Source organism: Schistocerca piceifrons, chromosome 6, assembly GCF_021461385.2.
Source record: "Schistocerca piceifrons isolate TAMUIC-IGC-003096 chromosome 6, iqSchPice1.1, whole genome shotgun sequence".
NCBI classification, from domain to species: Eukaryota; Metazoa; Arthropoda; class Insecta; order Orthoptera; family Acrididae; genus Schistocerca; species Schistocerca piceifrons.
In genome coordinates, this window is record NC_060143.1 from 482,676,062 (window position 1) to 482,820,240 (window position 144,179).

Consider the following 144,179-nt stretch of genomic DNA (forward strand, 5'->3'; position numbering starts at 1 on the left):
TACTTGTTATACAATTCTCTGTTTTTTTGGTGCGTCACATAACCCTCTTTCTATTCAACCTGACTGTTGCATTCAAAATGGCGGCTTCCAAAATGATGCTAATGTTTGTAACTTATCCCAGCAGTTTTTGTCCCTCTCCTATCTGATACTGCTGGACTTTGAATTTCTGCTTATCCACCTGCTTTTGTTTTAGAAACCTATATTTAGGTCCACGGAGGAGCATGCAGAATTCACATTAAAAACTTATTTTATAAAATTTGTAGGTGGTAGAGGTTTCTTGCTGTCGCCAGACAGTGCTGTCGTACGTGATTGTTGGTAGGATGGAAATTTGAAGTAATGACTGCTTTATTTCTTTTATTAAGAAGGTGTTCAATAAGCAATGCCACACATTTTTTTTTAAAATCAGGTTGGATTTATTCAGGATTCCAACACACCATATTATTCCCCACTCTTTGGGCTACAAAATCATAATCTCCCTTCAGTATAATAGCCTTACGCCACCTAACTGGGAGGACCTGTATTCCTGCATAGTGCCACTGCCCTGGTCAACGTCGGAAGCAACATCTTGCTGCAACAATAACCTCCCCATCATCCACGTACTGCTAGCCTCAGAGTGCTTCTTTCACTGGGTCAGATGGAATTCAGAAGGTGCGATATCCGGGTTATAGGATGGATGAGGAACAACAGTCCAATGAAGTCTTGTGAGCTCCTTTCGGGTGCGCAGTCTTGTGTGAGGGCTTGTGTGACGGCTTGTGTTGCCATGGAGAAGACGTTTGTTTGTATTTTTGTTGTGACGAAAACCTTGAAGTCTAACACTGTAGGAATCACAGCGGTGTGCGATCGGCCGGCACGCAGAAGATTGGACAAGTCTGCGCGATCTTGTTGCGATGATGACAGACGCCTCTACATCTACATCTACATCCACACTCCGCAAGCCACCTGACGGTGTATGGCGGAGGGTACCTTGAGTACCTCTATTGGTTCTCCCTTCTATTCCAGTCTCGTATAGTTCGTGGAAAGAAAGATTGTCGGTATGCTTCCGTGTAAGCTGTAATCTCTCTGATTTTATCCTCATGGTCTCTTCGCGAGGTATACGTAGGAGGGACCAATATACTGCTTGACTCCTTGGAGAAGGTATGTTCTCGAAACTTCAACAAAAGCCCGTACCGAGCTACTGAGCGTCCCTCTTGCAGAGTCTTCCAGTGGAGTTTATCTGTCATCTCCGTAACGCTTTCGCGATTACTAAATGATCCTGTAACGAAGAGCGCTGCTTTCCGTTGGATCTTCTCTACCTCTTCTATCAACCCTATCTGGTACTGATCCCATAGCGGTAAGCAGTATTCAAGCAGGGGGCGAACAAGTGTACTGTAACCTACTTCCTTTGTTTTCGGACTGCATTTCCTTAGGATTCTTCCAATGAATCTCAGTCTTGCATCTGCTTTACCGACGATTAATTTTATATGGTCATTCCATTTTAAATCACTCCTAATACCTACTCCTAGATAATTTATGAAATTCGTGAAATCTTCTCGGGTGATCAGCCGAGTAAAGGCGTCGTCTTCTCGCAACGTTTCGAAGGGTTTCGTACCCATCATCTTCGTTTGAAGATGATGGGTACGAAACCCTTCGAAACGTTGCGAGAAGACGACGCCTTTACTCGGCTGATCACCCGAGAAGATTTCACAAATGGAATACGCCGAGAAAGTCTCAAATCACATTTAATTTATGAAATTACCTGCTTCCAGTTGCTGACCTGCTATACTGTAGCTAAATGATAAAGGATCTTCCTTTCTATGTATTCGCAGCACATTACACTTATATGCATTGAGATTCAATTGCCATTCTCTGCACCATGCGTCAATTCGTTGAATATCCTCCTGCATTTCAGTACAATTTTCCGTTGTTACAGCCTCTCGATATACTACAGCATCATCCGCAAAAACCCTCAGTGAACTTCCGATGTTATCCACAAGGTCATTTATGTATATTGTGAATAGCAACGGTCCTACGACATTCCCTGCGACACACCTAAAATCACCCTTACTTCGGAAGACTTCTCTCCATTGAGAATGACATGCTGCGTTCTGTTATCTAGGAACTCTTCAATCCAATCACACAATTGGTCTGATAGTCCATATGCTCTTACTTTGGTCATTAAACGACTATGGGGAACTGTATCAAACGCCTTGCGGAAGTCAAGAAACACGGCATCTACCTGGGAACCCGTGTCTATGGCCCTCTGAGTCTCGTGGACGAATAGCGCGAGCTGGGTTTCACCCGATCGTCTTTTTCTAAACCCATGCTGATTCCTACAGAGTAGATTTCAAGTCTCCAGAAAAGTCATTATACCCGAACATAATACGTATTCCAAAATTCTATAACTGATCGACATCAGAGATATAGGTCTATAGTTCTGCACATCTGTTCGACGTCCCTTCTTGAAAACGGGGATAACCTCCACCCTTTTCCAATCTTTTGGAACGCTACACTCTTCTAGAGACCTACGGTACACCGTTGCAAGAAAGGGGGCAAGTTCCTTCGCGAACTTTGAGTAAAATCGAACTTGTATCCCATCAGGTCCAGCGGCCTTTCCTCTTTTGAGCGATTTTAATTGTTTTTCTATCCCTCTGTCATTGTTTCGATATCTACCATTTTGTCGTCTGTGCGACAATCTAGAGAAGGAACTACAGTGCAGTCTTCCTCTGTGAAACAGCTTTGGAAAAAGACATGTAGTATTTCGGCCTTTAGTCTGTCATCCTCTGTTTCAGTAGCATTTTGGCCACAGAGTGTCTGGACATTTTGTTTTGATCCACCTACCGCTTTGACGTAAGACCAAAATTTCTTAGGATTTTCTGCCAAGTCAGTACACAGAACTTTACGTTCGAATTCGTTGAACGCCTCTCACATAGCCCTCCTCACACTACATTTCGCTTCGTGTAATTTTTGTATGTTTGCAAGGCTTTGGCTATGTTTATGTTTGCTGTGAAGTTCCCTTTGCTCCCGTAGCAGTTTTATGACTCTCACAACGACTCACCGTGGTTTTGTTCACTGCTAGGAGTCTCCGTAGACATTCTGCAAGCGCCTATGAATATGTGCGACGCTCTGTTTTTCCTCCGAAAGACACTCAATGACAGCTCTCTGCTTGGAACGAAGCTCTGTTATAGACGCCATTTTGAAGGCTGTTATTCTTCCGCCACCTATTCAAACTTCATGAAACTATAGGGATCGAAGCGGGAATATTCCACGATGTCCCACAATAAATTCTGCTGTTTTTCTGCCGAAACTGGACGAGAAAAAAAATGTATTGCATTACGTATTGAACGCCCCCTCGATTTGCGTTCATAAAATGGAGGAAATGAGCGCTTCAGCTAGTTCAGTCGTTCGTATTTTCTTATCCTTCATGTTCTGGTGGAAAGTGAGCTTTCCTTTTCGAGTGTTACGCTTACATATTTCACTTCATGTTTGCGTGGAAGCTCTTGTACAAGAATGCCTTCTGGTGAAGTAGAAGACTGTAGTCTTGTCTGAATTGTTTCGTTTTATTTTTCCTACACCAGCTTTCTGTTAGATCCAGATGTGTTGAAGTCTTCTTATTGTTCCCGGCTCCTATTAAACAATGCTGTGTCGTATGCGCAGGGGGGCAGGGGGGGGGGGGGGAGGAGGGATGTAGGCCTAAGTCATCTGCAACGCAAGGTCAGTTCATCAGTGCAACTGACTATAATGAAAGGGCTGCTCTCCGAAATTTTGTCCCAGTTCGACTCTGACATTGGCGGTACACTTATGGACCGTTCTTTCAACACGTCTGGAGAAACTAAAATATTTCACTAAGCGGGTCCCCCCCCCCCCCCCCAAAGCAATAGAACAATAGCGCATGGTGTTTCAAAGACATTCGTCCAATTTCATCAGACTATATCTTCTAGGTGAGTGAAAGTTGAAACTTTGGGTAAATTCTATCTTAATGGAAAGTGTAAACTGGAGTGTCTAGGTACAATCATACGTCGATGTTTGTGCAACAGAATACACGAATGGATCCTAAAATTTAGTCAAACGTACAGCTGTGCGGGGCACCTGTGATAAATGTTTTAAAAAACCTAAATAAAATATTAATCTGGGAAGCAGAATTTTGTTACGGTATTATCTTCAACGACGTGAAGAGATAAATTCAGCATACTATGATTAAACACAGTTTCAAATAAATGTTTTCGTGCGAGATACTAACTTCATAGTAATTTGAGAAAACGATTATCAAAATAGGTTTCCTCATGCAAGACGTAAACAACGAAAGGAAAGAACCTAAACCAGAACAAAAATTAATCATATGACTGTGAACAAAAAAACTACGTGACAAAACTTCGTTACTTATTAAAAGCAGAATTAACTATTTAACCTAGTCTGGCGTTTCACAAGCAAAAACTCGGGCAAGAGAAACAGTTCTGACTGGATACTTTTCACTGTTCCTCTCAGAAAAACCACCAAATAGGCTTGGGATATTGGAAAGCTATATGTCGAGATATCGATATATCAAATCAAAGTGAGCCAGCAGCTGTGACAGAGCGGTTCTAGGCCCTTCAGTACGGAGCCGCGCTGCTACTGCGGTCGCAGGTTCGAATCCTGCCTCGGGCATGGATGTGTGTGATGTACTCAGATTATGTTATGTTTAAGTAGTTCTAAGTCTAGGAGACTGATGACGTAAGATGTTAAGTCCCATGCTGCTTAGAGCATTTGAATTTGAAATCAAAGTGAGCGATATATGTAATCGATACTTGCCCAACAGCGATATCGGTACTATCCATATTTTGCGACGATATAATATGTTATTATTATTATTATTATTATTATTATTATTATTATTATTATTATTATTATTATTATTATGAGTGTCATCATTATCTAACTCATAATGAAAAAAAACTCAGCTTTATTTAAAAACTGTCATAAAGTAACCCCATTTTACGGTATTGAAATATTTACAACATAATAACGATACCTACACTTTTCTATTTTGAAGTTCCTAGAGAAGTTTTATTTGTTCTCGATTGTGTATTTTTCATCCAAAAGTAAGGTTGGCAGAAATATTGGCAATGTGGAAGTTAAAAAAAAAAGAGAATAACTGTAGGCACTGAAGACACTTTTCATCAGTATATGTATGAAAACCACCATCTGGACTGTTAGGAGATAACTCATTCACAATGCGGAGGGAAATATCTCAGCCAAGTTCTAGTCTGCATCAGATAGCTACGAATTATTGGTCTGTTGGGGCCTTTGGTTACAGAAGAAAGATTTTTTTCAATAGCTGATGAAGTGATTTCTGTTCAAAGAAGTATATTAAAAGCCGAACACGTTAACTAATTATTTTTGAAGTTCTCTTAAAATAAGTTTTGAAATTTTTTCATTTGTATTGTCTGTATTTTTCAGTGATTTTTTCCTGTCTATTTTTTCATATGCTGTAGTGTAACATTTTTATTTTTTCCGAAGATTTCTCTGTTTATATCTTGAGTAATGTACAATTACATTTTGCTGTCCTTAATTTTTTTATTAATTCATAAAACCCGCCCCATACAGTTTTAAATAACACGTGAAACTATAATTAGCTTGAATTTTAAAATTAAATTTTTGATACCTATATTTCGAAACGTCGATGTAGTTCATTCGATTAATTTTCGATATAGACAAGTAGTGCGGTGATATTCGACATTTATCTTCTGATGTTCCATCGCTACAACCAAATCTGACTTTCTTTTAACGGCTACTCCGCACACAAAGTGGAAGGAGAGCGACACAGACATCACGGTAAGCCTTTTTCAGGTGTGTCGGAATCGATAGTTAAAGGACAACTTACTCACAAGTCCCTGCAGACGAAGCAAAACATTGACACGCAAAGAAGCTTTCCTTGAGGTGGCTGAGCGCGTTTAGAAATTAATAAATAGTAAGTAACTTGGAGGAGTCTTTCTTCAACACCTCACAACGGAATTGTAAAGTTTCTATTTTCTAAGGAACCATGCGATTTACTAGTATATATCTTTTACATGTGAGTACATAAAATCATGCAATACTTTCCACAATTGTGTTTAGCTTGCAGTACTTTCCACAATTGTGTTTAGGGCCAAAGTTTTCATTTACCTCTCACAGTTCAATGTGCGTAAAAAAGAGTCGGTTACCGCGAGACTTGGTGAACTTGTAAATCAATAGTGCAAAGCTGAGGCTGCTCAGTGTTACGAAATGCTCTTACATGTACAGGGGTAGGACAGAAATATGGAAACACCGCGGAAAATTCGAAGCTAAGTGAATACGAACATGTAGCAACTTCTGTGGTTCTCTATTTTTCTTTTAGTTTTTGCGAATAAAATTCTAATGCTTTTTATACGCTTTACGACTGCCTTGATTTCAATAGTATAAATTAAGAATCATTAGAAAACGCATTCATAGAAAATTGTTGTGCTGCTAGTGGTCTAAATTCATAAGGTAAAAGGAATGCCAGGTATTTGGTTGAGGTGGCCGAGAAATTTCTATTTGGTGCTGCGCAGTAGCATGTTATAACTTGATAAAGTGCTAGGGTGGTTGGTGCATTCGCAACCAAGGCAGCCGAAGTGTTTGGAGTTTCAAGAGTTTTCGATCATAGAGACCCTTTGTCTCCCTCAGGAAAAGCGAAGCGACACAGAACCCGGGCAGCCCACAGTTATTGACCCGTCCGGTTCGTTGTAGCCATCAGCCCACAACCAAAGGTCTAGCGGCGACACAAAACTTACGTAAAAGTAGTCCAGAATACCGGTGTGAACGGGATGGAAAGAAGAAAATATACCGATAGGAACTGGGCAGCGATATGGGCAAACGTATCCAACGAACACTTAGCTCTTAAAGTGTAGTCAACCGGGTATGAGGTAGTGAATTAATCAACAGTACCAAATGAAAATCTCAACTCATTTAAACTAAGCGAAACTAATAGCTGTTCATTCTGCTTCAAATAGGACCAGATATGCCTGAGGAGAAATACTGAACTTCCTTTAATGAGTGGAACAGTCCCAAGGAACATACAGATAACATGCAGATAGTAGAAAGCTTATAAGCAGATAAGACATACTATCTGTGAAGAGTTTGATAGAGCACTGAAAGACCTCAGTCGAAACAAGGCCCCGGGAGTAGACAACATTCCATTAGAACTACCCTGGGAGACCCAGTCCTGACAAAACTCTACCATCTGGTCAGCAAGATGTATGAGACAGGCGAAATACCCCCAGACTTCAAGAAGAATATAATAATTCCAATCCCACAGAAAGCAGGTATTGAAAGATGTGAAAATTACCGAACTATCAGTTTAATAAGTCACAGCTGCAAAATACTAACGCGAATTCTTTACAGACGAATGGAAAAACTGGTAGAAGCCGACCTCGGGGAAGATCAGTTTGGATTCCGTAGAAATTTTGGAACACGTGAGGCAATACTGACCTTACGACTTTTCTTAAAAGAAAGATTACGCAAAGGCAAACCTACGTTTCTAGCATTTGTAGACTTAGAGACAGCTTTTGACGATGTTGACTGGAATACTCTCTTTCAAATTCTAAAGGTGGCAGGGGTAAAATACAGGGAGCGAAAGGCTATTTACAATTTGTACAGAAACCAGATGGCAGTTATAAGAGTCGAGGGACATGAAAGGGAAGCATTGGTTGGGAAGGGAGTGAGACAGGGTTGTAGTCTCTCCCCGATGTCATTCAATCTGTATATTGAGCAAGCAGTAAAGGAAACAATATAAAAATTTGGAGTAGGAATTAAAATCCATGGAGAAGAAATAAAAACTTTGAGGTTCGCCGATGACGTTGTAATTCTGTCAGAGACAGCAAAGTACCTGGAAGAGCAGCTGAACGGAATGGACAGTGTCTTGAAAGGAGGATATAAGATAAACATCAACAAAAGCAAAACGACGATAATGGAATGTAGTCGAATTAAGCCGGGTGATGCTGAGGGAATTAGATTAGGAAATGAGACACTTAAAGTAGTAAAGGAGTTTTGTTATTTGGGGAGCAAAATAACTGATGATGGTCGAAGTAGAGAAGATATAAAATGTAGAGTGGCAATGGCAAGGAAAGCGTTTCTGAAGAAGAGAAAATTGTTAACATGGAGTACAGATTTAAGTGTCAGGAAGTCGTTTCTGAAAGTATCTGTATGGCGTGTAGCCATGTATGGAAGTGAAACATGGACGATAAATAGTTTGGACAAGAAGAGAATAGAAGCTTTCGAAATGTGGTGCTACAGAAGAATGCTGATGATTAGATGGGTAGATCACATAACTAATGAGGAGGTATTGAATAGAATTGGGGAGAAGAGGAGTTTGTGGCACAACTTGACTAGAAAAAGGGATCAGTTGGTAGGACGTGTTCTGAGGCATCAAGGGATCACCAGTTTAGTATTGGAGGGCAGCGTGGAGGGTAAAAATCGTAGAGGGAGACCAAGAGATGAATACACTAAGCAGATTTAGAAGGATGTACTGGGAGATGAAGAAGCTTGCACACGATAGAGTAGCATGGAGAGCTGCATCAAACCAGTCTCAGGACTGAAGACCACAACAACAACAACATCTGCAAACAAAACTGTTGAATCCTGCCTAATCGTCTAATATAGGGTGCCTAGGAAACCTGCTTTCTTGGATCGCTAGACAACAATCCAAGCAAATCGTATTAATGAATTTTATTACAAAAGGAAGTGATTACAATAGTTAATTCTGTGTTAAACAGATGTGTCGCAAGCAGAGGGCGACAGACAAATAAGAAATCTCTTCAGTATATACAACCCCTAAATAGCTGGTGTTGAAGTGCCTAATCATGATGCTGCTATGGAATGGGCCGCGACCAGTCGTGTAGAGACCGCTACTGTCGCCTTGTCCTCCTAGAAAGGGGTCGGTCAGCGTGCTATTGGTTAACCTCTTCTTCGCATTGCTCTCTGCTTTATCGTTCCCGACCGGCGTGCCGGCGCTTGACTTTACGCCGAAACAAAAACAAAATGCTATACTATGTGTGGTGTCACCGCCAGACCCAACACATGCTAGGTGGTAGCCTTTAAATCGGCCGCGGTCCATTAGTATACTAGCACTCGCCCCAGTTGTACAGCCGACTTTGCAAGGAACGGTTCACTGACAACTACGCTCTCATTTGCCGATACGATAGTTAGCATAGCCTTCAGCTACATTTGCTACGACCTAGCAAGGCGCCGTATTCAATTGATATTAAGATTCTATTAATGTATCATCAAGAGCGATGTTCTACAAATGTGGATTAAAGTTAAGTATTCCAGAAGCTACGTACTTTTCTTTATAGCATTCATTACGTATCCTGTTTCAGACCTCACGCCAGCCTGCGTGAGTTTAAGCGCGTGCCTTTCGGCTTTCTCTCATTGTGTCTAGGCTGTCTTGGCTAGACACAACACTATGGTTGCTGGGAAACTTTGACGACAGCATCGTAAGTGAAACTGACAAAGAACTAGAGAGATTTGTTAATTTTCTAAAAATAGAGGGGGCACAGAAGAACAGAACTAAATGTTAAAGAGCCACATGTCAAAGGTACTTGGAAGCTATTTTACAATAGAGACCTTGGAAAATAAAAATTATTTCAAGACTTGTGATATTCTTCACGGGTTTGCAGCCGGATCATGTCGTCGTCCTGACACAATACTTCGGTGGACCAGCTGGCCGCCATCTTCAGGTGAGTTAACACTCGTGCACTGCCTCGCCGGAACTGAATTCCAGCCACAACGACGGAAACCTCTATATACCACGGACAGAGCACCGCGCGTGCACGAGATGATGGGCAGCGCCTCCAGGCGGCAAGTAGGCACGCAGCGCGCCGGTGGGAGAAGACGACAGAAATTATAAATCGCAGCAGTATTAGTTGGGAGAATCCAATGATCGAAAAGAAGACCGTTGTTGTATAATGTCGGACAAAATCGGATTCCATATCTTACTTAGAGGAAAACCTTTATCCCTGTTAATAATATTACTGCATAATCTAATTTCAATGGATTCCTTAAGAACACATTCCCAATAGCAAGAAGCAGGAGAGATCAATTGTGTCTCGTCATACATCATCCTGTGTCCTTCGTTAAGGCAGTGTTCCGCCACTGCCGACTTCTCAGGCTGGAACAACCGAGTGTGCCGATGATGTTCCACGCACCGGTCCTGAATAGTTCGAATAGTTTGACCAATATACTTCTTTCCACAGTGACACAGAATTTCATAAACCCCGAGCCTCCTCAAGCCGAAATTATCTTTAACTGAGCCAAGAAGGGCTCCAGTCTTGGTCACCGGCGTAAAAACACTTTTAATATTATGTTTTCTTAAAATTCTTGAAATTTTGGATAATATGCTTCCTGCAAAGGGTAAATAAGCAACAGATTCAAAAGTATCCTATATTTGCTCGCGTGACGGACCAAACTGAAGAGCATGGCATATTTGTTGTTCTGTATATCCATTCTGTTTAAAAACAATCTCCAAATGATCAAGTTCTTCTTTCAAATGCTCGTCGTCCGAAATGGCATAAGCTCTTTTGATGAGAGTCCGCAAAACTCCACTACGTTGGTGTGGCGGATGACAGCTGGTCGCATGAAGATAGCGGTCAGTATGAATGGGTTTCCTATACACACTATGTCCAAAAGTCCCATCATCCTTTCTTTGCGCTAAAACATCAAGAAATGGAAGTTTACCATCTCTTTCAATTTCCATAGTAAATTTAATACTTGGATGTAGACAATTAAAATGATCTAAGAAACGATTCAAAGCATCAGTTCCATGTGGCCAAACCATAAAAATATCATCAACGTATCTCAAAAAACACTTCGGTTTAAGAAACGAAGTTTTTAGTGCCATGTCCTCAAATTCCTCCATAAAAAGGTTGGCGACTATGGGGGAGAGTGGACCCCCCAATGCCACCCCATCAGTTTGCTCAAAATATACATCATTAAAAAGAAAATACGTTGAAGTCAACACATGACGACATAACATGGTAGTTTCTTCATCTAATTTCTCACCGATAAGTAACAGGGTCTCTTCAAGAGGAACCTGAGTGAAGAGAGAAATAACATCAAAGCTAACGAGCAAGTCAGAAGGACCACAGTACGGACTTTTTAATCGTCGAATAAAGTCGGACAAATTTAATATGTGGTGTTCGCATTTTCCCACATATGGCCAGAGGACTGAAGCTAAATATTTAGCCAAATTATAGGTAGGGGCGCCCAAGTTGATGACAATGGGACGCAGAGGAATACCACTCTCATGAATTTTGGGTAAACCATACAATCTTGGAGGAACCGCCGCACCAGGATGAAGTTTCTTGGTGACATCACTAGGTAAGGAGCTCTTCTTTAAAAGTGAGAGAGTCTTCCGTTTTATACAATCCGTGGGATCATTTTTGATTTTTCGATAAGCCGATTCCTCTAACAAAAGATCCATTTTGGCAACATAATCCTCACGTGAGAGAATAACCGTGGCATTACCTTTATCAGCCGGAAGAATTATTAGATCACGATTTTCTCTCAGAGACCGAATAGCAGCCCTTTCACAAGATGATGTCAGGACGACGACATGATCCGGCTGCAAAGCCGTGAAGAATATCAGAAGTTCTTACGCCGGGAAAGTCTACGAAATATTTCAAGACTTATCAGAGCATTCCTTTGTATTTCCAAACATTTTTAAAAATTATTTTTATTTATGTGTTGATTCTTTCCTTTACTCAAGAAGACGTAATTCACTTTCTTTCACCTGCCGAAGATTCACATGTACATATAACTTTAAATTATAATATTATGCCAATAACAGAAACCGCCAACCATAACGACAGAAAATTAGTTATGGGACAGAAATAAGAAAATAAATTTATTTTCATGGCAGAAGAGGCCGATGACGAAGAAGGTCATATATTCGTGAGCGTAAGAAGGGGCTCTGGAGATCTTAAACTGAAGCGAATTTTATGAAAGTGGCTCACATTGTTGCCTCTGTATCCTGAGGTCTCGGGTTTGATTCCTGGCCGGATCGAAGATTTGCTTCGCTCACGGATTGTGTGTGTGTGTGTGTGTTGTCCTCATCATTTCATCCATCAAAAATCGAGGCGTAAGTCGCCGAAATGGGGTAAGATAGAAAGGTTTGAACTAGGCTGTCGAACTACCAATAATACCAGGCGATCATTTCATTTCAGTGTAGCCGCCTGCGGCGCTTCGATGTTTTCATTCCACCGTTCTTATGGGGCTACTGCAAGTCGTCAGTAATTAACGTTTCGAAGCGTTTCCCGATTGTGTCAAATCAAAATTAAGTTTTAAGAACTGTCATTCACATTCTCCGGCTACACTGTCTCATAAATATTTGTGTTTTGTCATAAGCATTTGTATCTTTGTAGAAATAGATTCTACCATCTTTTTGTGCAACAGTGCTTTTTAGTAATTTTAAAACCAAGCAAATATTTTAAAGTTTTGCTCGCATATTTTTATAAATGCTCTCGATTGACGAGCGACAATGGGGCGCTGCCAGTCGAAATAAAGAAGAAAAATATCAGATGAAGTGATATTCAAGACGCGAACAGTTTCTTGCAGTAATAAATACACTAATTACCATATTTACGGTCAGTGACCAGGCACACGCACAGCGTGAATGATCACGCGAAGGAAACGAAGTACATCTGATAATAACGAAATGGGACGCGAGAACTATCGACTCGGGGCGACCTGGAAATCAATTTCGTATGGGAAAAGAAACAGACGAGTTACGAAACGTATTCGTTGCCGTGTGTCGCTGCCGACCCAGCCAGCTGCGCCTGATGAATTGAATATGAAAGCTGCCAACACGGATACGAACTGCGGCTGGGAAACGAAACGTGTGGTTAACGAAATGTCTCACCGACCACCGTATAGGCAGGTCAAGTTTCGTGGTATAACCGTTATTCGATATCGGGTGCCCACTCTTGGCTTAGCGCCCCTTTCAGCCTACTGTTCGATTTTGACAAAAAGTGGATACACGTAGCCCAAACTAATGGAAATGACGTGACGTATTGTGAAAGTAAAACGACAGTATACAAGGGAATCAAAAAGAACGGATTTCAATTGTGTGAAAGATAGAAACACATTGCGCATGTTACTGGACAAAAGAAGGTTAGACGCTATGCCATACATTCAACGTGAGGACCATGCGTTGCTCGAGAAACACCGCAGAGAGAGTCCATTTCATTCCACACACGGATCAACAGGTCCATGTTTAGTGGATCGATAGTTTCAACAATTTGATTTCCCAGATCTTAAAGATTAGCTGCCATAGATGGGACAAAGACTCCGTCTTTTACGAACTCCCGCAGAAAAAAATCGCAGGGTCTGAGGTCTGGTGAACTGGGAGGCCAAAAACAATGAACAAGGTCTTGTTGTCCATCTCTTCCATTCCAACATTCTGGGATGGTGTTGTTACGACAAAACCGCACCTCAAAGTGGAAGTGAGGTGGAGAGCCGTCATGCACAAAAATAAAATCATTGGAATCCTCATGAAATCGAGGAAACAAGCAATTTTGCAGCATGTCTAGGCATGTCCGTCCTGTCAAAGCTGCCTCCACAAAAAAGAAAGCTCAGTAAACTTTGTGAAAAGAAACGACACAAAACAATCTCAGTATCGGTGAGTCTCTTTAATGTTCGACGACGTCGCCAGGATATTGTGACGCCCATATTCTTATATTATGGAGGTTTACTTTACGAAAAGATGAAACATCGATTCGTCCGAAAAGATGACTCATTCGGAAAAAGTGCCCTCCGTCATATCCTGAAAAATTCGAATGCAAAATTCGTACCGTCTTTTTTGGTCGCCAGTACGCAAAGGCTGCAGTATCTGCTGCTTGTAGGCTTCATATGCAGGCGTTGTTTCGGAACACCTTACACCGTTGTTTGATGTAGTTGATTTCCTTGGCCTGTCCGTCTTGTGGACTTCCGACGGCTCTGTGTGGGCACATGTCTGATATGTTCGACATTCTCTCAGACGTGCGTGGCCGACGAGTGCTGTTCTCTTTGGGTATGCAACGAAGTTCCAATAGTTTTGTATTCCAGTCATAAATCTGCTTCTTTAGAGGTGGCTTCATGCTGGATCGACTGCGGAATGCATGTTGCACTTGCTGAATTGAGTGGCTTAGCCCAAATTCTAACACACGAAATGTATCCGTTGTGGCGTAGTCGCCATGTTGCTACAAACAGACAACAGAGGAGCTGCTTTAAAACTTTGAACATTACACAGTGGCATGCGCAGTTTGTTTCTATCTTTTGTAGTTTGACTGTAACAAACAATTGAAATCTGTTCTTTCTTTCTGGTTCACCCCGTGTTTCACACACAAGTATATGCACAAACATTAATTAGACTTACATAGAGTTGTTTTCCACATGATCTCCATTACAAAAAAATGGTAATGGTCGCGCGATTCCAGACTGTAGCGCCCTCAACCGCTCGGCCACCCCGGCCGGCGATCTCCATTACATTCCAAGCATTTTGTAAGTCTGCATTTGCCACATGTTATTGACACCAATTGTTTTTACCAGTCTCACACGACATCCTTCATTTCCCGCTGTGTTGAGTATCGTTTCCTGCCCTCGTGATCTTTCAAAATTGTGAAAAGTAAAGAGGCACTTGGAGCTAGGCTGGAGCCTAGGGCGAGATGCTTCAGTATCTTCCAGCGCAACTGTTCAATAGATCAATCATTCTATGCGCAACATGAGTTCAGTCTTTAACGAACAACAAACGCACTCCCTGACGTAATCGCCCACCCTTCTGCTTTTTGTCGTTCAGTGGTACGTTTTATGGTCTCACATAAACTGCAGATATTTGTGAATTAACCTGCAATCAATAGATCAGAAAATCCCTTGTCGATCTCTAAGGAATTCCATAATGAGTTCTTTCACTGACTGTTGGGTTTCGAATTCTTTTGTCAACGAAAACCCAGTGGTCTATTCCGGCACTACATCTACAATTTCGTTCTATTTCAAAATGTAATTTGATAAAGAGTAGACACATCAGGCCGTAACAGCAACGGAAGCGAAGAGGCTTTTTGGGAAACTAAGGTTACAAGCAGTAAAGGAAACAAAAGGAAAATTCGGAGTAGGAATTAAAATCCATGGAGAAGAAATAAAAACTTAGAGGATCGCCTGTCAGAGACAGCAAAGGACTTGGAAGAGCAGTTGAACGGAATGGACAGTGTCTTGAAAGGAGGACGTCAACAAAAGCAACACAAGGATAATGGAATGTAGACGAATCAAATCGTGTGATGCTGAGGGAATTAGATTACGAAATGAGACACTTAAAGTAGTAAATGAGTTTTGCTATTTGGGGACAAAATTACTGATGATGGTCCAAGTAGAGAGGATATAAAATGTAGGCTGGCAATGGCAAGGAAAGTGTTTCTGAAGAAGAGAAATTTGTTAACATCGAGTATACATTTAAGTGTCAGGAAGTCTTTTCTCAAAGTATTTGTATGGAGTGTAGCCATGTATGGAAGTGAAACATGGATGATAAATAGTTTAGACAAGAAGAGAATAGAAGCTTTCGAAATTTGGTGCTACAGAAGAATGCTGAAGATTAGGTGGGTAGATCATATAACTAATGAGGAGGTATTGAAAAGAATTGGAGAGAAGAGAAATTTGTGGCACAACGTGACTAGGAAAAGGGATCGCTTGGTAGGACATATTCTGAGGCATCAAGGGATCACCAATTTAGTATTGGAGGGCCGCTTGGAGGGTAAAAATCGTAGAGGGAGACCAAGAGATGAATACACTAAGCAGATTCAGAAGGATGTAGGTTGCAGTAAGTACTGGGAGATGAAGAAGTTTGCACAGGATAGAGTAGCATGGAGAGCTGCATCAAACCAGTCTCTGGACTGAAGACCACAACCTCAACAACAACAACAGCAACAAGGTTACAATTTATTTTACTCATGGGCATTGCACACATATTCATTAGACTTACATAGCATTCTTTTCCATACAATGCCAATCACGTTCCAAGCGTTAAGTGTGTCTGCATGTGCCACACCTTCCTCCCGCCAATTGCCTTTACCAATTGCCTTTACATGACAAATTTCATTCCCCAGTCTTGTTGCACAACACTTCCTGCCCTTGCGATTTTGCAAAATGGTGAAAAGAAAGGAGTCATCAACGATCATGGGTAGGGGAGAGGGGGTTTTTAATGTCCCAACAACATCTGTTCAAGAGCTCAACCATTTTACGCACTTTGTGAATTCGATCGTTAATAGGCAACAAATACACTGCTTGCTGGTTTTTAATCGTTCAACGATATCTTTTATGGTCTCACATTATCTGTAAATATTTCTGGATTAATCAACAATCCGTCGATCATAAAAATCCGCGTTGACCACCAAATAACGTCTCGATGAGTTTCTTCGTTGTTGGATTTAGCATTTTTTTATGTAAATTGAAGATGGAATGGGGGAGGGCGAAAAAGGAATGGGAAGGAACTACTAATGTTAGCTGCATCGGGTCTTGTGAGGAATCAGCGGCGACGAGTGAAAATCTGTGCCCGATCAAGATTCGAACCATGGATCTCCTGCTTAATAGACAGCTGCGTTAAGCATTGCGCCACCCGGGACAAAGTGTTTACTGTAATCGCGCGTGGTATCTTTGCATGCCTCTCGTCCGACCCACATTCCCACCTAACGCCATTTATCCATAGTCCCCGTCCATGTACACTGTGCTCGTTACTTCGAGATTCCCTCAACAGGTTGAACGTAATTCTGTATACGCACTGAAGGTGATGGATTCATTGCCCATCGAGGCGAAGGAATTATATGAATGCATGGTTGCTGTTCTTTCGGACACCACGCATTCGTATAATTCTCTTGGTGGCGAAAACCCAGTATGCCGGCATTACATCTGCCAGTCACACTAGTTCAGTTCCACAAGTAACAGAGAGGAAACAGTGCAGGACTTTACAGTAATAACTATTCTGACATTCTGAAACGACACGTGAAACTCCAAAACCCTGCATAAGACTGGCTAGACGGGGATTTCATAACAATTCTCCTGAACTACGATGCACTATTTTAATCACTGTGCCTTACTGTCTAGCGAAAACTTACTTAAATATGTGTGGCTGTAGACTGAAGGAACTATTTTCGTTCTCTTTGAGAAGTGCCTTCGCTGCGTAACATCTTGATTCTGGAAAATTATACGACCATTGGGGTCAGTAGTGCTGAATTTTTCAGTTGGGACAGCCAAGTTTAGGCAATTTGTGGAAGTGGTGTCTCATGTAAGCAAGGGGTACAGCATGATCCTAGTGTTAGATTTTCTGCATCAGCGTATCCCGTAATTCACCTTTGACGACATATAGTGGAACTGAATGGGGAGACATCCCAACTAGGAGGAACGCAAGGAGTGTCCAGTCAAACCGCGAGCATTAGCAGTAAGGCTTGATCTGCGTGATTGTATGTCGAAAGGCACCGTGTGAAGAAACTGGTTGTCTACTTCTGAAAAAAAAACTTTTAATTAATAAAACATGACCTACACAAGGAATCTGACTAACCCTGTTAGTCATGGACAAAAAAAAATTGGCATAGTCTTCGTCAAAACGTGCAGAATCTTATGTGGGGTCAATAAGACGTCAATTTTAATCTAAATATGGTATGCCAATGTTTACGTAATAAAAAAATAAATTAGGTAATTAAGTACAATTATTATATACATGCGATAAATGATTTAACAGGGGCCAAATGAACAATTAAAGTCAATATAATTCCAGTAAATCTGCAAAAGTAAAAAAAAAAAAAAAAAAATTGTAGGGGCCTATTAGACATCGCGCATCTGCTAGATGCCCATGAAATACCTAATTTTGTTTTGAAGCTGACAGCCAATGAGAAAGTAGGTGCAAAAATACTATTGGTCAGTTTTCAAGCAGTAATGGCGGACAGCATCAGCTGGTAATATGCGTAATATTATGGTAGCTAATTTTACTGCACAAAAGTAAAATATGTACTCCCTCCAAAAGAAGTTACACACAAACATTAAAATAAAATTATGATGCACAGCAAAATGTCTTAGAAGAATTTTGAAAGAAAATTTTTAATTGAACTTTAATTTGGCCGGTTTTCAACACGGTCAACAAGACGAAATAATGGAAAGAATATTTATTTGAACTAAACAAAATTGAACCTTGATATTGTGACAGTATTTTTAAAACAGATAATCTAACTGCAACTGTCTTTAATTTTGAAATGAGAGAGCGTAATAATTTTCTTTTAATGTCTTAACTGTTGCTGCAGGCAGTGCGATGACGTCAGCGGTGGTCCGCGCGGACGATGTGTGAAGTTAATCCTGGTTCGTGGCGTGAAGATAATGATGGATCCTCCTGTTTCATTAATATTCTAGTTACGGCGGTGGTCCACGTCTCCGTTGTAGTCGAATCGGCTGGCAGCACTGGCGCGATAATAATAGTTCCAGTGTGTGCGTTGTCGTTACGAGCGCGACGTTTTATTATTAAAGGTTTATAAATCACGCGGTGCGGGTGGGTCGGATTATTCAATGTCTTTAGTATTTGCGATATATAGCCGGTTAGATGATATAATAAATGTTCCTTGACCAAATCACAGCACTGTTCTTTTACTTAGCATTTTGGTTTGTTCTACTTTCACGCAATTCAAGTAGTTAATGTCTCCGCACGACAATGGTGTCTGTTTCACGGCTAATTGTCAAAGGTTCACGCCGAACTTTTCACCCGCACGTCGGTCGGCCAACAGCGGCCTACTGCAGACCGACACTTAAGAGACACCAAATACAAATCGACATCGAGAGACAGGCCCTGTCATATGGCACTCGCGACGTATACGCTGAAATTGAATGTAGAGAATACGTCTTTTGTAGTGGGCGTCGCTCTACTGCAGTGTCACACATAACGAATAAATAGGAAAACAGTAGAACGTCTGTGTAGGGCCATGTTTTTACCTACAGTGTCACTTGGCTGAATGTGTGTAAGGCTCTGTGGCATCACTCAAACACAGCCAAATTGTCACACTAGCTGTGTATCTCCAACAAAGTTGACGTATGTCCTCACCTCGGTGACGGTTAAAACGATTTCGCCCCCGGGTGGGCTCGAACCAGCAACCTTTCGGTTAACAGCCGAACGCGCTAGCCGATTGCGCCACGGAGGCCTTCACTTGGCTCACTTGTGCTCTGTATATCAACGCAATTCATATACCTTCTGCAGGAATCTCGCAGAATGGTAGCATCTGCTTACGCCTCTTCACATGGATAACGTGCATGCACACTGTAGCTAGGCTCGTAAACGAATGACATCGCCAAGCATGACATTATACTACAAAATGCGTACAAACCACTGTTCTGCCTATGCATTCAGAAAACCTCTGAGGCCCGCGAACCGGCCACGAATACAACTCGTCCGCTCTCTCTCTCTCTCTCTCTGACACAGTACTCCTCCTAGCCTAACCAAAGATTTACAAAGCATATAAAACCAGGACATTCATATGCGTACAATATAAAATATAAAACAGTATAAAAATGAATGAAGAAACAATGTGACGTATTAACAAATAAAGAATAGTTGAAATAAATTATGCTTACGTAATATGACAAGGTACTGCACAAAAGAAAAAAATTACTGTCGACTTTCGGGGAAAGAAATGTCCTTACAACCGGGAAATCACTAAGGGTGAATATGGAACCGAACTTACGAGTAGGTGTGAAATGTGTAAATAGAACCATTGCAGGGTAGTGAAATACTAGACATAGCATGCTGTTTGGTGAAACGTAGAATTGTACGAGTACAGGAAAAGGACTGAGGAAAAGTGGTAGCCGTCAATGTGGATAACATTGACGCCGAAGATGTGAAGACTTGTTGCTAGAATTCCAGGTTTTTTTTTTTTTTCTGAAAGGGCCGTTGCCTGTCACGCCAGTAATACATCACAGAACTCCAGAAGGAAATGAAGCACCGGCATATAGAATACCACCGTCTTTGCAGCCAGTTTTATAATAGTTCATAGATCAAAAAATAGCAGATGGAAAAATATACGTAAGTAACTGTACATGCGGGCACGCATTGTAATCGTACCTAAAAAGTCTATGGATGGTTCGCAGAAGTATCGGTGCCGTTGCGATTATCGCTATTTGAATAGCAAGACTACAACAGATGCATACCCTATTTCGAATATCATGGAGACCATAAATAATCTATCTAGGCAATAGAAAGTATTTCTCGAGGTTGGAGTTAAAGAGCAGATACCATCGGTTAGGAGTGGCTCGAGAAGATAGACCAAACACAAAACTTTCAGCAAATGGGGAACACTACCAGTACAGGAGGATGCCTTTTGGGTTGAAAAAAGAGCTGGTGACATTCCAAATGTTGCTGGACGAGGTACTGAGAGGCCTGAAACCACGCCAGTGACGAGTATATCTTAATGACATTATAACCCATTCAAGGGATATACAGGAACATAGATACCGTCTAAAAGAAGTATTCAGCAGCACGTCTCACATTCAACGCAACAAAATGCCACTTTGCATTGGAGGAAGTTAACTGTTTGGGCCATACCATAAGTAAGGATTGTGTAATGACTGCTCCGAGGTTGGCGCAAGCACTACAGGATTTTCTAGGGAGTTGCAATGTTTCCTCGGTCTCGTGAGTTACTATAGGAAGTTCAAGAAGGGATTTGCAAATACTGCAAGACGGCTTACGCAATTGTTGTAGAAAGGGGTTAAGTTTGTGTGGTCGGAGGAATGTCAGGGAGCATTTGACGAGTTAAAGAAAATTTGACATCCAGACCAGTTTTGGTGTTTCCAGACTTTCAGAAAGAATTTATATTGTCATTTGATGCATCAGACTACGCCCTTGGCTGCATTTTGAGCCACGAAACCGATGGTCAACAACATCCTGTTACCTTTGCATCAAGACAATTGAACGCCGCAGAAAAAAATTAGTGCACAACGGAGAGAGAGAGAGAGATGATTAATCTGGTATAGAGAATAACGTACTTTCAATGTTACTTGCACAGGAGCAAGTTTAAGGTGATATCGGACCATGCAGCTTTAAAATGGTTACTAGGCGTGAAAGCTCGTCTATCAGATTAACGAGATGAGCATTAAAACTCAGTGCATTTGAGTAAAAAGTAAGACACAAGCCCGGAAGCAAAGAGAAATGCGGACGGACTAACCGGAAAGACAGCTGTAATACAAGTACTGGGTCACGATCTTGCGGAATGACAAGCAGCGCAGAACACCGACAATGAATGTAGGCAGTATAAGAAACAGCACCAATTTGGTGCACATGCCTGATTATTGTGCAGAGAGACAAAATTGGAACCACGAGTGGTGGTTCCGGCCAAGTTAAAATTGGAAGTGTTACGTGAGATGCACGATCACATTTTGTCAGGCCATGATGGATGCAGGGTGACGAATAGAAGTGTGGAAAGGAAAGAAGGATGATGTAGGTAGATACGTCAAGAACTGTGTGGGTTGTGGAAGGATGGCCAGTTTAAATCGGAGGCAGGCACTGTTACAAAGATTGCCAGAAGCAACGGAACCTTTAAGTTGTTTGGGGTGGACTGGTTAGGACCACTCAACCGAATACCAGCAGGGAATCGTTTTGTGCTGACCACAAAAAAGAATTTTTCTCGTTACGTCGAAATTGTGCCAATGCCGGACCAACAGGCAATCAGAGTCGCACAGGCATTAGTTAATGGGTGGATATTGAAGTTTGGAGTGCCCAGACGATGACAATGGACCAGGGGACGAACTTTATGTCAGACCTGATGAAGGAATTGTGTCAGTTGCTGAGAGTGAAGAAGATGAAGACTAGCCCACTACATCTGCAAGCTAACGGTACGAGATAAAGACTTCATAGAACAATTTGGAAAGTGCTTGGTTACTACATGGATGCAAATCATTCAAACTGAGATAATACGTAGTTTTTATCGTAAAAGAACGTAACTCCGCTGTATATACTTGCACTGGGTTACCACCATTCGAGGTAGCGTATGGCAAAAAGATGCCTTCACCTTTCGACATGATTGACCAGAAGAGAGGCAGAAAGGGGGAAGCAGTCCCCGATTTTGCAAGAAAAGTAAAGGAGAGAGCAGTACGACTGCTTTGGGGAAACAGGAAGAAGCTGTGTGGGTGGTGTTGTGAAGTCCATATACGTCAAAGGGAAAGAAAAGAAGTTTTTAACACGGCACCAGAGCCCATACCATGTAGTCGATACCATCTCATTAGTGAACGTGAAGCAGCATTTACCAAGAAGGGCGACGATTGTGCATGTGGAACGTCTGTGACCATTCAAGGGTGCGCCAGGGGCGAACTACAAGAACTGCTAGTTATAGGCAAAGGAGGGTATTAAGAGGAAAAAGCGAAACGATGAGCGACGGGAGAGGGAAATCCGGATACCTCAGACTCGTCATACAATTAAGGTCAAGAGAGTAGTTATGTGTATCGATTATGTGGAGTTTGGCTCAAATGGCTCTGAGCACTATGGGACTCAACATCTTAGGTCATAAGTCCCCTAGAACTTAGAACTACTTAAAACTAACTAACCTAAGGACATCACACACACCCATGCCCGAGGCAGGATTCGAACCTGCGACCGTAGCAGTCCCGCGGTTCCGGACTGCAGCGCCAGAACCGCTAGACCACTATGTGGAGTTTATTTACATGTGTAGTGTAGGACATAATGCTGATAGTAGTAGGGGTAGACCTATGTGTGTATTTGTGGTAGTCTTGTCAGTAGAAGATCGCTATTTAGAGACAGCAGGCTTCTTGGAGGGAGATGAGGTGATACGTATCCCTATCCTCAGGTTGCCAGGTGAGGGAGAAGAAGTTGCCAGTTTTGGCTGTATTGTACCTCTTCGCTGAGGACGAAGTAATGGGACTGTAAGTGCACCAGCAGGATGGTGGAATGCTGATTTCCAGACAGTCAGATGTGGTATTTTCTAGTCATAAATGATCTCTAAGTTTAGTATTTAATATGTAGGAGCTACGAAATGAAATCAGGAGGCTGGAAGAAGTACTTTCAGGGGAGCAAGAATTGGCGATTAATAGTGGGAAGCAGAGAGATATCTCAAAGGAACAGAGGAACTTGCTCGGGGAATATGCACGAATAAAGGAGCAGATGTAAGATTGAAGTAGTTCCACATGAGCTTAGGAGAGTAAAAATGGGATGGACAGACGCTGAGGTTAAAATACTGAAGACAGTCTTCGGGACAGCAGACGCAAGCGATGTGAGCAAATTGCATGAAATGGCAGAAGCAGCAAGAGGGTTAGAAGAAGTGAATAAAGTGACTGTACAGTGGCATTCCACGCAAATTATGAACTTGGAAAGCAGCGTGCTAAGCAGCACATGCTTTCTCCTGAATTTCTATAATAATAATTATAAAAGGTGGCAATTTTATATACGCACTGTCTTTTAAATAGATATGATGGTATCTGATACTCAAGTACTAATGCAAAGAAACGTAATGATGCTAAAATGCTTTAAATTCTTGCTATGATTTAATCTTTAAAATTTAATAATTCTCTTCCTGTTAATATTTAATTAATTAACTTAAGTCGTTGAGATTTCGTAACGCTGACGGCGCTAAAATTTAAGGTTGTTCAGTCCCTGTTTTGTTTTCTTTCAATTGTTGCGTGCCAGCGATGGTGCAATGCTGTTCGCTTTCAAGTCTACACATTTATAAAAATGAGGTCCAGGAAATACTTTTGTGATCACGGTTGCGATTTAGACGGTATTCGCGTAACTGTACTAATTAAGATTTATCGTTTCCGAAAGATGCAGGTTCGATTAAAGCTGTGTACACTTTTGCGCATATAATAAAAATATTCCTAACACGTCGCGTAACAAAAAGTAATATGTGAATCACAACCGCGGTCAAACGAAGAAAATATATGATGACATAAATGTTCTTCGCTGTTATTCAGGACAGGTTTAGATTAAACACCGCAATTTTCAGTCTTTAGAAATCACAAGACGATACACTTTAGAGATATTTGTTTGAATAATTTGTAGTTACCTTTTCTTATACAATATGTTGATTGTCCGCAAGGATTATCTCTCTCTCTCATTTTTATAGCCTTTATACATTCACATTACATACATCGGTTAAGAAACTTTTCCTTCTCTACCGACCAGTACGAGAACAAAATCCGCCCAGACAAAATGTCTTACATAGAATCAGTTCTCACTTAACAATCATATATAGTTTCGTAGTACAAACAATGCTAGTTTATTCCGTGCACTAGAAAGTCTTTGATTCACTGAGCACAAAAATTAAAATAATGAAATTATAATTACATTTTTAATATCGTCAATTCTTCTTTATATCATGAAAATAAGGTCTGAAATCGTCGTAATATTATTTTTCATCGTTGTAGCACTATACTCCGTCAGTTGACTAAGGATTATACCAGATGCAACGTTAATCTTGACGAGGTTATTGCAGTCGCTAGGAGATAGCATCTGGGACACAAGGCTAGAGCTAACAAATTTGCAGGAGGCAGTGCACCAGGTGCTACATGGTCAATTAGGTCCATCCTTACCCTCGCCCAAGCAATTTCTGAAGAGGATGAGGAAGGTGCAAGGAGAGCTGCCAACGGAATTACAACTAGAAGTGGAATCAAGTCGTCAGAACTTACCATTTTACTAGCATACTGCAGTAGTGGGTTTAGTAACAGATAGCGTGTGATTGTAGGTATTGGGAAAAATACCAGTACCTGGGAAACACACAGTATTTAGGTGCTACACAGTGCCACAGTGCACACTTATCCGGTGAAGCTAGCAGTAGTTGGGAAATTTATGCAAATGAGAGAAGAAGGGGCGTTACTACTAGCAGAAGGTGGGGGCCGACACGTGGAGATGAGTGTGGGTGAGCTCCAGGAATGTCGGAATGGGGTGGTGACCATATGCCCAACTCATGAGGTTATAATGAGTAGGGACACATGCATCCTGCAACTATTTATGAAAAAAACCAAACCTAAGGAACATCTTTGCCCAAAGGAGGTGATTGAACCACAACCTTATTTTCGGAGAGCAAGGCTTCCCTGGGTCTCTTCTGTGTGCAATGGCATGGTGGTGGTCGCTAGTTGTTATGAACAAGGGAAACTCACATGGGCAAAACGTTTGGATTTGCGAGACAGCAGACTACTAATTAACGGGACTAGGTTGATATAGTAGGACCTATGTTTCATTTACCAGCGAGTTACCCTAATTAACGTGACACAGCTAGAGATGTATTTGCCAGATGGACCACTAGAGATCTTATCCAAACGGAATCTTATCTTTCTGGACGATGCTTGGGAGCCAGGTCTGGACCACTCCATAAGCCAAATGACAGCTGTCTAAGAAGGGCAGATAACTGTGGAACAAATGCTAAAGCATGTAGAGCAGTATCAGAATAGGAGATGTCAAGTAATAGCGACTTTAAGTGTTGCAATTCCTGGCACCATGATGGTTCAGATTCTGCTCTGCCTGCTTTTTTTAATATTTGAGGGGACGAAGCGTGAGGATTCTCAGGGCAAGATATCATAGACAGACCGACTTATTTGATATAGTACTTTTGTAATAGGAATAGACAAGAAACTTCCTGGCAGATTAAAACTGTCTGCCGGACCGAGAAGGGACCGATGGCCTTTGTAGTCTGGTCCCTTCAACCCCACACACCAATCAGCCGGACCGAGACTTGAACTCAGGACCTTTGGCTTTCGCGGGCAAGTGCTCTACCATCTGAGCTACCCAAGCACGACTCACGACCCGTCCTCACAGCTTCAATTCTGCCAGTACCTCGTCTCCTACCTTCCAAACTTCACAGAAGCTCTTGTGCGAAACTTGGAGAACTAGCACTCCTGGAAGAAAGGATATTGCGGAACTGTGAAGACGGACCGCGAGTCGTGCTTGGGTAGCTCATATGGTAGAGCACTTGCACGTGAAAGGCAAAGGTCCCGAGTTCAAGTCTCGGTCAGGCAGACGGTTTTAATCTGCCAGGAAGTTTCATATCAGCGCACACTCCGCTGCAGAGTGAAAATCTCATTCTGGAGGAATAGACATGTTGGGGTTATTGTAAGATGAATAGTTGTAATGGGTCAAATTAAGACCCAAGGGACTGGGTCATCTCCATGGAGGGAGGCAGTGTAGTGGCACTGTCCAGTCAAAGTATTAAATCTTTAGCGTAAGTGACTGAAAGTAGCATGGAGGCTGCCGTGCAGTATTAAGAGAACAGTGCTGTCCGTCAGTCATGCTATGTCGACATGTAGGGCACAGTAGCAGATGTGTAAGTCAGTTGTGAAGAGAGGTCAGCTGAGTAGTAATGGTAAACTGCCCTCTTACATCAAAGAACGAACGACGTAGTAAGCGGGTCGTTGCCACCACACTCGAGCGAGTTTCTATGTTATGGGTGATGTGACCAGACACAGTGTTTTAGAGACACAGATGGGCAGTAGCGGATTATAAGTGAGGCTAAATTTGAGGACAGGACATCATTGGGCTCGAGGGCTTCGTCATCACTGAGCAACTGCACCACGAGACCTGAGCACCGCCGGACTGCAAGACGACTGGGCAGCACCAGTAACAGCCTCCGGTTTGGGAACAGGCTGAGTCCTCCCGAGACTTGGTGCCACAGCCCCCTCGGCCTCCTGTCCATGCCTGCTGCCACCAACACTGAGATCCAGGAAGGGGCTCGGCGTCGCGACACCAGCCGCAGTCTGCCGGCTGTCTGAGGGGCACAGGTCGAAACCCATGCGCACTCGCCTCCCCCACCAAGGAATGAGGAGCAGTGGGCCTACCATCTGACATATCGCTCTGCCAGGAAGCGCCGCTGTCGCAAGTGGCCAGGCCCTTGCCTTCGCTGCCGGATCAGAGTCCTGATGCGGCCTCACAGGGCTTGTCCTAGGAGTCGACGCCCACTGCACTGTCCAGAGCTCAAGAGGAGAGGCGTGCCTGCCTGATGTAGAATTCAAGATGTAATAAGGTTATATTGTCAAATTGTCCACAGCGTTTCTACTGGTTCCCCACGATCTACAGCATCAGCACACATGGATGACCCCCCACAGAGTGTCCATACAGAATGCACCAATTTTTATGCTAAAGTATAAGTGACCTCAGTGACTAAACAAGCTTCCACAGGGGTGTCCAAAACAGACAGTGATAATTAAAACTATATTAGGGAGGGAATAACAGAGAGGATAAAGAAGATTAGGTCAGCTTTCTTCATGATGAGAGAGATATACAATAAAACGAATATATCCACAGAGGCAAAGGTAAGCCACTACAAGGCAACGGTGAGGAATGCAGTATTATATGCTGCTGAGACGATGACACTAGGAAGAAATGGGGCAGAACAACTAGAGAAAGGAGAGAGAAAATTACTGAGAAAAATACTAGGTCCCAAAAGAGGTGGAGAGACGTGGATGCGAAGACCTAGGGAAGAATTGTACCGGAACGTGAGAACAATATCCGGGGAAATCAGACTCAAAAAGGGCAAGGTTTGCTGGACATGTAGTTAGGATGAGTATGGACAGTATGACGAAGAGAGTGTGGGAAACAACAGGGAGGACAAGGGGAAAGCCAGGAACCAAGTGGGTTGTTGAACTTCGGAAGGACTGGTTGGAATTGGGGATCAAGGTCGAAGGAAAGGAAAATTGGAGGAACAAATATACACCAATCAATATGCCGGAGATCAATGACAGAGAAGAATACAGGAAAAGATCAGAGTGTCACCAGTGGAGCCGACAGGAGAAACGGATACTGAAGATCTCGGAAGAAGAGCGGGAGAGAAGAAAAGAAAGAATGAAGAGGTTCTAGAAGAATAAGAGGAAAATGCAGTCCACGAAGGGGCTACCCGTGGTCCTACAGAGGCCGTAACGCAAGAAGAAGATGAAGAAGAAGAAAGCTATATTAGGCCCCAATAAAGTTAATTATATGTTTCTTGAGACATTTTCTTCTCCCCTAAAATTGAAGTTGGTCAGTTCGTTTTTGTAACATAGCTTCAGGTCGATCTAAGATGAAGTCTCAGATGTCACTGCTGCATGCTATTGGAGAAACGTGTATGTACTGTTATAGAACAATTTACACTAGGAAATAGCACTGAGACACTCCATGTGAGAGTCCACAGTTACATATCAGGTGTCAAGTGTAAGTTACACAGCAACAGCTCTCTTGCAGTAACTAATACATTGTTGTACATTATTTTACGTAATATGTTGTAACGTTCTTTATAAAAAGTTTTGTGTTTTTGTTTGTTAATGAATATGAAATACAAATTTACTGTGTGATGTATTGTTGAGCAGATGGTGTTCTTAACCAGTTTTATTGTAATCCAAAAAAATAAACAACTTAATCTGGAAAACCAGTATGCAATGCCTATAAGGAAATCAGTCCCTCTGAAATATACCCAGTCTCGTGAGCGCCGAGCTCTATGGTCCTGTGCAAAAAAAAAAAAACTGACAAAATTCCCTGTGCAAATAAAGAATCAAATAATTTTCCTTAGCTCTAGAGTCGCAAGGATATAATCTTGGTATTCTGTTCTCACCACAGTAGGCATAGAAAATATTCAATCTTGGCACAGAGAACTGCAACTCCGGCTGTAAAATAGCTTCATACAGATAATATCAGTAGATTGGTTGATAAACGAATAGCCTTGCAAATGTTTAGTGAAAATATTGGATATTGACTCAGCACTGTGCAATGCTGCCCACACTGAAGCTGTTACAAACAGTAACACTTTTCTGATTCTGCCTCAATAACATTTTTCTGACTCGGATTGAAAAATTATTTCTTAAAAAAAAATATTCATTGGGTTCAAATAAACACGACATGCAAGAGGATCAGATACTGATAAGGGAATATCCTAAGACCAAATGCTTCAGTTTGAAAATTGTATTCAAATTAAAGTTTCTCCTTCCCAAAATCTGATATGAAATATGTTACATTAACTTCAAACTAAGTGAACTTCTCAACTGTTCTACAATTCTCACTTACTGTCGTAATTCAAAGCGCTTGGATTGTTACATTATAAAAAGTCAGACATCGTTTGGCAAAATAGACACCAAAATATAGCTTCTCTGTATCAGGATTACACGGCAACTGCTACTGCGCTCCGCGCACCCCTACTTACAATCGATTCTGCCACTCAGGCAGTATCTTTGGTTCAGTGGTGTCAAAAATACAATCTTTCCTACATATGACAATCGTTTCAGGTCATTTCGCGTGAATTATATTACAAAATCGGGCTCCACGTACAATTGGACCTCTCACAATGTGTTTTAGAAAACAATAATACAGACAATGGATCTGTTTTATAGAAAATAATATAGACATTATAAAAATGATAAGAACATTGAAATAACCATTGTTCGTATATGTGTGTGGGGGGCGGGGAAGGGGGGGGGGGCGTGTGCACAGACAATAGCAGACTTTGGGAGGTAGTGTGGGGTGGCTACATTGCCAGAAGCCTCAGTGGCCGAGGTGTGAGACTGGATGGCAGGCTGACGGGGCCAGGGAAGAAGTGACTGTCAAAATTAACACTTTTTGTCCAACTTACACATTGGAGAGATAATCACATGCTGGCACCATGCTTTGCTGATGTCTGCACGTGGCACCGGGCTCATGTCTATGTTGACCGAGCCACAGAACTGACGTCAGTAGTGCATACTGGAATCTTGCAAAGGTAGCCCCTCTCTGATGGACGAACACGCCAAAGTGGCAAAGTCAACTGGCAAGTGGCATGTCCACCGCATTATCGGTAGGCAGGTGCTGTGACCAGGGTGCAACCAGCTGCCTCCTGGGAGGAGTTGAGCTGCTGGTGGGGACTCAAACAGGGCTGCAGTTGGCGGCTCTATGTCATCTCCTAATCTGGTGTATCACCTGCTGGACTGCGAATGAATCTGCTTCAAAATCAACTGTTCTTTGTGCCGTATAGCAGCGCATTTGGTCTGCCAATGCGTAACTCAGTAACGCCACTGAAAGCCCGCTGGTGGAGACATCGCCTTGCCTATGCCATGCATAAGTGACTGCCCTGGTAAGTCATGCTGAGCAAGGCTAGCCCAGCTCACAGTAATGTCACCTGCTTGCTGTCTTAAACCAAATGTCAACGTGCCCAGGTCGCTTGCCACCAGCGGCTAATGCAGTGTTCCACCACACTTTCTAACAAATTTTGCTCTTAACCTGGTAGCAGCAATACATTACACAGCTCCATGGAAAAGATTCACCCCTTCAGGCTTTCCTTAAAACTGGCTCCCACCATGTCTCACATATACACCACAAATTCCGTTACAAAACGTGTGGTACAATTCTCAAAGTCCAGAGTCCACATTTGTCTTCCACCCTTACATGCTAAACGCCTTCTTATACTGTTTAGTTACTTACATCTACCCCACTTAAAAGTCTACTAGTTTCTCTAGAACTTCCATCACTTTGTGCTTATTCTCGTCTCACATTCTTTCAAAACGTATACCCCCCACAACTTGCGAACATTCACTGGTCACTCTGTGGTCTTACATCCTCTTATATTCTATCCCGTACAACTTTTTTTACAGCAGCAGACTCTAGGAATCGAGTACGCCAGGATATGTATTACTGGTAGCCTTCGATCTCAAACAGATGAGGGCTACGCAAGGCAGAGTTAAAGTCACTACAGTGCTAGGTACTGTGCCACTCAAGGCCACAGGTACTCGTTGTTGCCCTTTCCGACACTGTTCAACATGCTGCACGAACTGCTCTGTAGAGATTCGCCACTCTTGTGTGGCTGTTAATTGGTTCAGGGAATGGACCAGGTTGGGTTTCCATACAGGCTTGAGAAAGATGGCTCCTATGGCCAGTAAAGCTGCAGCTATGTTCAAGTGATTAACTCCATTCATTGTGGATGGTAGATGGAAAGTTGGCCCAGTTACTTCACATTTTGTCTATCACTCAACAATCCACTATCTTTCAGTTCCAACCATCTCGCCCCCACTAGCCATCCTTGCTCATAATGACTCGCTACAATTACAACAGTCATACACAGAAAAAAATCCAATGCAGACCTATTTGCTGGAAATACAGCCTAGATTCCATGGTATTCCTTGGGCAAAGGTGACCCCCACTCTGCCATGAATAACTGCTGTGCATGTGACTGTGCTCGTCCGAATTACACGAGCTAGACATACTGTAACTTTCCCATCTCTATTTGCGGTGTACAGCAACCTGAGGCCATGGACTACCATCACCCCCCCCCCCCCCCCAAAAAAAAAAGAAGTCTGTTGTCATTGATCAGTATCCTTCACAAAAATAAAAATAAAGAGGTCTTATTCTAATTGAAAAAACATGATAATTTTTAATGCACTACTCCCCCTATCCCGCACATAATACAGGGTGATTCAAAAAGAATACCACAACTTTAAAAATGGGTATTTAATGAAAGAAACATAATATAACCTTCTGTTATACATCATTACAAAGAGTATTTATAAAGGTTTTTTTTCACTCAAAAACAAGTTCAGAGATGTTCAATATGGCCCCCTCCAGACACTCGAGCAATATCAACCCGATACTCCAACTCGTTCCACACTCTCTGTAGCATATGAGGCGTAACAGTTTGGATAGCTGCTGTTATTTCTCGTTTCAAATCATCAATGGTGGCTGGGAGAGGTGGCCGAAACACCATATCCTTAACATACCCCCATAAGAAAAATCGCAGGGGGTAAGATCAGGGCTTCTTGGAGGCCAGTGATGAAGTGCTCTGTCACAGGCTGCCTGGCGGCCGATCCATCGCCTCGGGTAGTTGACGTTCAGGTTTCATAACTAACCTTTTTCGTAGGACTCTCCATACAGTTGATTGTGGAATTTGCAGCTCTCTGCTAGCTCTGCGAGTCGATTTTCCTGGGCTGCGAACAAATGCTTGCTGGATGCGTGCTACATTTCCATCACTCGTTCTCGGCCGTCCAGAACTTTTCCCTTTGCACAAACACCCATTCTCTGTAAACTGTTTATACCAACGTTTAATACACCACCTATCAGGAGGTTTAACACCATACTTCGTTCGAAATGCACGATGAACAACTGTCGTCGATTCACTTCTGCCGTACTCAATAACAGAAAAAGCTTTCTGTTGAGCGGTCGCCATCTTAGCATCAACTGACGCTGACGCCTAGTCAACAGCGCCTCAAGCGAACAAATGTACAACTAAATGAAACTTTATAGCTCCCTTAATTCGCCGACAGATAGTGCTTAGCTCTGCCTTTTGTCGTTGCAGAGTTTTAAATTCCTAAAGTTGTGGTATTCTTTTTGAATCATCCTGTATTCTAAATAATAATAAATAAACACAACAAAAATAGAATGAGGTTTACACTCTGCAGCGGAGTGAAACTTCCTGGAAGATTAAAACTGTGTGCCAGACCGAGACTCGAACTCGGGCTCTTTGCTTTTCACAGACTACTCTACCAACTGAGCTACCCAAGCTCGACTCAGACCCTGTCTTTACAGCTGGCAGAAGTGAAGCTGTGAGGACGGGGCGTGAGTCGTGCTTGGGTAGCTCAGTTGGTAGAGCACTTGCGCGCGAAAGGCAAAGTTTCCAAGTTCGAGTCTCGGTCTAGCACACAGTTTTAATCTGCCAGGAAGTTTCACAGCAAAAATACCTTCTGCTATTTCCTTGATCTCAGAGCATATGGCATTGCCTTGTGCAGGTTCATTTACACTTTCTCATGTACTCCTCCCTTTTCTCCACTTTCTTTTTTCTCTGGCTCCACTCTTATTGTCCCTGGGATTAACTCCAGGGCACCTCTGAACGGCCACAACTTTCCAACATGCACTATTGTCAACCTCGTCGGCAACTATAGCCCAACACTGAGTGGTGATGTGGTTTCTGCTACTTGATAAGAACCTTGGTATCTCTACACAAATTTCTTCGTCTTGCCTTCAACGTATATGGAGTAGCCAAAATTAGCCACTGCTCCACTCTGTATTTTGGTAAGCCTCTCATATGTCTGATGTTTTCTACTGTCTCTCTAATGCTCTGGTATTCACCCTCTTTACTCGTTTCCATACCTCTCATTGTTCCCACGAACTCATGGATCGACTCCCCGCCCTTGCCTACATTATGTCAAATAGTGATGACAATTTTCTCGCTTACCCCATCTTGTATGATGCTGACAACCCTGCAATGGTGTGGACCTTTCAATTGTACATACACACTACAAACGAAATATACGTGTCCCAATCACTGTGGTGAGAGTTCACACAGTAACTCAGCTTCCTCCAGCTCTTCTGATGCACCTGTTCCATTCTTCCATTCTACTGAGGGTGAAGTGGACTAGTTCTTAATATCTTTACTGGTAAAATCCGACATAATTCCTTCATCAAGTTGACATGAAGTTCGTCTCCTGATCTATAATCACCATTTTTGGTACTTCAAACTTAAGTATCCATCCATCTATTAACCTTTGCCTGTGCTTACTCACAACGTACAGGAGACATTACCAAATATCATCAGCACAAAATTATTCCCCATTGAAGTCTAGTTAAACAGGCATAACACATCCACCTCAATCATCCCAAACGATTTTGAAGCTTCTGGCAGTCTCTGTAAAGATACTTACTTATGACTCAAGTCAACACGCTGTGCACACTGCACACAATTCTTCACATATTGATCCACATCTCTTTTTCTTCCTTTCCACCAGTGTTACCTGTACTCTTCACTTCGTGTTCTGCGTCCTGCATGACATGGTCCTACACTTCCTATAGAACTTCCTCCTTCAACCTAGCCAACACCACCACTTGCAGCCCTAACCTTGTTACCTTACACAACAAACCATCACACCTGCTGAACTGTGATTGTGTGCTGTATTGTTCGCATTAAATGTCAGCATCTGTGCTGCTTGCCATTCAGCAAGGTCATGACCCAGTACTTGTACTACACCAGTCCTCCAGCTTAATGTGTCCGCATTTTCCATGTTCCTGTCCTGGCTTGTGAACTACTTTGTAGTCAAACTAAATAACGCCGATCGCATTAGTCTGATGGATGGCTCCTTAAACCCTAAGAATCATTCCTGAGCAGTGTGATCAGTCACAACTTTAAACTTTTTCCCATAAAAGTAACACTGTAAGCACATCACTCCATACTGTATGTGAGACTAAGCATTTCCATCTCCTCCATGATCGAATAGTTTCTCTCAACTCTATTGCCTTGGCACAAAAGTGATAGGGTGTCCCTCACCATTGATCCCCCTCCCCCCCTCCCCCCCCGTGAACCATAGACCTTGCCGTTGGTAGGGAGGCTTGCGTCCCTCAGCGATACAGATAGCCGTACCGCAGGTGGAACCACAAGGGAGGGGTATCTGTTCAGAGGCCAGACAAACGTGTAGTTCCTGAAGAGGGGCAGCAGCCTTTTCAGTAGTTGCAGGGGCAACAGTCAAGATGACTGACTGATCTGGCCTTGTAACAGTAACCAAAACGGCCTTGCTGTGCTGGTACTGCGAACGGCTGAAAGCAAGGGGAAACCACGGCCGTAATTTTTCCCGAGGGCATGCAGCTTTACTGTATGGATAAATTATGATGGCGTCCTCTTGGGTAAAATATTCCGGAGGTAAAATAGTCTCCCATTCGGATCTCCGGGCGGGGCCTACTCAAGAGGACGTCGTTATCAGGAGAAAGAAAACTGGCGTTCTACGGATCGGAGCGTGGAATGTCAGATCCCTTAATCGGGCAGATAGGTTAGAAAATTTAAAAAGGGAAATGGATAGGTTAAAGTTGGATATAGTGGGAATTAGTGAAGTTCGGTGGCAGGACGAACAAGACGTTTGGTCAGGTGAATACAGGGTTATAAATACAAAATCAAATAGGGGTAATGCAGGAGCAGGTTTAATAATGAATAAAACAATAGGAATGCGGGTAAGCTACTACAAACAGCGCAGCAAACGCATTGTTGTGGCCAAGATAGACACGAAGCCCACGCCTACGACAGTAGTACAAGTCTATATGCCAACTAGCTCTGCAGATGATAAAGAAATTGAAGAAATGTATGATGAAATAAAAGAAATTATTCAGATAGTGAAGGGAGACGAAAATTTAATAGTCATGGGTGACTGGAATTCGGTAGTAGGAAAAGGGAGAGAAGGAAACATAGTAGGTGAATAGGGATTGGGGGTAAGAAATGAAAGAGGAAGCCGCCTGGTAGAATTTTGCGCAGAGCATAACTTAATCGTAGCTAACACTTGGTTCAAGAATCATCAAAAAAAGTTGTATACATGGAAGAACCCTGGAGATACTAAAAGGTATCAGATAGATTATATAATGGTAAGACAGAGATTTAGGAACCATGTTTTAAATTGTAAGACATTTCCAGGGGCAGATGTGGACTCTGACCACAATCTATTGGTTATGAAGTGTAGATTAAAACTGAAGAAACTGCAAAAAGGTGGGAATCTGAGGAGATGGGACCTGGATAAACTGAAAGAACCAGAGGTTGTAGAGAGTTTCAGAGAGAGCATTAGGGAACGATTGACAAGAATGGGGGAAAGAAATACAGTAGAAGAAGAATGGGTAGCTTTGAGAGATGAAACAGTGAAGGCAGTAGAGGATCAAGTAGGTAAAAAGACGAGGGCTAATAGAAATCCTTGGGTAACAGAAGAGATATTGAATTTAATTGATGAAAGGAGAAAATACAAAAATGCAATAAATGAAGCAAGCAAAAAGATAGTCAATCATAAAATAATGTTTGGTAAACATTGTAATTGTCTTTTACCAAACATTATTTTATGATTGACTATCTGTTACAGAATTTTTGCTTTTATGCTTTTAGACTGCATATTGCTAATTCGCATCGTTTTATTTTTGACACTGGCTCATAATTTTATAACTTTAAATTCTTTCATTTTTATTTGCTTATATGACTGGCATATAACTTGAGGAATAGCAATGCCTTAAATGAAAAAAAGTCTCATGTAATCTACATATCAACTTCATAGATAATATTTCATATATACGGACAACTACTTCGTATCGTATTTGGGCAGCATGTTGTATACATGTCAGCTACAGATTATTGTAGCTTACTCTTTTCGTTTCAATAAAGACAAGTTGCTGCTCAATAATACATCGTCCGACGCCACAGTCTTTGCCATTCTACTTCGCAACAACTTCGTTGGAAAGAAGCCTGCTGCCACATCTTTGCACTGGCGTTTGTCCTCACCATGGCAACCACTAGTTCGACTATCGACTTTACAACAACTTCAGTGAAAAAAGCCTGCTGCTTCATCTTTGCAACGGCGTCTAACTTCACCATAGCAACCAGTGGTTCCAAATGGTTCACTGACAGGCCTTGAGAGGGCAACCCATGTACTGCCAAACCGAAGTTCATTTTCCTACATATTTAAATATTTTTAACGCTTCTTAATTGACAATAGCTGTTTAATAAGCTAAGTTTAGTGTGTATTTATTTCTAATTCTTGACAATGTTCTTTTAACTAAGAAATTTTAAATTGTAATTCGACTTATAACTCATTGGTTAGTAATGACATCATGCGGTCAGAAGTGGGTGGAGCCTCCATTACATATAGTAAGACGTGCACTGGTTTCTCCAGTAGTGATTCTCCAACAGAAAGAGGTTCCTACTCAATGATAATTCAACGTTTTATAGCTTTATAACTTTATGTATTTTGTTTAATGTATGTAGCCCTCTAATTAGAGCTTTGTATACAACTTATAGGTCTGCAGATGACCACAGTAGTGGTCGAAACCGGTCACCTTGTTAAATAAATCGTGATCAAGACTGTTTTTAATAGTAATTATTTATAAGACATTGATCACTGCTGTTCCCGTAATGCATTCAAAAGTAAATAAAGTAACCCTGAAATGAGCCCGCCCAGTTAGCCGTGCAGTCCAACGCACAGCTTTCCAGGGCGGGATGGAGCGCCTGGTCCCCGGCACGAATCGGCCCGGCGGACTTGTGTCGAGGTCCGGTGAGCCGGCCAGTCTGTGGATGGTTTTTAGGCGGTTTTCCATCTGCCTTGGCGAATGCGGGCTGGTTCCCCTTACTCCGCCTCAACTACACTACGTTGGCGATTGCTGCGCAAACAAGTTCTCCACGTACGCATACACTACCATTACTCTACCACACAGACATAGGGGTTACACTCGTCTGGTGTGAGACGTTCCCTGGGGGGGGGGGTTTCCACCGGGGGCTGAACCGCACAATAACCCTGGGTTTGGTGTGGGGCGGTGGAGGGGTGAATTGGACTGCGGTAGTCGTCGTGGGGTTGTTGACCACTGTGACTGCGGTGGGGATGGAGTGTCTCCGTCGTTTCTAGGTCCCCGGTTCACATACAACATACAATCCTGAAGTGACAATGATATTCCCATTAGATTCCACGATTTTCACATACAAAAAAAGTAACAAACAGTTCTTCCACTCACCCCATCATGTTAAAACAGCAAATCATGACCCAGACGTCATTCCGCATGGATGATGCACCCTCTCTTATCCACTGAATGCGCATTAGTACGCCTGACACCACTCTCTAGGACAATCCTGGGGGTCATGTGAGGTGTTACATTGTCAGGTAGCTGACTCGCCGAAGGGTGAGACTGGCTTGGCAGGTCGATGATGCCAAGGAAGAAGCGGTTGTCAAAATTAGTAGTGTATTTACAACTTGTGCATTGGTTCTGCAACTTGGTGGGGAGGTGATCACACCCTTGCCCCATAGGGGTGGGACGGTAATCGGTCAGCTACATCGCCAACATCAGTAGCGTGTACTGCAGTCTCGCAGAGGAAGCCCCTCAATGATGAATGACCGAACCCAGTTAACTGAGGTGAGTGGCACGAGGCGCTCCCATTGCACTGTGGATAGGTAGCTGCTGCACCCTGAGTGTGACCCATCGCATATTGGCAGGAGTCCTCCTCCTGCTGGAATGGACCGGCAGACCTGCTGTGCAGTGGCACGAAGTCCGGTGGACGGACTTTGTGCAAGTAGCAGGTAGCCCAGTAGGGACTCAAACCTGTGAGTGTGGCTTGTGGCTACATGTTGTCCCCTCGCATTGTGTATCACCTGTGTCCCGGTCGTTCTGCTACAGTGTGAACTTATCTGCTACAAAATCAACGGTTATTTGCACCAGATAAGGGCACATCTGATGTGCCAATGTGCTGCTCGTGGTCATGTACGCAACAGCACCACTGAAACCCCCACGGTTGAAACATCACCTTGTTTCTACTACGCATAACCACTGCGTTGCTAAGTTACGCAAGTGAGGCCAGCCCGTCTTGCAATAATTTCACATGCTTCTTGTCTTAACCCAAATTTGACACACCACACTCACAGGCCACTGGCGGCTGATGCTATGTTACGCCATAACTTCTCACAAGTTTTACACTTAACCTGGCAGTGGTACTGCATGATATAGTTTTGATAAATACACTACTGGCCATTAAAACTGCTACACCACGAAGATGACGTGCTACAGACGCGAAATTTAACCGATAGGAAGAAGATGCTGTGATATGCAAATGGTTAGCTTTTCAGAGCATACACACAAGGTTGGCGCCGGTGGCGACACCTACAACGTGCTGACATGAGGAAAGTTTCCAACCGATTTCTCATACACAGACAGCAGTTGACCGGCGTTGTCTGGCGAAACATTATTGTGATGCCTCGTGTAAGGAGGAGAAATGTGTACCATCACGTTTCCGTCTTTGATAAAGACGGACTGTAGCCTATCGCGATTGCAGTTTGTCGTATCACGACATTGCTGCTAGCGTTGGTCGAGATCCAATGATTGTTAGCAGAATATGGAATCGGTGGGTTCAGGTGGGTAATACGGAACGCCGTGCTGGATCCCAACGGCCTCGTATCACTAGCAGTCGAGATGACAGGCATCTTATCCGCATGGCTGTAACAGATCGTGCAGCCACGTCTCGATCCCTCAGTCAACAGATGGGGACGTTTGCAAGACAACAATCATCTGCACGAACAGTTCGACGACGTTTGCAGCAGCATGGACTATCAGCTCGGACATCATGGCTGTGGTTACCCTTGACGCTGCATCACAAACAGGAACGCCTGCCGCCTGCGATGGTGTACTCAACGACGAACATGGGTGCACGAATGGCAAAACGTCATTTTTTCGGATGAATCCAGGTTCTGTTTACAGCATCATGATGGTCGCATCCGTGTTTGGCTACATCGCGGTGAACGCACATTGGAAGCGTTTATTCGTCATCGCCATACTGGCGTATCACCCGGCGTGATGGTATGGGGTGCCATTGGTTACACGTCTCGGTCACCTCTTGTTCGCATTCACGGCACTTTGAACAGTGGACGATACATTTCAGATGTGTTACGACCCGTGGCTCTACCCTTCAAACGACCCCTGCGAAATCCTACATTTCAGCAGGATAATGCACGACTGCATGTTGCAGGTCCTGTACGAGCCTTTCTGGATACAGAAAATGTTCGACTGCTGCCCTGGCCAGCACATTCTCTAGATCTCTCACCGACTGAAAAGATCTGGTCAATGGTGGCCGAGCAACTGGCTCGTCACAATACGCCAGTCACTACTCTTGATGAACTGTGGTATCGAGTTGAAGCTGCATGGGCAGTTGTACCTGTACATGCCTTCCCTCTCTGTTTGACTCAATGCCCAGGCGTATCAAGGCCGTTATTACGGCCAGAGGTGGTTGTTCTGGGTACTGATTTCTCAGGATCTATGCATCCAAATTGCGTAAAAACGTAATCACATGTCAGTTGTAGCATAATACATTTGTCCAATGAATACCCGTCTATCATCTGCATTTCTTCTTGGTGTAGCAATTTTAATGGCCAGTAGTGTAATATAGACATGGAAATACTGTAGGTTACATCCATTATGTGTTTTTGACAGACAGTATAGTTGTGGTAACGTCACTGTGATACTTGACAAGTATATAATTTTAACTAGCATCTAATTTGTAAAAAACGCAGAGGGAGACCAAGAGATGAATACACTAAACAGATTCAGAAGGATGTAGGTTGCGGTAGGTACTGGGAGGTGAAGAAGCTTGCACAGGATAGTGTAGCATGGAGAGCTGCATCAAGCCAGTCTCTGGACTGAAGACCACACACACACACTTGTGTCTAAAAGAATTTGGCAATCTAATCATGGTTCATGTGTGATCGAAAAGGTCGAATAAGTATGTGAGTGAAAACATTCGTCTGACTTCATTGCTGGAGATTTGTTTCAGTCGGTTGTCTCGCGTTGAGTGAAGCCCCTCAAACCTGGAGAGTGAATGAGAAACAATCGAACAGCGGACGTGTCTGCAGAAAAAAAAAACCGATTGAATGAAGAAACAGTTGACTGGCTAATGGATCTTTAAAATCAGTCCGTTGCCCCATCATTACCTCCAACAGAGCAACGCCTACTAAACCATGATGAAAAAATCTTTCTGAGTGATTGCTAGAAAATGTCGAATAACTTTCTTTTCTTGAGTACTGGAAAATGTTACGAAACTGATTTTGCAACTCCATGTATGGCAGTAGCAGCTGGGACCGGCGAGGGCGTGGTTTCACGAGGCCCTTGAAATGACTGTAGGGTAGCGTCTGCAGTTCCCCTTATGCAGGTGAGACAAACGTGAGTCACGACTGCAGAGCGGACGATCCATACTGCGGCGCCTCTGCGACCCTAGCGGCAGGCCGCTGACCAATGGCAGCACGCGCCGTCGTCGCGCATGCGCAGTGGAGCCGCGCCGTGACGGTTTACTAGACCCGGGCGGGAGCGTCCCTCAGCCACTCGAGTAGCGACGCGAGGAGGAAAGGTATACTGCTTCGATTCGTGCGTGAGACGGAAACACAACACACACAAAAATGAGGGAGATAGTACACATCCAGGCGGGCCAGTGCGGAAACCAGATCGGCGCCAAGGTGAGTGCTAAACTGCAGTAGTAAAGCGGCGCTATCTTCCTTGCTTATCCTTACTTTACTTTTTCGTGTCCGGAAACTACAATTTGTTTGCCCAATATTGGGCAATGTCCAATGCTTCTTCTTTAGCCAGCCATAGATCGTCGAGGGTGCATCCGTGCGGGCAGGCTAGGCATTGTAGGAGATGTTCCATGTCCTGTCGAGTGCCGCAGTCGCATTTGTCATTTTCGTCCAACAAACCCCATTTGATCAGATTAGATTTCACAGGAGCCACCCCAGTTCTGATGCGGTTAAGCATTCTCCAGGTTTTTTTGATTGCATTGGTTTCCGGTGGTGGAAGGTTTGGCCGTTGTCCCATTGGGCAACGTTTCCGGGGAGCGCCGGCATTTTACTTTCTTCTTGCTTATCCTAATACATGCTGTGTACACCGACCGGTACCATAAAGAGCGTGTAACCTCTGTGGACTTCATTGTTGCTGTATTGCACTTATAACAAAAGCCGCTGCCTCGTAGCATATGGTCACAGTATCGAACAAAACCATTCCTCTGTTTAAATGTGACTTCCAAGTTTTCACCCTCCCCCCCTCCTCCTCTATCCCGTCTCGCCCTCTTCATTCCTTCAGCAACTTCTAGAGAGTCTTGCACGTGTCTCCTCGTATCGCCCTTTATACACCTCACACAATGTATCTGAAAAGGTTTAGTTCTATATTTCATCAGCTCGTTTGAACACCCTTTGTAGCATTTCATTTCGACTGCATAGGGGTTTTCTGTCGGAATTTCGTGCTACCCGGATTTCTCGCACCTAGGGCAATACTGAATCGTAATGGAAAGTGAACTAATAATTCGTGTTAAGTTTTCCTGTATGCCTCAGTGTTGCTGGGTGCTTGAACTTTTCATTTATTTTCCACCCTCAGGCAACGAATTCTCGCTCGTCAACCGAGTGAGGACGTGTATTGTGTTAAGTTTTCCAATCTCCTGCTTGTTGTTTCGATGTCGTAAGACATATACTCAAGGATTACTCCTCGTGAAAATGGCTATATAGTTCAAAATTGCCAATAATACAGATGTACAATCTCGCGCAAATAATGCCTTTCAGTGAATTCGAAAGGCTATGGAGCTAAACATGAAAAGAACTAATTTTGTAGAAAATGCATATTGACAGTTGTTCTTTAATGTGTAAAGTCCCACCGCCTGAGGAGTGCGTAGGACGCAGAGCTTCCTCACATGGAAAAAGATACGCTTTCAAGGCCGCTGGTATTCATTCCTGTAGCTAACAGGCACAGATTCACAGCTTTCGCACAAAATATTGTGAAATACTCATTATTGAGATTTTAGTAGATTTTTCCACTATCCCATTTGTGAGAACGATCGATGCACACCCGACGATTATGGGTTTGCTTATGTTTTTCTTTTTACATGTTACTTTTTAATTTTTTATGAAGATAACTTTTTGTCAACTCTAGAAACAGGTAAATACTCATGTTAGCTAACAACCAAGCGTAGTGCTAAGTAAGGAACAACTGCATTATTCCTCATGATGTTGAAGCACCTGTGTCCTTGGTTGCTTGCAAATACATTTGCATTATTTGATGCACTGATTGGTAAAAATCCTAATTTGACATGGGGTGGCAGATTACAGTTGAATGCCAATTATGAAGCTTATCTCCTCTTTCCCTCCCTCCCTCCACCCCACCCCGCCTTTCTTCAAACTTTTCTAAGATAAAGTATGTATATAACCATAGACTTCTGCAGAAATTAAATTTGTTCAGGGCCCCCCTCATCAGAAAAGTGCCAAGCATTGACATCGTTTCCTGGCTATTGCTAAAACCATAATATTCCCTCACTGATGTCAGCCACTTAATGCTACAATTTGCTAGATGAGAAGTTTAGCGGAAACACACGAAATCGGCTGGTCCCGGTGGAGGTTAGTCCTCCCTCGGGCATGGGTGGGTGTGTTTGTCCTTAGGATAATTTAAGTAGTGTGTAAGCTTAGGGACTGATGACCTTAGCAGTTAAGTCCCATAAGATTTCACACACATTTGAACATTAATTGAACACACGAAATCATTTCTAGAATTGTATGAGAATTCTATGATGATTAAAAACTCAATACTCCAGAGTCCAGTCGGAGGAGGCAGGCAAGAGCCCCCCCCCCCCACTCATAGAGCAAAATGCAAGATGACCAAATATGGTGATCAACAAATAGTAGAAAGGAAATATTCTTGATGGTTTGTTCGTTGTTGTTGATACAGGCGGTGATATCGCAGATTTGTTAGAAATGATGATAAAATCAAAGGAAAAGCCGTAAGCGGGAGGAGAGTTTTGAAAATGTTATAGGTGTCCCTGAATCACGTCAAATGTATGCCCAAACGATTCCTTACATGAGGTCAAGGTCAGATTTGCCCTCTGCCTCCTACGTTGGCCCAAAGTCCAAACCCAGCGACTTCGAAGTCCACTGGGCCTAAACTGTAAAGTTCGTGGTGATAATAAGGTTAATAAGAAACCACTACAGCCCTACTGATACACCTTTTTTATGTCACGACCGGTTTCGTTCGAAAGATCACCAGGTTACACTGCCTTCACAAGAACTAACAAAGTTGTGCCAATATCATGAGAAAACGTGCTTGGTGAAGTTGCCTGCACTCATTACTGCCTTGCGTCTACTTGGATTTTGGCTAAGAAGTCTATGGTTGTTTCGTATTTCAGGTGCCTTTGCAGGGAAGCCTAGATAAAGCGTGCATTTTTAGTTAGTTCGTTTTGTATATTTTTACTTCATTCTTAACGTTAAGGTTAACCTAACTAGCAGTTGTTCTCTTCACTGTGCTAGCTAGGCAGTCGCTTTCCTTCGACTGTGGACACGCCCCGGCGGTTTATCTGAGACCATATTGGTGAACCGTGGTGTTAGCCGATATTTTTCGCACAAATGCTGCATTGTCAGATATGAAGGAAAAGTTAAATGTTTAAGAGCGACTGGGGCTCCAAGGCAAATAGTTTTTGAAACGAAGAGGATGATTAAAAAGTAGCGTGTAAGGTCCCGTCAACGAGGAAATTATTAATAATTAAGGTCGGTGTACAGGTTCTAAGTGTAGATGGCTGGGGAAGGAAATAGGTCGAATCCTTTGCCAAGCCACCATTTGCCTTAGCGCGATTTAGGAAAATCTAAGATTAGACTACCCACCTAGGGTTTGACCTCTCCTCCGAATGCGAGCCCACTGCCTTTAACCACTGTCACCTCCCTCTGTCCTTTTGGCGTTATTTGGTGAATTAGCGTCAGAAAGAAGATTCGATTATTATAAACTTTGACTGTACCACCTTCATTATTGCCAGAGGGAACGTAGGCATTTGTAAGTTTAAATTAGCAACGTGCTCATTTGACAGTGCTTCGCTGTTTTGGTATAATCGTCGAAGACAATGATGCGAGCAACGGATAGTTCTGGTGTCCATAGTCTTACATAGTGAAGCACCTGTGTAGCGTGCCTTCCTAAATTTGTTTAAATCTCCATGTGCAGTGTTTTCTGTTTGTGGCAAATACGAGAACATCAGGCGGTGGAGGGGGGGGGGGCGGAGGTATGTACTTAATCGATCGTATTACCGACAAATGTGTAGTTCTCCACGTAGACTAATGTGGGACAAAAATTGTCTTCAACGTGCAACTCCGTGAAGAAACGTTTAAAAGGATTGTAGGCGTGTCAAGGAAATTAGAGATGAAGGGGCAAGGAAAACCTCTGTTTATTCGCGTGCGGTCAGAGAGAAAACGGTGTATCGAACTCATTCACGAACTTTCTGACGGAGTATGGACTGATTGCGTACAAGGTCAGACACAAATTGCAAAGGTTTTTGGTTTCGACACGTGATATTATGGTTGCGTCTGACATCAACCGTGACTTCCGTCTGTCAGTCTTCTTCTTTGGTGTGTCTTAGGACAGATTTCAGGTCGAGACCCTCCATCGTGTTCTATTCTGAGCATTCTCCTTCATCTGTTTTACGTCCGTCCACATTCCATTGTCAGAAATGTAATTTGTCGCCACTGTTTGTAACCAATTTAAACCTCTAGGTCTCCATATAATTTGCTGGGTGTCAAGGTTTGAAGAAAGCCTAAAGTACTACGGTGTTCAGACTACTAACTATAATCGTCGCAACTGCTTTACTAAAGTAGCAATGGCCATAGTCACCTCCTGCAGCTGTCGATCGCCTGCGTTGCTATCTCCTGCAGCTCACGCTGGTATACATGTAACTGTTTGACATTTTGCTGCTGTGTTAATGTCGAAGGTGCTCTTTGGCTTGCGACCTATAACTTGCCTCGTGTAACTCAGCACGTAGCCTCTACTGTATACGTTTGAGTCTTGTAGCATATAATATTTGTTAGCTGTATAGCATTTTTCAGTAGACCAGAGATGGAACTATAAACCCGTACCAAAGCGGAAGAGGCATTCAGATAATTTGTCTATCGCAAGCAATTGTAATTATTTAGGTCATCAAGGCACGCCCTTAACTTCGTGTCACGCTAAGGTCTCGCTCTTATCGTTTCCGAGTAATAGAACCAGATGTTGCCCCGCGGGGTATGTCGACGTAGTACCACTGAAATGGCAGCAGGTTTCACAATTTGTGACGGGCTGTACAGCAGACCCGAGCGTGTTAAAGCCAACTGCAAAATTGTAATACAACAATTACAGCATTTTACCAGCATAGTCAAAAAAATCAGTTACTCATAAGAATAGCGTTGCACGTAATACGTTCTGCTGCAAATTTCCATCTCTGTTAACCAGAAACGGCTCCGTGGAAGGCATTGCAGGTTCATTAGCACTGCGTCAGACTCAAACGATCTTGCCATAATCTCTTACTTTTTGCCATCACGTAACTGAGTGAACAATGCGCGACCGAAAAGCGTTTTAGGTGGCAATTGTACAAGACTTGTACTTTACAAACGTTGAATTATCAAATCGCGAACTACAACCGAATTGAGTTGTGTGTTCAGAGCGCAGGTAACAAAACACCTCCATTCTATAAAAAAATTTACTTCTTACACCTTGTGCTTAGTGTAAACTGCAAACGATCGAGGTGCAGCAGTGGTTAAGCCCCTGGATCCACTTTCGGTAATGAAGTGCGAATACTCCGTTCGACTATCAGCATTTTTGTTTCCCACAGTTTCTCTGAAGTATATCACAAGGATGTCAAGATGATTCGTACAAAAGGGCACGGAAGATTTCCTTCCACCATAGTCATCCAAGAGAGCTCCTGCTCAGCCACTAATGACAATAGCGTCGACGGAACGTTAAATGCGGATCTCTGTAGTTTTTCTGCACTACGTTTATCCGTCGTTCCCAAAGAACGTTGCATTTCAAGTTTTAAATTCGCTGAAGTGAAAGAGTATGAGAAACTTACGTTATGGTCGAAACGGCCACTCCTCAGTGAAGTGACACATCTGTTTACTGCTCTCACCACAGGCAAACTGAGACACGTTGGGTTTGTATTCGTTAAGAGCATATTTCAAATCCCCGTCTTGGTATGAAATGAAATGTCGTGTGACGAAGGCCTCCCGTCGGGTAGACCGTTCGCCTGGTGCAAGTCTTTCGATTTGACGCCACTTCGGCGACTTGCGCGTCGATGGGGATGAAATGATAATGATTAGGGCAACACAACACCCAGTCCCTGAGCGGAGAAAATCTCCGACCCAGCCGGGAATCGAACCCGGGCCCTTTGGATTGACAGTCTGTCGCGCTGACCACTCAGCTACCGGGGGCGGACCCCCCGTCTTGGTGAAGGTTCCCTGCACTTTCATGTAGCACTTCACGTGGTCGAGATGGTACCTGCCCTTCCAATTCTGTTCAATCTGAATTTGTCTTCCATTTCTAATATTCCAGTGACCTACGAAACCTAACCTTCTTCCCTTTTCATTACTAGCCATCCAGGGGATGTAGGGGATAAAGCAACGAACGGATGGGAGTCAAGTGTCCTTCATAACGGCGTCCCAAAACGTTCTTCATAGGAACACACGTGCGGGAAGTTCGGTTTTCAGGGAAACAATTTTATTTTATTTTTTTGTGCGAAAGTGTTTGTTCCTTTTGCAAGCGCTACCATGAAGTCAAAATACCGCAGAAGGTTAAGAATGGTGAATGAATTGAGAGTAGCCATTTCGGGAACCATTCCATGTTTTGCTTGCTCTGAAAAACAAATCAATCCGCCCATTTAGAGCTTGAATACGATATCACAATAAGATAAATGCGTTTGTAACGGTTCAGTATCAGTTCATTCTAGCCACATCCATCAACTGTAGTCTTGACGAACAATTCTTGATACTGTTTTCACTAACTTTCTGGATCCAGAAACCGTTTTTAACGTTATTCACCAACCCCCCCCCCCCCCCCCCCACACACACACACAAAAAGAAGACACCATAGGGCGCCAAATTAAGAATGTTTTTAGACAAAACCAATCTCACGTGAGAATGGTTAGCAATTGGTGACTTGCTGCTCTGAAAACTCACATATCCATTTTGATTAGAACAGGAATGAGGATTATAGCAATTCGTCCAATTGTTGAGTTTATTTCGGATGGACGTATAACACTGCACCGTGAAGATTTTCGTACATGAATACAAAATTTCAGTTCAGCTATTTAACGTATAACCTGTAGTAGAGCAGTTATTGACTAAAAGTTTTGAGCCATGCAAAGAAGAAAACATTTAATAGAAAACTGGAGAGGACGCGCTAGGGTTTCATACGGTCGGAATTGGGTCACAGGCTCAGCAGCTCCGGATGTGCTTACATCTTATTGTGTTTGGACGTTGTAACAAACGTGTCCAGAGAAAGATTGCAGGAATTGCTGCCGGCAGCTGCCACGGAAGCAGCTGGCGGCCATCTTGCTCCTCAGCGGCCCTGGTGGTGCTTCCGGTGCCAAAGTGGGACGAGTTTCTCCAGCAGTCTCTCCCACAGGCCTTGCAGTCCATATTTTATTCTGCACGTGAATTACGAGGTGCGCCGAGAAAGCTAAGTTCTCCCTGTCTCTCTCCAGCTGCGTGTGTCGGGCGCCACTGCAGCCGGGCCGTTAGGGGCAATAAACTCTTAATGCGTTCACCTCATTGTCTGTACAGTATCGCACACGCACGCGCAAAATGCGAATAAAAGAATGGTAGTCGTAGTCGGTCTATTACAGCGGTGTTGCTGAATTCTGGCAACTTTCCATAACTCTCGGGTGGGGGAAAACCGGTGTGCCACAGGTATGGAAATCTTTTCCAGCCGAAATTTGGCAAGTGTGTCTTGGAGGCTCTAGAGTTATTTTCAGGAAGCATTGGTCCTTTTTTTTCTTTTTAACCGCTTAAGGAAGTATTTCCAAGGATGAAGAACTTAATCTTCTACACTATTAAACACAATTAAAGGATCACCTTTGCGAAACAACGTAATTATCTCCCATTGGGACGATTAGTTTGAAATTTGGTTCAAAAGTGCCTACAGTCTTCCTCTGTAATGATGCAAAAGTGTGGCGATGTCACTCTCTGACTCGGCAACTTTTCTAAAAGCAAGGTGGCGACACATACGAAGATAAAAGGCTACAGCTCGCAAATTCAAGCGAGGTTTCAGTGAGTTAATGGTATCACATTGGCACCAAATTTCACTACAATTATGCCAGACGGGGGAGAGCGGCTTAGAAGGATCCTTTGTCGTTTTAGTCATTCAAGTGCCATTGTCACGCCCTACTTCGATCTCACCACAGGAGGACGCGAGATAGGTCTGAAAACCATAAGCACCCTTTCCTGCTTCGAATTGCATTCAAATCTCGTCAGATGGTCTTCGGCGGTGCCTGTTGGTACCAACCTGTACATCAGAGCCAAAACGTTCGTGACATTTGATGCCAATGTGACACCATAAACCCACGTGACACCCCACATTAACTTCTGAGCTTTTTTCGCATGTTGCTGTTTGAGACGTCGCCGAACTCGAGGATGACATTACAGGGCGGCACGCTTTTGCACCATTACAGAGTAAGGTTGTAGGCACCGTTGAGCTAATTTTCAAACTTGCGTCGCTATGGATGATAATTACGGGGTTTAAAAAAAAGAGATCCTTTATTTTTGCTGCGCAGTGTATTGTGTTTATACGGAGTAATTTCTGGGGTAGAAATCAAGAGAATTAATTCGAAGGCAGATTTCCTTCAGCCATGTGACTATGGTCTTTTGAACACAATTGTCTATTGTTGCTTTGAAGTAAAAGTATGGAATCTTAAGGTTTAACGTCCCGTCGAAGACTAGGACACTGGAGCACAAGCTCAGACTGGAGAGTTAGGCTGATGGAAATCGGCCAGGTCCTTGCCGAAGGAACCATCCTGGTATTTGCGTTATGCGATTTAGGGAAAGCGTAGAAAACCCAGATCTCGATGGTGCGACCACTCTTCCAAGAAAACAGTGTCTCAGCCACTGCACAACCTCACTAGGCGTCGTGTAACCAGGGAGGTGGCGCTGTGGTAATACACTGAAGAACTTATTGGGAGGAGGGTGGTTCTAATCCCCGTCGAGCCATCCAGATGTTAAGTTGAACACCAGGTTACTTTGTCAAGAAATGGTCTGTTTCCGTCCCCAGCCTGGGCTTGACTTGGGTCACCAATGACCTTGTCGTCGATAGGACGTTAAACCCTAAGCTTCTGTCCTCCTTATTACTAGAGTTGTCTGCTGTTGACTGTAGCGACAGACGTCACCACCGCGGACGGAAACGCCCCGCAAGACGCGCCTACTAATGAATGTTACGCAGTCCCATTACGCTCAGTGCTGTTGACACCTCCGTAATAAGTGCCCACGAAATGAGTATCGAAGCTTCGCCTGAGCTTATGGGACATAGAGTAGTGGGGGTTCTGGTCTCGTAAATGCTACGCCACGAAGACAGAAACCCAAAACTCCTGAGGTGTTGCCGCTAGCTGCACTAAGCCTGAAATGCTTACTGCGCAAACAGGCAATAAATGGGCTTTTCAGGTACTACCAAATGGATTAAAAATTATTTGAAGAACGCAGTTCTTAAACTTTTGTCACCACGAAAACTAGTTTCACCATTTTTTGTTCGTTAATTGAGTCAAACCCGCTCTAAATCTGACACGGAAACTTGGTGTGCGCTACATATATGAGCAGCACTTTCTCGGTCTGTAATATTGATATTTTTGATTGAAGTATTTCGGAATGGCCTTATTAAGGTCCGCGTCAATTATGGAGTAAATCTGGAAGCTTACAAGGGAACCTCCCCATCGCACCCCCCTCAGATTTAGTTATAAGTTGGCACAGTGGATAGGCCTTGAAACACTGAACACAGATCAATCGAGAAAACAGGAAGAAGTTGTGTGGAACTATGAAAAAAAAATAAGCAAAATATACAAACTGAGTAATCCATGCGCAGGATATGCCACATCAAGGACACCGTGAGCCGAGGAGCGCCGTGGTCCCGTGGTTAGCGTGAGCAGTTGCAGAAGGAGAGGTCCTTGGTTCAAGTCTTCCCTCGAGTGAAAAGTTTAATTTTTTATTTTCAGACAATTATGAAAGTTCTGGCAATTACACATAATCAACTTCGCTCTCCAAAATTCCAGGACATGTTCAGATTTGCTTGGACATATGCAGGATTTGACGGTCTACACACGGAAAAATTTGAAAACGTTAGAAACATATGTTTTGACAGAGCACAGGGAAAACTGTGTAACTGTGAAACTGTTGCATTCATTTGTTGCAGCTTATGTGACAAACTCTTATGTTTTCATCACTTTTTTGGGAGTGATTATCACGTCCACAAGAAAACCTAAATCGCGCAAGGTAGAATAATCTTTTTACCCATTCGCCAAGTGTACAAGTTAGGTGGGTCGACAACATATTCCCGTCATGTGACGCACATGCCGTCACCAGTGTCGTATAGAATATATCAGACATGTTTTCCTGTGGAGGAATCGGTTGACCTATGACCTTGCTATCAAATGTTTTCGGTTCCCATTGGAGAGGCACGTCCTTTCGTCTACTAATCGCACGGTTTTGCGGTTCGGTCGCAAAACACAGACACTAAACTTATTTCGGTGAACAGAGACGTCAATGAACAAACGCACAGACCATAACTTTGCGAAAATAAAAAGTTAAAATTTTCACTCGAGGAAAGACTTGAACCAAGGATCTCTCATTCCGCAGCTGCTCACGCTAATCACAGGACCACGGCGCTCCTGAGCTAGCTTTATCCATGATGATGCATATGTTGCGCATGGACTACTCAGTTTGTATATTTTGCTTATTTTTTTCATAGTTCCACACAACTTCTTCCTGTTTTCTCGATTGATGTGTGTTCAGTTTTACAAGGCCTATCCATTGTGCCAACTTATTACTAAATCTGAGGGGGGTGCGATGGGGAGGTTCCCTTCTTAGATGATTGCTTATGCCAGCTTTGTCGGGAGCGAGAGGAGCAACAGCGGAACGAAAATACATCTAGATTCTGTCTCCTGCGCTACTAACGAAGAATGCATTCATTGGCGGCAGGCGAGCTGGTTCGTTTTCGGTGCTTAGTTTCTCGTATAAACACTAAACATTTGACCTGTTTGTAAATAGTCGATAGACTAATGAATTGGATGGACGAACTTGTTAACTGCAAACGATTGTGGCATTAAGTACCTCTCAGCAGAAAAAAGACATCTAGGGATATGTGGTCAGAACTGTATAAAGTAGAATGATCGTACAACATAATTTGTGAGAAAGGCAGATTCATTCGAAGAACGCTAAGAAATATAATTCTACCATAAAAAAGTGGCTCACGAAATCCTCTTCCGACGGGATCTTCACTATAGCTCGTCAGTCTGGATCCCATATCAGGTGTAGAGGTCGAACATGTGAAGAAGCGAAATGATTATCAGTCTCCAGTGGCAGTCGCTGCAACAAAGGCATTGAGCATCATGAAGAGATCATCAGTTTCAAATTACAGGGTGTACATACAGTCCGGTAGCACTTTCAATTATTTATTACACAAGAACCAAACGTTATACAGATATGTCATTTTGTAGAGAAACCCTGAAAGTTTTTTTTCATGTATACCGCCAAAGCGTGGTTTGGTAATTTGCCGATAGTCAGCGCTAGACGCAAACATGACGAGTTCGGGTGCGGTGCTAGCTGTTTCATCAAATGGCCTCCCCTATCACCAGATCGCACTCTGTGTGACTTTTTTCTGTGGGGACAGATTAAAGATTTGGTGTATCTACCGCCTGTACCACGTGATGTAGCAGAGCTCCGCGCGAGAATACGGGAAGCGAATGCCACATTCGACGATGCCATGCTGGGACGGGTATGGCAAGAATTCGATTACCGTATTGACGTCTGCCGAGTCGCTCATGGATTGCAAATTGCATGTTTGTGAAAAAAAAAAAATTAAAGAAAGCTAAGAGTTTCTCTTCAAAATGCGGTATGTATGACATCTGTACAATGTTTAGCTCTTATGCAATAGCCGGCCGAAATGGCCGTGCGGTTCTGGCGCTGCAGTCTGGACCCGCGAGACCGCTACGGTCGCAGGTTCGAATCCTGCCTCGGGCATGGATGTGTGTGATGTCCTTAGGTTAGTTAGGTTTAACTAGTTCTAAGTTCTAGGGGACTAATGACCTCAGCAGTTGAGTCCCATAGTGCTCAGAGCCATTTGAACCATTTTTTCTTATGCAATAAATAACTGAAAGTGTTCCCGGACTTTCTGTATATATTTTAAAAAAAAGTACAATCTGAATGCCTGAATCGTTGATGTTGACGACGGGTGGCTAGACTTAAGTGGCCCCAAGACTACCAATAGTATTGTGCAATATTGTTAACCATCTACGGGTAAGATTGAAGTAGTGCAGTGTATTGTACATTATTTAACGGGCTTGCTGAAATTATTCTTTTAAAATTATTGGAGGTCTACAGGCGTGTGTAAAATCAAACAAGTATTGTAACCATCAAAAGAAACGGAGCAATACGATCAGTTGTAGAAATACAGGAAAATGTGCTCGGAAGTGGAGAAACCACAATTAGAAGAGAAAAATACACTGCGCTTGAATTCTAGGAAGGAACTGAAAAGAATCAGCGATACAACGAAAAACGGAGTTGCAGCTGACGAGCTACTGTAGCCAACACGATAGTACTTAGATGCTATTAACCTTTTGCAAGGGCAAGAAATCCATTCAGGTTCGAATATAACCAGTTTCATCATTACATACATGTACTCCTTTCTTTACCTACAGGAAACGAAGCTTTGTGCAATAGCTGTACACGTTTCCGTCGCAATTAGGCTTATCGACTGCTGATATTTTAGGTCTTCAAATGAATTTCCTGTAGCGAAATTACACATGCGTTGACTTGCAGGAGTAGCGTCTCGCAAATGTCCTTTTTCCTTGATTATAGGTGTATCAGCCGGCCGTTGCGGCCGAGCGGTTCTAGGCGCGTCAGTCCGGAACCGCGCTGCTGCTACGGTCGCAAGTTCGAATCATGCCTCGGGCATGGTTCTGTGTGCTGTCAAAAAATGTTCAATGTGTGTGAAATCTTACGGGACTTAACTGCTAAGGTCATCAGTCCCTAAGCTTACACACTACTTAACCTAAATTATCCTAAGGACAAACCCACACACCCATGCCCGAGGGAGGACTCGAACCTCCGCCGGGACCAGCCGACAGTCCACGACTGCAGCGCCCCAGACCGCTCGGCTAATCCCGCGCGGCTGTGTGCTGCCCTTAGGTTAGTTAGGTTTAACTAGTTCTAAGGCTAGGGGACTGATGACCTCAGACGTTACGTCCCATAGTGCTCAGAGCCATTTGAACCATTTTTATACACTCCCGGAAATTTAAATAAGAACACCGTGAATTCATTGTCCCAGGAAGGGGAAACTTTATTGACACATTCCTGGGGTCAGATACATCACATGATCACAGTGACAGAACCACAGGCACATAGACACAGGCAACAGAGCATGCACAATGTCGACACTAGTACAGTGTATATCCACCTTTCGCAGCAATGCAGGCTGCTATTCTCCCATGGAGACGATCGTAGAGATGCTGGATGTAGTCCTGTGGAACGGCTTGCCATGCCATTTCCACCTGGCGCCTCAGTTGGACCAGCGTTCGTGCTGGACGTGCAGACCGCGTGAGACGACGCTTCATCCAGTCCCAAACATGCTCAATGGGGGACAGATCCGGAGATCTTGCTGGCCAGGGTAGTTGACTTACACCTTCTAGAGCACGTTGGGTGGCACGGGATACATGCGGACGTGCATTGTCCTGTTGGAACAGCAAGTTCCCTTGCCGGTCTAGGAATGGCAGAACGATGGGTTCGATGACGGTTTGGATGTACCGTGCACTATTCAGTGTCCCCTCGACGATCACCAGCGGTGTACGCCAGTGTAGGAGATCGCTCCCCACACCATGATGCCGGGTGTTGGCCCTGTGTGCCTCGGTCGTATGCAGTCCTGATTGTGGCGCTCACCTGCACGGCGCCAATCACGCATACGACCATCATTGGCACCAAGGCAGAAGCGACTCTCATCGCTGAAGACGACACGTCTCCATTCGTCCCTCCATTCACGCCTGTCGCGACACCACTGGAGGTGGGCTGCACGATGTTGGGGCGTGAGCGGAAGACGGCCTAACGGTGTGCGGGACCGTAGCCCAGCTTCATGGAGACGGTTGCGAATGGTCCTCGCCGATACCCCAGGAGCAACAGTGTCCCTAATTTGCTGGGAAGTGGCGGTGCGGTCCCCTACGGCACTGCGTAGGATCCTACGGTCTTGGCGTGCATCCGTGCGTCGCTGCGGTCCGGTGCCAGGTCGACGGGCACGTGCACCTTCCGCCGACCACTGGCGACAACATCGATGTACTGTGGAGACCTCACGCCCCACGTGTTGAGCAATTCGGCGGTACGTCCACCCGGCCTCCCGCATGCCCACTATACGCCCTCGCTCAAAGTCCGTCAACTGCACATACGGTTCACGTCCACGCTGTCGCGGCATGCTACCAGTGTTAAAGACTGCGATGGAGCTCCGTATGCCACGGCAAACTGGCTGACACTGACGGCGGCGGTGCACAAATGCTGCGCAGCTAGCGCCATTCGACGGCCAACACCGCGGTTCCTGGTGTGTCCGCTGTGCCGTGCGTGTGATCATTGCTTGTACAGCCCTCTCGCAGTGTCCGGAGCAAGTATGGTGGGTCTGACACACCGGTGTCAATGTGTTCTTTTTTCCATTTCCAGGAGTGTAGCTGTATCCAGTAGGAAAAGTACATCAAATGAACGAGCGTCCACCGTCAAAAGTTCCGATAAATCATTTTAATCTTTTAACGTCAATTCGCTAAATTTTCATGCGTTCATCTTCCTCTCTTACACCACTCCCTCATTCATTTACGCTTTAATTTTACACGAGCGCACCCAAGGCGCTGAGGACCATATCTGCCACGTTTGCACCTCCTACATTTGACACGTTTGGGCAATATCACTTCGCTGACCGGAGACCTCACTATATTGTACAGTACTGTTGATTATCTGTTGTTGTTATGGTCTTCAGTCCTGAGACTGGTTTGATGCAGCTCTCCATGCTACTCTATCCTGTGCAAGCTTCATCTCCCAGCACCTACTGCAGCCTACATCCTTCTGAATCTGCTTAGTGTATTCATCTCTTGGTCTCCCTCTACGATTTTTACCCTCCACGCTGCCCTCCAATACTAAATTGGTGATCCCTCGATGTCTCAGAACATGTCCTACCAAGCGATCCCTTCTTCTAATCAAGTTGTGCCACAAGCTCCTCTTCTCCCCAATTCTATTCAATACCTCCTCATTAGTTATGTGATCTACCCATCTAATGTTCAGCATTCTTCTGTAGCACCACATTTCGAAAGCTTCTGTTCTCTTCTTGTCCAAACTAGTTATCGTCCGTGTTTCGCTTCCATACATGGCTACACTCCATACAAATACTTCCAGAAACGACTTCCTGACATTTAAATCTGTACTATATGTCAACAAATTTCGCTTCTTTAGAAACGCTTTGCTTTCCATTGCCAGTCTACATTTTATATCCTCTCTACTTGGACCATCATCAGTTATTTTGCTCTCCAAATAGCAAAACTCCTTTACTACTTTAAGTGCCTCATTTCCTAATCTAATTCCCTCAGCATCACCCGACTTAATTCGACTACATTCCATTACCCCCGTTTTGCTTTTGTTGACGTTCATCTTATACCCTCCTATCAAGACAATGTCCATTCCGTTCCACTGCTGTTCCTAGTCCTTTGCTGTCTCTGACAGAATTAGTGTCATTGGCGACACCTCAACTTTTTTATTTCTTCTCCATGGATTTTAATACCTACTCCGAATTTTTCTTTTGTTTCCTTTACTGCTTGCTCAATATACAAATTGAATAACATCGGGAGTAGGCTACAACCCTGTCTCACTCCCTTCCCAACCACTGCTTCCCTTTCATAGCCCTCGACTCTTATAACTGCCATCTGCTTTCTGTACAACTTGTAAATAGCCTTTCGCTCCCTGTGTTTTACCCCTGCCACCTTCAGAATTTGAAAGAGTATTCCGGTCATTGATTATCTAGGGGTCGCTAAAACGTTGAGAAGACATCGTATATGAATCACAGATGGAACTAACATGCCACTGGTATGAATTTATACAGAGAACCTATTAGCGCTACCCCTGCGAACGAGTTGAAGTACCTAATGGAGCTCGTCAGGTTGTTGTTACAGGTAAGTGATCGCGGAATTTTAGGGCACGTGGTAACTGCAGCGGGACGCCGCGTCTTTGTTCTGCTGCATCGGCGGCGACTGGGGGAGGGAGTGTGGCACGCGGCGGCCGTGCCAGCCCCACCCCACCGCGGTACAGTCGCTTCACCTCGCAAGTGCACCCTACATTCTCCACGCCCAGGGTTGCAGCCGAAGCCGTACAAGGCGGCGGTGCGACCGCTAACCGGATCCGCCGACCTGGTCCCGCCTTCCCCTTGGCTTCCCTTACGCAGTCGCGGCTTTAAAAGGCTCCCTGTTGTCTTTCCTTAAGAGGGCACCACGCCGTCCTCCGGAAATACCGCGACGCGAGAGCAGTCAAAACAAGTGGAGAGCCCCATATGCATTAGCACTGAAACGTTCCTTTCGTCCGTCCTTCCGAGCTGTCGTAGCTCGATGCGAAATAACACTCCGCGTCGCGGTCTGAATCCAAGCGCTCTTGTTTCGTATGCGGCGCCCGGAACAAATTACAAGACGTATTGTTCCACGAATTTTAATTGGAGACGTTCTTAGGCGGGTCCGAATTAACTTGCTACACATGTAAAACTAGTCTAAATTCGGGTCGCCAGCCTGCTTTGGTCCACGAGACAGGGATAAATACCTACCTGCCGGCCGGAGTGGCCGAGCGGTTCTAGGCGCTTCAGTCTGGAACCGGGCGACCGCTACGGTCGCAGGTTCGAATCCTGCCTCGGGCATGGATGTGTGTGTCGTCCTTAGGTTAGTTAGGTTTAAGTAGTTCTAAGTTCTAGGGGACTGATGACTTCAGATGTTAAGTCTTATAGTGCTCAAAGCCATTTGAACCATTCTGTTCGTGCACCACTCATATTTGTTGTAATACTGTGGAAAATACAGAGCATTTCAAAGTGAATGAATCACTTCTTGTAGGCCTGTACATTGGAGGCCTTCTGTGACGGAAAAGTAACTTCGTTGAGCCCAAAACATGATTAAGTCCGGACTTCCAAACGATAAGCTTTTAAGAAATAGCAACTCTGTCCTCCACCTCCCCCCCCCCCTTTCCCCCTCTCCGAGCGTTCACGACTTGGCACGTAACTTAACGAGTGATTCCCGCTGCTCTTCGGTTCCGCTTGCTCCAAGCCGCTCCATGAAATTGCGCGACATACTGACCTTCCAGATAACTAGAATCAGGAGCAGCAGAATTTCCTCTTGCTGTTTAACCCTTAAAATGCCAAGCCAAGTCGTCAACGTTGTGTACCAAGCTTAGGTCTTCTAGCGACGCCCCCCCCCCCCCCCCCCCCAACCCCCGTGTGTTTTTTTTTTTTTTCTTACTTTCTCAACATAGAAGTGTTGAAGGTTACTCTGATTAGACATATAAAAATCAAGAATAAAATGAGAACCGAGGTACTGGCAGAAGTAAAGCTGTGAGGACGGGGCGTGAGTCGTGCTTGGGTAGCTCAGTTGGTAGAGCACTTGCCCGCGAAAGGCAAAGGTCCTGAGTTCGAGTCTCGGTCTGGCACACAGTTTTAATCTGCCAGGAAGTTTAAAGAATAAAATGGTTTTAACACTTGCAGCAGTATCACGAAAAGTCACTCTATGGGGTTTCCTAGAGGACGCCGCTTGGTATATTAAAGGCTAAAACGCTTGTATAAGGTGCTGCCTCGTGTTAGAACTTCAAGAAAATTTTCTGCAACGCCGCAATGACGAAATAGCGAAGAGGGCGACCAGGAACTACGTTCCACAACTACCTCTCTTACCGATACTTACATTTTTGACCTAACCTCTTTCTGTTTTAAAAAAAAAATTATAGTCGCATTACATATTTTCAGTAAGTGGTTAGCCCATAACTTGTAATTAACATTAATTCCGTCGTTGTCAGCTTTTCTGTTCTATATCACGTAGCGTCTCAGTTCTGGGAATTCAGTATATCATACTGCTGGCCTTAAGTTTCATGATACTTTTTGCCTGATGGCAGTGCACTATCCTCATGGATCAGATGTATCAAGCAGTCTTTCCTTTTTTGTATTAGAGCATGAACAGTCGCCCTCCATTTGCAATTGATCTGGCTCGAAAAACATGTCATTTATTACAGGGATATCAAGAGGCTCGGCTCTGAGCACTCTGGGACTTAACATCGGAGGTCATCAGTCCCCTAGAACCTAGAACTACTTAAACCTAACTAACCTAAGGACATCACACACATCCATGCCTGAGGCAGGATTCGAACCTGCGACCGTAGCGGTCGCGCGGTTCCTGACTGAAGCGCCTAGAACCGCTCGGCCGCACAGGCCGGCGGGATATCAAGATAATATGATAATCAATAGCGTACAGGAACATAGCAGACACGTTTGCTTTTCTATTTTGTCCTTCACATGTATGGAAAAGAAATACCAGTCTCCATCATCTGCATTTTTCCTAGATAATGAAAGAACCATGAAGCAATTTCTACAGTTCCACGTTTGGCGCTCCTTTCGTTCGGGTTGTAGTATGCGGCTTCTCGTGCTCCACTGTATACAGTCAGGATTGTTCACACCAAGTATTCGTCGATAAAATAATGATTTAGCATTTGTCTTTGGACATTAACAGACAGCCTCCAGGTCAGATTCGGCTAAAAGGTATTTTCGAGGTGCATCTTCCGTCTTGGTGCTGTCTTTCGTAGCCTTTTTTCTGATCTTGCTCAAAACAGTGAGTTTCTTTCTCTGTGGGAATCGTATGGGAGACCTGTAGCATGTTTTTCACATCATTTGTAGGTACATGGTGTTATGTATTAAATATATTTCGATAATACAGGGTGTACATAAAGTCCGGGAACACTTCCAATTATTTATTGCACAAGAACTAAACATTGTACAGATGTCATACATACTACATTTTGAAGAGAAACACTGAAAGTTTTTTAAATTTTTATTTTTTATTTTTTTTACTAACAGTCGATACCATGAGTGCCCCAGCAGACGCCAATACGGTAATCTAATTCTTGCCATACCCGTCCCAGCATGGCATCGTCGTCTGTGGCAGTCTCTTCTCGTATTCTCTTCCGGAGCTCTGCTACATCACGTGGTAGAGGCGGTGATCAGGGTGGCCACTTCGAACTCCAACACACAGAAAGCTCGCCCCGTACCTGAACTCGCCATGTTTGCGACTAGCGCTGACTATCGGCAAATTACCAAACTACACTGTGGCGGTATACATAAAAAAAACTTTCACGGTTTCTATTCAAAGTGACATATGTATGCAGTGCCGTATGATTGTTAGCCGCGCGTGCCGTATGCCGCAGTGAATATACCGAAATGAAACTCAGTGAAAGACAAGTTATTAATTTATTGAATATTCATTTTCACTTACAAATTTTCACGTTAAATGTTGAAAGTGTCCCCCCTGTTGCTGAATACACAACTCAATTCGTCTAAACATGTTTTCAAACACAAGCCGTAACATTTCTTCTGTAACAGAAGCAGTGAAAGTGGATATTGCAGTTTTCAATTCATCGATGGATTTTGGACGGTTTTTATAGACAGTTGCTTTCGTTGCACCCCAGAAGAAAAAGTCAGGTGATGTTAGGTCAGGCGATCGTGGAGGCCAAATTCCCTGTGAAATTATGCGATCACCAAAAACATCAGCAAGCAGTGACATTGAAACGCGAGCTGTATGCACGGTTGCACCATCTTGTTGAAAATAAACGTCCAGTATTTCACTTCACACAAGTTCTCCTATGAATAGCCGGCCGAAGTGGCCGAGCGGTTAAAGGCGCTGCAGTCTGGAACCGCAAGACCGCTAAGGTCGCAGGTTCGAATCCTGCCTCGGGCATGGATGTTTGTGATGTCCTTAGTTAGGTTTAACTAGTTCTAAGTTCTAGGGGACTAATGACCTCAGCAGTTGAGTCCCATAGTGCTCAGAGCCATTTGAACCATTTTCATATGAATACGTACAGAATATCACTGCAGTACCGTTGTGAGTTTATTGTTTTGTTGAAAAATATGGGGCCCACAATCCGACGTCTAGAAAATACAATCCAAACTTCTATTTTCACAGAATGAAATGGTTTCTCATGAATACACAATGGATTTGCAGTACTCCATATACGAGAATTTTGAGAGTTCATGTACCCGGATAAATGAAACCTCACCTTATCAGTGAAAAACGTTTCATTAAGAATATCCCTTCCATTTTGTTGAACGAAGGTTTTGAACCATTGACCATAATGCAGTCTCTTGCCAGGTTCAGTATTTTTCAGTTCTTGCACGACTGACACTTTGTATGGGAAAAGTTCTAATTTTTTCCTTACAGCTGTGTGGGCCGTTGCGACACTAACATCGATTTCCTGGGCGAGTTTTCTTACTGACTTGTTCGGACTCATGGACATTTTATCGGAAATATCGTGTAGTTTATCCTCAGACAAAACGCTAGGACGACCACTTCTCGGTGCATCTGTCACTGCACCCGTACTACGAAATTTGTTAATCTCGCACAGTATCGCGATGTGGGAGTGTTGTCTCCGGGAAAACTGAATTAAATGTTGACGAACTGAAACTGTGTATTTACCGCCAGGTTTGAACACTTGTTCGACTAAAAATACACGTTCTTCAATGGTTAGCATTTTACCAGTGACAAAAAGGAAACAAAGGAACTAAACTTAAACGTTCACGTCAACACGTAACGACATACACCAGCGATACTACTAACGCTGGCTAACGAAACACTGGAATGTTGGGAGAGTCCACTTGAAGAAATAATCCAGGCAGGCGAACAATCTCATACGGCACGCACGCCGTATGATTATCATACGGCACTGCGGTGTGACTTTTTGAACACCCCGTATCCGTACGATGTTTGGTCCTTGTGCAATAAATACTTGAAAGTGTTGCGGGACGTTACGTACACCCTGTAGATTGCTTTCCAGGGGCGGTGTCATCATCTTTGCATGTTTCCACATATACTAGGTACCTTTTTCAAGATTTGACCTCTGTGGCAATTACTCTTCCTCTGAATCATTCGTAGCGTAATGAGAAGGGAGGTGTGGAAAACTTTTGATATGAGATCTGATTTTTTTCTTTGGCCAAATGTGATTTAGCTTTTGCTAGTTTCTGCCGTTCTCTTTTATTTATAGAATGTGAGAGCCAAATGAAACCTTGTCTTTGTTATACATCACATTAAAACCAGGCTAACTTAGCAGCCATAAACAGTAAGATGTTATCTTACTTCCAATTTTAGAAAGTTTATATAATTTGTAACTTATTTCCAATGATAAGTTAAATTTTTGAGTGCAATATTTGTCATCTGTATTTTTCATTTACGTAATGTCCTCTAGGAGTGCATCATAAAGTGTAGAAATCATGCTGTAGGGAAAGTTTGGGAGACTTGGGCCGGCAGAGCTTATAAAGTTCTGCCGGGGACACAGGATAACTTTTGCCTCCAGGATTGCGTAAAGCACTATAAAAGAGACGAAATGCAGAATATGAACAGGGAGAAAGTGAATGAAGCAGAGACAGAGCGGAGGCGACAGGAACCAGCACGGGGACAGCTAAGCAGAGCCGAGGTCTACGTGAGAGGGAGAGGTGGGCTGTGTCCCGTAGGCTAGGGCAGAGACTGACCTCACCGTGCCTGAGCGTCAGAACCAGAAACAGAACAGAACCAGTTCCCGGTCGCGGCACGCCTTGGGTACGGTCGCTGCTAGTGGCAGGCTGGCGCGGGACCGCAACCACTAAACATAGTGCGTTGCGTGCGGCAATGCACGAGCTTTCAACACTGCCGCGAAAAAAGCCAACATATCATCGCCTCCTCTCTTACTGAATCTCCAGCTGATAGCTGCTTCATAGCTAGAGCCTCACAGTTAGAGCCTCGTCTAATTCAGGTACAACATGAGTGGTCTGTCTTTTAACTGAAGAGAGAGTAACACTTGTGGGGGTGGAAGTGGCCCTTCAAGATGAACGCTACTACTACCGCACAGGACGACTATGAATCTCTCAGTGCAGCAGGTGGTGATTTTTGTAGCTGGCGTGTTGTATGAGGGACGATCAGAAAGTTTCGTTCGAGGGCCGTACAGTCCAGAACCTACATCTATATTCCGCAAGCCACCTGACGGTGTGTGGCGGAGGGTACCTTGAGTACCTCTAACGGTTCTCCCTTCTATTCCAGTCTCGTATTGTTCGTGGAAAGAAAGATTGTCGGTATGCCTCCGTGTGGGCTCTAATATCTCTGATTTTATCCTCATGGTCTCTTCGCGAGATATACGTAGGAGGGACCAATATACTGCTTGACTCCTCGGTGAAGGTATGTTCTGGAAACTTCAACAAAAGCCTGTACCGAGCTACTGAGCGTCTCTCCTGCAGAGTCTTCCACTGGAGTTTATCACCTCCGTAACGCTTTCGCGATTACTAAATGATCCTGTAACGAAGCGCGCTGCTCTCCGTTGTATCTTCTCTATCTCTTCTATCAACCCAATCTGGTACGGATCCCACACCAGTGAGCAGTATTCAAGCAGTGGGCCAACAAGTGTACTGTAACCTACTTCCTGTGTTTTCGGATTGCATTTCCTTAGGATTCTTCTAATGAATCTGTCTGGCATCTGCTCTACCGACGATTAATTTTATATGGTCATTCCATTTGAAATCACTCCTAATGCCTACTCCCAGATAATTAATGGAATTAACTGCTTCCATTTGCTGACCTGCTATATTGTAGCTAAATGATAAAGGACCTTTCTTTCTATGTATTCGCAGCACATTACACTGGTCTACATTGTGATTCAATTGCCATTCCCTGCACCATGCGTAAATTCGTTGCAGATCCTCCTGCATTTCAGTACAATTTTCCGTTGTTACAACCTCTCGATACACCACAGCATCATCCGCAAAAAGCCTCAGTGAACTAGATGTTATCCACAAGGTCATTTATATATATTGTGAATAGCAACGGTCCTACGACACACCCCTGCGACACACCTGAAATCACTCTTACTCCGGAAGACTTCTCTCCATTGAGATAGGCATGCTGCATTCTGTTATCTAGGAACTCTTCAATCTAATCGCACAATTGGGCTGATAGTCCATATGTTCTCTCTTTTTTTTATTAAGACTGTGGGGAACTGTCGAACGCCTTGCGGAACTCAAGAAACACGGCATCCACCTGGGAACCCGTGTCTATGGCCCTCTAAGTCTAGTGGACGAATAGCTCGAGCTGGGTTTCACACGATCGTCTTTTTCGAAAGCCATGCTGATTCCTACAGAGTAGATTTCTAGTCTCCAGAAAAGTCATTATAACCGAATATAGTGCGTGTTCCAAAATTCTAAAACTGATCGACGTTAGATATATAGGTCTATAGTTCTGCACATCTCTTCGACTTCCCTTCTTGAAAATGGGGATGACCTGTGCCCTTTTCCAATCTTTTGGAACGCTACGATCTTCCAGAGACCTACGGTACACGGCTGCAAGAGGGGGGCATGTTCCTTCGCGTACTCTGTGTAAAATCGAACTGGTATCCCATCAGGTCCAGCGGCCTTTCCTCTTTTGAGCGATTTTAATTATTTTTCTATCCCTGTGTCATCTATTTCGATATCTACCATTTTGTCATCTGTGCGACAATCTAGAGAAGGAACCACAGTGCAGTCTTCCTCGGTGAAACAGCTTTGGAAAAATAATCGGTACGCCAGTCAGGAACAATCGTGAGCGATGAGGCAGTCATCCAACCGACGCACCAGGTTGAGGATACCCGTTTGGTAGAACACTGTGTTCTACTGCGTGAAGATTTCGCTACTGCCTGCTGCACATCCTCGTCTGATAAGAATCGTTGACACTTAAAGGCCTTTTTTGAAGGCCCGAAGGCATGAAAATAGCATGGGGAGAGAGATCAGGACTACCGGGCGGGTGATCGAGTGCCTCCCATATGAGTTGGCTTAATGGATGAGACTGGCCTCCCAGATCGGTGTCGAATCGTGACCAGCACGGAACTTAGCGCACCATTTCACAACGGTGGTTTACGACGGACATGATGCCTTACACACATTCTTCATTCTCCAATGTACCTCTGTTGGTGTTTGTCCTACGGCATCTAGGAAAAGAATAACAGCACGTTGATCTTCTTCGGGCGCACTTGATAATAACGTCACCATGTTTGTTGTTGTTGTTGTTGTGGTGTTCAGTCCTGAGACTGGTTTGATGCAGCTCTCCATGCTACTCTATCCTGTGCAAGCTTCATCTCCCAGTACCTGCTGCAGCCTACATCCTTCTGAATCTGCTTAGTGTATTCATCTCTTGGTCTCCCTCTACGATTTTTACCCTCCACGCTGCCCTCCAGTACTAAATTGGTGATCCTTTGATGCCTCAGAACATGTCCTACCAACCTATCCCTTCTTGTAGTCAAGTTGTGCCACAAACTCCTGTTCTCAACAATTTTATTAAACACCTCCTCATTAGTTATGTGACCTACCCATCTAATCTTCAACATTCTTCTGTAGCACTACATTTCGAAAGCTATTATCTTCTTGTCTACACTATTTATCGTCCATGTTTCGCTTCCATACATGACTACACTCCATACACATACTTTCAGAAACGACTTCCTGACACTTAAATCAATACTCGATGTTAACAAATATCTCTTCTTCAGAAACGCTTTCCTTGCCATTGCCAGTCTACATTTTATATCCTCTCTACTTCGACCATCATCAGTTATTTTGCTCCCCAAATAGCAACACTCGTTTACTACTTTAAGCGTCTCATTTCCTAATCTAATTCCCGCAGCATCACACGATTTAATTCGACTACATCCCATTATCCTCGTTTTGCCTTTGTTGATGTTCATCTTATACACTCCTTTCAAGACACTGACCATTCCGTTCAACTACTCTTCCAGGTCCTTTGCTGTCTGACAGAATTACAATGTCATCGGCGAACCTCAGTTTTTATTTCTTCTCCATGGATTTTAGTACCTACTCCGAACTTTTCTTTTGTTACCTTTACTGCTTGCTCAATATACAGATTGAATAGCATGGGGGAGAGGCTACAAAGTGCACGGATTTACCGGAAGCACTTATGAAACGCACGAATGCAACAGTAATCCCTTGTCTGCAAGTCGGTGCTTCTATACTAGCATCTGAATCGCACTACGTTGCATATATGCCGCAGCAACGCCCTTAAGGGGATACGGAATCACCTATCCCCGCAATGTTAATATATGCCTACTATAGGGAACATTTTCTCACAAACTACTGGAGACAGAGAGGTAAAAATTTTACTGTATGTGCATTCATATGTTACAACAATACTGAAACAACAGTTTATTGTCAAAGTATTTTCTTACAGAGATATTGTACATTTATTTTTAAGTAAATTTTTTCCATCGCTTTTTACTAGACTATCACCCCTAAGTCTTTTGTAAATCAAGTAATTAAAAAATCGTTGTTTCAGTATGTAATAGGGACCTATGTCACTACGTCATAAAAATTTCAGACTTCTAGGTTGACCAGTACCTGAGATAATGTTCCTAGATGAAGTAAAAAGTAAACTTACGGGAAACGGAGAAAGAAGATTAAAACATTCCTGATCCGTAGCTAATACCCCCTTCACAGTCTTCATAATCATCTTCAAGTCTTCTTTTGGCACCCCTCTGCACCTGTCTTGCTTTTTTCACTAATGTCTTGATTATATTATCAGCATGCCTTAGTCTGTGCTGATCTAAAAAGAACATAGCACGTACCGTACGGGAACCAACACACATACCCAACTTTTGAAGGACCTGGCATTTAGTTATATTTCCAAGATTGAAGGTTGCCACAGCATCATACACACCAAAATGTAGTGTATTAATTCCGACAAACACTGTTTTTGGGAGACGATGCCATATCACACTATTCAAGCACTCGTTGGGGTTCTGCGTTTTTCCGTGAAGACATTTCATCAGAAGACTTCTGTCAGCCAGATCTCTGAAAATGGGCTTTATTTCTGCCATGATGGCTGATGGTAGACTGTGGTGGTGAATGTATTTCTCTCCTGTTGTTAGTCCCCTATTGTATTTACACCAGTTGTTTTCACCTTTGGGGCACAAACCATGTTGTGGATGCTCATCCGTGGATGCGGTGTGGAAATATAAAGCCCATATAGCTCTCCTCATTTCTTCAAGATTGCCTGTATTTTGCCTGATTGCAAGGCCATAGCAGTTCTGAATGTGGTCTATTATGGAATCAGTCAATCTTCCTCTGCCATCCAAGGTTTTCCCATCATCTAGTTTTTTCCCTTTCATAACTGATTTTAACCTTCTCAGCCTGGCACCCATTCTCTTCTGCACATGTCCTATACATTCAAGTTTGCTTATATTTACACTGTTCCCATATGGTTTGCTTTCCAAAACTTCTTTGAATGCTTTAGAGTCACCATCTCCCAGATATTTGACATAGCGAACATTATACCACTGTGAAGAGCGATGAAAAATTTTCTTCACCCCAGCAACCTCCATGCCACCACTACTACCATAATAATTAGCAATACAGTCATCACTGTGTTCATTTTTCAGCCTGCCTGTGCACCTACAGTATTTAGACATTATTGCAACATCAATAACCTTGCCAGTATCAACACTAGTTGCTGTTACAACACCATTGTTGGAGGTGTGGCCCCTTTTCTGCCACGTGCCATCAAACGCCACTGTGAGGTCACGACTGCCGTCATTTTCTTCCACTGCTTCTTCCACAGCAACCTGCATTGACTTCTGTGCTATATCTTCAACTGCAGATCCTAGTACATAATTGTAAGCTTCAAACTTTGAAGGTGCACTTGGAAGATTTAGAACACCACATAGCATATCACCAGCTGCTTTGCCCTTACCAATTGCTCGCAATCCATAAACTAACCTAATATTTACACTATAAAGTTCAGTTTTCTTGTATCCATTATTTACAGTTACTGAAACCGAACTTGGAAACTTACAGCTGTATTTACAAACACTGCATATTAAATTAAACTGGGCAGCCAGGCCAACATGGGATTCTACTTTCAGAGAAACGTTTCCATGACATTTTTTGCAGCACAAACTGTTTTCAAGAGCTTCACACAATATATTCGTATCAATGAGTTCAAAAACTTCATTCCCTCTATCAAGTAAATTATATTTCTCTTCCAAATCTCTTAGTTTTTTATGAGAAGCACTGTTTTCATTTGGTGTAAGTTCGTTCGGCAAATCAGTAATAAGTGGATTCACATTTTCCAACAGTGATGATGATGAACTGCTTTGCTTTGCTAATGAATCATTATTTCTTTTCTTTTGCCAGTTCACACGCTTTTTAAACACTTTTGCTTTAGCTCTAGGCATTTTCACTGCGAAAAATGAAGCACTAAATACGAAATAACTCAACAACAACTACTTTCTTATATCACACTGTTTACAAAACAGTCCCGCCACAAAGTCAAAGAGTAACTTGAGGAAACCAGAGAGAAACATTTTCGGGCAACTAGTGTATAAATAGTCGCTGGAAACCGGGATATTTGAATTCATGTCACTTTAAAGGTACTGCCAAAAAGTTCATGGTCAGCCACGAGAGACGTGTATAACTAAAGCGCAATACCCGATCTCACAAATATATAAAAATAAAATAGTTATAATTGTAGTAGAGCTATGTATGATACGTCATTTTAAAGAGGAAACATGGCAGAATATAATACGCCAATAAAAAAAAATTCGATTTTTTAACCCAAAATCCGATTCCGTATCCCCTTAAACGTAAACTGTTTGATCGCCCCCCAAATTTACTAGTTCTATACTCACTATAGTGTTAACGCATTTCTTAGAAAGCAAATAGTTCCTGGTGTGTTTTACTATTGTATGCCACTCACTTAAACGGCGCGCTGCAAAAGGGCCGGTATAACGTCGGCAAAAGGTCTGTAGGTACTCTGTGTGCGTAGCGGGGCAGCAGAGTTGGAATTCGCCTGCTCGCACTTCGCTTGGCGCACACACTGCATGGCCCCGCTTAATGAACATCCTCAGCGACCAGCAGTACATGATTAGGCCCTTTAATATGATTATAAGCGTTAGATAATTGTCAACTGTTGTTTACGACGACAACTTGCAATAATGTTTGCTGAACCTTATAAATCTTATTTCTCAACGTACCATTTATTGCCGCTCATTATTCGGATTTTTACTGCGTTGGGACTGTTTAATTTGCCCAGTGAACTTTTCTTAGCGCAACTGTACGCTCGTCGCAAAGTTTAAAACCTTCACATGTCGCCAGTTCGTAAGTTGATATGTGTACCATGTGTAAGTTTGCAGGCTCTTAGTGCAGCCTAAATAACCTAGAAGGGGGCAGAGGGGCAGTTTACAAGTAGTAGACCTCACACATTCATGTACGTACTAGACATGTAACGGTGTTAAACAACGAGATTTACCTGCAAGTGCTCATAGGGCTATTCGGGGGTTTGAACGAACTGATTAATTACTTGGCTTTTCTGTTTTTGGCCGGCCGGAGTGGCCGAGCGGTTCGGCGCTACAGTCTGGAGCCGCACGACCGCTACGGTCGCAGGTTCGAATCCTGCCTCGGGCATGGATGTGTGTGATGTCCTTAGGTTAGTTAGGTTTAAGCTGTTCTAAGTTCTAGGGGACTGATGACCTCAGAAGTTAAGTCCTATAGTGCTCAGCGCCATTTGAACCATTTTTTTTTCTGTTTTTGTATTTAACCAGACCCGTGTCAGTCAACAGTTCCAATAACTCTTCATTTCGGCCAGAAGAATAGAGTCGTTGTTGCTCAAAATGGTTGAAATGGCTCTGAGCACTATTGCACTTAACTGCTGAGGTCATCAGTCGCCTAGAACTTAGAACTACTTAAACCTAACTAACCTAAGGACATCACACACATCCATGCCCGCGGCAGGACTCAAACCTGCGACCGTCGCGGTCTCACGGTTCCAGACTGTAGCGCCTTGAACCGCTCGGCCATATCGGCCGGCCATCGTTGTTGCAATTTTGTCATATATAGACACCGTTGGGGACCGTAGCTGTTAAATAAAATAACTTGTTGATGGTGTACAGCAACAATATCGTCTTACTCAGTTGAGCCGACAGCTCTATAGTATTTCAGAAATATGTGCCGTCTGGATTTTAACTGGATGTATTTATTTCACAGTCGCAGTTTCGGCGTGAGTGTCATTTTCACGCGATGACTCTAGCAACACACAGCACGTTAAAAACCGACACCCTATAACTGGTTTTCAGCAAACAGTATGTTGCGACAATTAATACTTCAGAAGGCACAAACATCGAAATTCGGTAAATCCAGTAACAGTCCAGATTGAACATGCAATAATTTCTGCCTTAAAGTTGATATTTGTTCCTTCTGTGCCCAATATTTAAAAAAAAATTGTGTATGGAAGTTCCAAACTACCGACGAATTTTGAATTTTATTATAAAGAATTTTCGATTTTCGGAACTGTGGACTGGGGAGTAGCTTTGCTAGGACATAATTGAGTTGCGGTGCTACGAGCAGTTGAAATAATTAATACGTAATTTCGGCAGTTCCTACGCCTCAAACATTTGCGGAACTAGATTGTATTGGCAGAAAAGTGACTAGATGATAACTAGGATTCAGGATGTCCTATAAGGTAGAAGTCAGATTGCCGTTCTTAATTGTAAGAGACTGACATACTTAAAAGTACCGAGCGAGGTCGCGCAGTGGTTAGCACACTGGACTCGCATTCGGGAGGACGACGGTTCAATCCCGTCTCCGGCCATCCTGATTTAGGTTTTCCGTGATTTCCCTAAATCGTTTCAGGCAAATGCCGGGATGGTTCCTTTTTAAAGGGCACGGCCGATTTCCTTCCCAATCCTTCCCTAACCCGAGCTTGCGCTCCGTCTCTAATGACCTCGTTGTCGACGGGACGTTAAACACTAACCACCTCCACCACCATACTTAAAAGTAATGTCGACTGTACCCCAAGATAGTGCTACAGGGCCACTGCTGTTCACTGGAAATATTTAATAATCCAGTGAAAAAGTCGAAAGCTGCGTAACCATACTGGCAGTTGACACATAACGTAAATAAATGCACTGCTTTTAAATAGGAAAGATAACCATTATTTTCAGAGTGCGCTGTTGACGATTATCACTGGAAACAGTAACAACTCTGGAATAGCTGGGAGTTAACGTCAAGAGTGACCTGAAGTGACTGACCATATAAAACGGATTCATTGTAGCAGTCTTAATGACCTGTAATGCTTCCTTGAAAGAAGTGGCTTACAAAACGCTCGTTCTATCGAGTGTTGATTATTGCTAAACATTGTGGGGAACTTGTCCAAACTGGAATAATAGAGAAGGTAGGTAAAATCCAATTAAGCGTTGCGATGATGCTCAAAATAGTGGCGGCAGGTTCGACAAGAGAGACAACAGACGTTTCTGTCGAAATTCCAAAACCAGTGTTTCAAGAAGAGTCGGGCAGTGTATTACCACTACCCATGTATGTCTTTGCGAAATAACAGCACGAGAAAATCAGAGGAATGAAGCCTACCGAAGGTCGTTCGTCCCACGTGCCAATCGCATGTCCCACGTGCCAATTGCATGTCCGACGCAGAAGAGGGGAAAAGGTAGTGGCACCAAGCTGTAGCCCACCGAACACGCCGTGAGGTGGTTACTTCAGCTGCACGTGTTGCGCAGTTCACAGCATTAACGCATTCAAGTTCTTCTTGTCGAAAGTCAAAGATGCAAATCTGTGCTCAGCGTTGCTCGCCGAACCGGTGGCCCAGCTACCTGGAAGGATGATGACGTAATGGGGCGCGCTCGGCGAACGACGTCAGCGCGCGATTTAAATACGCCGGCATGGCGCGGCCTATGACGTAACCGGCGCGGCGCCGCGAATGGCGGTGGGTGTGGGCGCGCCTAGCTTACGTCGCCCCTTGCTGCGTGCTGCAGAGCTTTCGTAAGCCGCTGCGGTCTTTTAAAAGGCGCTTCCCGCATTCCGAACGCTACCGAACAGCTGGTAACTCGTGTGCCCTCTCACGTACTGGCTTTGCCCCGGAGTGCGCCAGCAACGGTACAGTAAGCCCGTTTGGTGCGAAACATTCCTGGAAAACACAATTAAGCCAGATCTGCAGGTACTCATTCGTGGAAGGAACACCGTAGGCGAAACTGTCAATGATGTTGCTACTTAATGTCTGTGTAAACGAATGAATTATTAGATCTTAAACTTTTGTCGAATAAGTAGGTTGTTGTGAATAACTCTTCACTTTTCACCAAACTAAGCGATTTCCCGAAATTTTTTGCTGTGACCACGTTTTGTTACCAACGAGAACAGATAATTCTCACAACTCTATTAAGCTAAGTGTTTTCGCGTGCTTGAAAGGGGGGCAGCCTCTACCGAAATATTAAAATAATATTATTGAATTGCTGCAGAAGTTTGTAGCGTTTTTCCAAAAGTTTAATAAACGCAACAAATACACATAAGGACTTTAGTCTTCACTAATGTATTCTCCTTCACTGTTTGCAACGTCTGCCAATGCTGGGATAACTTCTCGATTCTGCGACTGTAGAAATGTAGTTTTTCTCTATCTACGTTATTCCGTGATTTATTCAGTTTTCAAATTTATACTGACGTTTTGATCACCCTGGACATAGTCAATCTATAGACTTTGAGAGTGAATTTGCCAGTATCAAAATATACTAAATTTTTTTTACGCCGGCAAGGGTACGCAGACGTTACTATTTGACACAAATTTCAACTTGATAGTTGTACCCGTTCCTAAGAAAAGGACAGACGGACAAATAAGTGATCCTGTTAATGTTCCGTTCCGTTAGTTCCTAATGAGATACGGAGCTCTAAAAATGGTTGCATTAGAATCTTTGGCGACGTGTGCAAGAGACTTCTGTAGCTCTAGTTCTGTCGCAAATTCGGGCACCTCTAAACACTGATTGAGAAAAGACTTAAGTCCGTTACTAGACTGTCTGCGTTTGCTCATCTGCTCTGCGATGATGGCTATTTTCTAATTTAGTACATTGTCAGAGATAATCTTTTAAAAAAGCTGCCATTCGTAAAAGTTGATAATGATCGCAGATTCCTTTGACATATATTTCCTCCGCGAAAACTTTCTTTTAAACTGTTTCCTACCCGCAACTACGCAGGGACCGACCATCTTCAATGGCAAAATATATTAACTTCCTGTAGGCTGCCCTGAGTGAGTTTTTGCAAATCTATTCAGTACGTAGTGAGGTAATATTCCGTTCAGAATTCTCCAATGTTCCTAATCTTGATTTTTTACGAGTAACAAACACAGCGCAAAAATACAGGCGGATATGGGGTTACTGAAAACAGTTCGACGAATTATGTAATGTTGTTGATGACCATTCGGTCCTCACATCAACATAAAACCTATTTTTCTGTATGTCCATCTTTTCATAGATGGGTACGGGACTCGACTGTTCGATACAGGATGTCAAATCAAACATCTTTCAGCCGTATAATTTCCAAACTTATTTTATTTGGCTACCAGTTTCGGCGATTTAATACGCCATCTTCAGGTCCCTGATCGACGTGTAGAAAGATTCCACCTCGGTTCTGGTCAAAACAGGGGCCAGCAATATTGGTATTGGTAGATTGATGCTTGCTGTAGTAAGCAAGAAGAAATCTACTAACACCAGTATTGCCGGCCCCTGTTTTACCAGAACCGAGGCGTGATCTTCCTACACGTCGATCAGGGGCCAGAAGATGGGGTAGTAAATCGCCGAAACTGGTAGCCAAATAAAATAATTTTGGAAACTAGACGGCTGAAAGGTGTTTGATTTGACATCCTAAAACTTCTTTCACTTTGTGGTGACATTCAAACGCAATTGCCATCAGAGATGTCTTGGATTACACAGTCAATTTAAATATGGTAATGCACCTGTGCGTCAAGAGATTGCTGAATAGGAAAACGTGACAGCGCATCAAACCAGTCATAAGGTTGAAGACGAAAAACAGTTTGTTTCATTAACGGAATCGGTCTTGATACATATCCAGTGGTGTGTGTAATATTTGTCAAACATTTCATACTTTTACTCACCAGGAAAGTACTTGGGCTCTAACACATACACCAAAATCGTGTGAGAAATAATGTAAAGGTCTCTTATTGCACTAGTGATACTCCCGCATCTGCAAAACTCTGCAGTCGTCCGTTAGAGGCCTCTGCGTATGCCATGCCGCATTGCACACTGACCTGCCGGTACGCCAGTCGGGACCAGTAGGGACGCCTCTGAAGTTGCGTTTTGTGACATTATTTGTGTATTGAAGCGTCAGATGGCTCGGCGATTGGTAATCAATCCTGCTAAAGTATTGCGATTGGTTGAGATGAAGTTACGAAGAACCCTTCTTCGTGAAGATGGTATTGGTGTAGAAGACGAATCATTCGCATGTTTTCTGGTATCTATTATAGTGCAGAAATATGTGCATAAGTTAGAAACAGATACTGTTGTAACACAAACACATAATGACGGTGATAGGAATGACGAACAACTCATTGCAAACGGTAGTGCTACGGCAAGTGCGGGAAGAGGCGATGGAAGCAGTGACAGTGAATACCAACCGTCTCCCAAGAAGAAGGTTAAAGTTGCAAGTATCATCACGGCGTTTGATGACAACACACTGAAGAACATGTACGATGATTATTACGTAAGAGGTTACGTAAGAGGTTTCGACACATACGACAAGCTTCTGAAAAGATACTCTAAACTGAAGTCTAAAAGCAATATTAAAAGTATACTGAATTACGTGACAAAGAAAAGAGAAGGAAATACAGTTTTCAAAGGAAATCGTGCACTGCTGTTCAAGACCATCAAGGAGCGTGTAATGGCGAAATTCGACGAAGCGCGAGAGTGCGGTTCCGCCTCCATTATTGGCATTTACAACATTGGGCATTCGACGTAGCCAGAAATCTCGGGTGTACAAACTTTACAGCCTCACTAGGATTTATTACTAGTTTGAAAAAGGAGTTTAAGATAACATCACGCCGAATCACTATGCTCCAAGCACGAAAAGATAAGGATGACGAAGAAGAGCTGATTGAAAGAGCTCAAACGTTTGTTGCTGACGTCAATGAGCATACCACGAGAGAAAACATCGATATTAGTTCTGTATGGAACTGTGATCAGTCAGTTCAACTATGAACTTTCTTGTGACAGAACACTATCCATGAAACGGGAGAGAAACACTGTCGCGATGTTGCAATTCAGTTAACTGTGCAACACATAGTTATACGATCGCTGTTGCTATATCAATGGACGGACGATTGGCAGACAAACTCTATATTTGCTTCCAAGAATCCAGTGGAAAGTTTGGACCCCGCGTGTCAAGGGAAATAGAAACGCTGTGCCCCCCAAATGTCGTCGTCGATGCAAGTGTGAGTGGGAAGATGACGAAACATCTGAAGGCGTTTTTTTCTGTCACTTTTGAATCCACATTTGTCGAGAAAGTCATTAGTACTTTGTGACTCCTGGTCTGGACATAAGGATGAACGAGTACTACTGGAAGCATCTGGCGGAAAATATGTAGATTTAAAAATCATTCCGCCTAAAACTACAAAATATACACAACCTCTGGATGTGTATTTCTTCAGGCAATATAAAATATATGCCAAGAGAATAACAGACTTCATTAAACTACGTTCCAGTAATATGCAGCCGAAATTGCACGACAGATTCCTTACCATGAATATGCATTCCTTCATTTACAATCAGTTATCTGCGGGAGTATACAGACCAATGCTTCGTTACGCGTGGCAGAACGCTGGCTACGATATTGGTGAACCAGTGAACAACTTCAAAAGTGTCATTGACGTGGCGTTCAACACTGATATTATAGAATGTGCAAATACGCCATGCGATCAACTTGCATTTATTCACTGTGCGTTTTGCAGTCATTCGTATTGCTCGGAGCATTTTATTGGCATTCCGCATTTACATTTATAGTTAAGATTGCTGCATTGCGTATGGCGTCTACAATTAGATCTACAGTGATATCTAGAGCATGACTGCAGAGTTTTGCAGAAAAAAGACACCTACCAGCACATTGAGGTGCATAATGGTCCTGTAACCAAACGTTCATACAGATCTGTTCGTTCGAGCCCAAGTACTTTCCTGGTCAGACTAAAAACAACCATAGCGCAACGACACACAGTCTCTAGCTCAGCCACGTATGCGTGTAGTAGTTGAACTGAACAGCGAACTGCAGCCGTAGACAAGGGCAGTGGTCGAGCCTTCAGAGGTGTTGGTACGCAGCTGCTGCCAGTATTTGTAACGGACTGCAGATGGCATGCGGGCGGTTGGTTCTCCACAGGAAACGGGCTTTCCGAGTTCCTGTGGTGGCGCCCTGTCCCAGCTGCCCCATATCGAGCAGACACACCGAGTCGAAACGAGGCCACGAGAAGCGAGGCCAGGTCACAGGTCGTAGACCGGCTGAGCCACGCTCGTGTATTTTGGGAGGACGGTCTAGTCGCTTCTTCGCGCACTGCCAACGATTGCCAAAGTGGCGGACCCCCGCTCGCTTTCGACAGGTAGAGCTATGTGTACGTGTGTGGTTCCATACCTCAGTCGGCAAGGGCGGAACCTTATAGGATCACTTTGTTGTCTGTCTGTCAAGCTCCATTTTTACTCTGATACGGGTAAATGTAAGAAGCTGAAATTTATGTCGCAAAGTAAGATCCACGATCCCTTGGCGGTGTGAATAATTGAAGCTTCTAAATCTATGCAGTCAAAAGATCGGCGGGTACTGAAAGAGATCCGATCACCGTGAAATGCTGCATGATTTTCAGGTAAACTGTAGACAGTAGCCAAATGACGTGATGTCAGTTAGTCGTTCATCTGAGGAGGAATTTTGTTTTATGAAGTTCAATACTATATCCCGGTGGCCAGTATCGGTATGCACGCACTGCCAATATATTCCTAAACGCCGCGCATAAAAACGGGATTTTTCCGGTGCTCATACCTCGGTTTCTATTGGTGATGTAAAGGTAGACTTAAGTATTTTGGATAGTGTGCTAGGGACCATTTGCTAGGGAACTTAACGGAGGCACCGTTTAGCTCATGTGCGATTCCTGAGAAAACCCGAGAGAAGCGTTTCCACCATTTTTCGCTGTCAGGAGCGAATATCTACACAACGAAAAGCAGAAAATCTCTCAAATTTTAACGATTTATTCTCTAGGCATTTATCTAGAAACGTCATGTTCCCGTTTTCAAAAATCTGGATCTGCTATCGAGATAGTATTGGGTACCAAAACCGAGCCGCGCGTTCCAAGACGGCTATGCACAGCAAATGGCTGATTTTTTTTTTGCGATATATTCCCAAGATCCCGATCGCGAATAACCTTGAAAAATTTATGGATATATTTATCCGTTTCCGAGACAGAACTACAAAGTTACCCTAGGTAAAATCCGGCGTAGTTTATAAAGTGACGAAGCTGTAAAGCGTCTTTGTTGTCAGATTTCTGGGCACCTTATGTTGTAGTACTGAAGCAAATGCATATAGTGCTGAAGCACACGTGAAATCCGGTCAGAGGTGGAAAATTAGTTTTCCATTGTTTTAATTTCACGTAAGTAAACTATCAAAATTTTCCTGACTCATAAAGTTCTATTCATACGATTGAAATGCCCTGCTTTAGTGAGGAAAAGAAGCAAACCAGCGGAAAAATGTTCCTGTCGGAACATAAAAAAGGGCGAATATGCTCCTGCTTAAAAGACTCAGACTGAAAAGTGCGGTACCAGCTGACTCGTTCTGCCTTCCTCAGCACCTTTAGAAAGGTGTTTGAGTAGAACGGTAGGCACTGTTCTTGCACTCACAGCAAATTGAAAACGAAAGTTACTATCGTCGCTGGACGTGAAGTGACTGTCATTTCACGCAGACACTTGGTGGCGCTACGGAGGTCGCAATACTGATAGCCTGTGCCGTTCCACTACGCTGTCTCTCTTGCTGCGGGATGCGTCATGGCCAGAACAAGCGCATAAAAAGCCAGGACTGATGCACTTTGCACCGAGAGCAGCAAACAGCTTTCGCAATACAACCTCCCGGTGGCTATATAATTTTTTTCCCGAGGGGAAGCAAGAAATAACCGATAACAAGCGTCGTCTTCCATCGTACAGATCAGCTTATTTCAGTTGAGGGAAAGGTCGTGACCTGTCACAGTTGAGCCAGTGTAGAGCTTGGCTGCCAAAAAGGCCACATACTGTGTTAGCATGCTTCGGAAACGATAGGTCTCTGGGCTGAGATACAAACGCGTGAAAAATATCATATGGTTTACCGGTGAGCTTGCATCGGGTGCTGGTAGAGACACCTCCCTCAGTCCTTGTCATTCCTGCCTGACTGATGAGTATCAGGTATTGGTTGGTTTGGGCGGGGGGGGGGGGGGACCAAACTGGCCAGTATCAGGTAGTAACTAGATGTGTACATATGCAGCTCTGTGCGTGGTAAATGTATATGTTGTCCATGAATCAATTGATTTTCAGTTCGTAGAGGAGGCGGATTTACCACGATTTCACAAGCACAAGGATGGATTTTAGTTTCTTAGCTTCCGTGCGTAGTTCCACGGCCAGAAGAAATACCAGTAGCCAGTTATAAAGGACGAAAAACAGATTTTCTGTCCCATTGTCGCTAACAATATTGAGTGCTGAGGTTCGCGGCAAAAAATATAAAATTCTTTTTGAATAATTCTTGAGCTGTGCGCCCTTTTTTTGATAACGAATAGCCCCTGTACGATAGGCTAAAGATGGTGCGACGTTGTATTTTAATCATCCTATTTCTCGGGTGTACGTGTTCCGCTCAGTTTTTCGAGAATACCTGGTAAGCGGTTTGAGTAAAGGAACCGAACTAGTAGACGTAATGGCATTGCAGTCTCATTTAGGAGAACTGGTGTTAAAATACATTTGAGATAACTAAATTTTGGTTTTCTGTGGTCACCCTAAATTCTTTTTGTAATTATTAACACCGGATAGCATTCAATATTTAACTTCATAAACAATTCTCATGTTATAGAGACGGAGCAAAGTCCGAATTTAGGAAATAAGGGTAAGGAAATCAACTCCGTCCTTCTGAAATAAACTATCCCGGGATTTTCCCTAGTAGATTTTTGGGATATGTATGACGGACCGTGGCTTGAACCACCATCTTCCCGAATGAAACTCCAGAGTCTTACCACTGCCCTAACTCTCTCGGTGACAATATCACGACGGCATTCGATTATACGGTCAGTTTTACAAGCAAGTGAACGCCGTAATTTTAAATGTAACGTCCACAGCCACATCTCTGGTAGTGTTCTGGAATCTGTATCAGTGCGATTTTGGACAGTGTATAGATAAACAGTGTAATAGTTTAATGTTTTGTTTTGTCTGTTGCAGTTTAAAATGAGTGCAAAATATATGAAGAGTCGCTTATTTATATATTTATCAAAAATGCCTTCTGAGGTCAGTTAAGAAGCTATTTGGTTCGAATGAGGCAAACTGGGTGCTTCAAGAGGATAATGATCCGAAACCTTGCAGCCTTCTGTGTACAGCGTGGAAACAAGAGCCGCGCGGGATTAGCCGAGCGGTCTAGGGCGCTGCAATAATGGAAAGTGCGGCTGGTCGCGGTGGAGGTTAGAGCCCTCCCTCGGGCATGGGTGTGTGTGAGAGCTCGAGTCTCGGTCCGGCACACAGTTTTAATCTTCCAGGAAGTTTCATATCAGCGCACACTTCGCTGCAGAGTGAAAATCTCATAATGGGTGTGTGTGTGTGTTTGTCCTTAGGATAATTTAGGTTAAGTAGTGTGTAAGCTTAGGGACTGATGACCTTAGCAGTTAAGTCCCATAAGATTTCACACACATTTGAACTTTTTTTTCTTTTTTTTTTTTTTTAACAAGGCAGTGTGGTGTCCACGATGGATTGGCCTGCAATGATCCGGATGCAAATCCGATCGAAAATGTATATCAAGATAAAGCTTAAAGGAAAGCCAATATATACTTTGAAGCAGCTGTTAGATCAAACGAGGACGATATGGAGATCGTTACCGAGAGAATATGCAGAAAATATGGTGAAAAGCATGCCAAATGGTTCAAGTGGCTCTAAACACTACGGGACTTAACATCTGAGGTCATCAGTCCCCTAGAACTTAGAACTACTTAAACCTAACTAACCTAAGGACATCACACACATCCATGCCCGAGGCAGGATTCGAACCTGCGACCATAGCAGTAGCGCGGTTCCGGACTGAAGCGCCAAGAACCGCTCGGCCACATGGGCCGGCCAAAGCATGCCAAAAAGGTGCCAAGCTATAATCGATAATGGCGTACACTTTCTTCTGGAACTGACTATAGGTCGGAACCAATCATTTAACTCCTTGCTGTAGGAGACAGTTGTCCTCGGCCGCGCAAAAATATCTGTGCAACACCCCACAAAGCTTGTTATTTAAGGCGAAAGCCAGCGTACTCAGTTTAAATAGGGAAGTCATTGTTCCGCTTCATTCTTATTCAACTATGACGGTGCTATTTTGATACCGGTGTCGGTGAGCTGTGCTAATGTTTTCTTTCTGTGGCTGAGTAGGACAGAAGTACTGACATGTTGGATGTAGTATATGAAATGAGCCATAAGATTTGCGTATCTCCTTTATACTTCAACTGTTACGGGGCAAGTGACCCAGCTGGAAGACGTCTGACCTAAACAAAGGCTACTATAATCGTGCGTTTAGAAGTCAGTGACACGTAATGTATTCGTCTACAGAGCTGATGGACGTTTACCATACTCTGAAGTTGCTCTTTGCACCGTGCCCCAAAGGTGAGAGTAAATATGAATCCTCTTTGAAGATTACGAGCGGCCGTCTCTGTGATGATCAGAAAGCCGGCGATGAAGCCATTGACTCGGCGCCTCTGTTTATGCCACTCGTGGACGGGAAGGACGACGACGTAGGGTGTGGCGAACGCTGGCAGAGAGACGGGTATGTGGCGCCAAGCCAGTCCCCGCGGTGCGTGCTATTCTTGTACGCAGGTCACACACGCACCGCACACAGCACGGTGGCCACCGAGGCGACTTCCCCGTGGCAGCCTCTCGCCTCTGCCCGTCTTATCGCCACCTCTCTACGGTCTGCTTGAGAACCTCCAAAAGCGAGACTCGTAGCTTATCGCTGAGAGCTTTCTCACGCTTCCGGCGCCTCTCTGAAGTCATAAACCGGTGAAGAATCCTAACTTTTGCTGCCTTAATTTCGGCATTCTTATCTTGTGTTTCTGAGTCTGTTGAGATCAAAAGTTGGGAGGACGCTAAGCGTGACTTTTGGGTCCCAGCCTGTTGGAGGTTCAGACAGCCTGCTGGAAAATAAGCACACAGATGTCTTGCGGATATATTAAACATCGTCCGTGGAAGTCCAAGAAAATTTAATTTCTCTTTATTTTGTTAAACGCCCACTCACATGTTCCCAGAATATTGAGTTGCTTCTGAACCTCTTCGTGCATAATCCTGTATATGGCTGGGAAAGATGCGACCCTCTAACCTTTTACCTTTGTGTTAGGCGATTACCAACGCTATGTGGTTTTTATCCTTGATCGTAGTTTCCATAGTTGTGGAAACGACGATACAGTGAGACAAACTGTTATAAAACTTACTTTTCGCTAAACGTACGCGGCAAAACATCAGTACAAACAACGTCCGTCATATTATCAAATTTTCTGTCAGTTAGTTTCCCTCAAACAGGCTCTGTGTTTGACAACTACTTTGAACACCACCGAAAACGTTTAAATTTTTGGCGAACATCGTAAAGTGTGATGGGTCTGAGCACTATGGGACTAAACTGCTGAGGTCATAAGTACCCTAGAACTTAGAACTACTTAAACCTAACTAACCTAAGGACATCACACACATCCATGCCCGAGGCAGGATTCGAACCTCCTACCGTATAGCTGTCGCGCGGTTCCAGACTGTAGCGCCTAGAACCGCTTGGCCACTTCGGCCGGCTCGTAAAGTGTGACAAATTATGTGTCCGTTTACGGGGATCTGTTGATGAACTCTCATAAAATGTGGTGTTGCGATGTGGCACAAATGCCAGAACACGTCACTTTTTTTTCTTTTGTTCGTAGTCCTTTAGCTTCAAACTACGAACTGTTTCGAATAGCTCAGTATTAGGGATGCGAAAAACCGACCAGTTAAACCCATACCGGTATTTTTGCTCTGAATAACCGGTATTTTTCATAATTTCTTTGGTTACGGTGATGACAGCTGCTTGTTATTTTTTTAGTAATAACCCATTAAAAACGATTTATTAATTAGCCATAGCAATAATGCAAAAAATTTTCATTTTTAAATAAACCTTTCTTTTTAAAAAAGTAATTTTCATTCTTAAAATTTGCTTTGGTTTGAAGCATTGCGTTTTATAAAAAATGGGAAAAGCGATCAGAGCTATGTTAATAACAATGCCGACGGAAACGAGCAACAAACACATGGCATAAGAATTGATACAGAATTGCTGAGACAATAACTCCGTTATCGTGTGTCGTAGTTTAAGGTACGCTTGTACATTCAGTGTGTTAGAATCACCCACACATGGGACATCGGTAGTTTCTTTCTGTCGTCGTCTGTATTGCAGAATGGCATCAACCCTAGTTTGGAAATATTTTCTAAAATGACGTAGTAATGAAGTATAATGTCTCATTTGCTTTAAAAGAAAGATTTGTCTGCCACTTCTGTGAAATCATAAATGAGGAAGCAAATTATGATAACAGTGATTAATTAAGCTTAACAGCATTTCATTCATAGGATACAATGAAGTAGACAGTACCGTAACAGATCTGCTGTCTGTGTCTACGTAATATGCCTTCATCTGCTTGTAGCCCTTGATAACGGGCAAATTTAACACGGAAAATAAGAATTCTTCAGCCTCGGTTTTCACCCTTTAGCAATGACTATTTGTAATGCCCGGATAGTTGTACGATCCCCGATTACAGCATGGTTTTTGACCAGAGTTCCAAAAAATGCTGGCTATTTTGTCTAGTGTTCAAATACTTATCACTTTTCGGGAAAAGCAGCGAACGGTGGACGAACTAAGTTTTCTTTTATTTGCCTATTTAATTTAACATTTTGATTATGTGTATCTTGAGACTGAGTCAAAATTGTTCAATCTTTGTTCGATTACTACATTTATTGCAGCAAATAACACGAATAAAATACCGAAAAATCGGTCATTTCAGAAACCATTTATTTTGAGCCAGGGATAACCGCTGTCCCTACTCACACCCAAACCTCCAGGTGTCAGACACTCAGATCGGCACCAAACGTTGAGTGTCGAAAGAGTATAAACCAAAACTCGGATTTAGTTCGTACTATGTGCTGCCGTCCAGGAGAACGGGCGTAAACTTTAAAAAAGTAACACCAGAACTACGTATCAAATCAAAAGCATAAAAATAATACGTATAGCCTCCGTGGGGAAGTTGGTAGTGTGTTTTATCGTCGTACCAAGGATTCTGGATTCTAACCCCCAGTCTTTTTTTTTAACTGTTTATACATGAAAGCGTTATACGCGACTAATAATACTTTCGCACATGTGATGCAATTATTTCTTTATTCTACTGTTCTGATTGTTCGTGTTTATTCTGTGAAATTACAAATGTACTAACTGCTTCATTACGAGTTGTCTGTGCTGTCGCACATGTCGACAGAAAACCACACTGTCCATAAAACAGTTTCACGCGCAAACAGTTAAAAAAATTATCAGTGGGGTCTGAACGCAGGACCCCCCCCCCCCCCCCCCCCGGAACTCACCTGCGCGAAATTTACAAAGCGGTTATTCACAGATACGCCTTTCCAGCCCTCCGTCGTTCTGGTGTTACTTTTAATTACTGTTTACCCATGTCCTACTGGACGCCAGCACATAGCACGGACTAAATCTGTGTTTCGGTTGACTCTAATGACGTAAAACGTTTAGTACCGATCTGGGTGTCTGACATCTGGAGGTTTGGGTATCAGTATACCAGCCTATCCACAGAGGCTCCCTCATTTGCAGACGCCCTTCCTCTGAAGGATTTGCGCAGTGCAGCGAGAGCACTGAGCGGGTTGCGGTGCTCTCGCTACACACACACACACACACACACACACACACACACACACACACTCGCGCTCCTTTCACACCCGCCCGCTAACCACACGCTTGAGGAAACGCGTCGGCCTCGCTAGTGAAGAGCCCTGAGCCCCTCGCGGAGCCCCATTCTGTCCGTCAGCCTCTGGGCTTTCAATTACGGGTGCGCTCTCGCAATTAAGGCCGAGCCCAGCGCAGACGCTCATTACGTCCTTTTGCACGCTCCCGCAGTACACGCATCTCCTGACGCGGCTCAAAGTGGGACCTCGCAGCCACGCCCCTCGTTACATTCACGCTGTAGCTACCGAGTACAGCGACGAAACACACGTCAGCAGGTGCTCACGCCCATATTCAGCCGTCTCCTCTCCCCCTGATGATACCGCGGTTGTAATTACATACGCACACAGCAGCGGACTGAAACTGCTTCATAAAAGAAAATAATACTTTATTATTTCGCATCTGAGGAAGCCGCAATGCCACAATAATACAGGTGTTTATAAATCAGTTATACACAAGTAAACTTCAGTTGTGAAAATGGTAAATAATTAACAGTAATGTTTGATAAGCACTGAATGCAGTATGTCTTCCTAACACTGTTAGTTCCCGACATTCCCGCTATGTGGCATGCGCGAATGAGTGCTGCAGTATATCTTCAAAGTTTTATTCCCACCTAACACTGTTAGTTCCCGACGTTCCCGCTAGGTTGCATGCGTGATGGAGTTGTTGTAACAGTCATAGTTGCGTAACACGGCAGTGTGCGCACTGTTTGTTATGGTTTCCTAACCCAAATCCGCTACTGCAATTCAGAGACAATAGACATAGACACTACGCACTCCACCTTACGGCGCGTTGCTTAGGGAACCCTGTACAACTACCAGCCATTTCCATTCCTATTCCACTCCCAAATAGAACGAGGGAAAACGACTGTGTGCCTCCGTATCAACCCTAATTTCTCGTATCTTATTTTCGTGGTCCTTATGTACAATAAACGGTGGCGGTAACAGAATCGTTCTGCAGTCAGCTTCAAATGCCCAAATGTGTTTCTCGAAAAGAATGTCGCCATCAGTTCCCGAAGCATCCCATTGTTATTCGAACTTAACCGGTAATAAATCTAGCTGCCAGTCTCTGTATTCCTTCGATGTATTCCTTTAACCCGACCTGATACTGCCGACCGGGTGGCCGAGCGGTTCTAGGCGCTACAGTCTGGAACCGCGAGACCGCTACGGTCGCAGGGTCGAATCCTGCCTCGGGCATGGACGTGTGTGATGTTCTTAGGTTAGTTAGGTTTAAGTAGTTCTAAGTTCTAGGGGACTGATGACCTCAGAAGTTCAGTCCCATATTGCTCAGAGCCATTTGAACCATTTTGAAGCCGACCTGGTACGAATCTCAAACGCATGAGCATATTCAAGAATGGGTCGCACTAGCGTACTATATACGGTCTCCAAACCGCCTTTCCTACCACAATCCTCACGCACTTGTTCCATTTCATATCACTTTGCAACGTTACGCCCTGATATTTAAACGACGTGACTGTGTCAAGTAGGACACTACTAATGCTGTATCCAAACATTACAGATATGTTTTCCTATTTGTCCACATTACGTACATGTTTCTACATTAGAGCTAGCTACCATTCATCGTACCAACTAGAAATTTTGTTTGTCATCTTGTATCCTCCTACAGTCACCCAACTTTGAAGTATTACCATACCCCACAGCATCATGAACAAACAACCGCAGATTGCTGCCCACCCTGTCTGCCAGATCGTAATGTTTATAGGGAATAATAACAGTCCTATCACACTTCCCTGGGGCCCTTCTGACGATACCCTGATTCATAAACATAAACTTCTGTCTCAAGAAAATTTATTGTATTCGAACTGAGGATACATTCAAAGATTCTGCAGCAAACCGATGTTAGGAATATTGGTCTGTAATTTAGCGGGCCTGTTCTTTTGTCCTTGTTATACACAGCAGTCACGTGCGCAATTTTCCAGTCGCTTGGGACTTTGTGCTGGGCGAGAGATTCGCGATAAATGCAGTGGCCAATGCGGTAGCGTACTCTTTGAAAAACCTAATTGGGATTCTGTCCGGACCTGGTGATTTATTTGGTTTCAACTCCTTCAGTTGTTTCACTGCGCCTGGGGTGGTTATTACTATATCGTCCATATGGGAGTCTGTTCGACGGTCAAACGAAGGTATGTTTGAACGATTTGTTGATCATGAAATTTAAAACTCCGGCCTTCGTTTTGCTGTTCAACTAATTGAAGACTAAGTACCACCAACTACCACCTCAAAGACAAACAGTTTTTAATTGGTACAATTGTTTCTTCGAAACTGGCAGTGTAGCACATAGGACGCCGACTCAGGGTAGCTAGCAGTCTGACGCAGCAATTGAACAAGTTCGGCAGTCTTACTACAATCGTAATCTGGCTAAATCACTGACACATTCCAGATTAGAATTGAGTATGCCTGATGTTACGGTGTGGAAGGTATTGCAAGCTTTAAGAGAAAGTGACAAAGGAAAATCAGCTGAATTCTGTGCAGAGATGTTTAACAAAATGCAGACAGCAGATAATTTTCTTAATAAAATTGGTGTGCAATGTCGAAGCCACCTTCCGTACCTGCGATAAAATAAATGGGCGTAATGTCAGGGTGTGGGGTGCAAGCTATACTGCATTCAGTGCCGTATCAAACATTTCCCTGAGTTAATTACCTTTTTCACAAATAAAGGTTACTTTTGAATAATTTATAAACAACCTGCATACGCTATTCGATCAAAGGTATTCGGACACCGCTATGACAAACGGAACTGCCCACTAGATGTCACGAAAGGCACACCCGCCAGTATAAAAGGCGACAGGAAGTACATGGTGTATCAAAAAGAAGCATTCTATTTAAAAAAAATCGTAACTTGTTATTTCAGATCTGTGCGTGAACAACGTACTGTTGGAAAGAGCAAACTCTCGAGTTTTACATGGTTCCCGCTAGGTGGCAGCAGTGTGGGCCCACTTCAGTTCCAGTAAAAATGGTGTCGGGGCAATAGAAAGCGTTTTGTGTTCTACGTTTTGCGCAGTGCTGATCAGTAATAACAGTTCAGCGTGACTTTCGTACCAGCTCTGGTGTGTAGGTCCTCCTATAGCATAGAGCATTAGACGATGGCATGAACAATTCCCAGAAACAGGTTGTTTGTGTAAAGGCAAATCGCTGGGCCGTCCCCGAGTGTCGAACGCATCCGCCATAGTTTCACATGGGCTCCACAGAAATCTGTTCGTTGTGCAGCTCATGGCCCCGATGTCCGTCTGGCATGTGTTGCGTCGATGTTTGCACATGAAACCATACAGAATTAAGTTACTGTAAGCTCTTCGTGAAGGTGGCAAACAACAAAGTGTGGAGTTCTGTAATTTCGTTCTTGGCAAAATGGAGGATGACAGTTTTCTTCCACGCTTAGCATGTAGTGACGAGGCAGCATTCCATTTAAATGGAAAGGTGAATCGTCATAATCTGAGAATATGGGATAGGAAACAAACACATGAAGTTGTAGAACATGAGGGACTCTCCAAAATTTAAAGTGTTTTGTGCAGTTGTACGGGAAAAAGGTGTATGGCCCATTTTTCTTTGCCGAGAACACTGTTACAGGAAGTACATATCACGATATGCTTGGGAACCTTCTTTTCCCACATTTGGAGACCGAACGACTTCATTTAAAATAGGATGGGGCACCGCAACACTGTCATCTGGAAGTGCGGGAATTTTTAAATCAAAGGATTACTGAACCATTTGACTCAGCCTTACATCACTGGCCACGAAGGTCACCGGTCCTGACTATGTGATTATTTCTTGTGGGGGGTTTATAAATGACACTGTTCCTGTCTCCGTTACCAACAACAACGAATGAACTGAGACATCGCATAAGAGCAACTGTTGAAGCTGTACCTCAAGGCATGCTCGCTGCAGTCTGGGAACAGTTTGAATACCGCATTGAAATATGCCGTGCATCTCAAGTGGGGCATATTGAACACCTGCGAAAAGATACGAGAAAAACTTTTTCAGTTTGCCGTTCATCAAAAAAACAAAATTCATTATATATGTTTTCAGAAACACAGACGTGCCAAATCGGTTACACCCTGTGCTGTGCTGTCAGTAGCGAAGCAGTAAAGGCAGCGTGGGTCGGTCACGAGACCTCAGTGACTTCGTACGTTGAATAGTCACGCCACCTGAGTAACAACTCGATAGTGACATTTCCAGCTTTTTAAAGCTGCCCAAGTCGACTGTTACTGTGACAGTGAAGTGGAAAGGTGAAGTAATAATCACAGATAAACCAAACTTTGGCAGGGACTGTCGAGCATTGCAGAGGTTAGTTGTAAAAACTCGCATGAAATCAGCGGAAGGAATCACTCGTGAGTTCCAAAGTGCTACAAGCAGTCCACCTAGCACAATGGCTGCGTGTGGTATATTAAAAAGAATGTGGTACTGTGGTCGAGCAGATTCGCATAAGCAACACATTTCTATAGCGACGCTTTATGTGATAAGTCAGGTAAATAAGCTGTGTTGCAACGATATTGGGATGTTTTTCGCGGTTAGTGTGTTGTCACCTTTCAGCCCTAAATGCGGAGTGATATGAACACATTACTGCGTACAGTAAAGGAGCAGTTAGGAGACGGTGATTGATTGCATCAGCAGGACAATGCCTCTTGTAAGAAAAGAGCATCTCCGTAAGGCAATGGCTAGTGGACAATAACATCCCTGAAATGGACTGGCTGCTCAGATAAGCAAAGTGTCTAGGCATTTTTTAGTCTGATTAATCGTGCATAAATCAAGTGGATAAAAACGTGCAATAGGGAGAAATTAGTGTTTCGTATTTTTAAAAAAGCCAATGAATTGTACATAATTCATGTGGGCAGAAACGTTAAACTGAGAAACTGAAGATCGAAGTAATTCCGAATGTTGCTGGAAATATTAACCCATTTAGTTCCATTTAATTTTGCCTTCATTTTGTAAATCAACTAAGGACAATGAACAGTGCAGATTCAAGACGCACACAACAGTCGATGTATACAGAATGCACACAACAGTCGATGGGACAACTCGTGAAACTCACGATGACGCGTGCGTACGTCACGTTGACGTAGGGCTCTCCTCACCTAGTGTGAAATGAATGCTACCCATCGTTGGCTTGCTGCTGCAGATGTCGGAGCTATGAGCCGCATAAATAATATCGCTGGAGTTACGGTAAATTAGAATACCCCTTACATAACAAATGTATTAGACACCTGAACCATTGAACTGAAAAAAATAGACTTATGGGATGAAGGTATTTTCTTTTCTCATCTGATTGTTGTTTACTGTTTAAACGAAATAGGTCAGCCGCATATGATTGTGTGAGTGCTATTTCCAAGACACAACGAGTCTTCATAACATGCCTATTTTCAGCGGGCACATCAACGAATGAAATTACGGAGAAACCGCATCATCTATTCTTCGTCTGAATCACGGACGTCCGGAAAGTTCTGTGCTGCTGTCGTTTATAATTAGAAATGAAACGAGCGGTACTGGCAGCTGCTGAAGACGGGCCGATTTCCAAGAAGCATTCCTGTGGGCACCCAGGTGTCTCGCTATGCAGTTCCTCTTCCTGCTTAACATGCGCCAACGACTGTAGTCGGTCTGATACCTTCAGAAAAAGAAGCGAACATGTGTTTTCCTAACCTACATGCATGCTGCCACACACTGTTTAAGCAAAATGCGTAATAACGGTGAGCATTAAACCGTCTGTAGTCCCGTAACTGTGATATATAATCGAAGCGTACTTAAAACATTGTGTTAAAGTCTGACGGTGTTTATTATGGGGACGATGGTAATTTACCGCGCGGCCACTAGGGTAGGATGGGCGTATTACCAGTCAGAAAGTTTGATTGCATTCATTACCATTGAATGGTCATCTGACTTCTAACTTGGAGTATTGAGTACACGTTCGCGACCAGGTATTTCCAGCAAATGTTTCACGTTTATTAGCCGCTCCATGTTCTCAAATAAAAGAATACGGTTGGAAATAGCTAAGTTACAGAAGTCGAAACAGTGGTTAGTTTTAGAACGTGATGTACACTACTGCTCATTAAAATTTCTACACCAAGAAGAAATGCAGATGATAAACGGGTATTCATTGGACAAATATATTATACTAGAACTGACATGTGATTACATTTTCACGCAATTTGGGTGCGTAGATCCTGAGAAATCAGTACCCAGAACAACCACCTCTGGCCGTAATAACGGCCTTGATACGCCTGGGCATAGAGTCAAACAGAGCTTGGATGGCGTGTACAGGTACAGCTGCCCATGCAGCTTCAACACGATACCACAGTTCATCAAGACTAGTGTCTGGCGTATTGTGACGAGCCAGTTGCTTGGCCACCATTGACCAGACGTTTTCAATTGGTGAGAAATCTGGAGAATGTGCTGGCCACAGCAGCAGTCGAGCAGTTTCCGTATTCAGAATGGCCCGCACAGGACCAGCAACATATAGTCGTGCATTATCCTGCTGAAATGTAGGGTTTCGCAGGGATCGAATGAAGGTTAGAGCCACGGGTCGTAACACATCTGAAATGTATCGTCCACTGTTCAAAGTGCCGTGAATGCGAACAAGAGGTGACCGAGACGTGTAACCAATGGCACCCCATAACATCACACCGGGTGATACGCCAGTATGGTGATGACGAATACACGCTTCCAATGTTTGTTCACCGCGATGTAGCCAAACATTGATGCGACCATCATGTTGTAAAGAGAACCTGGTTTCATAAAAAAAATGATGTTTTGCCATTCGTGCACCCAGGTTCGTCGTTGAGTACACCATTGCAGGCGCTCCTGTCTTGTGATGCAGCGTAAAGGGTAGCCGCAGCCACAGTCTCAGAGCTGATAGTCCATGCTGCTGCAAACGTCGTCGAACTGTTCGTGCAGATGATTGTTGTCTTGCAAACGTCCCCATCTGCTGACTCAGGGATCGAGACGTGGCTGCACGATCCGTTACAGCCATCTGGATAAGATGCCTGTCGTCTCGACTGCTAGTGATACGAGACCGTTAGGATCCAGCACAGCGTTCCGTATTACCCTCCTGAACCCACCGATTCTATATTCTGCTAACAGTCATTGGACCTCGACCTACGCGAGCAGCAATGTCGTGATACGATAAACCGCAATCGCGATAGGTTACGATCTGATGTTTATCAAAGTCGGAAACGTGATGGTGCGCATTTCTCCTCCTTACACGAGGCATCACAAAACGTTTCACCAGGCAACGCCGGTCAACTGCTGTTTGTGTATGAGAAATCGGTTGGAAACTTCCCTCATGTCAGCACGTTGTAGGTGTCGCCACCGGCGCCAACCTTGTGTGAATGCTCTGTGAAAAGCTGATCATTTGCATATGACAGCATCTTCTTCGTGTCGTTTAAATTTCGCCTCTGTAGCACGTAATCTTCGTGGTGTAGCAATTTTAATGGCCAGTAGTGTATTTAACTTCCTAGAGTGATTCTATAAATTCTGATTCATGCCTTTTCTCATAGAACGTTCAGCTCCCGGATTGGGGCGCTGAAACTGTAAAGTGCACGTTCCCTCGCAACAGATACTTCGCCATTTGATCCTATATGAATATTACTTTTATGAAAATATAGGCACCCATCTAAACTGGATCCTACAGATCGATTTACTCTTGCCACTGTCTTCACCGTGTACCAATTTGTAACCATAATGCAGAGTGAAGATGTAGATCTGGATAATGTGCCAAATCACATTTCGTCTGGTTTAATAATCCGCGACTCATCTACATTTGAGGAAAGACAACATTCGACAGAACTGTATTACGCATGGCGTGCGATTTTTGTATGACGAAATGAGGACGATATATCAACATCTGTTTTAGATGCCCGAAAGTAGTAGCGCTGAATAACGTATGATAATGAAGTACAGCATGTTGGAATGAGGTCTTTCCTCAAATTTATCAAGGCTATGGTGCCCACCCAGAAGATACGTTACCTACCTCCACATGGTGTTATTCGTGGCGAATGTAGATAATGCATTCCCCTGTGGAAAGCTCAATACATGACTTGAGATATGGAGAACCACCATACAACTGAGTCATTGGCATGTCATTTATATTTGTATAATATGCAAACCATTGTGAAGTGCAGGGAAGAGGGTACTTAGCTTGGTACATTGCTGATCCAATGTTAGCTCACGTATTTTAATGTGAGATGGCGGTTCTTCCCCATTTTGTTCATGACTAACTCACCCAGCGTCAGTATGTTGAGGTAGCGACACATGCCACGCCAGAGTCTAAAATTCAGTAAACAAGACAATCATTCCAATATGATGTAGCCAAACTGCTAATGAGTGTAATTATGGTGTAATGCCAAACAAGAATTCAGGTAGCAATCTTTGACAGAGATCTATAATTAGAGAACTTACAAATGGGAAAAAAGTTGATAATATACTGGGAAAATGTGTACATTATTCGGCTGACAGACAGGCATTTGATGATATCATCCGTGTGACATTTGCTGTTACATAAAGACCTCCTCTTAGATTTTTGTATGCATTATGGCATCTTTCCGTAGCTTTTGGAATACAGCAAAGAACTTCTTTGGGTCACCTACAATTTGACCCTACTTAGATTGCGTTTAAATTTGTTCATAATTGCGTTTCTACCAAGAATTTCAATTATGCATATCTCTGTTACATGCTGAGCAAACATCAGTGTTTGCACAGTTCCCAAATTAGAACTTCCCATTTCGAACATGTCATATTACTGTGAAACTATTTAATTTATCTAAAGTTATGTATTTTTTCCCCTTTTGTTTATGTATTTTGGTGTTAATGACTCAAATGGCTCTAAGCACTATGGAACTTAACATCTGAGGTCATCAGTCCTCTAGACGTAGAACTACTTAAACCTAAGGACATCACACACATCCATGCCCAAGGCAGGATTTGAACCTTCGACCGTAGCAGCAGCACGGTTCCGAACTGGAGCGCATAGAATCCAAACTGAAGCACCTAGAAACACTCGGCCACAGCAGCTGGCAGTGTTAATCAGTTCTTTGTCTTCAACTGCCTTCATTGTTGGTCTGTTTCGATAAGAAGCACACTGAACAGAGCAATCAGATATGTTCCATTAATTTTCCCTCTCTTTGTTTTTGTAGTTCCAGGATCCAAAAATTTCCTCTAGGTTTTCTTAGAATAGTTCTGATGATACTCAATTTCTTTCTTTGGATCCTTTTTAATTTCCTAAACCTTAAATATACAAATACTCTCACGGAATCTGTTGCATTGACATATGTATTATTGGGTACGCTAACACAGATTGAGTAAATGCCTTGCTTGTGAGTGGCTGTCAGCACAGATCGTCTACAATATTACCATGCAATGACACATTATACAGATGGAGTTGTGGTTAAATGAAACTTCCTGGTAGATTAAAACTGTGTGCCAAACTGGTACTTGAACAAAGAACCTTGCCTATTGCTAGCGCTGCTCTTACCGACTGAGCTATTCAGGTATGACTCACAATCTCCTCACAGCTCTCCTTTTGCCAGTAGCTCTTGCCCATCTTCAAACTTTACATAGTAGCTCTGTGGGGAAAAAGGATATTGCAAAGAAATGGCGTAGCCGCAATCTAGGGGATTGTATCCAGAATGATTTTTCACTTTGTTGTGACCATTTCTCTACAATAGCCTTTTCTTCTGGCATTATGGTCCAGCTCGGTATGCAACAAGACGTGTGAAATTTGCGAGGTATAAGACAAGTACTGGTGACAGTGAAACCTGCATATCTTGGCAGGTAAGGCAAGGTTCTAGATTAGTCTGTCTGGCACACAGTTTTAATCTTCCTGGAAGTTTCAAAACTGTGCACATTCCACTGCAATAAAAGACTAGTTCTAGCTGTCTAATGTTTTAAAAGGATCAGCCCAGCAAGTATAGTTTCATACAGCTGTCTTTTGCAGACGAAGGTGTTTTAAAGGGCAACTTGTCTCGTTGTTGCAGTTCTGGGAAATCATATCCGACGAGCACGGCATCGACCCGACAGGCGCCTACCACGGCGACTCAGACCTGCAGCTTGAGCGCATCAATGTGTACTACAATGAGGCGTCGGGCGGCAAGTACGTGCCACGTGCCATCCTGGTGGATCTGGAGCCCGGCACCATGGACTCTGTGCGCTCCGGACCCTTCGGTCAAATCTTCAGGCCGGACAACTTCGTGTTCGGCCAGAGCGGCGCTGGCAACAACTGGGCCAAGGGCCACTATACGGAGGGCGCAGAACTTGTCGACTCAGTGCTCGATGTTGTGCGCAAGGAGGCCGAGAGCTGCGACTGTCTCCAGGGGTGAGTAATCTGTGGTGATGCCTCTTCTGAATCACTTTTGGCCATGTCCTTAAAACCTTGTCCTTTCCTTGGCAAAACAAGATGTGCACATGTCTGCATGGGTTGATGATGTTATTGAACTAGAGCAACCTGCTTCAACTTGGACCTGCTTACTGTCTTAGTCTCCCACTTCTATATTTACCACACTCTGTTAGCAAATCAACTGTTACTTAATCCCTCTGGATGTGCCCTATCAACTGAAACCTTCTTCTAGTTATTCAATTTACCTATCTGAACTTCTGTATTCTCGTGTAGCACCACATTTCATATCCTTACATTCTCATCTAACCTGAAATGCTTACTGTCTATGTCTCTCTTCTGTGCAATGCTCTACTTCTTCAGGCAAACTCGTTCACAAAAGGCTTCCTAACATTTAACGTATATAGGAAATAACTCATTGCCTACTGTTGATGGATGAGTATTATTTGTTAATGTTTGGTTATTACTATTTGCTTACATTGACGTCATGCAAGTTTTACGCCAGTCATGATGGTTTGTAATGGTCCATCCTGTTTGCAGGTTCCAGCTGACGCACTCACTGGGTGGTGGCACCGGCTCAGGAATGGGAACGCTGCTCATCTCAAAGATCCGTGAAGAGTACCCAGACCGCATCATGAACACCTACTCGGTGGTGCCCTCGCCCAAAGTATCCGACACAGTGGTCGAGCCCTACAATGCGACACTCTCCGTGCACCAACTGGTTGAGAACACCGACGAGACCTACTGCATCGACAATGAGGCCCTGTATGACATTTGCTTCCGTACACTGAAGTTGACCACACCCACATACGGTGATCTCAACCACCTCGTCTCGCTCACCATGTCCGGAGTCACCACATGCCTCAGGTACGTACGCTGCTGATTCCGTGCCGCGCATAGTTACATTGGCAACATGGCAAAGGGATGAAAGGAGTGTAAATCACAGCTAGGAGGAGACTCTGACTGGTTCATTTATGTGCTTGGCATCTTGGCAAACATAAGAAACCCTGTATACAGAATAGCCATACGGTCTTCAAATAACTTTTGTCAGAACGGATAAGCTATCACATTGATATGAGGTAAATGGAGTGGACACCATCATTGTTAGTACATATTGACATGCTGCCTGTTACATTCCTCTCGGGATCTTTGGCCGATGACCATTTAGCGATTTTTTGATTTTTTACATCTCATCAGCAGGAATGGTCGACGTTACCAGAGATTCACCTTCCATTCCTGCTGAAGGTAAACTGGAAGGTGAATCTTTGACGTAATGTATTTGGTACTGTGTGTCACTAATAAATTGCTCCCCCGAAAATAAGAAATTAGAGGGATGCGGCAACTACTGAGTTGGAATGATGAACGGAAAAGAAGACAATTGAGTAACAAAATGCTTCAGACACGAGGAATACTTGACACTCAGTAATGCACATGATATGTAACAACCAGAGCTGGACATCTCAGGTTTCAGACTGGTTCGTAAACTCACATACTCTGTTATGAGAAGCAGCAGTGCATGAACTGACAATGTGATAGGCACCTGGCCCAAGGAGCCTGTAAGTTCTTCATGTGCCTGCACGGCATATAAGTTAACAAATGGGACTTATATTTGGCTGGACAGTATATGAATAATCTGTGGTAGTTCCAGTTAAGTTATTCACCAAAGAAACCGTCAACCATCTTTCAGCCTGGGGCCATTGTGAGAATAATCAGCATATTATTTTCATCTTTGCTTTTTCTCTGCCTTTAGTTTTGAAAAAATTGCTTAATTATTTTGAAATGATTAAGGAATGATATACAGAGCTGTAATCAACAGAACAAACTTTTATAAATACAGTATTATTTTTAATTTCTGACATTGGCTGAGGCATACTTCTAGGCAAGACATGTGGGTTATGTTTAGTGCCAAAGAAAGGGATGTGGGGCATTATTTGTATGTCATCTCTTAAAAAACATAATGATCATGAAATAACCTCAAAATTTGAGAAGGAAAAAATTTTATTTCTAGGGAAAAAGAGAAGACAACAATTTTACTTCTAGAGACATGCTCAAAGAATGAAAATGTGACTATTTTCTGATTCCACTATGTTTGCGTGCAAGAGAACGAGAAAGTGTCAAAATATTTGAATGAAACTATGTATTCATTAACGGGCACTTACCATGTATGCAGTCTCCACTGAGGCATTGAGGCATTCCTTACCGCACTCTGCCAATTACCTGTCTATCACTGGTGTGACTATCATCTCACTCACGAGCTCTTGTACTCTAGCAAAGAGTATCTCACTACCCCATTCCTGAGCAACTGTCGAATCACGAATAATGAGCGAACTTGATGCATGTGCTGACTGCTTGTAGTTTGAGCAGAGTGACAGAGTTGGTCTGTTTTGCAGGTTCCCAGGTCAGCTGAATGCCGATTTGCGAAAATTGGCAGTGAACATGGTACCTTTCCCACGGCTGCACTTCTTCATGCCAGGCTTCGCGCCACTGACATCACGCGGCTCGCAGCAGTACCGCGCGCTCACCGTGCCAGAGCTTACACAGCAGATGTTTGACGCTAAGAACATGATGGCTGCCTGTGATCCCAGGCATGGCCGCTACCTCACTGTCGCTGCTGTATTCCGTGGCCGCATGTCCATGAAGGAAGTAGACGAGCAGATGCTGAACATCCAGAACAAGAACAGCAGCTACTTTGTTGAGTGGATACCCAACAATGTGAAGACAGCTGTCTGCGACATCCCACCCCGTGGACTCAAGATGTCCGCCACCTTCATCGGCAACTCCACCGCCATCCAGGAGCTGTTCAAGCGAATCTCTGAGCAGTTCACCGCCATGTTCCGCAGGAAGGCTTTCCTTCATTGGTACGTAATTCAGAGTTGTGCAGTTCCCTGAATAATGTGAATGAAACAATCATCACGCATTCTCTAGTGTAGTTTTCTTATTCTTAAATATTATTTAACAAGTAATTCAGGAGCCAGTGGCGTAACTAGGATATCACAGCTAGGGACCATGCCATGGGTACTCCTCCATTGAGGGCAAAGTTTTATGGTGGGTAAGATGAGGAGGAAGGGCAAAAGAAAAGAGGGAGAGTGAAGGAGGGGTGAGAAGGGGACGTAATGAATGGTGGTAAGATGGAGAGATATATGGTGATGAGATTCAGACTGGCCTATGCTGAGCAACAGTTCCATAAAGCCTACCTCTCCCGTGGAAAGAGATGCTCATGTCTAGTTGTTGGCTAGCAGATAGTCCCTTTCATTATGCTAAGTCATTATGCTGTTATGCAGTTTAACAAATATGTAAGGTGTATATTTTGCATTTGTTGTTTTGTTTGTTATTGTATTTCATTCATCAGCAATGTAACGGTGAAGAAAGAATTATTTTTTGTTGCAAGCATTGTTACTTTGGACTGAGGGTTTTCCATGCTTCATATTGTATTGTACAAAAACTAATCACTGAAGAGTGTGTGTGTGTGTGTGTGTGTGTGTGTGTGTGTGTGTGTGTGTCTTTATTTGGTTGAATAGAGTATTAAACAAAAAATGGGAACAGGTTGGCAGGGGATGGGAGGCACAAAGTTAGTTTTCCCTGGGCACCAGTTACCCTTGTTCAGCCACTGGCTAAAACACTGCACTCATCTGTGAAGTGACAAGAGAGCATATGAGCCATTTAGTCCCAGTGTCAAATCAAAACCTGCCTAAGCAAACACACTCCCAGACAGTGATCCGTATCTTGAATGGGAAAAAGGTGCATATTTGTTAAGTGTTAATTTTGATTGTAGTACTCTTGAAAATTATGTGAAAAGAATTGGCATACCTGAGGGCTCAACGACTTGATACAAAAGGGTTATCTTCCACCATGTACAATGACCTCTTTGCTTGTAAAGTCAGAGTTGATCCAAAAGTACAGGCTGTATGATAAGTGTGGAAACTTGTACCAGTTCATAGCCTTCTCCTATTGAATAGCACTAAACAGGTCACAAAGAGTTTAATATAGCCATCTGTCAGATGGATCACCATGCCATGAAGTGTCTTATGCCCACATTTCATGAGACATTGTGTATAGGCTTGGAATTTAATACAAGATATTGTTAGCAGCCTCAGATATGGAGGGGGGGGGGGGGGGGGAGAGAGAATCTGCACTGTCCAAGCATTCTTTGGAGACCTCCTTCCTCAATCAAGACTAAAAACTGCAAAACTGATAGTATACCATACTGCCTTTGTCTCCATATTGCTGTGTGGGTGTCAAACCGGACCACTTTACTACTGTAACACTAAAAAAATGGAACATCTACAGTGGAACCTTTGGACAATCAAATAAACTGAAGCTGCCCTCAGCTAGAAGGCTGGTGTGAACACCATAATTCTTTCCAACATATAGTGATGTTGAACTGACTTACTCAGCCAGTAATTGGGGTAACTACAGTTTAACATTAACTCCAAACCATGGTGCAGCTGGGCATTTTTCATATTAACAAATAATTGCCAGAGGTGAAACAAACAAGTGTCAAAATAAAATCTCAGATCATCTTGGGATGAAGTCCCAGGCATTTAGATTTGTAGTCTGATAATTACTGACTTAACAATTGAGCCAATTTGGAAAATAGAATGGGAGAACTAAACAGCCTATTTGCATAAGAGCACCAGTGAACAGTATAGGTATCATCTGGAAGGTGCTGATGAAGTGTATTAACAGTGACAGACTTCCTTGAAAAATTCTCTATATCAATTTCATTCCTGCTAGGAGTCACTGTTTTGTCCTTCTACAGCATAGCAGAGCTGTTGAAAAAAAAGTTGAAAAAGCACGAACAAAATGAAAATGCTAGCCAGTGTATGACAAGCTCTGGTGCTTAACCATCTGGAACTCATCTGTTCAAACAAGATCAAAAAGAGGCAGAAGTATGAGTAAGGTGAACAGTCCATCTAGTAAGTCCACAGCCTCCTCCTGTGTATTCATATGACACATAAGTAATATCACCAAGAAATTTACTGGAGGAAAACATTTACATGCATATGAATGGTGACCAACAATATTAATGCATGTCTAATGCTGTTCTGCCCTTGTTTTCTGTGGAGAATGTAGCCTGTCAACTTACTATTGAACAGAAAAGGTGTACTTCCACTAGTTTCTCCAGTTTGTTGTAAGCTTTATAGACAGTATCTAGTTCAGCACTTTAGTTTTTCTGCTGTGGGAATGTTTTGTTGATAAGTCTGGTTGTCATCATTAACATCAAAATTAGGTTCTGTTGAAGAATAAAAGTTTTCTGCAGAGCTTAGGGCCACAAAACAATACCAGATATGCACTGTAGCATAAGCATAAAAAATACCTACTTCAGATCTAAAACAGTGCTAATGTAAATTTTAGTCTTAGACAGCTTCTTCTGAGAAGGCAGCCATTTACTAAAAAGAAATAACTATATGATAAATAAGTTTACATGTGTAATTTTTTCACATCTCAGCTCCACAGTTCCATAAATCATGGAAAGTTTGGTTAAATTTTCTTATTTGCCCAAGGTATGAAATAATACCTTGTTTACTGAGAAATCTAAAATAGAAACTAGTGTTTTGGGAGGTTTTATTTACGAATCTAAGAAGTTATATAGCAACAATGAAGTATACTCTCCATAGTTCTGAATGAAAGCAAACAGAATGGAATCTCTTATTGGAGCATTATCCAGTCTCAAAAGCTTTCATAGACAAGTGCAGTTGAAGATGACTTCCAAAAACAAAATTAAATTCCCAGAAAGGACTAACTAATACCGTGCCATAAATCTTACAGGAAAACTGCATGCAGATCTGTATTAGTAAAAGGAACTCCAATGAAATGCCTTGAGAATGTCACCACTGTTACAGATGACTTTTCGATGGTATTATTCTCAGGGATAACGTTGTCCATATATATTAGTGTCCATGATCCATAGTTCATAATCATACAACATCCAGTCTACTTTCTTTGCTAGAAAAGCCCTTGTATGCTTTTTAATTTTCAAGAATTTGCCTCTCGGTATCCAAACTCAAGGTGCCCAGACATTTACAAACCGTAAAAGTTCCTTATGCAGAAGAAATTCTACTTCCTCATATCTTATTTAGAAATAAGAGAATGTTGATGTACTACTATTTCTGTATTTGGTACTTCTTTATTTTAGGTACACTGGAGAGGGTATGGATGAAATGGAGTTCACTGAGGCAGAGTCCAACATGAATGACCTGGTCAGTGAATACCAGCAGTACCAAGAGGCCACAGCTGATGAAGATGCTGAGTTTGATGAGGAGCAAGAAGCAGAGGTTGATGAAAACTAAGCTCAACCCTCAACCCACAAGACAAAGGAGGCAAATTGCAGTGAACAGTCATTCCCGGGGAAGGCGAATTGTGCCACAGGCGGCTTTACTGCAAAGACTGCATCTCTCCTACAAAAACAGTGCCGCCGTGATAGTACTGCCACTTCACTATACTGGTTATTTAAAAACTTCGTACGATGTTTTACTGGCATTTCTCCTGGATTCTTCCCAGAAGAAGTAATTGTGAAGCTTTTTAAATCATAGTTTATACATTTATTTGTAATATATAAGTACATGGTAGAAACTGGCATGTTTCAAGTTTACAAAATCTGAACACTGATTTTTTTATTTTCTATTTTTTCAATTAAACTCAATATTTAGCAATTCACATGTGGACATGTTATTTAAATACCTTGTAAAAATAAATTTGCATCAAGTGTGTACCAAAACTGTTTTATTTTGTTCTAACAATATATCTGCAAATAGAGTAAAGAGTAGAAGTTGCGTGGTACTCAACATCAATTTGAGACAGTGCTCTCACAAAAAGCCAAAAAAAATTCTGCTTAAAATAACAATGGAAACTGGAAAAAAAAGGTACCCAGCAAATATAATTCTCATTGAGAACTTAATTTGCAATTTTAAAATATTTTGTGCGGAATTACCCACTGGAATTTAGTAACGGTTATAAGAGAGTAAGTGGAAAAAAATTGCAACCAACCAGGTGAACTTCTGATCATGGGATAAAATTCCATTATTTATGACCCAAATCAGTGAACTGATGCATTTCACATGCTGGACTCGTCGGAGGAAAAAGTGGAATTAAAATTACTATCTAAATACGTTAAAGCTGTTATACAAAGTTTCCTTAAGTTATTTAGATGAATGCTGATGTAGTTTCTGCACAAACTACTGCATAAAACTTCTGTCTCCTTCCCCCACCCCCATTTGCTAACCAGCTTTGTACTGGAAATGTGACCTTCACTCCTTCTTTCTGACATTTAGCAGGGTTTTGTGTTGATGTAAGTTCAAATCGAAGTGGATCAGAATAGAAAACATTTTTACTATTTGATTATATTCTCAGAAAAATACAGTGAGCATCTAAAACTAAAGGACACTTTTGTTCTGGACCTAAAATGCTTGGTGAATTTGGGAGACCCCCCCCACAGTTTTTTTTTGCAGTTTACTCAAGCTTTCATGTCTCACCCAATCCTTTTATAGCTACTCCATTTTGTGACATCTTTCGTTTCATTTGTCAGGTTAATCAATCTTGTCTTGGAAGTTGCTATTACAAAAACTGACTGTGAAAACCCTATAGCTTTCTAGTAAGTTAATTTCCTGGATCTCTATTTGGTTAATGCACCAACTGAATGTTTCAGTAAGCAAAGTCTTAATAAATAGCCAATAATAAATATGCCAAATGGGAATAACTTACATTGCGTACAATTGTGGTTACATTTCCTGCATTGTCATATTTGATAAGTATTGCTTCAAATTGTGAGATTTGAATAGTCAGTGTGCACCAAATGGTTTTGTTTCCTTTGTTTGGCTATATTAAAGCTTTCAACAAATGATTATATTCTGTTGAAAAGCAGCAGCATTTTCCCACTGGTGAACTGAAGGCCTTTCTGATTTAAGCTGTTTCGTGGGATTATTTGTCTTTTCCTGTCCAATTCTATGATTGCAAAGTCTGCAGAATATTAATTCCAACCTTTCGTGGGCATTCATACTTGTGTGACCCATGCTTGGCAACACTACTGATTGAATTGACAAGGCACCTGGCTAGAAGTAGAACCAAAAGTAACTCTATTTGAACATTAGGGGAAGACTTCTGGCACAGTTGAAAAATGTGACAGAACTTCTTTTTCCCCAGTCCCTATAGCTATAATAGCAGATGGCCAAGAGCATAAATGAACTAGAATTTTTATGCCAGAAGGGAAAGGATTGGTGCAAGAAATAAACCCTGCATTCCTCTCTCAGGGCAGCAGCCTAAAGCAGAACTGTCACATTGTCATAGGGATTGCTGATCTCTTATGGTGTTGCAAAGGTCATAATTGAAATCCATGATGGAGCATGATTAATCAGTTCACTCACTTGAAAATAAGAAAATGTCGAGCAGTGTACAACACAAAGCATTCATGAACAGTGTCCACGCATTTGGTTGTTGAGGTCAGCAGAAAATTGTTAACAAGGTAGTTCAGACCCAACATTTTGATGTATTTTGATGTAACCACAGTTCAAAATATGCCCATTAAGAGTGTTTGTATTATATCCACTTTTGAGCTTCATCTAAGAGAAAAACATATGCATTTCTTTCTTATAAAATGCTACTTCCCCCCGACTGAGTAATATGTTGCATTATGGGGCATATCTCTTAAATAGACTATTCAGTCATCCATAGTTGGTGTGGCAGCAGCAGAGCATCAAGTGCTTTTATATGCCATTGTGTTCGTACAATTTTTATTTTGCAAACTGGTTCTTATGTACATTATCTTTCAAAACAGGACTTCACCAGATGATGTAGAATACCAGTAACTGAGAACTGATTAATTTTCAGTATTTATATGCAGAAAAGAAACCTATTTCAAACTATCTCAGATAATATAGTTCATCCAGATGCAATTTGCTATGATATAGGCTCTACCATATAATCCTGGTACTGGGAGATGAAAAAGCTTGCACAGGATAGAGTAGCATGGAGAGCTGCATCAAACCAGTCTCAGGACTGAAGACCACAACAACAACAACATATAATTCTGCAGTTTGAGGCAGAATTTACATCTATTTCACATTTATTGCAGCACGTGGTTTTTTTCCGCTTCAGAGTTATAGCAGATGTTTAAGTTGAAGCAGTAGAAACTAACATTGTGTAAAACCTGATGTTCTTGGTCCACTCAGAGTTATTTATTAGACGGTGGACTGCCTGCCGGTATAACTGGGAGCCACATTCCATGCAATCCAAAAATATGATTTTTTTGCTGCAACCATGTCATCTTGTTGGACTGCATTTTAATATCCATTTCAATATGGTAACCAATATAGTAGACAGCTCAGAAGAATCACTCTGAAGGGTGAGGTGGGGATTGGAGAAACAGCCCTTCCTTTCCTCCCCACAGTTGCCCATAGTCTCTTATCAGCTTACATTACAAGTAGCCATCATTGTCTGTCCTTTTTTGTCTCTTAGTTCATAGTTTATGGTCTCCAGTTTGTTTGTTACAGCACCCTTATTTTGTGTCCGTTGATAGCAGTTTTTTTTGTGTTGAAATTACCGGTTTTAAGTAATGTCTCCCATAAGTAACTTAAAAGTAGATATCGTCAGAGTAGTGAGTCAACTTTAATCATTTAATAAAAGTAAGCCTTCCGGTCTAGATTGTATGCCAAATAGATTTGTCTCAAGTACACTGATTCAATAGCTCGACACTTAACAATCATATAAAACTGCTCACTCAACAAAGCATCCATACCCAAAGAGTGGAAAGTTGCACAGGTCACAGCAATATTCAAGAAAGGCAATAGCAGTAATCCACTAAATTACAGATTCATTTCATTAACATCTATATGCAGCAAGGTTTTGGAACACATATTGTGTTCAAACATTATGAATTACCTCGAAGAGAATGGTCTATTGACACATGCTCAATACATACTGAAAAAACATCGTTCTTGTGAAAGACAACTAGCTCTTTAGTAATGTGAAATGCTGAGTGAGTGCTATTAACACAGGATTTCAGAGTGATTCTGTATTTCTAGATTTCCAGAAGGCTTTTGGCACCATAAGTCACAAGCAGCCAGTAATCACGTTATATGTTCAAAGATCATTGTCTCATTTATGGAACTGGATTTATGATTTTATTTCAGAGAGGTGACAGTTCGTAGTAACTGGAAAGTCATCAAGTAAAACAGAAGGTAGTGTTATAGGCCCTCTGCTGTTCCTTATCTATATAAATTATTTAGGAGACAATCTGAGCAGCTGTCTTAGGTTGTTTGCTGATAATGTGTCATTTATTATCTTGTAAAGGCATCAGAAGATCAAAACAAATTGCAAAATGATTTGGAAAAGATATCTGTATGGTGTGACAATTGGCAGTTGACCATAAATAATGAAAAGTGTGAGTGCTAAAATGAATCTGTTAAACTTCAGTTAGGCCTACGTGATAAATCAATGAAGTGTAAAGACAGTAAATTCAGCTAATTACCTAGGAATTACAGTTATGAACAATTAAATTGAAAAGGAGACATAGAAAATGTTGAGGAAGGTGAACCGAAGACTGCCTGTTATTGGCAGAACACTTAGAAGATGCAACAGATCTAATAAAGAGATTGCCTACACTACACTTGTCTGTCCACTTTTGGAGTATTGCTGCACAGTGTGGGATCCTTACCAGATAGGTTTAAAGGAGTACATCGAGAGAGTTCAAAGAAGGGCAGCACATTTTGCATTGTCGTAAAACAGGGGAGAGAGTGTCACGGCCATGATACAGGATTTGCAGAGGACAGCGTTAAAAGAAAGATGTTTCTCATTGTGGTGGGATCTTCTCACAAAATTTTGATCGTAATATTTGTTCACTGAAGACAAAGATATTTTCTTGATGCTGACCTTCATAGGAAGAAAAGACCAACATAATAACATAAGGGAAATCAGACTCGTACTGAATGATGTAGGTGTTTGTTTTATTCTGCATGCTGTTCGAGAGTGGAATAAGAGGATTGTTGTGAAGATGGTTCAATGAACCCTTTGCCAGGCACTTGAGTGTAATTTTCAGGGTAGCCATGTATATGTAGATCTTTAGACCACATCTTGTAGTTACAGAGTAATCTGTCCTAATGGAACTACTAGTTCCATTAGGGCAGGTTACTTTGTGACTACAGGATATGATCTGAAGATGGGCAACAGGCTGAAACCAGTCATTTTGAAATAAAAGAACAGCAATCAAGAGACAGAAAATAAGCATGTTTTGTGTTGAACTGGTTGTTGAACAGCTGTTAACATTACATACACACAAATGAAGAATCGGTGCACCCAAGAGATGAAACAGTATTATATATGTACATCGTTAAAACCTCTCCAAGCTTGTCGCAGATTCAACATTGACATCAGTACATTCAGTATATGGTATGTACTATCCTGCCCCATGGTGTGTTGCATAGGTGGAGACAGTGGATGACTTGGGCTATGTGGCCTTGTCCAAAGATTGCTAGAGGCTATCCTCTTTCCAGGGAGGATAGTTATGTCCTACACTTATATCTTAGACTTCTCATTCAGGTCAGTCATATCGGTTTGTTCCCACAGCTTATTATTAAATGACAAGTTTTAAAACAGAATGGAATGCATGCCAAGTGAGTTAGACAAGAACTCGATTCATCAGTCCATACCACAGATTATGGGGAGAACAAAAATCAGAATATTTAAATCAACAATCATAAAAAAAATTTTATGAACACACCGTCATTTGACTGTATTGTTGTTTATTTAATTACGACCCAAGTATATACATGAATCTTGAAACACAAGGAATTTGATATCTCTTATGGAAGTAGGCCTTACAGCAGAAGTGTGTTTCATACGCTATTCAATGAGGAAAATTTCAGTGTATAAACTGGTATTAAACATAATCCACATGCAGTGCCACACATAAATTTTGCAAGTAAAACAGGTAGAAGAATTAATGGAGAAACACTATCAGATGCCCTGCAAGGGTTCAATTTGTTTTACAAAGAAGGGCAATGAAGATGTAGTCTATGGATCAGCTGAGGAAACACAACAATGAAATCCACTGTTTTATTCTTATTAATTATCTGTAAACATGTCAGTGCGCATAAACAGTTCATTACAAAAAGTGACTCTTCGATTATAAAGGAAACAACAGAACTTGGACTATACAAATAAAAAAAGTAAATGAAAGCAGCAATTTGGAGAAAAGTGTTAATGAAAGCAACATTATAAGTGGGTGTTAGGCACTGAAGTTAACTGCAAAAATGAACACAGTAACTGATGTGATGGAAAAATAGAACTGCATTCAGCACTAGGGGAGGAGTTTCAACAACCATTCATAACATTGGATGGTGAATGTGGTATAAACCACTAAAAGAGCTTGAAAACACTGACCCCATAAATATTGTATTTAACTTTTTTAGGAAGCAGAGCTTAATAATGTGCTGAAGTATGATAAAGAACATAAATCTGTTGGGCTGTATAAAGCTTGGAGCAATGATGTAACATTGTACTGGAATATGGACTGTATACAGCCTGGTGGAATGAGGTCTTCCCTCAGATTTTTTGAGGCTGTAGCGCCCACCCAAAAACAAATGATAAATTCACTGGAACAGTTGGCCTAAACATTGTAGACATGCCAAGAATATTACTTAGTGCAGTTAACTGAATCTGAGAGAGAGGAACTAAAGGCTACATAGTCCTTCCAAAGAAGTGCCCAATATGCTGGACACACAGTGTCAGCATCTGTTGGTACCAATGGTACAAGCAAGGTGAGAGAGCTCATCAACATACGGATTGGCAGCAACGTATGAATTCAAATCCACAACACCCCATCAGTCAAACAGCAATCACTGATTGCACAGTGAGCACAGCGCCAATTAGAGCTAGTGTTCCATTAAGAGTAAAGACGACCAGGAACTGTTTCTTGGAAATCAAGCTGTGAGGGTGCTGCTCTCACACCTCACCACTGCACAGACATCCAGCAATGTTGTACTGATTCAGACAGCTGCAGGAATGAATGGTTCATCATGGTAAAAAAGAAAATTATTTGGGTTGAGTATCCTTTGTCTGGAGGTTGCATCTTTGATTAGGAATCAAAAGTACTCTGTCTCGGATTTGAACCCTTCCACTGCCTAAATTTTGAATAAAAATCATCAGGAATGGCTGCGGAGGACTTCCAACATAAGAAGACACCCTCATTCTGCCAGAGAGGGCAGAGAAGCGAACATAGGTTCAGGGTACTACTCTCTTGCCATTGGGATGGGCTACAGGCTTTCTCTGTTGGCAAAAGATTCCGGACTAGTCCCCCAGTCTGATATCTGGGAGGGTACTGCCAAGGGGGAATGACCATGAGAAAAGCATGAAGTAACCAGTGAAAGAATAACGGTCTGCAAGTTGGGACATGGAGTGTCAGGAGTTTGAACATGGAAGGGAAGCTAGAAAAATGCTAAGACTCAGTCTACATATAGTGGGGGTCAGTGAAATGAAATGGAAGGAAGAGAAAGATTTCTGCTCAGATGAGTGTACGCTAATGTCAACAGCAGCAGAAAATGGCAGGTGTAATATTTGTTATGAAAAGGAAGGGAGAGCAGAGAGTGAGTTACTGTGAACAGTTCAGTGTTTATAGGATCGTTCTCATCAGAATTGACAGCCAACCAATACTGACAACAGTGGTTCAGGTATACATGCCGAATTGTAAGCAGAATATGAGAAGAAAAAGTAAGAAAAAGAGGAATATTATGATTTAATGTCCCGTCAACATCACGGTCATTGGAGACAGAGCACAAGCTCAGATTGTGTCAAGTATGGGGAGGGAATCAGCCATGCCCTTTCAAAGGAACCACCCCAGCATTTGCCTGGAGTGATTTAGGGAAACAATGGAAAACCTAAATCTGGATGGCCGGACGTGGGTTTGAACTGTCGTCCTGAATGTGAGTCCAGTGTGCTAACCACTGCGCCACCTCACTCAGTGAAAAGATAAAGTATATGAGGATACTGAATGGGTAATTCTCCATGTAAAGGGAGATGGAAGTAAGTCATGGGGTATTGGAATGCAGTTGCAGGGGAAGGAATAGAAGAAATTTTATAGGAGAATATGAGATTGGTAGTACAAATGAGAGGGGAGAAAGATTACTGAATTTTGTAGTTTCAGTTATTAATAGCAAATACTGTGTACAAGAATCACAAGAGGAGGAGGTATACCTGGAAGAGGCCAGGAGATATGGGAAGATTTCAGTTAGATTACATTATGGTCAGGCAGAGATTCCAAAATCAGATATTGGATTGTGAGGTATATCCAGGGGCAGATATAGACGCAGATGACAAGTAAGAGTAGGCTGAATTTTAAGAGAATAGTCAGGAAGAATCAAACCACAAAGGAGTGGGAAATGGAAGTAGTATGGAATGAAGAGATATGCTCTAAGTTCTCTGATGCTATAAATACTGTGGTAATGGATAGCTCAGTAGGCAGTTGAAGAGGAATGAACGTCTCTAAAATCTCAGAAGTTGGAAAAAAACGTTGTTACAAGAGAGGTAACTGGGAGGAAATTAGGAGTATTAGAAGAAATATTTCAGCTGATCGATGAAAGTGCAGAAGGAGGGAAATGGAAGTTGAGGATCTCTTAGATGGCGATCAGTTTTTACTTTATGAAAGGTAAAGGCACCAGAGGAGCAGTTGTGATGTTGTGGTTGATAATAGAAGAATGACGGAAGAAAAATCAAGACACATTCATAGGTTTTGTCGACCTGGGAAACACAGTCAACAACGTAAAATTGTGCAAGATGTTCGACATTCAGAGAAAAATAGGTATAAGCTATAAGGAAAGACAGGTTGTATACAATATGTGCAAGAAACAAGAGACAACAGTAAGAGTTGAAGACCAAGAATGAAGCGGTCGGTTTAAAATGTGTGTTAAGTAGAAGTGAAGTATTTCACCCCTACTGTTCAATCTATGCGTCGAAGAAGCAATGGTGGAAATAAAACAAAGGTTCAAGGTTGGGTTAATAATCAATGTGAAAAGATATCAATGGTAAGATTTGCTGATGGCATTGCTGTCCTCAGTGGAAGTGAAGAAGAATTAGAGGATCTGTTGAAGGGAATGAACAGTCCAACGAGCACAGAATGTGGATTGAGAGCAAATCGAAGAAAGATGAAAGTAATGAGAAGTAGCAGAAATGAGAACAGCAGGGAACGTGAGAATTAGGGAACACAAAGTTAAGGAATTCTGCTACTTAGGCAGCAAAATAATCCATGACGAACGAGGAAAGACATAAAAAGTTGACTAGCATCTACAGAAAGGGCGTTCCTGTCCAAGAAAAATCTACTAGTATCAAACATAGGCCTTAATTTGAGAAGAAATTTCTAAGGATGTACGTTTTGAGCACAACATTGGATGTTAGGGAAACACGGAGTGTGGGAAAACAGGAACAGAAGAAAGTCGAACAAAGCATTTGAGACGCCACAATTGATGCTGAAAACTGACATGGTTGAGAGCGTTTGGGGGAGGGGGGGGGGGGGGGGGGGCGCAATTGTAAGTCCCTGGTGTGGAAGGATGTTGTCAGATCGGCCCTGGCTGGTGCAGACTTTCGGCAGGACAATACACACAACTCAAAGCACTCACCAAGGTTTTGTCATCTCGTCTGACCAACATGGTCACCAGAGGTCTTCCCCATTCTGCATATGTTGGACATTATACGATAGTGCCAGGTTCAGTCTGTTTTACCACACATCCGTTGATTACCTGTGTCAACAGGTAACAGTAGCATAGAACTCTATGTACCAAAATGACACCAGACACCCGCATGAACATACATGGGTCACAGAATTCCATTATATTCATATTAGGGCTGGGCACGACAGCTGCCTACCTGGCAGCGCGCTAGGATTTGTGAGCAAGGTAGTCTCCCTGAGAGCGTGATTCGCACGCTGCCTGCCTACGTCAAGGGAAAAACTTGCCAGCGAATGCATCAGTCCTACAAGTTGAGATGGAAACACGTATCTGTTTCGATTCACTGCTTTAGCCCACGCAGTTTCGAAACATTATTATATAGTTTTAATATCCTTGTCACAAATGAAACACTCAAGTAAGATAATAAGCAATGAACACATGCTATTTACTAACATCTATCATCATATTTCATTTAATTTTACACAAAAGTATGAAGCTCGGACCAGTTCTACCACGTGAAAAAAAGAAAGAAACACTTTTTTACATTGCTCAACACTTTTTAAACGCACTTTTGTTAATATATCGATGTTTGTAATAGAATCACTGTTCTTTTAACGGATTGCTCCAGTAAGACGATTATGAGACCACTCTTAAGTTTTGATTACTGAAAAAATATTTTTACACACGTGTTTGGCTACGGAAGTAGAACTGCAGAACTGAGCAGGTATTTTAAACAACTGTGGGAATTGTTCATGAGAAATGCTGTTGGAGATGGTTTCCAAATTTTCTGCGGTGCGAATACTTTTCCTCTCCATACGATTACAGTGAGAGCTCTGAGCTCCAACAGTATGTCAATATACTTCTTCTCAATGTCCACTGCAAAATTAGTTGCAAATATATTAAAATCAAATTCAAATTCATATAAGTCTACCGTCAAGGTTACCGCTCAGAGTACTTTGCACATATCAAATCCATCGAAATGTTCGTTCAGGGTCTCCTTTTCCATTTCCACTTACAAGTTGTCTAAAGCCTGGAAAGCGCAAGCACGAACTTTCTGAAAGTTTCTTTAGTCACGGTGCCAAATACGTCGATAATTCTTTCATGTTTGCCTTGCAAATTTGTGTTCAATACATTGAGATGCTTTGGCAGTTCAGTTATAAAAGACAAGACCAAATATTCACCGAGAGCTGCCCAACTCTTTTACTGGTTTTTCTTTCATATTCTTGAACAAAGCTATGTCTTTAAGCATGTTGAAAATACGTTAGAAAAAACACACCTCTACCCAGATAGCATACTTCGTATTTACGACTGCACTGTAACTTCATATACAACACAGTGTATTGCCGATACTTCCCTATTTGATACCAACTTTTTTTTTTCACCAAAGCAGCGACATCAGGGGTTCTATACATACGATCGATGAAACATTTTCCGAATAAAAGATCGGTCGTATTGTGTTGGGCACTGTCTTTAGTAAGCCAGTCGATTGTGTCAGTTTTGAACGCACAGTAAGCACGTAAAGACGTGTAGAAAATAGTGTCTCCCACCAAGTTCGAGTGCCTGCTGACAGATTTCGCCTGATTTTCTGCAACAAACGTGTGTTGGATTTCCTTCTTCATGGCAGTTCTCAGCCGGACCCTGCAGGGGCAATGAAGACGCTCCTTCAGCGTTTGCAATGGGAAGTGTCTGATCACCCACCATACAGTCCGCACTTGGCTTCCTCTGAGTTTCATCTCCGCTCACATGGTCCAAGCTGTATGAAGACAACATTTTGGCACACACAACGAGCTGCAGACCAGTGTAGAGAACTGGCATAAAGCTCCTTTTATGACGGGGGTATTGGTAAGTTGATACAAAGCTATGACATATCTAAGGCAGTGCAGCGACTATTTGGTGAAGTAGCTGGAAGATGTAGCTAAATGGTACTGAAACAGAGGATGACAGACGAAATGTCTTTCCAAAGCTGTTTCACAGAGGAAGACTGCACTATGATTCCTTCTCTAGACTGTCGCACAGATGACAAAATGGTAGATGTCGAAATAGATGACAGAGGGATAGAAAAAAAATTAAAATCGCTCAAACGAGGAAAAGCCGCTGGACCTGATGGGATACCAGAGTGATTTTACACAGAGTACGCGATGGAACTTGCCCCCCTTCTTGCAGCGGTGTACCGTAGGTCTCTAGAAGAGCGTAGCGTTCCAAAAGATTGGAAAAGGGCACAGGTCATCCCTGTTTTCAAGAAGGGCCGTCGACCAGATGTGCAGAACTATAGACTTATATCTCTAACGTCGATCAGTTGCAGAATTTTGGAACACGTATTATGTTCGAGTACAATGACTTTTCTGGATACTAGAAATCTACTCTGTAGGAATCAGCATGGGTTTCGAAAAAGACGATCGTGTGAAAACCAGCTCGTGCTATTCGTCCACGAGACTCAGAGGGCCATAGACACTATCAGACCACTTGTGTGATTGGATTGAAGAGTTCCTAGATAACAGAACGCAGCATGTCATTCTCAACGGAGAGAAGTCTTTCGAAGTAAGAGTGATTTTAGGTGTGCCGCAGGTGAGTTTCGTAGGACCGTTGCTATTCACAATATATATATAAAGAGTTCCTAGATAACAGACCGCAGCATGTCATTCTCAACAGAGAGAAGTCTTTCGAAGTAAGAGTGATTTTAGGTGTGCCGCAGGTGAGTTTCGTAGGACCGTTGCTATTCACAATATATATATAAATGACCTTGTGGATAACATCGGAAGTTCACTGAGGCATTTTGCGGATGATGCTCTAATATATCGAGAGGTTGTAACAATGGAAAATTGTACTAAGGTGCAGGAGGATCTGCAACGAATTGATGCATGGGGCAGGGAATGGCAATTGAATCTCAATGTAGACAATTGTAATGTGCTGCGAATACATAGAAAGAAAAATCATTAATCATTTAGCTACAGTATAGCAGGTCAGCAACTGGAAGCAGTTAATTCAATAAATTATCTGGGAGTAGGCATTAGGAGTGATTTCAAATGGAATGACCATATAAAATTAATCGTCGGTAAAGCGATGCCAGACTGAGATTCATTGGAAGAATCCTATGGAAATGCAGTCCGAAGACAAAGGAAGTAGTTTACAGTACACTTGTTCGCCCACTTCGTTACAGGATCATTTAGTAATCGCGAAAGCGTTGCGGAGATGATAGAGAAACTCCAGTGGATGACTCTGCAAGAGAGACACTCAGTAGCTCGATACGGGCTTTTGTTTGAAGTTTCGAGAACATACCTTCACCGAGGAGTCAAGCAGTATATTGCTCCCTCCTACGTATACCATGAGGATAAAATCAGAGAGATTAGAGCCCACACTGAGGCATACCGACAATCTTCCTTTCCACGAACAATACGAGACTGGAATAGAATGGAGAACCGATTGAGGTACTCAAGGTACCCTCCGTCACACACCGTCAGGTGGCTTGCGGCGTATGGATGTAGATGTTGCAAAATAAACATTTTTTTATTTTCACTGGGGTTTTCATTCAGCGACAGAATGGACCTTAATGAACGAACAGCTGACGTAGGTTACTAAACGTTTCACTTTGTCCGTAGTTCATAGTGCGTGGTCCTAGCAGATGGCTGCCTATTCAGTGCTTCCAGGGCAACAAATTTTATTTGCGATATTTCATATAATTGTTGACCGAATTTAAAAATTTGAAATGGTGTCGTAATGTATTCATTAAGAGCATAATTTTATGTTAAAGGTTTAACACAGTCGGGCAAGTATTACAGTTAGAAACAGAGTGTATGTCTTGAGTCAGCGCAACTTACAGCACGCCAATAACGCACATTTTATTCATCCACTATTTAAGAGCAGAGCGGTTGGCGACTTCCAGCAAACTTTGTGCACAATTTCAATTTACGAAATTTTTTCTCACTGACACCCACTAGAGTGTAGTGAAACTTAAGCTTCCGGCAGGACGTTTTAATTTATTAGTTCTTTACTACTGTGGTTAGAATACTGGACTCGCATTCGGGAGGACTATGGTTCAAACTTGCGTCCAACCATCCACACTTAGGTTTTCCGGAGATATCCCTAAATCGCTACAGGCAAATGCCGTGATAGTTCATTTGAAAGGGCACGGCCGATTTCCTTCCCTTTCCTTGACATCATACATCATCCGTCTTTAATGACCTCGATGTCGATGGGGCGTTAAACCCAATCTTCCTTCCGTCTCTACTGTTGTTATTGTTGTTGTTGTTGTGGTCATCAGTCCTGAGACTGGTTTGATGCAGCTCTCCATGCTACTCTATCCTGTCCAAGCTTCTTCATCTCCCAGTACTTACTGCAACCTACATCCTTCTGAATCTGCTTAGTGTATTCATCTCTTGGTCTCCCTCTACAATTTTTACCCTCCACGCTGCCCTGCAATGCTAAATTTGTGATCCCTTGGTGCCTCAGAACATGTCCTACCAACCGGTTCCTTCTTCTTGTCAAGTGGTGCCACAAACTCGTCTTCTCCCCAATTCTATTCAATACCGCCTCATTAGTTATGTGATCTACCCATATAATCTTCAGCATTCTTCTGTAGCACCACACTTCGAAAGCTTGTATTCTCTTCTTGTCCAAACTATTTATCGTCTGTGTTTCACTTCCATACATGGCTACACTCCATACAAATACATTCAGAAACGACTTCAATACACTTAAATCTATACTCGATGTTAAAAAATTTCTCTTCTTCAGAAATGCTTCCCTTGCCATTGCCAGTCTACATTTTATATCCTCTCTACTTCGACCATCATCAGTTATTTTGCTCCCCAAATAGCATAACTCCTTTACTACTTTAAACGTCTCGTTTCCTAATCTAATTCCCTCAGCATCACCCGACTTAATTCATTCCATTATCCTCGTTTTGCTTTTGTTGACGTTAATCTTATATACTCCTTTCAAGATACTGTCGATTCCGTTCAACTGCTCTTCCAAGTCCTTTGCTGTCTCTGAGAGAATTACAATGCCATCGGCGAACCTCAAAGTTTTTATTTCTTCTCCTTGGATTTTAATACCTACTCCGAATATTTCTTTTGTTTCCTTCACTGCTTGCTCAATATACAGATTGAATAACATCGGGGAGAGGCTACAACCCTGTCTCACTCCTTTCCCAACCACTGCTTAACTTTCATGCCCCTCGACTCTTATAACTACCATCTGGTTTCTGTACAAATTGTAAATAGCCTTTCGCTCCCTGTATTTTACCCTTGCCACTTTAGAATTTGAAAGAGACTATTCCAGTCAACGCTGTCAAAAGCTTTCTCTAAGTCTACAAATACGAGAAACGTAGGTTTGCCTTTCCTTAATCTATTTTCTGAGATAAGTCATAAGGTCAGTACTGCCTCACATGTTCCAACATTTCTACGGAATCCAAACTGTTCTTCCCCGAGGTCGGCTTCTACCAGTTTTTCCATTCGTCTGTAAAGAACTCGCGTTAGTATTTTGCAGCTGTAACTTTAAACTGATGGTTCGGTAATTTTCACTTCTGTCAACACCTGCTTTCCTTGGGATTGGAATTATTATATTCTTCTTGAAGTCTGAGGGTATTTCGCCTGTCTCATACGTCTTGCTCGCCAGATTGTAGAGTTTTGTCATGACGGGCTCTCCCAAGGCCGTCAGTAGTTCCAATGGAAAGTTGTCTACTCCAGGGGCCTTGTTTCGGCTCAGGTCTTTCAGTGCTCTGTCAAACTCTTCACGCAGTACCGTATCTCCCATTTCATCTTCATCTACATCCTCTTTCATTTCCATAATATTGTTCTCAAGTATATCGCCCTTGTATAGACCCTCTATATACGCCTTCCACCTTTCTGCTTTCTCTTCTTTGTTTAGAACTGTGTTTCCATCTGAGCTCTTGATATTCATACAAGTGGTTCTCTTTTCTCCAAAGGTCACTTTGATTTTCCTATAGGCAGTTTCTTTCTTACCCCTAGTGAGATAAGCCTCTACATTCTTACATTTGTCCTCTAGCCATCCCTGCTTAGCCATTTTGCACTTCCTGTCGATCTCATTTTTGAGACGTTTGTATTCCTTTTTGCCTGCTTCATTTACTGCATTTTTATATTTTCTCCTTTCATCAATTAAATTCAATATTTCTTCTGTTATCCAAGGATTTCTACTAGCCCTCGTCTTTTTACCTACTTGATCCTCTTCTGCCTTCACTACTTCATCTCTCAGAGCTACCCATTCTTCTTCTACTGTATTTCTTTCCCCCAACCCTGTCAATTGTTCCCTTACGCTCTCCCTGAAACTCTGTACAACCTCTGCTTTAGTCAGTTTAAGCAGGTCCCATCTCCTTAAATTCCCACATTTTGCAGTTCTTCAGTTTTAATCTACAGTTCACAACCAATAGATTGTGGTCAGAGTCCACATCTGCCCCTGGAAATGTCTTACAATTTAAAACCTGGTTGCTAAATCTCTGTCTTACCATTGTATAATCTATCTGATACCTTCTAGTATCTCCAGGATTCTTCCATGTATACACCCTTCTTTGATGATTCTTGAACCAAGTGTTAGCTATGATTAAGTTATGCTCTGTGCAAAATTCTACCAGACGGCTTCGTCTTCCATTTCTTACCCCCCAATCCATATTCACGTACTATGTTTCCTTCTCTCCCTGTTCCTAACTCTAATTCCAGTCAGCCATGGCTATTAAATTTTCGTCTTCCTTCACTACCTGAATAATTTCTTTTATCTCATCATACATTTCGTCAATTTCTTCGTCATCTGGAGAGCTAGTTGGCATATAAACTTGTACTTTACAATAGTAGGCATGGGCTTCGTGCCTATCTTGGCCACAATAATGCGTTCAGTATGCTGTTTGGAGTAGCTTACCCGCACTCCTATTTTTTATTCATTATTAAACCATTCCTGCATTACCCCTATTTGATTTTGTATTTATAACTCTGTATTCACCTGACCAAGAGTCTTGTTCCTCCTGCCACCGAACTTCACTAATTCCCACTATATCTAACTTTAACCTATCTATTTCCCTTTTTAAATTTTCTAACCTACCTGCCCGATTAAGGGATCTGACATTCCACGCTCCGACCCGTAGAACGCCAGTTTTCTTTCTCCTGATAACGACGTCCTCTTGAGTAGCCCCCTCCCGGAGATCCGATTGGAGAACTATTTTACGTCCAGAATATTTTACCCAAGAGGGTGCCATCATCATTTAACCATACAGTAAAGCTGCATGCCCTCGGGAAAAATTACGGCTGTAGTTTCCCCTTGCGTTCCTGCTACTATGTCTATTCGCAACACTTTTTGCAGACATTACATACATATTTACATATTCCACTAAAGTACCTGCAAAATTATATCATTCTACGGCACATATTTCAGGAGACAAGACTCCACAAAAAATGAGATGTTCGAAAAACTAGCTTTTGCTTAATACGAAGTGCAAATTACCTATGCTGTATTTTGCTGCCCTGTACGAAGCGCCGCCCCGCCCTCTCCTTACCGCCACTACGCCTCCTCCTCCCCCCCCGCCAACCCAGCATTTTCAGGCACAGTCAGTCTTGTTCACAATGTCAGTCGCTATCGCTATGATGTCTTATTTTCATACATCACACTTATTTATACGTCATTTTGACACGAAGACTTTTTTAAGGTCAGAGCTAGGTATGGGATACGTCAGTGAAGCGGAAGGGAAAAGTTTGTAGAGTAATAAATTCTGAGTTATAACTCCAAACTGAATTACGTCAACCATTAAAGTTATGTCACTCGCAGAGCATATAACTAAAATCTGTTGAGTTTTTCTCATTCTCTGAGCAGAGGGGGGCGTACGGTGTGGGGGGGGAGGAGCACCGTGATCACCGTGGGGGGAGTAAGAAGTGGGGAGTGGGGAGTAGAGGTAACTAGAGCTCTCACAGTAGTCATTGTTTGCGATTCATACCTACTGCTGACTGTGGTGCAAATGACGTACCGCAGAGGCAGGTTTCATGAAAGCGTGGATTTACATACATGTTTATCTTCACACGTGGTACATATTCGTAGCCCACCACAAAGACAAAGAAACCGTTGCACACCTCTTCACTGTGCATTTCGAATGTTTACTGCAGCACTGAATAGTGGTAGATCGCATACGCTGGCAGAAGCTGCAAAAGGCACGAAACGCACCAAATCAAGTTAACGAGTTCAAACAGAATTATGGGCCTCAGCGAACAGGTAAACTGTCAACATTACATTAGCGTGAAATAGCATCTCCAGCTGCGTTTGCATAAGGTGACATTTGGCAATATGTTACGCTCTTAGACAAAACAAATGTAGGCCTACCTTAAAAGAAATCTTTATTAAATAAATTAATGGAAATGAGCATATGGCATTGTTGGCCGGGAGGTCCCATGTGAGGGGGGGGAGTGGTTCGGCCGCCGTATTGCAAGTCCTTTTTAGTTGACGCCACTTCGGCGACTTGCGGGTCAATGATGATGAAGGACACACAACACCCGGGCCACCTGCGTGATACGAGGAAACGCTAGCGCTACGCTACGGAGGCGGACAATAAATTAATGTTGATGCAAGACATACATCAGTAAATCAAAACCGAAATTAATGATAAACATATTTTTACACACTTACCTTATGTTACAGATGTTTTTCTTGCTCCGGCATTAGTGAATTCCCGTACGACTTCGCTGAAATACAGACATTCGGCTAGCTCATATTCAATCGACAATGTTGGCACTCTGCACAATTGCACATGACCCATAGTTGGCCTCAGTTGATCAGTTTAAGCTTCGAAAAACGTCTTTTTCCTCTTGCCACTGTCATCGATTGTTAGTAAAATTCATAAGGCTATACTCACGTTGCGCGGTAAACCATACGCCTTGTGTGACTTTCAAAAGATTCGCTTCATGTGCTACCAGGTTTTACCAAAGTAGAGACCAATTTAACTTCATCTTTAAAACTGGCAAGACTCATATCCTTAAGCCTTTCCATGACTAAAACTGTGGCATAATTTGGAACGCTTGTCACTTAGAACGTCAGGCGACACATTCTTTTTTTACTAACGTTGTACAAAAAGTCACAAAGATTGCTGTGACTTTCGAGCTACTAAAATCTCTCGCTGAGAGCACATCTTAACCGGCCGGTGTGGGCGAGTGGTTCTAGGCGCTTCTGTCTGCCACCGCGCGACCGCTACGGTTGCAGGTTCGAATCCTGCCTCAGGCATGGATGTGTGTGATGTCCTTAGGTTAGTTAGGTTTAAGTAGTTCTAAGTTCTAGCGGACTGATGACCTCAGAAGTTAAGTCCCATAGTGCTCAGAGCCATTTGAACCATTTAGAGCACATCTTATAAAATCCCGTACTTTAAGGTATAAACCTATTTTGTACTGTATTCCTGGATATTCAGTTTTCTCGTCTTTCTCCTAGGAATGGGAAAACCCGATTGGTTAAACCCGATACCGGTATTTTAGTTTTGAATTAACGATATTTTTCGGTTTATGTTTAGTTTCGGTTATAACATCTGTTTTTTTTTATTTTTTGCCAATATCCGGCAAAAAACTAAAATGTGAATTACCCATAGCAGATGCGCAAAAATTATTCGTTTTTAATAAGCCTTTAAAAAAACGAGTAATTTTTATTCGTAAAATTTCCGTTGCTTTCAAATATTGCGTTGCTATAGGAAATGGGAAAAACTGTCAGTGCTGTTTCGATAATAATGCCGACAAAAACGAGCAATATAGACATGCCATAAGAACTGGTACAGCATTGCTGAGACAGTAATACACCTGTTTCCATATAGCGTGCTCTACTGGATGATGAAGGGAGATGAAAATTTAATAGTCATGGGTGACTGGAATTCGAGGGTAGGAACAGGGAGAGAAGGAAACATAGTACGTGAATATGGATTGGGAGAAGGAAATGAAAGAGGAAGCCGTCTGGTAGAATTTTGCACAGAGCATAACTTAATCATAGCTAACACTTGGTTAAAGAATCATGGAAGAAGGTTGTATACATGGAAGAACCCTGGACATACTTGAAGGTTTCAGATAGATTATATAAGGGTGAGACAGAGATTTAGGAACCAGATTTTAAATTGTAAGACATTTCCAGGGACAGATGTTGACTCTGACCACAATCTATTGGCTGTCAACTGTAGATTAAAACTGAAGAAACTGCTAAAAGGTGGGAATTTAAGGAGATGGGACCTGGATAAACTGAAAGAACCAGAGGTTGTCCAGAGTTTCAGGGAGAGCATAAGGGAACGATTGACAGGAATGGGGGAAAGAAATACAGTAGAAGAAGAATGGGTAGCTCTGAGGGATGAAGTAGTGAAGGCAGCAGAGAATCAAGTAGGCAAAAAGTCGAGGGCTGGTAGAAACCCTTGGGTAACAGAAGAAATATCGAATTTAATTGATGAAAGGAGAAAATATAAAAATGCAGTAAAAGAAGCAGGCAAAACGGAATGCAAACGTCTCAAAAATGAGATCGACAGGAAGTGCAAAATGGCTAAGCAGGGATGGCTAGCGGACAGATGTAAGGATATAGAGGCTTATCTCACTAGGGGCAAGATAGATACTGCCTACAAGAAAATTAAAGAAGCCTTTGGAGAAAAGAGAGCCACTTGTACGAAAATCAAGAGCTCAGACGGAAACCCAGTTCTAAGCAAAGAAGGGAAAGCAGAAAGGTGGAAGGAGTATATAGAGGGTCTATACAAGGGCGAGGTACTTGAGGACAATATTATGGAAATGGAAGAGGAGGTAGATGAAGATGAAATGGGAGATACGATACTGCGTGAAGCACTGAAAGACCTGAGTCGAAACAAGGCCCCGGGAGTAGACAACATACCATTAGAACTACTGACGGCCTTGGGAGAGCCAGTCCTGACAAAACTCTACCAACTGGTGAGCAAGATGTATGAGACAGGCGAAATACCCTCAGACTTCAAGAAGAATATAGTAATTCCAATCCCAAAGAAAGCAGGTGTTGACAGATGTGAAAATTACCGAACTGTCAGTTTAATAAGTCACAGCTGCAAAATAATAATGCGAATTCTTTACAGACGAATGGAAAAACTGGTAGAAGCCGACCTCGGGGAAGATCAGTTTGGATTCCGTAGAAATGCTGGAACACGTGAGGCAGTACTGACCTTACGACTCATCTTAGAAGAAAGATTAAGGAAAGGCAAACCTACATTTCTAGCATTTGTAGACGTATAGAAAGCTTTTGACAATGTTGACTGGAATATTCTCTTTCAAATTCTGAAGGTGGCAGGGGTCAAATCAGGGAGCGAAAGGCTATTTACAATTTGTACAGAAACCAGATGGCAGTTATAAGAGTCGAGGGGCACGAAAGGGAAGCAGTGGTTGGGAAGGGAGTGAGACAGGGTTGTAACCTCTCCCGGATGTTATTCAATCTGTATTTGAGCAAGCAGTGAAAGAAAAAAAAGAAAAATTTGGAGTAGGTATTAAAATTCATGGAGAAGAAATAAAAACTTTGAGGTTTGCTGATGACATTGTAATTCTCTGAGACAGCAATGGACTTGGAAGAGCAGTTGAATGGAATGGACAGTGTCTTGAAAGGAGGATATAAGATGAACATCAACAAAAGCAAAACGAAGATAATGGAATGTAATCGAATTAAGTCGGGTGATGCTGAGGAAATTAGATTAGGAAATGAGACACTTAAAGATGTAAAGAAGTTTTGCTATTTGGGGAGCAAAATAACTGATGATGGTCGAGGTAGAGAGGATATAAAATGTAGACTAACAATGGCAAGGAAAGCGTTTCTGAAGAAGAGAAATTTGTTGACATCGAGTATAGATTTAAGGGTCAGTAAGTCGTTTCTGAAAGTATTTGTATGGAGTGTAGGCATGTATGGAAGTGAAACATGGACGATAAGTAGTCTGGACAAGAAGAGAATAGAAGCTTTCGAAATGTGGTGCTACAGAAGAATGCTGAAGATTAGATGGGTAGATCACATAACTAATGAGGAGGTATTGAACAGAATTGGGGAGAAGAGGATTTTGTGCCGCAACCTGACAAGAAGAAGTGATCGGTTGGTAGGACATGTTCTGAGGCATCAGGGGATCACAAATTTAGCATTGGAGGGCAGCGTGGAGGGTAAAAATCGTAGGGGGAGACCAAGAGATGAATACACTAAGCAGATTCAGAAGGATGCAGGTTGCAGTAGGTACTGGGAGATGAAGAAGCTAGCACAGGATAGAGTAGCATGGAGAGCTGCATCAAACCAGTCTCAGGACTGAAGACCACAACAACAACAACTGGATGATACGCATCTACATGTAGTGTGCGACACTTCCTCATCTGGCCTATTTGGTAATTTCCCGCCGTTGTCGGACATTAATTGTATTACAGAATGGCATCTTCCCTAATCCGGAAGTATTTTGCGTAGTTTGGTATCAATAAAATAAAATACACCATTTGCTTTAAAAGGTTAAGAGCGGGAGGAACCACAATAAACTTGAGACATCATATAAGGAGAAAATTTAAAATTTAATAATTCATTCATAGTTTACAATAAAAACAGAACCAGTTGATCTGTTGGCTGCGTCTGCATAATATGCCTTTAGCTGCTTGTAGCCCCTGAAAACCGAAAAGTTAAGACGAAAAACAGAGTTCTACCTCAGTTTTCATCCTTTAGCACTGATTATGTGTAATGCCCAGATAGTGGTATGATCTTCGATTGCAACATTATTTTTGGGCAGAGTGTCAAAAACGCAGAATCAGTAGGAGAATATTGGTGAACTTTTGCAGTTTTCAACTACTTATCACTTTTCGAGGAAAGCAACGAACGATAGACGGACTAAGTTTTCTTTTATGTGTCTATTTAATTTAATTTTTTAATTGTGTGTATGTTGAAACTGAGCGGGTCAAAATTTTTCAATTTTTTTCGATTTCTACGTCTATTACTCCAGCTAGGTTGCCATTTCCTTAGCGTGTAGTGGGTTATCTTGGAATTTGAGGTCCTCTTTGTCGTCTTTTAAAGCAAGTTAATAGACTTCAATATATCTGTGGTAATAGTTTGTGTGTTTTTACTGACAACATTATTGGTTCAAATGGCTCTGAGCACTATGGGACTTAACTTCTGAGGTCATGAGTCCCCTAGAACTTAGAACTACTTAAACCTAACTAACCTAAGGACATCACATACATCCATGCCCGAGGCAGCATTCGAACCTGTGACCGTAGTGGTCGCGCGGTTCCAGACTGAAGCGCCTAGAACCGCTCGACCACCCCGGCCGGCTGACAACATTAATGTGGGGTAATATATCATTCCGCATCACCACTGAACTAAGGCAGTAAAGTCATGGACAAGGTTTGCCAAACTTCCAGCCTCATGCACTACCATTCTGTCCATATTTTTGTGTTTGCTTATTTCAGACAGTGCATCATAGACCCCTCCTATGTGATACTTAAGAGGGACGACTGCATCAATTCTACTTTCCGGTCTTGTTGTACTCAATGGCCTCAACGTTAGACCAGATAAATGACCATTCAACTGCCCAGTGTCGCGCAGACGCAGAAAAGAAGTCATAAATTTTTTTCACGAAACAAAAGAATGAAACTGCGTATGTTGATGCCTTTGAAGCAGTGTTCTATTGGTTATGGCTTCAACACTGAGGACTGAAAAGAGAATGATGGGAAACTTAAAAGAAGTTCCGAACAAAACAGAAAAAATTAATTTAGAGAAACTTCGCTGGAAGAAGAGTAGAGCAGTGCAAATGGTGTAACTGGTAGATCCAAATTCCGCTTAACCACAAGGCATGGATACAAAAGACTGTGGCAGACTGCAAATTTTAGTTATTCTTTTATTTATTTACCAGCTGTACCTGGCTGTGCTTTGCTATGGCTCAGTCTGCTTAAATGAAAAAGAAAGTAAGCCGCAACACACGTTTCTAATATAAACGGGAACTGGATAGATGTCCCAATCTTCTTCTCTTCCCTGTCTCTGTACACCTTCTTCTCCCCCATCTCACTCCATCTCCTCCTGCCCCCTCTCTCTGTCGATCTTCTTCTTCCCCAACTCTCTCCAGCTCCTCCTGTCCCCTCTCTCTCCCCTTCTCCCAGTCCATCACCTCTTCCCCCTCTCTCTGCCCATCTTCTCATACCCCCTCCATCTCCTCCTGCCCCCTCTCTCTCCCTCTCTCAGTCCATCACCTGTTCCCCCTCTTTCTGCCCATCTTCCCCTCTCTATCCTCCTGTCTCCTCTCTCTCCCCTTCTCCCAGTCCTACTCCCCCTCTCTCTGCCCATCTTCTCCTCCCCCTCTCCCTCCATCTCTTCCTGCCCCCTCTCTCAGTCCATCACCTCCTTCCCCACTCTCTGTCCATCTTCTACTCACCCCCTCTCAATCCAAGTTCTCCTGCTCCCTCCCTCCGTCCATCTCCTCCTACCAATTTTCTATGTCCATTTCTTCCCATCCCTCAGTCCATCTCCTCTTCCTTCGCGTCTCTGACCTTGAGCCTTGTTTATTGTTATTACAAATACAGTATTCTACTCATAAGCCAATAACGAAAAAAATACAACATTCCGGTTTGCTAACAATGTTCCACTAATGTATATTGTATAACGTTTTCCTGTCATTAAATTTATACAAATTTATGTATTACATATTTTTAAAAACTAGGTAAATAAAAACACGTGCGAATACGAATAGGACGCTGTGTCAACATTTCACACCGGCCACTCAAGAACCTTCAGAGATCTAACGAGTATGAACAAACCAAAATCTACTCTTTATAATGTTTTGTCTTTTGTTACATATATGTTAAATATATACCAGATGGTGTTCGTGTGGGTGTGTAGAAACACTTGAGTATTAGTGTGCAATGTCGTGTCAAAATTTCAAGATGGTCTATGAAGAACTTTTAGAGATTTTAGATCCTGAAGAAACGAACATCTATGTTTACACTTATACAGAAAGTGTAGATGTTTTTAAGCGTAAATCGCCGAAGTTTTGACCGATTGCTTTGAAATGTTGACACAACGTTCCATTGTTATGCGCGCGGTTTTTTATTTACCTTTTTTTAAAGATATGTAATATATAAATTTATATAAATTTAATAATAGGGGGACGTTGATACAAAAAATATTAAAAAGGTACATCATGTAGTAACGAATTAGCTACTTAAAAACCCACCCGTATTAGAATTCAAGCCCGCATCTCGTGGTCGTGCGGTAGCGTTCTCGCTTCCCACGCCCGGGTTCCCGGGTTCGATTCCCGGCGGGGTCAGGGATTTTCTCTGCCTCGTGATGGCTGGGTGTTGTGTGCTGTCCTTAGGTTAGTTAGGTTTAAGTAGTTCTAAGTTCTAGGGGACTGATGACCATAGATGTTAAGTCCCATAGTGCTCAGAGCCATTAGAATTCAATGTAAACTCAAAATCCATCGGTCAAGAACTTTCGAAAATATACGACACTAAACAAACGAACAGTCACAAAATGGGTCAGAACATTGTTGCAGAAACAGCATTCACTCAAAAATCTGGGCGGTTCGTTAAGTACCCAAGATTCCCCCTCCCCCTCCTCACACACCCGTCACCGCCGGCCTAGAACCGGCTCTGACCACACTCATGCAATGTTTTTAATAATGACAGCACTTAGCGACTTCTAACAAACTTTAAGCATAACTCTATACGTTTACTACGCTTATATGCTTAACGTCCAACATTTAAAAATTAACTAATCTGTGAAGTAATCAGACGTTTGAAGCTGTTTTACAAATGGAAGTTCAATTCTTTAAAGAATCGGGGATGGGGGTTCGCTGGTATTTTCTAAGCAAGAAAATATGACGACGTACCAAATGAAGGACTTCATCATACTAAAGCCTGCGTCAACAACTCTCACAATACGGCAAGTGAAGGAACATAAATTACGAGGTCTGTTCAAAAAATTCCGGAACATTCGTAATTTAGCGCTAACGGTGTGCTGGAGCGAAATGCGGTTGGCATTCCTGCACACGCCTGTGTTTAGTGTGCAACTGCCGGAAGTTTCATTTTTGAGTGTCTCTTAGTTATTGTTCAGTCGTGTATTGAGTAGAACGTTGTGTCGCACAGTTTGCGAATGTCGAGATAGCAACGCATCTGCATTAAATTTTACGTGAAACTCAAGAAACCCTTTACAGAGACACACCAAATGATGCAGGAAGCCCACGGCGATGAGTGCTTAAGCCGTACTCGGTGTTTCGAATGGTTCACACGGTTTAGAAATGGCCGGACGGAAGTTAAAGACGACCTCGTTCAGGACGCCCTTTGACATCCACCGACGAAACTCATGTCAGGAACGCCAACGAAATTGTCCGTGCCAGTCGAAGACTGACTGTCAGAGACATTGCATAAGAATGTGACATTTCAGTTCGATCATATCATGAAATAGTGATACAGCATCTTGGAATGCACCGTGTTGCCGCCAATTTCGTCCCACGGCTCGTGAATCAAACCAGAAAGACCTTCCACTCGCAACCTGTGAAAAACTTTCGGATCGCGCAAATGAGAACGAGATGTTCCTTAAGAGAATCATAACTGGTGATGAGACGTTGAGCTACGATTATGATGTTGAGGCCCCAAGGTTCAATCCTCACAATGGCTCGGGGCAGGTTCTCCATGACCCAAAATAGCTCGTCAGGTCAGGTCAAATGTCAAAGTTATGCTGATAGTTTCTGTTGACTTTGAAGGGTTAGTGCATCATGAATTCATGCCACAGGAACGAACAGTTAATCGAAGATACTATCGGGACGTGTTGCGAGACTGCGAAAAAAAATGTGAGAAGGAAACGGCCTGAAATGTGGCGAGACAATGTATGGCTATTGCATCACGATAACGTACGCGTACAGTCATCCCTGTTGGTGTGTGACTGTTGCACAAAAAACGAAATCACTGTGCTGCCTCATCCTCCGTACTCTACATCTACATCTACATTTATACTCCGCAAGCCACCCAACGGTGTGTGGCGGAGGGCACTTTACGTGCCACTGTCATTATCTCCCTTTCCTGTTCCAGTCGCGTATGGTTCGCGGGAAGAACGACTGTCTGAAAGCCTCCGTGCGCGCTCTAATCTCTCTAATTTTACATTCGTGATCTCCTCAGGAGGTATAAGTAGGGGGAAGCAATATATTCGATACCTCATCCAGAAACGCACCCTCTCGAAACCTGGCGATCAATCTACACCGCGATGCAGAGCGCCTCTCTTGCAGAGTCTGCCACTTGAGTTAATTAAACATCTCCGTAACGCTATCACGGTTACCAAATAACCCTGTGACGAAACGCGCCGCTCTTCTTTGGATCTTCTCTATCTCCTCCGTCAAACCGATCTGGTACGGATCCCACACTGATGAGCAATACTCAAGTATAGGTCGAACGAGTGTTTTGTAAGCCACCTCCTTTGTTGATGGACTACATTTTCTAAGCACTCTCCCAATGAATCTCAACCTGGTACCCGCCTTACCAACAATTAATTTTATATGATCATTCCACTTCAAATCGTTCCGCACGCATACTCCCAGATATTTTACAGAAGTAACTGCTACCAGTGTTTGTTCCGCTATCATATAATCATACAATAAAGGATCCTTCTTTCTATGTATTCGTAATACATTACATTTGTCTATGTTAAGGGACAGTTGCCACTCCCTGCACCAAGTGCCTATCCGCTGCAGATCTTCCTGCATTTCGCTACAGTTTTCTAATGCTGCAACTTCTCTGTATACTACAGCATCATCGGCGAAAAGCCGCATGGAACTTCCGACACTATCTACTAGGTCATTTATATATATTGTGAAAAGCAATGGTCCCATAACACTCCCCTGTGGCACGCCAGAGGTTACTTTAACGTCTGTAGACGTCTCTCCATTGATAACAACATGCTGTGTTCTGTTTGCTAAAAACTCTTCAATCCAGCCACACAGCTGGTCTGATATTCCGTAGGCTCTTACTTTGTTTATCAGGCGACAGTGCGGAACTGTATCGAACGCCTTCCGGAAGTCAAGAAAAATAGCATCTACCTGGGAGCCTGTATCTAATATTTTCTGGGTCTCATGAACAAATAAAGCGAGTTGGGTCTCACACGATCGCTGTTTCCGGAATCCATGTTGATTCCTACATAGTAGATTCTGGGTTTCCAAAAACGATATGATACTCGAGCAAAAAACATGTTCTAAAATTCTACAACAGATCGACGTCAGAGATATAGGTCTATAGTTTTGCGCATCTGCTCGACGACCCTTCTTGAAGACTGGGACTACCTGTGCTCTTTTCCAATCATTTGGAACCCTCCGTTCCTCTAGAGACTTGCGGTACACGGCTGTTAGAAGGGGGGCAAGTTCTTTCGCGTACTCAGTGTAGAATCGAATTGGTATCCCGTCAGGTCCAGTGGACTTTCCTCCATTGAGTGATTCCAGTTGCTTTTCTATTCCTTGGACACTTATTTCGATGTCAGCCATTTTTTCATTTGTGCGAGGATTTAGAGAAGGAACTGCAGTGCGGTCTTCCCTGTGAAACAGCTTTCGAAAAAGGGTTTAGTATTTCAGCTTTACGCGTGTCATCCTCTGTTTCAATGCCAGCATCATCCCGGAGTGTCTGGATATGCTGTTTCGAGCCACTTACTGATTTAACGTAAGACCAGAACTTCCTAGGATTTTCTGTCAAGTCGGTACATAGAATTTTACTTTCGAATTCACTGAACGCTTCTCGCATAGCCCTCCTTACGCTAACTTTGACATCGTTTAGCTTCTGTTTGTCTGAGAGGTTTTGGCTGCGTTTAAACTTGGAGTGAAGCTCTCTTTGCTTTCGCAGTAGTTTCCTAACTTTGTTGTTGTACCACGGTGGGTTTTTCCCGTCCCTCACAGTTTTACTCGGCACGTACCTGTCTAAAACGCATTTTACGATTGCCTTGAACATTTTCCATAAACACTCAACATTGTCAGTGTCGGAACAGAAATTTTCGTTTTGATCTGTTAGGTAGTCTGAAATCTGCCTTCTATTACTCTTGCTAAACAGATAAACCTTCCTCCCTTTTTTATATTCCTATTAACTTCCATATTCAGGGATGCTGCAACGGCCTTATGATCACTGATGCCCTGTTCTGCACTTAAAGTGTCGAAAAGTTCGGGTCTGTTTGTTATCAGTAGGTCCAAGATGTTATCTCCACGAGTCGGTTCTCTGTTTAATTGCTCGAGGTAATTTTCGGATAGTGCACTCAGTATAATGTCACTCGATGCTCTGTCCCTACCACCCGTCCTAAACATCTGAGTGTCCCAGTCTATATCTGGTAAATTGAAATCTCCACCTAAGACTATAACATGCTGAGAAAATTTATGTGAAATGTATTCCAAATTTTCTCTCAGTTGTTCTGCCACTAATGCTGCTGAGTCGGGAGGCCGGTAAAAGGAGCCAATTATTAACCTAGCTCGGTTGTTGAGTGTAACCTCCACCCATAATAATTCACAGGAACTATCCACTTCTACTTCACTACAGGATAAACTACTACTAACAGCGACGAACACTCCACCACCGGTTGCATGCAATCTATCCTTTGTAAACACCGTCTGTACCTTTGTAAAAATTTCGGCAGAATTTATCTCTGGCTTAAGCCAGCTTTCTGTACCTATAACGATTTCAGCTTCGGTGCTTACTATCAGTGCTTGAAGTTCTGGTACTTTACCAACGCAGCTTCGACAGTTGACAATTACAATACCGATTGCTGCTTCGTCCCCGCATGTCCTGACTTTGCCCCGCACCCGTTGAGGCTGTTGCCCTTTCTGTACTTGCCCAAGGCCATCTAACCTAAAAAACCGCCCAGCCCACGCCACACAGCCCCTGCTACCCGTGTAGCTGCTTGTTGCGTGTAGTGGACTCCAGACCTATCCAGCGGAACCCGAAACCCCACCACCCTATGGCTCAAGTCGAGGAATCTGCAGCCCACACGGTCACAGAACCGTCTCAGCCTCTGATTCAGACTCTCCACTCAGCTCTGTACCAAAGGTCCGCAGTCAGTCCTGTCGACGATGCTGCAGATGGTGAGCTCTGCTTTCATCCCGCTAGCGAGACTGGCAGTCTTCACCAAATCAGATAGCCGCCGGAAGCCAGAGAGGATTTCCTCCGATCCATAGCGACACACATCATTGGTGCCGACATGAGCGACCACCTGCAGATGGGTGCACCCTGTACCCTTCATGGCATCCGGAAGGACCCTTTCCACATCTGGAATGACTCCCCCCGGTATGCAGACGGAGTGCACATTGGTTTTCTTCCCCTCTCTTGCTGCCATTTCCCTAAGGGGCCCCATTACGCGTCTGACGTTGGAGCTCCCAACTACCAGTAAGCCCACCCTCTGCGACCGCCCGGATCTTGCAGACTGAGGGGCAACCTCTGGAACAGGACAAGCAGCCATGTCAGGCCGAAGATCAATATCAGCCTGAGACAGAGCCTGAAACCGGTTCATCAGACAAACTGGAGAGGCCTTCCGTTCAGCCCTCCGGAATGTCTTTCGCCCCCTGCCACACCTTGAGACGACCTCCCACTCTACCACAGGTGAGGGATCAGCCTCAATGCGGGCAGTATCCCGGGCAACCACAGTCGTAGTCCGATAGGGGGATGCGTGGGACGAGCTGGCCGTCCCCGACAAACCCCCATCCGGACCCCCACAGTGATACCCATTGGCAACAGCCTCAAGCTGTGTGACCGAAGCCAACACTGCCTGAAGCTGGGAGTGAAGGGATGCCAACTCAGCCTGCATCCGAACACAGCAGTTGCAGTCCCTATCCATGCTAAAAACTGTTTTGCAAAGAACGTCTGAACTAATCTACAGAGAGCGCAAACAAATCTACAAAATTTAAACGGTTATTAAAATATAAGATTGCCTAGTAAATGCAGTAATGCTGCTACTTGCGCACTGCTGACACTGCTCGGCGGCGGAAGGAGACTACGCGAATTTACACTATTCAGGTACTAAAACGCGATGCTACAACTCTCAAATACTATAATACGCCCGAAATTTATGAATGAAACAATGCAAGTACCAAAAACACGCAAAGAAATTAAGAATTAAACTTTGTAACAAATGAGTGAGCTAGGAGTATACGACTTGATGCTGCAGCTGCTTATCCAACGGCGCCAGGGAGCACACTCTCCAGTCCTGACATCTGCAGACTTCTTTTTTTATTTCCAAAGCTGAAAACCCCGATGAAAGGACGAAGATTGGCAACGATGGACGAGATAAAAGAAAATTCGCTGGCGGCGCTTCGCGCGATCCGGCCGAAGGTGTACCAAGACTTCTTCTGGAGGCGGAAACGGCGTTGGGAGCGGTTCAAAAATGGTTCAAATGACTCTGAGCACTATGGGACTTAACTTCTGAGGTCATCAGTCCCCTAGAACTTAGAACTACTTAAACCTAACTAACCTAAGGACATCACACACATCCATGCCCGCGGCAGGATTCGAACCTGCGACCGTAGCGGTCGCGCTTGGGAGTGGTGTATCAATTCTGGAGGAGAGTACTTCGAAGGAGACCATGCGTAATAAGGAAAAGGTAAGCGAAGAACAATTTTGCGGACAAAGTTTTGGAATTTTCTAAGCAGACGTCGTATGTCAGTGCTTTCATCTAGAACCAAAGATAAAAACAATCTTTATTGCTGTCTTTCAACTGCACTTCGACATATTTTGCCATTTATTCAGCACGTCTCCAAACGACTGTCATGGAAAGAGGAAGTACTTCGAAAGGATAAATTTCCGCTGAACAGAAAATTGTTGTGGTAGTCATAAAGCATTATTTCACAAAATACCCATCGCTGAATGTATGGGGTACTTTTCGCTATTTTGAGAGCTGTGTGGTAGCTCAGCTACATTGCAACTCCGCTGTGCATCGCATGATTCTCTTCCTGTAAGTGCGTTACAAGCAGCAGGTAAAATCGAGAGCAAAAATACATAACTCGTTATCAATAATAGTAATAACTTAAAAAAAGTGTCCACCTAGTGAATTTCTTTCTCTCTTAGAGAAGTTGAGCTTCCATTCCTCCAGTATGCAGACGACCAATTTCTAATGAAGCACGTTAAACTTGTTCAACGCCTATGATTTCATACGACAAAACAAACAATGAGCGCCACTTTGTTTTTCAATACAAAATAATTTTCATCCCAATTTGGCTTGAAGCTTAAGGATTCAGTAGATTTTCGTTTTGAGGAACATAACTCTTTTCCGGCTATTTTTAGCTCAGTGGTTCTGGCTTATTAGTACAAACGAAGATTTCAACATAGGCCATTTCGGTCGCACAGCTCTCAGTTAGGCGGAATCGTGGTGACAGCGATGTTTACCATTGGATATTCATTCGTGGTATGAACGAAGTTCACAGGTCCAGCGGCTATTTTCACAAAAAAAGGGGATCTAGTAGTCTGTCATCATGAGCCTTTAAAAATGAATGGGAATGATAGAAGAGAGGTATGAGAACTCTCAATGTACACTATGCAGCCGCATAAGTGGCAGGTCCCGCAGATTTGCTGTGGAACGACATTCAATACCATGCAGAATGTATGTAGTTGACAATGAAAGAGCCGTCAGTTAGAACCATCGACCGACAGGATTCATTGTTCCGTTCATCAAGAAGCACCCTGTGCTAAACTTGAATTTTAAGGCACGTAGCACATGGAGAAACTAGTGCTACGAACAGTAAAATTTCTGAAGTCGCACGCATTATTCCATTGTCAGTTGAAACATGGAACCGAACTAATAGAGACTGCACAGTACGTTGGTTAAATCAAGGGCCATGCCTGGAACCATTTTTCGACTTCAAACTCGCTGTTGTTGAATTTAGGAAGGAAAAAAAAACAGTGCAGGAACGAAAATCAGAACATACTGAGTGAACTGCAGACCTCACATTTTAAATAGACTTGACTGCCCGCTGCCCACAGTATGACATTGAAATGTGAGGAACAACTTCTTTCTGATCTGATCGGGATTCATTTAAAAGGAAAATCGTGCTGTAGAAGGGACACATTCCAATAAACGCAGTCCAGTTTCCTAAGCTCACTGCTGTTAAAGAAAACTTTTTTGAGGTCACTGCCAATCTTACTTCAGTTTTCGAGCTGTTTTCGAGACAGTTTGCAATTTCAGTTGGAAGTGCTCCTGTGCTTGTGCAGATGTAGCTGATTGATCTGGAGGTAATTCCGATTTTAAAGACAAATCCGTTTAACGTTAAAACTGTCCAGGACGTCTACATTGGTTTCCTCAGGTCAAGTCTCCACATCTCCTTAATGAGGTTGCAAAAGTGCTAAAATATTTCGACCAACACGTGTCTGTGGAAGACGTTTATTCGATAACGAAACTACATAAGATGCGATTATGTGGCAACCTTAGTGCAAAAATCTGTGCATCTGTCAGCACATTGACAGTTTGTATTCGGCAAAAAGTATATTACGTCTTCAGCACGCCAAAATCAATGAAATTATACTGAAAATTTGTTTTGTTTGTGCTCCATGTTGTGGAGAAATGTCAAGTATAAAACCAAGTTGTATGCAGTGCGACTGCATTGCCATTTAAAAGTGGCACATTCGCAGTTGCTCCCTATTCCTCCTCCTCGAGCTCAGACATGGTGGTGTGGCTGTGGGGGAAGTGTTCCAGCCAGGTTGAGGGCTGTTACACTTGGGCCAGGATACGGCTTATGAGCCGAATTCTTGGCCATGCCTGACACGCAAATTTTAACAGCCCAAGGTCGGTAGATCGCGTTACCGCTCACTTGTCTGTTTGAAATGAATGGGACACATAACACTAATATTGCACAGCACTTTATAAAGCTTTGATAATGGCTACTGTTCGACGAGCAAGAGTGTCCGCTAGCTTTCTTTGCCCAGGAATGCGTCGTTTATCGACATATACCCTTCTGATAGCAATACACTTTGTCCAACGTTTTCCTGGAAGAGGATCCCGTCTGTGATATGTCATTCTATTAGTTCTGGCAGTTTTTCTCGCATATTTTCGTCATATGAGGGCAAAGCAAACGATCGCTGACGCCTTTTAACCCTAGCAATATCCAAGTGTTTGTAAACGGGATTTTGTTAACCGTTGTTGATTTTTATTAGCAACATACTTTGTATTTAAGCACATAATGATGTGTAAGTAGGGTCCAAAACTCGAAAGCTTCTTTTAGCATGATTCAGACATGTAATTTGTATTTTTCACTTATTGAATCATTTAAGTTCTTTTATTCTCATAATAAGCAATATTTGTTTAAATTGTTACTAACAGTTTTTATAGAAGTAAAGAAAACTTTAGTACAATTCAAAAACATTGCAGCTGTTTGAGGTAGAATTCAAATAAATTACATAACATAATTTCTGAGCAAAATTATTCATCACTTCCTCCAGAATTTGCTTCACACTCGGAACATAATAGTTTTCTTGCTGTGTTTAGTGCATGTGTAGCTCTCACTAATTGTTGTAGGTTATTGTTCTTTCCTTCACTCTGTTGTACTTTTCTTCTGCTTTTGACTGACTTTCAGTAGTACACAAGTTACATCTGGCTTTACCTCCATGAGCTTCCTTTGCTCCAAAGTTCTACTTCCTTGGTTTTCCTTTCCAGAAATCCTTCCACGGCTTCTCCAGTCCTGCAGTATTTGTAGCCCCATTTCTTAAAGAGAAGATAACCCCTTATTAAGTTTTTTCTTATTGCGTCCCATAAGTATCACTAATGCCATGAAAATAAATTTCTTAAACCTGATACATTTCTCTCTCAGTATCGATTAACTTTCAATCTCGGATGTATGTGACGTTAGACACAAGGCGGCTTAACAAGAAAGAACGTGAGAAACAATTCAAATTACATCGCCAGTCAGAATGGAAATCAGAGAAACGAATCATGCTCGCTGTTTAAACCATTGTTGCTATACAGACATAGAAATTTGATGTTAAGTGTACAATAATAAATTCGTTGTGAAAAGTCGCGTTTATTACTTAGGAGATGGGGGCACTTTATCTCATGTAGATTTAAATTTTTATTTACCTGAATAATGTGAAATAGTCACAGACTGTGGTATAAGAATTCATTAACAACAATAAACATATATTTTTTAATTTTAAAATTTAGTATTCACGACTAGTTCAGTCTGGATCCGCGCTGCTGCTACGGTCGCAGGTTCGAATCCTGATTCGGGCATGGACGTGTGTGATGTCCTTAGGTTAGTTAAGTAGTTCTAAGTTCTAGGGGACTGATGACCTCAGATGTTAAGTCCCATAGTGCTCAGAGCGAGCCATTCACGACTAGATTACAATATTCCCCCCTCCCCTCCTTCCCCCAGGGATATTTCCAGGCATAATGTGGCAGCCATAGAGCCACTGAGCCAAGTCCACATACCATCGCCGGACGTTTCGAACCCAGGCCACGCCGCATACATAAACTACCTACTCCAACTGAGGGCACCATAGCCTGGGGAAGCGCCCCCCCCCCCCCCCCCCCCACCTCCTATCTCTCAGGGAAAGGAAAAAAGTATAGTCTTATGTTTTTCTTTCAACAAAATTATTTAAAAGTATCACGCAGGTTTTTAACGGGGTCGGAACTTTTTATGGACACTTACAAGTCACCATTCGTCTTTAGCTCTACCTTGGCAAGGAACTCTGCAAGATTTTGGTAATAAATGTAGCAAAGTAAAGTCATCCTTGTGTACGACTGTTTGCTGCCTCTGCCCGGCAAGCACACCTCCACTGCTGCTGCCAAATATCCCGATTTTTTCGGGATTTCCGATTTTTGCGGGAGTCATGGCTCGTCCCGAGTATGCCTTACGCAGGACTCCAAATATCCTGACTTTTGGCATCTGCTAACAATTCGAAATATAATGCTTTACTTAAAAAAAATGGTTGAATGCATGTAAGTTTCGAAATGAGTTTCTCAAACGCGCTAATTGCTGTAGTTAAAAAAAGTTAGAACACGGTGCACCAAGTGGTGGCGATCAACCGATGAACTAAAGCACGCCTCAGCGCATGCCTCAATTGTTCATTTCGAAAACACTGAACCGTGTGGCTTCCATCGTTGTGTTATTACAGTCACGCGCTGTTTTCTGAACAGAGTTTCAGCTTCTGCGTACCTCTCGAACACTGACTTCTCTTAGCACGACAATTTGCCCTTCCGTTGCTTGTCTATTCCAACCCTTCACCGAGCGAGGTGCCGCATTGGTTAGCACGCTAAACTCGCATTCGGGAGGACGACGGTTCCAACTCGCGTCCGGCCATCCTGATTTAGATTTTCCGTGATTTTCCTAAATCACTTCAGGAAAATACGTGGATGGATCCTTTGAAAGGGCACGGCCGAGTTCTTTCACCATCCATCCTTAATCTGGTGGGATAGATGACATAGTTGTTTGGTCGCCCCCCCCCCCCCCCCAAGCAACCGACTAACCACCCGTCGCACCCTTCCACTTGTACGTTCCGTATTTGCGTTTATAGTGAGGAAAAAAGGCGGGAAAAAGGTGACTTTTAGTTAGGTGTCTGGCCAACGCCCGTCGCCTATCGAAGGTCTCAGCTTATTGAGTCAGCGCAAGTGCAATTCATAAGTAATCTGCAGAAGATGCATGTATTTCGAAACGCAGTAAATAACGAACAATGCGAGTGAAGCTACATGCTGTTTAGGTGGACTAAGTAACTAAACTAACAAGCGGCCCAGATAGCCGTGTGTATCAACGCACCGCTTCTGGGACGGCGCCGGTCCCGGCGATTAACGACGGGGGGTCGGCGTGCCGGCCAGCCTGGATGTGAATTTTAGACCATTTCCCACATCCCACTAGCTGAATACTGGGTTGTTAACCAAATGACCCGTCAGTTACAAGATTCGCAAATACAGGTTGTCCGAAAAGTCTTTCCCTGATTACATAAATTGATAACTCAGGCAAGAAGTAAGATACAAATATGAAACTTGTGTCGAATTGTTTACAACTATCAAAGTTTTTTCTCTGTTTTGGGTTCGCAGTACGTAAGTAGTGGATGAGGTGCAGTGCCCAAGAAGCCATGTAACCAATCAGGAGAAGGCACAGTGTGTCCTGTGGTACCATGAGACACGATCACCAACCACAGTGCAGAGACACTTCCAGACAACATTTGGAAGGAATCCACCTGCTGTCAAGGCCATTAAAGCCTGGTATGAGAAGTTCAAGAACACAGGATCGTTTGATGACCTTCCGGGGTCTGGTCGACCAAGAACCTCAGCAGACAGGGTGGAAGCTGTAAGGCAGTCTTTTCTGCGAAGTCCGAAGAAATCGGTGCGCAGGGCCTCACGTGAATTACAGATGCCAAAAAGCTCTCTCCATGACATTTTACACAAACGTTTATTGTTTCGTGCATACAAAGTGCAAATCGTTCAGGCCTTGTTGCCCAATGACAGTACACGTCGATATGACTTTGCGGTCGAAATGCTATCACGTATTGAGGACGATGATGGTTATCTCAGACGAATTGCCTTTTCCGGCGAAGCGACCTTTTTTGTCAGTGGAGTAGTGAATCGCCATAATGTGCGCATTTGGGGTTCACAACCCCCTGACGAGGTCATGGAGTGCACCAGAGGCAGTCCAAAGGTGAATGTTTGGTGCGCGCTATTGCACGATCGAATTATCGGACCATTCTTCTTCGTTGAGGCTACCGTCACATCTGCAGTGTATCTGGACATGTTGCAACTGTATGCTGTTCCTCAGCTGCTTCAGTACCACCCCGATGTCTTGTTTCAGCAAGACGGTGCACCGCCTCATTGGGGTTTGGACGTCCGTGCCTATCTCGATATGACCTTTCCTGGGCGATGGATTGGTCGTGATGGGCCAACGGTTTGGCTTCCACGCTCACCTGACATAACCCCATTAGACTTCTTTTTATGGGGTTATGTCAAGGGCGAGGTCTATCGAGCACGTGTACCAGATCTTGAAACACTGCAGCAACGGATAACCATAGTCGTTGACTCGATCCCTCCAGTTATTTTAGCTAATGTTTGGACGGAAATTGAATATCGCCTAGATGTGCTACGTGCTACCAAGGGTGCTCATGTGGAAGTTTACTGATGTGTGAAAAAAACTTTGAGAGTTTGTAAACAATTAGACACCATCACGAGTTGAATATGCACAGAAAAGCATCATCATTGGGAACAGTGGTCGAATGATGTGCATTCGCATTATGGGCCAAGAAGACTAGGACAGTATGGTGTTAAAAGCATCATCGAGAACTAGCCAGGTAGGAAACGAAAACATCACAAGGTGCGGGTAATAAAGTATTAAAAGGGCCAGTTGCATCAAGCGCCCATTACATGCAATTTTACAGCAGTTATTGTAGTGAGAAAAATATATATGACGGTAACAAGAGTTTTCAGCTGTTCCATAGCCTGGCTAAGAAAGGTATGACCCGTCATGAGGTATGAAATACTCCTTACAGAATGTGCACTAGTTGATGATTAAAATTTAAATGCCATAAGCCCAACCCTCCCCCCCCCCCCCCCCCTCCCACCAAGATGTGTCAAAACCAAGAGTAGCTGAATTATGGCATAAGCAATGCCTCCGAACTTTCAATGCGAAAACTCTTAAAGCTTTTTAAATAAAACAAATTTTATTAACATTCTACATCTTTATTCTTCATGCCTACGTATTTACTTCCCAACGTAGTCACCCAAGCGACGAACATATTTCTCCCAACAACAGACCAGTTTGTTGATACTGGCATTGTAGAATGTCTGACTTTGTTGAAGGGGCCAAAATCTCATCTCTGCATGCGCCGTTTCAGACGAAAATTGGGATTCAAGTATAATCATCTGGGTGGCCAAATCACTCGCTCTAATCGTCTACAATGTTCTTCAAACCAAACGCGAACTCCACGAACGGCTGCAAATTGTCTCCAAGTAGCCCAACATAAACATTTCCAGCCAATGATCGGTTCAATTGAACCAGGGGATCCAGTCTATTCCATGCAAACACAGCCCACGCCATTACGCCGCCACGACCAGCTTGTACAGTGCGCTGTTGACAACTTGGACCTATAGCTCCGTAGGATTTGCGCCACTCTTGAACCCTACCACCAGCTCTTACCGACTGAAATCTGGAGTCGTCTGACCAGGCCACGTTTTTTCAGTCGCCTAGGGCCCAACCGGTTATGTCACGAGCGCAGAATTGCCACTGCAGGAGATGTATGTTGTTAGCAAAGGCTCTTGCGTCGGTCGTCTGCTGTCATAGCCCATTAACGCCAAATTTAGTCGCACTATTCTAACGGATACATTCATCGTACATCCCACATCGATTCATGTGGTTATTTGACGCAGTGTTGCTTGTCTGTTAGGTTCGACAACTCTGCGCAAACGTCGTTGCTCTCGGTTGTTAACTGAAGGTCGTCACTCAATGCATTGTTCAAGGTTACAGGTAATGCCTGGAATTTGGCATTCTAGGCACACTGGACACTGTGGATCTCAGAATACTGAATTGCCGAAAGGTTTCCGAAATGGAATGTTCCCTGCGTGTAGTCCCAAGTACCACTCCGAGTTCAAAGTGTGTTAAAACCGCCATGCGGTCGTAATCACGTCGGAAATCTTTTGGAAATCCTTTCACGCGGATCACCTGAGCACAAACGACAGCTCATGACAGCCCACCAATGCATCGCCCTTTTGTTTGTTGTATACGCGATACTACCGCCGTCTGCGTATGTTCATATCGCTATCCCAAGAGTTTTTTTCACCTCAGTGTATATTGGCTGTATTGTATACAGGGTTATTACAAATGATTGAAGCGATTTCACAGCTCTACAATAACTTTATTATTTGAGATATTTTCACAATGCTTTGCACACACATACAAAAACTCAAAAAGTTTTTTTAGGCATTCACAAATGTTCGATATGTGCCCCTTTAGTGATTCGGCAGACATCAAGCCGATAATCAAGTTCCTCCCACACTCGGCGCAGCATGTCCCCATCATTGAGTTCGAAAGCATCATTGATGCGAGCTCGCAATTCTGGTACGTTTCTTGGTAGAGGAGGTTTAAACACTGAATCTTTCACATAACCCCACAGAAAGAAATCGCATGGGGTTAAGTCGGGAGAGCGTGGAGGCCATGACATGAATTGTTGATCATGATCTCCACCACGACCGATCCATCGGTTTTCCAATCTCCTGTTTAAGAAATGCTTCTGCTTTAGCCTTTTCTGTAAGATTTTCCAAACCGTCGGCTGTGGTACGTTTAGCTCCCTGCTTGCTTTATTTGTCGACTTCCGCGGGCTACGCGTGAAACTTGCCCGCACGCGTTCAGCCGTTTCTTCGCTCACTGCAGGCCGACCCGTTGATTTCCCCTTACAGAGCCATCCAGAAGCTTTAAACTGCGCATACCATCGCCGAATGGAGTTAGCAGTTGGTGGATCTTTGATGAACTTCGTCCTGAAGTGTAGTTGCACTGTTATGACTGACTGATGTGAGTGCATTTCAAGCATGACATACGCTTTCTCGGCTCCTGTCGTCATTTTGTCTCACTGCACTCTCGAGCGCTCTGGCGGCAGAAACCTGAAGTGCGGCTTCAGCCGAACAAAACTTTATGAGTTTTTCTACGTATCTGTAGTGTGTCGTGACCATATGTCAATGAATGGAGCTACAGTGAATTTATGAAATCGCTTCAATCATTTGTAATAGCCCTGTACAATTCAAACTGGAAAAATGCAAACAACAGAACGGCGAATTGTCAAGCCGGTAATACTTGCCCTCACGCGCTCTGTATTTATTGGTAATACTGAGAATATTTTGATCGCCATCAATACTGTACGTCAATATTTGTGATATTGTATGGATGGGCGATGTCTGTTCTTTCGGACATGTATGAAAGGTATTATTCATGTCAGCTGCATCGTCTCAGTTGTGTGACTGGATTCCTGATTTCCAACCAGAGAGGAAATCATTGAGTAGAACGGAAGTGATATCTGACGTTCCGCAAGGTAATGTCATAGGCCCTCTGCTGTTCCTGATTTATATAAATAATCTAGGTGATAATCTGAGCGGCCCCCTTTGATTGTTTGCAGATGACGCTGTAAATTACCGTCTAGTAAGATCATCAGACGATCAGTTCCAATTACAAAATGTTCTAGAGAGAATTTCTGTATGGTGCGAAAAGTGGCAATTAGCACTAAACAAAGAAAAGTGCGAGGTCATCCACATGGATACTAAAAGAAATCCGATAAATTTTGGGTATACGATAAATCGCACAAATCTAAGGGCTGTCAATTCGACTAAATACCTAGGAATTACAATTACGAACAAGTTAAATTGGAAAGGCCACATAGATAATATTGTGGGGAAGGCGAAACAAAGACTGCCCTTTGTTGGCAGAACACTTAGAAGATGCGACAACCCCACTAAAGAGACAGCCTACTTTGTCCGACCTCTTCAAAATGTTCAAATGTGTGTGAAATCTTATGGGACTTAACTGCTAAGGTCATCAGTCTCTAAGCTTACACACTACTTAACCTAAATTATCCGCAGGACAAACGCACACACCCATGCTCGAGGGAGGACTCGAACCTCCGCCGGGACGAGCCGCACAGTCTGCAGCTCCACAGACCGCTCGGCTAATCCCGCGCGGCTGTCCGTCCTCTGCTGAAATATTGCTGCGCGGTATGGAATCCATACCAGGTAGGATTGACGGAGGACATCGAAAAAGTGCAAAGAAGGGCAGCACGTTTCGTGTTATCGCGCAATAGGGGTGAGAATGTCACTGATATGATACGCAAGTTGGGGTGGCAGTCACTGAAACAAAGGCGGTTTTGTTTGCAGCGAGATCTATTTACGAAATTTCAATCACCAACTTTCTCTTCCGAATGCGTAAATATTTTGTTGACACCCACCTACGTAGGGAGAAACTATCATCATAGTAAAATAAGATAAATCAGAGCTCGAACGAAAAGATTTATGTGTTCCTTTTCCCCACGAGCCATTCGAGAGTGGAATGGTAGAGAAGTAGTATGAAAATGGTCCGATGAACCCTCTGCCAGGCACTTAAATGTGAATTGCAGAGAAACCATGTAGATGTTGATGTAGGTGCATTAGGACGCTGAATCAGCGGCGACAAGGATGTGCTACTTACTATGCAGGTGCGTTCACCGCTGCGCCATGCAGACACAGCGTTATCACAACTGCGCCGACTATTCCGGCACGGCTCACAGCCAACTCACATTCTCACCGAATAGGAGAATTTTCATAATTTTTAATTATAATGCTGTAAGTACAATATAAAATTCAGGTACTTTGTTTCATATCTCAGCTTACACTCAGAATTTCCAAAATTTACTTTTGAGACTACATTTATTGTTTTTATAGAAATAAGTGTACAAAATTTCGTAATTCTATCGTCCATAGTTTCTGAGAAAGAGGTGTGCAAACTTAAAGAAAAATCGTTTAAAGTTCGGCCTAAGGTTTCCTCTTATGTCGCCTCTTCAGAACGCCCCAGATTTGTACTCAGTGTCCCCTTTCCCTTTTAAGCTTCTCTTCCGGTTTCTTATTTTGTGTCACGTCCTCAACTGGCTTTTCAGCTGCAGTTAGGCGCTGTAAATCCATTTTTCTCAAGAAGTCTTGTGTGATATTTCCCATCTTAAAGCCCTTTCTCTCTAATACCTTCTTGCTCCCTACGTCCGTCCCCGGTAGCTGAATGGTCAGCGTGACGGATTATCAATAATCTGGGCCCGAGTTTTCTCCGCCCAGGGATTGGGTGTTGTTCTGTCCTCCTCATCATCGTATCATCCTCATCGACTGCAGGTCGCCGAAGTGGCGTCAAATTGAAAGATCGGCACCCGGCGAACGGACTACCCGACGGAGAGGGGGGACCCCAGCCATACGATTAAATAAATAAATTCTCCCTTCTTTCCCATCATTAAATAAAGAACTGCATCATCAGTTGCAATTCTGTCAACCGTATCAGACGAAAATGTGGCTTCAGGGCGTCCTTTCCATATGAGTGAAATTAGAGACTCGTTTGTATTTTGGATCTTGGCAGAAACACACTTTCTTAGAGTTCAGGATCGGACAGAAACCTGCAAGTGGACTTGACAACATCCAGGGGAAAATTTGGAACCCTCTCCTTGATGAATGTAGGGGTTGTTACCCCTCTGAGCCTGTAGAAATTTATACCCGCTAATGTAGCACAGACGATGAATGGGATTTAGATCTGTTGACGCCATATGGAAATATGTAGCCCATACGACACTTTTTTTGTCACTTACACTCTTTGTGACAGTGGCATTATTGAATCACCGAAGAATCGACCACTTGCGTAAATCTCCGTCAGTAGCACGGAGCAAAACAAGCAGTGTTTCTTCATAAAAATAGCAGTTGATTGTTATTGTTTCTAAGGAACGGAACAGAGTTACAGATGATAAGACCAAAGAGTATACATGCATCACAGCGTTCTAGATGTATCGGTTGCAAGTTTGCTTGAAAATAACCCTTGGAATCCTGGTTCATTGAGCTACTATTGAAGTTTTGCTCCAAAAAACTAGGCATGGCAGGGAGGTTGCATCACACAATTAATTACACTACTGGCCACTAAAATTGCTACACCACGAAGATGACGTGCTTACACCCGCGAAATTTAACCGACAGGAAGAAGATGCTGTGATATGCAAATAATTAGCTTTTCACACCATTCACACAAGGTTGGCGCCGGTGGCGACACCTACAACGTGTTGACATGAGGAAAGTTTCCAACCGATTTCCCATACACAAACAGCAGTTGACCAACGTTGCCTGGTGAAACGTTGTTATGATGCCTCGTGTAAGGAGGAGAAATGCGTACCATCAATTTTCCGACTTTGATAAAGGTCGGATTGTAGCCTATCGCGATTGCGGTTTATCGTATCGTGACATTGCTGCTCGCGTTGGTCGACATCCAATTACTGTTAGCAGAATATGGAATCGGTGGGTTCAGAAGAGTAATACGGAACGCCGTGCTGGATCCCAACTGCCTCGTATCACTAGCAGTCGAGATGAAAGGCATCTTATCCGCATGGCTGTAACTGCTCGTGCAGCCACACCTCGATCCCTGAGTCAACAGATGGGGACGTTTGCAAGACAACAACCATCTGCACGAACAGTTCGACAACGTTTGCAGCAGCATGGACTATCAGCTCGGAGACCATGGCTGCGGTTACCCTTGACGCTGCATCACAGACAGGAGCGCCTGCGATGGTGTACTCAACGACGAACCTGGGTGCACGAATCGCAAAACGTCATTTTTTCGGATGAATCCAGGTTCTGTTTACAGCATCGTGATGGCTGCATCTGTGTTTGGCGACACCGCGGTGAACGCACATTGGAAGCGTGTATTCGTCATCGCCATATTGGCGTATCACCCGGAGTGATGGTATGGGGTGCCATTGGTTATACGTCTCGGTCACCTCTTGTTCGCATTGACGGCACTTTGAACAGTGGACGTTACATTTCAGATGTGTTACGACCCGTGGCTCTACCCTTCATTCGATCCCTGCAAAGCCCTACATTTCAGCAGGATAATGCACGACCGCATGTTGCAGGTCCTGTACGGGCATTTCTGGATACAGAAAATGTTCGACTGCTGCCCTGGCCAGCACATTCTCCAGATCTCTCACCAATTGGAAACATCTGGTCAATGG

The 144,179-nt window shown here is 43.0% G+C and overlaps 1 protein-coding gene and 1 non-coding gene across 2 annotated transcripts; one reads left to right on the forward strand and one right to left on the reverse strand.

The window, feature by feature from the left end:
- Window positions 1-19,071: 19,071 nt before the first annotated feature.
- Window positions 19,072-19,145, reverse strand: Trnan-guu. The gene has a single exon. It is a non-coding gene; the product is annotated as a tRNA-Asn (tRNA).
- Window positions 19,146-40,700: 21,555 nt separating this feature from the next.
- On the forward strand, window positions 40,701-100,652 carry LOC124803053 (tubulin beta-1 chain). The gene is made up of 5 exons (XM_047264179.1): window positions 40,701-40,851; window positions 93,585-93,922; window positions 94,481-94,807; window positions 96,331-96,798; window positions 100,077-100,652. Exons 1-5 carry the CDS (start codon window positions 40,795-40,797, stop codon window positions 100,228-100,230), a joined length of 1,344 nt encoding a protein of 447 aa, XP_047120135.1. The 5' UTR covers window positions 40,701-40,794; the 3' UTR covers window positions 100,231-100,652.
- The last annotated feature ends 43,527 nt before the right edge of the window (window positions 100,653-144,179 follow it).

What these genes read in the sequence shown, in the direction of transcription:
- LOC124803053 (XM_047264179.1), top strand. Translation starts at nt 40,795, where the DNA reads ATGAGGGAGATAGTACACATCCAGGCGGGCCAGTGCGGAAACCAGATC. An exon ending in GAAACCAGATCGGCGCCAAG is followed by an intron (nt 40,852 to 93,584) that starts GTGAGTGCTAAA and finishes TCGTTGTTGCAG; the next exon opens with TTCTGGGAAATCATATCCGA. An exon ending in AGCTGCGACTGTCTCCAGGG is followed by an intron (nt 93,923 to 94,480) that starts GTGAGTAATCTG and finishes TCCTGTTTGCAG; the next exon opens with GTTCCAGCTGACGCACTCAC.